Consider the following 144,179-nt stretch of genomic DNA (forward strand, 5'->3'; position numbering starts at 1 on the left):
AGGTCAAACACAAATTGGCTTGTCGTGATATGACTTTCAGAGCTTTTTTCAAGTTCAAGGTCACTTCTCGGTAGGCAATTACATGGACGTCAACACATTAAAGGTCAATTTACCTGACTTTACCATTTTTATTTTCCATTTTTTTTTAACAATTTTCAAGTTTGATATGACTTTGACCTCGGAGGTAAAATACAAGGCGATGTTCTGGTTCACCGTGGACGATTTAGTTGGGATAGCCGGAGTCTTAAAGTTGTAAGTTATCAAATTAAAGATTTTTCCCAAAAAGCAAATGTTCCAGCTAAATTATTATTTTAGTCCAAAATTTAACTTTGACTCAAATTTGTGCAGACGCCATATCTTTGGAACCCTAATGAGTAGCAATCTGAAATTCATTGTGTGTCCGAATGGGGTCCATGGCCAGAGGGCCCTAATAATTCCAAGCCAATCCTTCAAATAGGCAGCGGGAAAGACAAAAAATGAAATTTGTTTTAAAACTTAGTTCAGAACCCTAGTCGAGCTTACTCCGATAGTAACTTTGGTGTACCAATATTTGTCAACTTCCTTTACCCGGGGGGGGGGGGGATTTCACACCCCAGGAGATGTTTATGGTATAAGGCCGGACTTTAATACCGTGGGTCGGCTTCTCCGGACATAATTTTCAGAAGTAGCCCGGATAGATGCGCCGTAAACTAGTTTGGGCCTTAATTAGGGCTACCATCTTTTTTTTTCAAAATGGTTGCTCTTTGGTTGACGCATATATCATAAAGGCCATTTGTAATAGGTATCTTGGGCTTTTGTACCTCGGTGTTGCATCTGTGGCCATTATTTTTTGCCTTGACATCTGGGACATGCATCTACAAGGGCCTTTGTGTTTTGAGATATAGCTAAATAAATATGGGACGTAAAGCCAAATTCAAGATCATTTATGGAAGGTTATTTGTAGGTCAAGGCCAAGGGTGGAAAATTGACCTAGTTTTATTTCAAATCCAGTTTCACCTATTTGACCTTGGCCTAGGACCTTGAGACAGTTCAGATGGTTCGAAAGTCATTTAATGTTCTTTTGAACCACGACCTTGAACTCTGTCAAACATCCAATGTTTAAGGTTTGAAATAAATGATCTATTTTTTTTTTAAAAAAAGCAAATAATATATTAATTTATCTCTAAATTATTTTACGTTTTTTAATTCTTTTACCCAACTTTGTTAAAGAAAAGAAATGTTCAAGGTCAAGTTCACCGGGATGTAAAAAAAATGTTATAGGCCAAGTAATGTGACGGTTATTGGGGGGGGGGGCACGGTGGCTAAGTGGGTAAGGCGCTGGCTCGCTAGCCTGGAGGTCGGGTGTTCGATCCCTGCATTAGCCGAGAAAGTTCATCCAGATTTTCCGACGTGGTTTCCACTTGTCAGTGATGCAGGACGGGGGCCTGACAAGGACAGCTGTCTAGTCGTTCGAATGGGACGAAAAACCGAGGTCCCGTGTACACATTGGCGTGCACGTAAAAGATCCCTTGGCTGTTGGAATTCGATATAAGTGTAGGCCGTAGCGCCGCTGCCCGGGCAAAATTTCCCTCATAGCACACTGTAGCCCAGTTTAGGAGCAGAACAGTGGGACGTTTAACCCCATTTCATTTCATTTCATTTGGTGGCGGTTAGGCCTTATGCACGGTATTGGGAAAAAACGAAGTGTACCGAATTTTCGTTTCCCGTTCAAAAAATGGCGCTATTTTTGTCACCGTTAGTGTGTTACTGTCGAAGAGGACAAAATTTGACCAATATCTAAGGCAAAGACAGGCCGAAAAGAAGATTTATTAGACGGTGAGTACAATTTATTTATTGTTAAACCATAAGTCATTGTCAATAAAACTGCGGATGTTGTTAGTTTTTTACGTGGGCCTTTGTAGGCGCTTGACAGCCTTGTGTAACAAACACTTCGTGACTTACTACAGAAGTCAGTAGCCCTAGCCAAAAAAAAAAAAAAAATAGCCTAGACTAGATGATGATTAGGTATTAGGCCCTATAGTATGGTGGCTGTTAGCGGCCATTCAAATGTCATCTAAATCGTCGCCTTATGAAAAAGGCGACAAGTCGACGAAATACAATTATTTTGACTTGTCGTGCGGCGACTTGTCGCCTCGGAAGTAAATCTGTGCGCATGCAAGTTATGCAATCAGCAAATGCGCAAGCTCGAGTTTGACTTCCGAGGCGAAAAGTCGCCACACGACAAGTCGAAATAATTGTATTTTGTCGACTTGTCGGGTTGTGAATAAGTCGAAGGCGGTAAGTCGACAAGTCGACAGAATTGACCCGACAAGTCGACGAAATGAAGGCGATGATCGTCGGGTTATTTTGTCGTGTCGAAGGGTTGATTTTGTCGACTTGTCAACTTGTCGCCTTCTCCACAAGGCGACGATTTAGATTCATTTGAATGGCCGCTAACAGCCACCATACTATAGAGTATTACTAGTCTATATCTAATACGAATAGTAATAGTTTGAAATCTATATACATGTATTATAAACCTATAAACTGCCCTTTTTGTAGGTTGTCCAGATATATTCTAGATCATGATCATTTAGATCTCTATCATTGAAAAGTCAGTTTAATTTTAAAATTAAACAGAATTCTTCGAAGTTTTTACGAAAAAGAAAAAAATGGTTTTGATTACCGATACCAATTTCCATTTGTAGACTATGCCTATATGACGCAGGTCTCGCCTCGGTGCGGTATTCAAATCGGTTCTCAATAAATTGTTAATTAAATGCTATGATTAATTAAATGCGTTCAATATAGAAAAACTGTCTGGTAAATCCAAGGTAAATCACTGCCGGTTGTCCGTCTGGTTATTTAAGACTACAGTGAACGCGCGCTAAGATAAAATGGCGTGGTCTGCTAGCTCGAAAAGACAAACAAATGGAATAAAATTAGCCACGGTACATTCGTGGATACAAAGATATGATAAAGATCATACTTGGTTAAACTATGAACCTGAAACGGTCGGTATTGTAAATAAAGTTTCCTGCAAACTTTGTGCTAAGTAAGTATGAACACAAAATAAATTTGGCGCAAATTGGCCATATAACAACATTCATTCATTCAAGTAATATAAAATAAACTAAGACACGTTATTTAATTGTTAATGTTAATAAAACCAGACTAAAGATTATAATATTGATTATTTATCAGGATTCCAAATTTTTGTGATGTACAGTTTACTGCTCCTCAAATCTGAGCAAATGCTATTCAAATTTTGAATTGATTTAATAGCCAAAATGTGAATCTGTGACAAAAATTTGCTACTCATTGGTTTTAGACTAAATTGATTTGAACTCTGCTCTGGGGTGATGTGAAAGTTGGAGGTCTGTATTGCTATTAGAAATGCCCACATGCACATTTTAAAGCTAGCACTGTAATTTTTGTTGATAAGAAGATATGACATTTTTATACGCCAACATTTTCATGTGGACGTATATTGTTGTCGCCCCTGTCCGTCCGTCCACAATTGTTTGTGAACAGTCTAGAGTTCACAATTTTTATCCGATTTCAACGAAACTTGAAATCATGGATTATGGCCCTTGATTGTATGAAAAATCACGTTTTTAGCTTGTGAACACTGTAGAGGTCACAATTTTTATCCGATTTGGTTTAAACCTGAAATATATGTTTGTAACCCACAGATCTTGGTTCCTTTCGATATTCGTGCATATCGGACCATAACTTCCTGAATTATGGCCCCTGATTGTACGAAAAATCGCGTTTTTAGCTTGTGGACCCTATAGAGGTCATAATTTTTATCCGATTTAAAAAAACGTTTTAGTATAGGAGCTTTTACGCGTGACGTACTTCAGGTGTCTATTTTTAGCCTGGCCTTTTTCTATCCGTATCTTAAAATGGTAAATGCTAGGGAAAGCGGGGTTCTCCCTCTTTTTCTCTTTATAGAAAACGTATTCTTTAATGCCACCCTTGTTTTAAGTTGCGTGTAGCATTCGTAATAAATTACCGATTTCAAATCATGTCTAAGTTATTATTTTTTTCGTTTTAATGACGATATACTGCTACAGACGATATATGTCAAGCTCGCAAACGGCCCAGTTGACCGCAGTACGCAAAAACATTACAAAAATGCATTGCTGTATGAAGCCGATTTATATGTTTTGTTTTTATTTTACTGCAAACAATTAATAGATAACATCTGTTTGGTTGTAAAATGCCATGAAATAGAGCATAAGAGTAAATTATAGAATGGGTAGGCCTAATTAGAGATGGTGACCTGCGGTTCCACAAAAGAATTATTCAAGACGATATTAAAATTTAAAGCACGACCGTAGCACATCTAATAAAAAAGAGAACAAATAATAATCACGATGTATAGAATGCACCGAGTCCAGTTACATATTTTCATTCAAAAGTTGTTCTCTGAACCAAATACTGAATTAGAAATTGATAAAATGGACACAAATGTATCGTTCTTCTTCTTGGTTGCGGCAAGATAAACTGATTGGATAAAAATTTCAATGAGTGCCAAATGCTGAGCTAAGACGATTTATGTGACTACAATTAACAGAAAAAAACGGTTTTAAAAAATATTCACAGATTCAACTTGATTCTTTCTGTTATTCATATCCCATCAATCAAGAGGAAAATTTATAAAAATGGCTGAAGTTTTACCCCGTGCTCCAAACAACTATTTTATCATTGGTTAAGGCCGTCTAAACGCGGGGAAATTTACAATAACTCTAACAGCACGCATGCATAAACAATCTTATTTGCATATTGCATACTATTTATAGAATTATTAGCTGGAATTATTTTCAAATCGACAGCCTCAAAGAAAGACCAACATAGTACCGTGTTTTGTGTCGAGTAGGGTCGTAGCATGCAGTGCTATAGCAGACGATATATCAACATCGCAATTAAGAACTGTCCAGTCGGCAGTTGAATGTAAATAGGATAGACCATTTAAATCTTTTGTGTTAATAGTCCAGTAATTAATATATAACATCTGTTTGACCGTAAAATGCGTAATAAACTTCACTTAATTCTAGTTCGGGCCATTGAGCACGGATCAGTCATCCACTTGTTTCAATTGCAAACGGCCAATTACGGGTCTGGTAAACTTGTCGTATCTTTCCTATATCAAAGTTTTTGTAAATATCGCTTTCTGGCATCGGTCGGTAAACCTTACGCGTATAGAAATGGCATTCAGTTCCATTTTATGTAAAAGAAGCTTACTGTACGACGGTATTTTCACAAAAAACACACTGGCCTATGGGTTTCAGTCTACGAATAAGTCCAATGTCTGCGCATGACCGAAAATGACGTCAAAATGGAAACTCGTAAAAGCTAATATATCACCGTTAAACCCTAAGGATGGCTGAGTTCTAATTTTGTGAAAATCGGACCAAAACTGACTGGTCACAAATCTTTCTTAAATAGCGTAAAAATATGGTATATCAAGGTTGTGGACCCTATAGAGGTCACAATGTTTATCCGATTTTGTTGAAACCCGACATGTAAGTTTATAACCCAAAGATCTTGGTTCCTTTCGATTTTCGCGCATATCGTACCGTCACTTCCTGAATTATGGCCCCTGATTGTACGAAAAATCACATTTTTAGCTAGTGGACCCTATAGAGGTCATAATTTTTATCCGATTTAATAAAAAAGTTTTAGTATATCACCGTTACACCCTAAGGACAGCTGCGTTCGAATTTTGTGAAAATCGGCCCAAAATTGACAGACAAACCGGCCTCCGTTCATTCTCAAAAAGTGTAAAAATATGGTATATCAAGGTTTTGGACCCTATAGAGGTCACAATTTTTATCTGATTTTGTTGAAGCTTGAAATGTAAGTTTATAACCCAAAGATCTCGGTTCCTTTCGATATTTGCGCATATCGAATTGTAATTTCCTCAGTTATGGCCCTTGATTGTAGGAAAAATCACTTTCTTTTTAGCTTGTTCTCTATCCATCTCTCGGAAATGTGGGCGTATCCTGCCTGGTAGCCGCTGGTTTAAACATTTCGAGGCCTGAATTATGGCCGAGTTCGAATTTGGTGAAAATCGGCCAAAAACTGACAGATAAAATGGCCGCCTCTAGAGGTCACAATTTTCTTCTGATTTTGATGTAACTTGAAAATATAAGTCGGTAACCCAAAGATCTTGGTCCCTATGGTATATCAAGGTTGTGGAGCCTCTAGAGGTCACAATTTTCTTCTGATTTTGATGTAACTTGGAAATATAAGTCTGTAACCCAAAGATCTTGGTCCCTATGGTATATCAAGGTTGTGGAGCCTCTAGAGGTCCCTTTCGATATTTGTTCATGTCGAATCGTAACTTCCTGAATTATCGCCCCTGATTGTACGAAAAATCATGTTTTTAGCTTGTGGACCCTATAGCGGTCAAAATTCTTATCCGATTTGAAAAAAACGTTTGAATATATCACTGTTAAACCCTAACGATGGTTGTTTTAGAATTTCGTAAACATCGAACCAAAACTGACAGACAAAATGGCCGCGCCTCAGAGTCAAATAGCGTAAAATGTAGATCCTCTAGAGGTCACAACTTTCTTTTGATTTTGATGAAACTTGAAATGTAAGTTTATAACCCAAAGATCTTGGTTCCTATCGATATTCGTGCATATCGGATAGTAACTTCCTGAATTATGTCCCTTGATTGTACAAAAAAATCGCGTTTTTAGCTTGAGGTCCCTCTACAGGTCACAATTTTTATCTGATTTAAAACAAAAGTGTGAATATATCACCATTACACACTAAGATCTTGGATCCTTTTGATAATCGCGGATACACAAACTTAACTTCCTGGATTATGGCCCCTGATTATTCGAAAAATGGCATTTTTAACTTGCGGATTCTCTAAGAGGTCACAATTTTTTTTCTGATTTTAAAAACCGTTTAAATATTTCAACATTCCACCATAATGAAGGTTGAATTCGAATTTCGGGAAAATCGAAATGAAACTGCCCAACAAAATGGCCCTTTTGATATTTGCGCATTTCAGACCATAACTTTCTGGATTATTGCCCCTGATTGTACAAAAAAATCCCGTTCGTTTTTAGCTTGTTCTCTATCCATCTCTTGCAAAATGTGGGCGTATCCTGCCTGGCAGCCGCTGGTTTGTTATTTGGAGTAATCCGGTTTTCTCCCACTGCTAAAGACCCCTACGCGTAAGCGAATTATTGAAATAAAATTGAACCATATGTTAGTCCCGAAAAGACCTAGTTTGTGTCCAGTGGATATTAAACCCTTTCTCTCTCTCTTTCTCTGGGGTGATAAATTGACATTAATTCACCAAAACAATACCAATTTTATTTACCAACTGTAATTTAAATGAATATTTGCTGTTCTTTATACCAAATTGTCATTTTTAATTTAAAATAATAAAAATAGGTCCACATTTATTTAAGCCTGGGGCTGTTTGCCACATGTGGTAAGACAATCCGGAGACTATTTGCCACAAGTCTCCGTACCGCAATTATCAACCCATTTCAATAAAACTTACAGAGTAGGTAAAATTTCGACCACTTCCGGTTAGCGGTTTCGGAGATATCAGGTTACCACACATTTCATGTGGCACGGCTACAGACCACAATTATCAACCGATATCCATGAATCTTACAGAATATGATAACATAATAATATCTCAGTAGCCAAAATTTCGACCACTTCCGATAAGCGGTTTCCGAGATATCATGTTACCACACATTTCATGTGGCACGGCTACAGACCGCAATTACCAACCGATTTCAATGAAACTTACAGTAAATGATAACATTAATAATATTTCCAAGTAGGCAGAATTTCAACACTTCAGGTTAGCGGTTTCATAGATATCAGGTTACCACACATTTCATGTGGCATGGCTACAGACCGCAATTACCAACCAATTTCTCGCATTTTCATGTGACCGTACCGATATATCATGTCGTCCACCTGACTCACCCCCCTGTCTGGACGTCAGTCCAAGGGGAATACGTGGGTAAGACGCAGGCTCGCTAGCCTGGAGGTCGGGTGTTCGATCCCTGCATTGGCCGAGAAAGTTCATCCAGATTTGTCATTCGGATGAGACGGAAAACCGAGGTCCTGTGTACACATTAGTGTGCGCGTAAAAGATCCCTTGGCATTTGGAATTCGATATAAGAGTAGGCCGTAGCGCCACTGCCCGGGCAAAATTTCCCTCTTAGCACACTGTATAGCATATGCCCGTCTTCATTAGCCCAGTTTAGAAGTAGGATGTTAAACCCCATTTCATTCATTCATTGGATGTCAGTCCACAATTTGTTTGTGGGCGCTGGACAGGTCGCAATATTATCTGAAATTTTCTAAAGATCTCGGTTCCTTTCGAAATTGACATGTGTGGGACCACTTTATTGTTTATGGCCACTGATTGCACTGAAAATCATGTTTTTATACACCCACATTTTAATGTGGACGTATATTGTCGTCGCCCCTGTCCGTCCGGACGTCCACAATTTGTTTGTGAAATTGTGGACACTCTACAGGTCATAATTCTTATCCGATTTTGACGAAACTTGAAATATAGGTTGACATGTATCTCCAAAAGATCTTGGCTGCTTTCGATATTGGCATGTATCGGATTGAAACTTTATGGATTATGGCCCCTGTTTGTACGAAAAATCGCGTTTTTAGCTTGTGGACCCTATAGAGGTCACAATTTTTATCCAATTTTGTTATCCAAGTTTATAACTCACAGATCTTGGATCCTTTCGATATTTGCGCATATCGAACCGTAACTTCCTTAATTATGGTCCCTGATTGTACAAAAAATTTCGGTTTTAGCTTGTGGACCCTATAGAGTTCATAATTTTTATCCGATTTAAAAAAAACGTATTATTATATCACCGTTACAACCTAAGGTCGGCCGAGTTCCAATTTCGTGAAAAATCCTTCCAAAATTGACAGACAAAATGGCCGCCCTTCGTTCTCAAATAGCATAAAAATATGTTATATCAAGGTTGTGGACCCTATAGAGGTCACAATTTTTATCCGATTGTGTTGAAACTTGAAATGTAAGTTTATAACCCAAAGATCACGGTTCCTTTCGATATTTGCGCATATCGAATTGTAATTTCCTGAATTATGGCCCTTGATTGTAGGAAAAATCTCTTTCGTTTTAGCTTGTTCTCTATCCATCTCTCGAAAATGTGGGCGTATCCTGCCTGGCAGACGCTGGTAGAACTTGTTGTGGACGTATTCAACAAATCAACCGAACTCACAAAATCTCGTTTGAAGGTAAATAATGAACAAAGATTTTAAAAGACTTTGAGGTGATATTTTACGTTTTTGGTGTCGAAATGTCACTTATAACCTTGACTTTCGATCTACTGGGGAGATTATCATTAAATCGATTCGGCATGTACGGTACTAATAGAAATTCAAAGAAATTTTTAGAAAACTCATCGTTTTTTGGCCTTTCCATCTATACCTGACAAACCGCAGTCTATAACCCAAAATTGTCCAGTGTTTTTTTGGGGGGACTTGCAATTAGCATTGTTCATTGTTCATGCCAAATTTAATGAAAATCCATGCAGGTATAACCGAGAAAATTTAACTTTTGTTCTCATCGACCCTGTTTATTGTCCCTCGCCTTCCAAAGAAAGCATGGGACTATGAAATTGGTTCGTCCGTCTGTCTGTCCGTCACACTATTTGGAAAACAATAACTCTCCTTCTAAATGAGCTCGAATGTTCAAACTTGGTGTAGGTGTTTTATTAGGTCAATGCCTTGATGTAGTTCGAAGATGAACATTTTCTGCTTAGGGTAAGCAGAGATAAGCAATTTGATTGGTTGATGCTTTGGGACATGATAACTTTAATTCTAATTTAGTGAGAGTGATGAAATTTGGTGTATAGTTATATTATATCAATACCTTGACTAAGTTCGATAATTAAGCAATGTGATTGGGTGAGACTGTGGAACGCAATAACTCTCCTTCAAATTGAGGTAGAATGTTCAAACTTCATTAGGTGAATGCCTTGATGGAGTTCAGTAAGCAGAAATAAGCAATCTGATTGGTTGATGCTTAAGTGGTTATAATTAAGTGAGAGTGATGAAACTCTGAGTATAGATTCATCATATCATTATCTTGACTAAGTTCGATGATGAGAATTTTCTACTTAGGCTAAGGAGCGATAAGCGATTTGATTGGTCAAGACATCTGCTTTTAATTGAGGTACAATGTTTTAACTTGACGTTGATGTTCATTAGGTGAATGTCTTGACTGAGTTCAAGGATTAACATTTCAAGCTAAAGCTAAGCAATTTCATTGGTTGATGCTTTGGGACAAGATAACTTTGATTCTGTCTGATATAGAGGGATGAAACTTAGTGTATAGTTGATAATCAATTTGATTGCTTGATACTTTTGAAAAATGTGCGATTAATTAATATGTGTCCTCTATTTATTTTGGGATTTCGGCGGGGGACATCAGCCTCACCGTTGGCTTGTTATCATACTTTTGGGCCAAGTTTGGAACATAGATGGTAAAAAAACCATTGGTATTGTTTTGGTGATTAATATGTAGTTTATCATCCCATCTAACAAAAGATGTCATATCGTATCAACAAAAGTTACAGTGCTAGCTTTAAAATGTGCATTTTAGACTGCTCAACGCCCTTTATTGAAAAATGTGTCAAATATGCCCTTCAAAATTTTGGAGCAAGTTTGGAAGTTGTAACCAAGGTACGGAACTGGTAACTCGTGTTTTACATGAAATCACTTGCTTGGAAATCGCATTTTGAGGGTCTTTTTAACACAGAAACATAACGGTTTTCAGTTAAAAATGACTATCTGGTCTGAAGAATGGTATTAACTATTATTATCATATCCTGTATTATTGTGGTATTTTGTGCATGTACTATGTACGTTCATGGAGATGTTTGCACATTTGTCTCACGACATTCGCTTCCCCACTGCGGTATCACAGCTCTCCGGGTAAAATCGCTCAAAACAGACCCTGTGACTCTGCATTCATTGGCACCAATGGAGACCACAGCACGATATCTGGCGTTTCCACCACGCTTATGGCGATATTGACTCGCTCCGAGGCCATTTTTTGTCCCCATTGCATTGTGGTAAAGATGCAACCTTGGTCTAATATTGGCATTATCGGTCCGTAACTTGTGGAATCCGAATAACGGACCCTTATTGAACAAAAAATCATGTTTATAGCACCTGGACCCTCTTGTAGGAATCACAATTTCTATCCGATTTTGAGGAAACTGGAAATTTTATACCGAAAATATCTTGGTTCCTTTAGTTATTAGTGCATATCGGATTGTGATTGTACAGAAAATCGCGTTTTAGGTTATTGGCCCTCTGAAAGTTACAATTTGTATCCGATTTTGATGAAATTTAAAATGCATTTATTAATTATCAATATTAACGCATATCTGACCATAAAGTCCTCGATTATGCCTCCTGATTGTACGAAATATCATGGTTTTATTTTGTTAACCCTCTAGAGGTCACAATTTTTATTTGATTGTAAAAAACGTTCAAATATATCACTGTTACACCCTAATGACATTTGAGTCGCATGTCGAACCATATCATCCTGGATATTGGCGCCTGATTGTACGAAAAATCTCTTTTTAGCTTGTTCTCTGTTGATATCTTGCATAGCAACCGCTTGTTCCTTTTACAATTTTGTATTCCAGAGCATACATGATAAGCTTTTAAGCTTGTACAAACATAAGCCTATTTATTATAGTGGTAGTGCATTTTGCTAATTAGAAGTTTCTAGGAAACAAATTTTCTGTTAAATGATTTTTGTATTTCTACCACAACACCTAGACGAAGAAGGCCTATTGATTGTCAACAAAATCATAATCTGATTAAGTTTATATTTATCATACACACCGTTTAAGGTCATGAGATGAAGAATTCTATTGAGTTTCAATGATTTCTGATAATTACTGCCCAGGTTATTGCCCTTGATAACTTTGAAAAATTTTGTGTAGGCTAAGGTTTTAACTTGTGACATTTCTATCGAAACATAAAGCTTTAGTAGGAGTTGAGCAAAACATGTATTGTCTGTTCTGTAAATAATGAAAAAAATTAAATCTGTTGAAGTAGAAAAGCTGTTATTTGAAATATTGGTTAACCATACATTATTGCAAGAGCTAAATCTGATTATTTAGGCTTCAGATGTCATAGAAATTATAAATTAGATATTTATTTACACAACAAGCACAAAATCAACTCTGTAGACCCACAGATGGCTTGGATTTAAACAGGATTTCATTGATTGATTAAATTTTTAAATGGTGTCGTAAGCGGAGATTAATCGTTACATTGACGTCATACTCCCGGAAATTTTAGATCGAGGCTAAATGATAGAGTGTACGAAGCGAGGCCGTATGTCAGTCAATTTGATTGAAAGTTCGATATATACGGCCTTGATATTATGTTTAGTTGTGGTTAAAATAAGAGTTTGCATGTCGGTATTATACGCTCTTTTGTCACTTGCGTTTACAGAAAAATTATGGAAATTGATAAACATCGCCGCTAACATCACCCCAGTTGAATTGCAGCCCCATTGGATCACTGTTTCCTATTTGTCTGCTTCGGGAGTTACGTAGGCCTACCAGTTACACAGTACAAGAGTACACACAGGCTAACAAGAAGTAGGCTATAATTATGCCTCATTGATTTGGTCCATTCCTTTCAAACTTTCGCTTCTTATCTATATATTAAAAGTCTTATTTTTAATTTGTTGTAAAACTAAATGTGATGCGAACTGAATTGCAACCCCGTCTCAAACCAAATAGGCTAACGGTACCACAGCCATTGAAAACGTTACTTGATAATTGAGATTATGTAGGTGGAGTTAACGACTGTCAATCAAACGATCGGCCATTCTTGGAGACGGTGAAGAGAGAGAGTTGACTCCTATTTCTAGTCAAAAATTACAATTGTGATAACTTTGTTCAGAATAAAGTAATTTGACTGAAATTTTCAATATATTCTTCTTTCATCATCGATTTTTGAACTGTTATAGCAAGAATGACCAACTCTCTATTAAAGTCTCCCATAATGTATCTTTAAAATGCACTCTAACACTAACACAATATGTTTAACTAATCTTAAATTTGATTTCAGAAGCCTGTAGAAAATTACATATAAACAGTACTAAGAGATTAATGATTTCATTGGAGATACCATCAAATATGCTCAGGTAATCAACTTTATCATATTTTCAATTTGAGAGAATATTGTTGCCATAAAATTTAGTCCATCAGTCTGTAAAATTCCAGTATTTGTGAAACTTCATTGGGCCAGAGAAAATCATAAGTCCAAAACTTAAGTGTGACTTTAGTCCAAAGATTTGTCTTATCTACGATGAGGAGATCTAAACAGCCTTGCGAAAATCTTAGCTGAGAAGTATCTAAAGACTTTATCAGGAATCATAACACATATTCAAATGTTATTGCGGCCATGGTTCTCAATATTTTTTCGAACATGATTTGCAGAACTGCCAATCAAATTAGGTAAATTTAGGCAATTGATTAGCAATTTCCGGTTTTGATTAGCAATATTTTGGGAAAATTGTGATTCAATAATGTCTTTAAATTGTAAATTGTTGAATTTACAATATAATTCAAAGTTTTATTTAAGTATAAATATTTTAAAAATTATTATAAATATAGATTTCAAACTTTGCCCACTGCTGTCTATACTTGCATGTCTTACAAATACTTTCTTCAAAACAGTGCCAGTTGAGACACTGGTTGTAAACATATCGGAATAATTTTGATATGATATTTCGGGGTTGATTGGTATTTTGGAAATGACATGAAATGATATAGGGTGTAATGTCCTACTGCATTTGTGCTCCGAATTGGGCAAATGAAGACGGTTGTATTTTGGACACCAAAAAACACAACCATATTATGTGCTGTCGTCCACTCATTAGTTTACTGGATATTTGTATAGACATTTCATGCCAAAGCTAACTTGCCACATTTTGTTTTATAATTACAGAAGAGTTACCTTACAAGATAGAATTGATAGTGATGAGTCATAATTATATACTGCATGATTATATGCTGATTCTGTGATACTGTATGACAATATATAAACTGATTCTGTGATACTGTATGACAATATATATACTGATCTGTGATACTGTATAATAATATACCGATTTTGTGGTTCTGATACTGTGATTTATGATTGTATACAGATTTTGTGATTCTGATTACTTTGAAACTACATGATTATATACTGGTTCTGTGATACTATATGATTATATGTACTGAATCTGTGATACTAGTTGATTATATACTGATTCTGTGGTTCTGATTACTGTGATACTGTATGATTATATACTGATTCTGTGATTCCAATTTCTGTGATACTGTATGAGTGTAATAAAATTCTGTGATAAAATATGATAATACACTTATACTGTGGTACTGTATGATAAGATAGTGATTAGAGAGATACTATGATAATATACTGATTCTGTGATACTATCTGATAATATACTGATTCTGTGAAACTTTGTGATTATATACCGATACTGTGATACTGTATGATAAGTTGGGAGAACGACAAAAAAACTTTTCCGGTTCACGTCAGATGAACATTCAAAACTAACGTGAAATAACCATAATAACTAATGTTTTCAAAACGTTAACATTAATGTTCAGTAAACGTATCCTGTATCCTGTAACGTTTGTAAAAACGTTAACGTGACGACACAAAAACTTTCCTGGGTCACGTGCCACAAACATTCAGAACTAACGTGAAATAACAGAATAACTAATGTTTTCAAAACGTTAACATTAATGTTCAGTTAACTTATCCTGTTACGTTTGTAAAAAACGTTGGCCTTACGTCAGATGAACATTCAAAACTAACGTGAAATAACCAGAATAACTAATGTTTTCAAAACGTTAACGTTTTCAATACGTTAACATTAATGTTCAGTAAAGGTATCTTGTAACGTTTGTAAAAACGTTAACGTTACAACAAAACTTTCCTTGGTTACGTGCCACAAAAATTCACAACGAACGTTAAATAACGAAAAAATAATGTTTTGAAAACGTTCTGAAAACTAAATTTTTTTAGCTGGGATGATACTACATGGAAATATGGTATCATGCGCGACCTGCATAACTCGGTCTGCGGGGTCGCTTATCTGCCTTCATTAAAAACTTCTTAGAAGATAGTTAAGGTACGCTTGGGATCAATTTTCTCTGACCAATTTCCACAGGAAATGGGGGTTCCTCAGGGAAGAATATTGTCTCCCACCCTCTTTGCAATAAAAGTTAATACGATACCAACGTGCCTTAAACGTGGGATCGATGGCTCTCTTTATGTTGATGACTTTTAGATGTGTTACGGATCGACAAGTATGCAGACAATCGAGCGTCAGTTGCAGCTTTGCTTGAATTCTATTCAAAGATGGGCAACTGATCCGGAACTTACGCTGGATGGTAGTCCCATTCCAGTTGTAGATGAAACGAAATTCTTGGGTTTAATATTTGAAAAGAAATTATCATTTATCCCTCATATTAAAACCCTGAAAACGAAATGTCTGAAAGCCCTCAACATATTGAGAGTCTTATCAAATACTGACTGTAAGATCTTGCTCAGATTATATCGAGCTTTAATAAGGTCTAAACTCGATTATGGGTGTATTGTGTATGGGTCTGCCCGCGAGTCTTATCTCAAAGAGCTCGACACCATACACAACCAAGGACTTAGAATCAGTTTAGGAGTATTTCGTACATCTCCAGTGCACAGTTTATACGTCGAGGATCACGAGCCCTCATTGCACGACAGACGTGATAAACTTGCACTGCAGTATGCTACAAAAATTGCATCTCTGTCTCACCATATTTTATTTAACACCATATTTAGACCCTATCATGAACTTTTATATTTACTGAAAAGTAATGGTATTCCATCATTCGGTATTCGCATTCAACCCCTTTTGGCTCATGCTGGTATCAGTCAAGACAGTATTGCGAATACCCATTTCTTTGAGATACCACCGTCTAGTTCCACAGTGTTTCAGACTCTTTTACAAGAGAGTTATGGTCTAAATAACGTGATTATGCTCCAATTTATACAGATGGTTCCAAAGGTGGCGATCGGGTAGCTCCGACTACTGTCACGCCATCAGAGACCATTTCTGTTCGTCTTCCACCTGCTGCTTCCATATTTACTACTGAACGCCAGGCCATCTTTCAGGCTTTGGAGTTCATTAAATCCTCTTCATCTTTAAAACACGTTATATTTACTGTTTCTTTGTCCTCTTTATAGGCGATAAATAATAAGCAGCTTGTACACCCTTTAGCTACTATCACACGAGTTTAACGGCAAGGACACGGTATATAGATAAATATATAGATAAAAATATAAATTAATGAATCATCTTCATTGTCATCATCATCGTCAGCATCATTATCACCATCTAACATCAATCATCGTCGCCAGCTAATTACCTTATCTATTCAAAGCGTTTGGTTAGTTTTAAATACTTGTGAACATTACTAAAAATCACTTCGTTGTACGAGTTACTTTCGTTGGGATCGCCATATAGGAACGCTTTTGTATTTAAGGATTTAAATGGGAGGGTATTTAATGTTGAGATACGCCGAGACGAATAATTTGGGCAGTACAGAAAATAAGGGTTGCTGTCTTCTTGAGTATGGTCACATCTGCATGTCGGATTATGTGAAATATGCATTAAAAATATATGGAAGTTTAGAGCACTTTTACAATTACAAAGTCTGGAATGTATAATGTGAAGTTTACGTTCTCCATAGTAATAATATTTGGGTATTTTATGATCGTTCACGCTTATCTTAATTTTGAAATTTTGTATAGTGGAGGCGTTTTGCGTATCGTAAGAAAGGCTGTTCCAAAGGTCAACTGTTGAAGGCAAAAATGAGTTTTTATAATAAATAGTGTTAGAAGCTATATTTTTCAATTCATTCTTATTACGAACAGGGTAAGGATTTACTTCAGAAATTTTAGGTGGTACTAGAAGACTTAAGAAAGGGGAAACCAATTTATTGGCAATTTTATACATAAGAATAAGCTTGTGCCTTATGCGTCTTGTTTATAGTGGGTTATATCCAGATTCATAATAAAGTGCATTATGGGAAGTGCCTCGAACAAGACCTGTAATCGTTCTCAGTGCATCCAGATGGAGATTTTCTAATTTTAGGCACTCAAATTTGTTACAGTTGTCCCAAACAACATCAACGTAGTCGAATAAGGGCAAAATAAATGCATTGTAAATACTCTCTAAAGACTTACGAGAAATACGATATTTTAAGTCACGGAGACAGTCAATAGAGCGTTTAACTTTAAATATTACATATTCAATATGGTTATCCCATTGACAATTACTTTGTAAAATAAAACCAAGGTGTTTGTGGTATATCGATTCCTTAATTCTTACATTGTTAAAATTTAATTCAAAAGAGGTTTGGAATTGTTTTCTAGAGAATGTCATGGAAACTGTTTTTAGGGGGTTAAATCTTACTTTCCATTTGGTCGACAAGCTGTTAATCAAATTCAGATCTAAATTACATTATCACATTTGCCTGGGTTTTCAATAGTTAGATACAACGACGTATCGTCTGCAAATAAACGTATATTAGAATTGATATTGTCAGTAATGTCATTGATATAAATGAGGAAAAGAAGTGAGCCCAAAACTGATCCTTTGGGAACACCTGCAGTTGTATTATTTAAATTAGAGCTTTCGCCTTTAATAACTACTGATTGTTTTCTATTCGTCAAATAATCTAATATAAGAGTTAAAAGTTTACCTCGGATACCGATACAACTCAGTTTATGAATCAGACCCTTATGCCACACACGGTCGAACGCTTTACTAATATCACAAAATATGGCTTTAACTTCTTTACCGTTATCGAGAGCTGACGAAATATAATCATATATGTCAATTAATTGATAAATAGTACAGTCATTTATTCTGAATCCCGATTGGAGAGGGCTTAATAAAATTGTGTATATCTATGTAAATTAGTCTTTCAAAGACTTTTCCAAGTAGACTTAATAATGATATAGGCCTATAATTCGCGGGATCGTGAGTATCACCTTGTTTAAAGATTGGAACTACGATAGCCTGTTCCATATGTTCAGAAATACAGTTGTATTGTGTAGGAAATTAAACAATGCGGAAAGGGGCTGGCTTAAGGACGTAGCACAATTTTTCAAAATAATGTTGTTAACTCTGTCAGGTCCACTGGCTTTATTTGTCGAAAGTGAGATCAGCTGATCGCGTACCTTAGCCGTTGTGTAAACTGGCTGTTCAATTTCAGTCGGATTAACATAAAGTTCCGGTGGCTCATCGTTTATTTGGGTCAATAGCTAAGACTAAACTTTCTTCTAATAATTTCCAGTATGAAATAGTCGACGTTGGTTTTCTATAAAATGTGCCTATTAAGAAGGAATTTTGGTCTTTTGTTATTTCTACCCATGTGGCTTCAAGGTCCAAGACTTCAAGGTCTTTGCGATGTTTAAAATAAATAGATTCTTTAATATAAATAGCAACTCCGCCGCCAGTACCGATGTTACGATTGCATAATACGGGTGGGTGGTAACCTTTTAATTTCAGCAATTCAATATCGTATGAATTAGGAATCCAAGTTTCTGAAAAAGTTTTCCGGCGTGGTTCTCCCTTGTCAGTGATGCAGAACGGAGGGGCTGACAAGGAAAGCTGTCTAGTCGTTCGGATGGGACGAAAAACCGACGTCCCGTGTACACATTGGCGTGCACGTAAAAGATCCCTTGGCAGTTGGAATTCGATATAAGAGTAGGCCGTATTGCCGCTGTCCGGGCAAAATTTCCCTCATAGCACTCTGTATGGCGTATGCCCGTCTTCATTAGCCCAGGTTAGGAGCAGAACAGTAGGACGTTAAACTCCATTTCATTTCATTTCATTTCATTTCATTTCATTTCATTTTTCTGAAAAAGTTAAAATATCTGTTCCTGAACATTCAGGTGGGACAAAGTCTAGTTTATTTAGGAGACTACGCACGTTAAGATGGGTGATAGAAAATGGCGGACCCGGATTGCTTTCCACATCACAACACCTTGGGATAAGTGATCGCATTTTAGTTATCTTGTAATGTAATAAGGTATAATAAAATTTAGTTTTCAAATAGAAAAGGTTGGACCGTACGGTTTCAGTAGTAACCGTATTATACTTAGTTAAAAAGTAGGCGAAAACCATACAATTAAATCTATATGATATATGATTAGTAAACAATAAAATATATGAGTTATTAGTGATTTCATGATAAATAAGACTAACTGGGGCGACGGCGATGAATGGTAATATAATAATACTAATAATGACGATGACTATAATGAAGATACTGTTGAAAATAATAATATTAATAGAAATGAGCGTATATACATAATATACAGATGGCACGTATATACAGGTTGTAGTTTTGGTATTTAAATGGGCATGGCAAGGGTGGGACATTAATTCACCTAGATCAGATCAAGAAGGGGGGGGGGGTGCAGAGCAAACTTATACTTCAAAGCTTTCGATTGATTACAGATTTTCGAGTCACCAATCATAGTATCCGAATGAACGAATAAAACCAGATTTAACCTTCTGTACGGTAGGTTATTTGAGAATTTTTCCTAGACAATAACTAGAATGTGTAAACCTTATTTTTAGTAAAAATAATCAATCATATCAGTGGATGACTCCATATTCTAGAATGTCAAATGTCTTTCTATTTTGAAATGGTCAATCGTATCTATGGATGATCCCCTATACAAGAAAGCATTAAATTTCTATTAATTTGGGAATGATAATTCATATCTATGGATAACTCCATATACTAGAATATATAAACTTTCTTTTAATAAAAAATAATCAACCATATCAATGGATGACTCCAAATACTAGATTGTAAAATGACTTTTAATTTTGAAATTATCAATCAGTAGGTGACTCCCTATTCTAGAATACATTAAATTTCTTTTGATTTTGAAATGATCGTTCAAATCTATGAATGACTCCATATACTAGGACATATAAACTTTTATTATAATTAATGCAATAAAGATCGTATCAATAGATAACATTCCAGAATGTAAAAAATATTTCTTTTAATTGTGAAATAATCAGTTCTATTTATGGATAACTCGTATACTAGAATATAAAATTTATATAATCTTTCCTTTAGCTATAGAGTAATCAACCATATCAATGAGTGGCACTAAATACTGGAATGTATAAACTTTATTATAATTATAAACTAATCAGTCAAATCAATGATTGGCTCTAAATACTGGAATATATAAACTATCTTTTAATTATAAACTAATCAATCATATCGGTGTGTGACTTCATTTACTAGAATACATAACCGTTCTTTTAATTATAGCATGATCAACCATAACAGTGAATCAATCATATCTATGGATGACTCCATGTGATATAATCTATAAATTTGCAGTAAAAATCATATCAATGAAACAATCATATGTTAGGATGCAAAAACTTTCTTTTCAGGTTCGAAATAGTTGGTCATTCCATATGCTAGTATGTGTATGCTTTGAAATTTTGAAAGGATGACTCCATCTAATGTAATAGATAAACTTTGTTTTAATTGTGAAATAGTTAGTCATATAAATGAATCAATCGTATACTAGAATACATAAGCTTTCTTTAAATTATGAAATGATCTATCATATCAATGGATAACTCCGTATACTATAACATATGAACTTTCATTCAATTGGTGGCTCTAAATACTGAAAAACATAAACTAACTTTTAATTATGAAATATTCATTTCAATGAACCAATCATGTAACATAATACATAAACTTTCTTTTAATTAAAACAATAATCAATCATATCAGTGCATGAATCCATATACTAGGATATATAAACTTTCGTTTAATTATACAATAATCAATCATACCTTTTGATAGCTACATCTACTAGAATAAACTTTCTAAACTTTCATTTTGTTTTGAAATGATCAATTACTGGTACTGGTACAAGAAGATACAAACTTTCTTTAAGTTCTGAACTAGTTAACCATATCAAAGAGTGACTCCATTATGTATAGGCCTACTATAGTATTTAGGTTTTCTTTTAATTATGAAATAATTAATCATGTAAATGGATGAATCCATTTTCTGGAATGTATAACCCGCATTTAATTATGAAATAATCCATTATATCAGTTGGTGACTTCACATTCTATAATATATACCCTTCTTTATCTTTTAATTATGCAATAATCAATCTTCATGAATATCTCACTGTGATATATATAATCTCACTAGAATTTAAGCGATGATTAATCATGGCGTGTTTTATAATAGTAGTGCACATGCACTGTTCATAAAAGAAGAAAAGATAAGTTTCATATTACTTGTGAAGTCACCAACATAGAATTAGCAAAGATTATATCTTAGGATGAAGAGCTTTCAAAAATTTCTAATAAGGATCCAGCTTTCAATTGTGGGATTTTTATTTTTAGTAGGAAACTGTTCAATTCTGATACGAACTTACTTATAATTAGCCAAGCTTGAAAAAGTTGGCGACTTTTTAATAAATGTTCAAATCATTATCATTCAAATACTTTGTAAAATGGATTTTCTTTTTAGACTGTAATCGACCTGACTAATAACTAGGACAGGAGAGCTCAGAACCGTTATGTGCACGTGCTGCGTTTTCAGCTGCACTATGTAAACAACATACATGCTGTCGTGTATAATCTTAGTGGTATATTAAAGCGGGCCTATGAGGTTTCGTAACATTCGGTTGATACTATGCTAGCAATAATTATCTATTTTAAAGGGTGTCCAATATTTATGCTAATAATAATAAAAATAATAATAATAAACATACTGATATTAATTTGGGTTAGTACGATTTTAAAGTTCCATTGACGAGATATTTAAAAAGGAATCTTCACCTGTCGGTGGATCCGTGGTAACGTCGCCTGCTTTGGTAAACCTCATTTTTATTTTTGTTGCCCCGCAGACTGCTTCAAAATCTTCTATGTTTCTCACTAACTTAGTTGACCCATCGCGGTTTTTTTTATGAAGATGATCCCATCACTACACCATGTTTGTGAAATTTTCTTTTCTTTTAATAGTTGGCGGGCCTTAAAAGCGAGAGTAGAGCTAAGTTTTGTCAGATCATCATTGATAAAAATGTTATTTCTTTTCATTACATCAGCTATGAGTGACAAATCTTTATCAACAGCATGAGTAGTTTCATGGGACTTTAACAATGTTTCTTTACTTGCGGTACTATTTACATCTGCTTTTGTCTTTAAGTCTTTTTGCGTTCTTCATAAAGGCTTGTTTTGTATAGTAATTCCTGAACCTCACTAGAATAGATCTGGGTTTCGACACAGGATCATATGCTTCAGGGGGGGGGGGCTACCCTATGACTCCTGTTTATGTCATGTTTGGTAAATTAGTCTTTCAAAGACTTTTCCAAGTAGACTTAATAATGATATAGGCCTATAATTCGCGGGATCGTGAGTATCACCTTGTTTAAAGATTGGAACTACGATAGCCTGTTCCATATGTTCAGAAATACAGTTGTATTGTGTAGGAAATTAAACAATGCGGAAAGGGGCTGGCTTAAGCACGTAGCACAATTTTTCAAAATAATGTTGTTAACTCTGTCAGGTCCACTGGCTTTATTTGTCGAAAGTGAGATCAGCTGATCGCGTACCTTAGCCGTTGTGTAAACTGGCTGTTCAATTTCAGTCGGATTAACATAAAGTTCCGGTGGCTCATCGTTAGCATCCTCAAGATAAGACTGACTCGAAAAATATTCGTTTAAAATGTTAGTTTTTTCATAATCACCATAAAAAGTCTATCATTAACTTTTAGGGTAGGGATTTCCGTGGAGGATTTGCCGGTATGAAAAGCATGATTTTTAACAAGTGTGCACCAAGCTCTTTTATCAAATCTGTCAGAGTTAATTTTATTATGAATGTTATCGTAGTATTCCTTTTTACATTTTCTTACTTCAGATATAACAAAATTTCTGTATTCACGAAATAATTTCCATGTATCGGGACTATTATGGGTTTTAGCACTGTTATGAATTCTATTACGTTTGCGTATTAATTATACGTCTCAGGTAACCGTTCATCCAAGGGACGTCACGTGGTCTTATAACAACATCTTTATGGGGTACAAATTTATAAACTCCTTCGATAATTTTTTTTGAGACACTCTCTGCTACTGAGTTTGGAGAACTGACATTATTAAATAAAATATCCCAATCAGTATCAAGATAGAATTTGTTCAAACATGTAAAATGTGTATGCTCATAATTCCAAATAGTACGCCTAAAACTTTTACATGATTTTATGTTAAAAGCTAAGTCTAGTTTTGCTGGACAGTGGTCACTTAAGTTGCATTCAAGAACTTCGGTTTGTTTTATAAAGGCAGGACACGTAACAATTGCAAGATCTAAAAGTGTTGCCGAATAAGGAATAATACGTGTGGCATTTTTTACTGTTTGTGTAAGATTGAACCGATGTATGATATCATGAATTTTACTGGTATTATTGGTTAAAAAGTCAATGTTAAAATCACCAAGGATAATACATGGTTTATTTGGGTCAATAGCTAAGACTAAACTTTCTTCTAATAATTTCCAGTATGAAATAGTCGACGTTGGTTTTCTATAAAATGTGCCTATTAAGAAGGAATTTTGGTCTTTTGTTATTTCTACCCATGTGGCTTCAAGGTCCAAGACTTCAAGGTCTTTGCGATGTTTAAAATAAATAGATTCTTTAATATAAATAGCAACTCCGCCGCCAGTACCGATGTTACGATTGCATAATACGGGTGGGTGGTAACCTTTTAATTTCAGCAATTCAATATCGTATGAATTAGGAATCCAAGTTTCTGAAAAAGTTTTCCGGCGTGGTTCTCCCTTGTCAGTGATGCAGAACGGAGGGGCTGACAAGGAAAGCTGTCTAGTCGTTCGGATGGGACGAAAAACCGAGGTCCCGTGTACACATTGGCGTGCACGTAAAAGATCTCTTGGCAGTTGGAATTCGATATAAGAGTAGGCCGTATTGCCGCTGTCCGGGCAAAATTTCCCTCATAGCACTCTGTATGGCGTATGCCCGTCTTCATTAGCCCAGGTTAGGAGCAGAACAGTAGGACGTTAAACTCCATTTCATTTCATTTCATTTCATTTCATTTCATTTTTCTGAAAAAGTTAAAATATCTGTTCCTGAACATTCAGGTAGGACAAAGTCTAGTTTATTTAGGAGACTACGCACGTTAAGATGGGTGATAGAAAATGGCGGACCCGGATTGCTTTCCACATCACAACACCTTGGGATAAGTGATCGCATTTTAGTTATCTTGTAATGTAATAAGGTATAATAAAATTTAGTTTTCAAATAGAAAAGGTTGGACCGTACGGTTTCAGTAGTAACCGTATTATACTTAGTTAAAAAGTAGGCGAAAACCATACAATTAAATCTATATGATATATGATTAGTAAACAATAAAATATATGAGTTATTAGTGATTTCATGATAAATAAGACTAACAGGGGCGACGGCGATGAATGGTAATATAATAATACTAATAATGACGATGACTATAATGAAGATACTGTTGAAAATAATAATATTAATAGAAATGAGCGTATATACATAATATACAGATGGCACGTATATACAGGTTGTAGTTTTGGTATTTAAATGGGCATGGCAAGGGTGGGACATTAATTCACCTAGATCAGATCAAGAAGGGGGGGGGGGTGCAGAGCAAACTTATACTTCAAAGCTTTCGATTGATTACAGATTTTCGAGTCACCAATCATAGTATCCGAATGAACGAATAAAACCAGATTTAACCTTCTGTACGGTAGGTTATTTGAGAATTTTTCCTAGACAATAACTAGAATGTGTAAACCTTATTTTTAGTAAAAATAATCAATCATATCAGTGGATGACTCCATATTCTAGAATGTCAAATGTCTTTCTATTTTGAAATGGTCAATCGTATCTATGGATGATCCCCTATACAAGAAAGCATTAAATTTCTATTAATTTGGGAATGATAATTCATATCTATGGATAACTCCATATACTAGAATATATAAACTTTCTTTTAATAAAAAATAATCAATCATATCAATGGATGACTCCAAATACTAGATTGTAAAATGACTTTTAATTTTGAAATTATCAATCAGTAGGTGACTCCCTATTCTAGAATACATTAAATTTCTTTTGATTTTGAAATGATCGTTCAAATCTATGAATGACTCCATATACTAGGACATATAAACTTTTATTATAATTAATGCAATAAAGATCGTATCAATAGATAACATTCCAGAATGTAAAAAATATTTCTTTTAATTGTGAAATAATCAGTTCTATTTATGGATAACTCGTATACTAGAATATAAAATTTATATAATCTTTCCTTTAGCTATAGAGTAATCAACCATATCAATGAGTGGCTCTAAATACTGGAATGTATAAACTTTATTATAATTATAAACTAATCAGTCAAATCAATGATTGGCTCTAAATACTGGAATATATAAACTATCTTTTAATTATAAACTAATCAATCATATCGGTGTGTGACTTCATTTACTAGAATACATAACCGTTCTTTTAATTATAGCATGATCAATCATAACAGTGAATCAATCATATCTATGGATGACTCCATGTGATATAATCTATAAATTTGCAGTAAAAATCATATCAATGAAACAATCATATGTTAGGATGCAAAAACTTTCTTTTCAGGTTCGAAATAGTTGGTCATTCCATATGCTAGTATGTGTATGCTTTGAAATTTTGAAAGGATGACTCCATCTAATGTAATAGATAAACTTTGTTTTAATAGTGAAATAGTTAGTCATATAAATGAATCAATCGTATACTAGAATACATAAGCTTTCTTTAAATTATGAAATGATCTATCATATCAATGGATAACTCCGTATACTATAACATATGAACTTTCATTCAATTGGTGGCTCTAAATACTGAAAAACATAAACTAACTTTTAATTATGAAATATTCATTTCAATGAACCAATCATGTAACATAATACATAAACTTTCTTTTAATTAAAACAATAATCAATCATATCAGTGCATGAATCCATATACTAGGATATATAAACTTTCGTTTAATTATACAATAATCAATCATACCTTTTGATAGCTACATCTACTAGAATAAACTTTCTAAACTTTCATTTTGTTTTGAAATGATCAATTACTGGTACTGGTACAAGAAGATACAAACTTTCTTTAAGTTCTGAACTAGTTAACCATATCAAAGAGTGACTCCATTATGTATAGGCCTACTATAGTATTTAGGTTTTCTTTTAATTATGAAATAATTAATCATGTAAATGGATGAATCCATTTTCTGGAATGTATAACCCGCATTTAATTATGAAATAATCCATTATATCAGTTGGTGACTTCACATTCTATAATATATACCCTTCTTTATCTTTTATTTATGCAATAATCAATCTTCATGAATATCTAACTGTGATATATATAATCTCACTAGAATTTAAGCGATGATTAATCATGGCGTGTTTTATAATAGTAGTGCACATGCACTGTTCATAAAAGAAGAAAAGATAAGTTTCATATTACTTGTGAAGTCACCAACATAGAACTAGCAAAGATTATATCTTAGGATGAAGAGCTTTCAAAAATTTCTAATAAGGATCCAGCTTTCAATTGTGGGATTTTTATTTTTAGTAGGAAACTGTTCAATTCTGATACGAACTTACTTATAATTAGCCAAGCTTGAAAAAGTTGGCGACTTTTTAATAAATGTTCAAATCATTATCATTCAAATACTTTGTAAAATGGATTTTCTTTTTAGACTGTAATCGACCTGACTAATAACTAGGACAGGAGAGCTCAGAACCGTTATGTGCACGTGCTGCGTTTTCAGCTGCACTATGTAAACAACATACATGCTGTCGTGTATAATCTTAGTGGTATATTAAAGCGGGCCTATGAGGTTTCGTAACATTCGGTGATACTATGCTAGCAATAATTATCTATTTTAAAGGGTGTCCAATATTTATGCTAATAATAATAATAAAAATAATAATAATAAACATACTGATATTAATTTGGGTTAGTACGATTTTAAAGTTCCATTGACGAGATATTTAAAAAGGAATCTTCACCTGTCGGTGGATCCGTGGTAACGTCGCCTGCTTTGGTAAACCTCATTTTTATTTTTGTTGCCCCGCAGACTGCTTCAAAATCTTCTATGTTTCTCACTAACTTAGTTGACCCATCGCGGTTTTTTTTTATGAAGATGATCCCATCACTACACCATGTTTGTGAAATTTTCTTTTCTTTTAATAGTTGGCGGGCCTTAAAAGCGAGAGTAGAGCTAAGTTTTGTCAGATCATCATTGATAAAAATGTTATTTCTTTTCATTACATCAGCTATGAGTGACAAATCTTTATCAACAGCATGAGTAGTTTCATGGGACTTTAACAATGTTTCTTTACTTGCGGTACTATTTACATCTGCTTTTGTCTTTAAGTCTTTTTGCGTTCTTCATAAAGGCTTGTTTTGTATAGTAATTCCTGAACCTCACTAGAATAGATCTGGGTTTCGACAAAGGATCATATGCTTCAGGGGGAGGGGGGGGCTACCCTATGCCTCCTGTTTATGTCATGTTTGGTAATTGGGACATTAATGATTTTTCCTACTTCAATCACCAATTGGTCAGTGTCCTCATCTTGTATTTCAACGATTCCTGATATGCGCACCCCTTCTCTCCTACCATACTGTTCCAACTCGTCGCATTTATTATAGATTTCTCTAATTTGGGCGTTCTTCTCTCGAACCTCTTTCTCTAAATGATCTACTTTGGCCTGTAGCTTTACAACAGCATCAGCAACCTGGGCCTTATGATTTTTGCCAGTGTATTAGCGATCTTAAACACTGCTCTCTCATCTTGTAGAACAACAAGAAATCTATCTATCAATTTTTCCTCCATTTCAAAGTCCAGTTCGTTTTCTAAACCGAGCTCAAGGTCAAAAGTTTTCGACTTTTTGGGGTTAGCAATACTGGAGGCTGAAGTAAGTCTCTTCCTCGGTTTTTCGAGTGACATAATAACATTTATGATGCATAAACCTCTCGATTCTTAAATTACTAAACACAAAAACACAAGAAGTTTTTAAACACAATCACAGCTGGGGACCTGCACGTGAGAGGAAGTTATGATGATAGCGACATTGATGATAGCGCCCCTAGTTACAAACTCAAACACACGATCAACAAAGCATATTCAACAACAATCAGCAAATATGTCTTTTCAAAAGCTAGATCATCTTCGTATCTCCAACTTAGTACTTAATACATACAAAGTACACTTATATAATATGTTCAACCCCCATTCAAGAAATGCTGATATTAAAGGGAATGATCAAGCAGACTTAGCTGCCAAGTCTGCTTTAGATCTTCCCATATCACAATTTCTTTTACCTTCCACCGATTTTAAATCGTCCATTAACTTTTTTATATATTATCGCTGGCAACGGTCTTGGGATCTTGCAGACACAAACAAACTTCATCACATTAAGCCTCTCTTAGGGGACTGGCCAAGCTCCTATAGAACCATTTTGTATTTAATATTTATATGCATAAAAGTTGTATTTTATTTTTAATTTTACTGTGATATTGTTTTATAATGTTTTTCTGTGATGTAATTTAGCCTGTCTCGTAATATTCACCATATGTTTGGCGCAATAATAATATAGCCCGGTTGTAGCTGACGTGCCATAAAACCACATTTCATTTTATTTTACTAAGTTTACTTTCCATTTTATAAGAAAGTTATGCTCAACTTTCAATTGTGGTTATTTCTGTGATTAACCTGTTTGTAATACAATGAACAGTTATGTTATAATGTTTTGATAATGATTACATTTATAGGCGCATTATAGTGCTCCATCCATCAATTAATGATTACAGTTTGAAATTTAATTGTTCATTTTATTATAAAAGTTGTGCTCAACTTTCAATTGTGGTTAACTTGTTTGAAATAAAATTAATAGTTAAGTTATGTTTTGATAATGATTACATGTATTGTGCTCATCCATCAATTAATAATCTATACTAACTTGTTTGAAATAAAATTAATAGATAAGTTATGTTGGTGTGTCCCCACTATACCGGCAGACTGTTAATCCTTTAATTGATCTTAAAACTATACTCTGTTTAAAAGTAGTCACACAAGAAATGTTCACTAGTGTTCAGCGTTATTGAGCTCTTAATCCCTCCTAATATTTATAAGTTCATTAACTTAATAAAACAATAACAATCTTATGTCGAAATCACCATTTCACAGATATTATTTGGTGGTACCAAAAGGCCTCGAGTTAAGAAATATCGACAACATGATACAAGAATTGACCATTTGAAAACACAGTTATTAAATGGCACTCTAAGTGTAAATCAGTATGGAACAAATATTTCCTATTTAGTAGTGCTGTAAAATGATTGTTATGTTGTAAGGCATTTATTTATAAATTATATAATGCTATTTAATGAAAGTTAAAATGTGTAAATTGTAATGCATTTTTATATGTGTAAATTATTTAATGTTATTTAATAAATTTGTTAAAATCAATACATTTTTATATGTGTAAATTATTTAATGTTATATAATAAATGTTAAATTTGTTAGTTAAATTTCTTAAATTTTTATACGTGTAAATTATTTAATGTTATTTAATAAAAGTTAAATCTGTTAAAATCAATACAATTTTATTCTTAAAAAAGATATGGACTATAGTTTATAACACCATTGTTCTAGGATTAACTCTGGATTAGCAGCACAATTTGACATCAAAGCCTGCCGGCAAAGTGGAAACACCCCGAAATGTTTGTGCTCATCCATCAATTAATAAACTATACTAAAAATCCCAATGAAATCATTGGCAATAAGATTAACAGTTATGTAATAGCTATATACCTTGTTTTCAAGGTGTATGGGTTGATACACCGTCTCTTTTTGAGTGGGGCCCCGAGGCGAAGCCGAGGAGATCTCCACTCAAAAAAGAGACGGTGTATCAACCCATACACCTTGAAAACAAGGTATATAACTGACTTATACTAAATACTTTTTCGAGAAATAGAGATTTTTTCTATTTTTCCCAATTTCAAAAGCATTTTTCATTTCACAAATTTATCAAAGTTTCCCATTCAGAGCCCCCCAATTATATCTCATCGAAACGCTTATTTCTACTCAGGTAAATGATGTCAGTACACCACACGTGCATTTCACGGTTTAAATCAGGTCAGGGAAAATGTTCATAACAAGGATATTGACTGGTTGAGAAAAGCAAACGTCATCCAATCATTTTGTACAATAGCCATTTCTTGTTGTTTTGCCAACATCCTGGCTGCGTCGATTGTAGTGGATGGCAGAAATGAATGCGGGAATTCGTCGAAGAATCCTACTTTATAATGTCATAGATATATATTTCTAAGACCGAGAATATCAGTTCTGCAAGAGATGTCAATGATCGCGAAAATTTAGAAGCCCGATCCTTCACAGAACAAGAAATTAAAGCCATGCATATGAGTCGAATTCCGCCAAACACGAGGAAAAATACCAATTGCATAGGAATATGGTGACACTTCGAGATCAGTACAAAAGATTGGATTTTAACTTTTTTGATAAGCAAGGTGCATTTGCTAATTTCCGCACAGATCAATTCATTAACTTCGCGAGGTATTGACATCCACTGACAGACAAAAACAAGAACAGCCATTAAATGAAGACGAGTTGGAATTGTAGAATTCTCAAGTTTGTAGTGTAGAAAATGCCAATGGATTAATTTATACTAGTAATATATTTGGATTACGTGCTGCGGATGAGCATAAACCGCGACAAAATGTGAGAGTGTTTAGTGTTGAAAATGCCAAGAGATTAATTTATAATAGTAAAATATTTGGATTATGTGCTGCATATGAGCATAAGCCGCGACAAAATGTGAAAGTGCGACAAAATGTGAAAGTGCGACTAGATATCAAAATGTAAAGAAATGCGAGACAAAATGTAAGAATATGACTGAGAGTGACGCACATTCGAAAAGTGCTGGACAGTTGAAAATGATGACTCTTTTACCATAACATGTTCAAAACGGGTTGTAGATGTTCAAATAAATATGTAAATCATGATTTTGTTATTTTTATCCCTTTTAAACAGATACACGGCCACTTTTCAAGAGTGGCCCTGGAAAGTGGCCGTGTATCGGTGTATACCCTTTCATTTTCATCAAAGAGTCGAGAAAAAGTATGGGTATAAGTTTTTATAATGATTACATATATACATTTTTTAAAGTATAGTTTATAACTGTTGGCTCATATATCATTTAATAAATTATACTAAAAAGAACAAATAAAAACACCGGCACTAAAATCAACAGTTACAAACTATAATTTTTTTTTTTAATAAACTCAAGAAACGAACGACGAATAAAATGATCGACAGTTGTCCTGCCTGCAGTTGTTTAAACAAAAAGAAAAGTTAATTGACTTTCCGCCTTAAAAGCCAAGAGAATGGAGACGAGATCACGGGGGTCACACGGGATCTCGATCTTTAAAGGGGCTTAACCCTTCTGTCAAAGACAAGGGAGCATCGAATTTAGAACTTGCATGCAAATCTAAAACAGACTGCATTTGACATTCTGCAAAGGTGCACTGGGTCATCAAAAACCGATTGAACAGTGTACTAGATATTCGCATTAATTGTTTCTAAAATCATTCATTATATTAATGTATTCTCACTTTTACCGATAAAACAAGCCAACAGCAAGGATTGTTCACAAGCCCATTGTGTGTTGTATCCTTTATGGCAATTTGCATTATAGTGAATAAAAGACTGTTTAAGCCAAATCTTTTATAATCCAAACAAAGATTAGCAAGGTCATTAAGATGGGGCCAAGATGTATTGTTTGTGCAGTTTTGCTATTTTAAAACGTGTACACGTATATATAATTTACTCGCAGCGCAGCCTGTTCCTTAGTAACCCTTCCATTGTCTTTACCCCCCCCCCCCGTTCCCCCATAACACAGCCATAACAGTCACCCATACCTATTATTACTATGCCACTGTTTGTATCGTCCGCGTCGGACTTGCAATTACCTAGAATTCGTGAAACTAAATATGAATAGTAATGGCCTAAGGCATAACCACCTACAACTATTGTGCTCATCAACAACCTTTGTGTATCTTCGAAGGGCACGGCTTTCTATACTATAGACGTTTATGGTACAATGAATGAGCCGATACTTGCGTAGGGCTGTATAGAATAGCGCTACCTGTCCTCAACTGCAAAATCTCTCAAATGGTTGAATGTTACCTTGCTAAGCAGACAACGCTATTGTGGAAATGTATACTTAAGATAGGTCACATGAATGTTATTCGAGAATACTTGTAGAACCGGCTGTCACCCACAATAGCTAGAAATACAGGTTAAACGAGTTTTTGAAATAGGAAAAAGAAGAATGAATTTTAATGCTAATTCGAGTAGTTCAAGGTAAGCTGTACTATTCATTACAGTGTTATTATATATCTAAGATGATGATTCTCAGCGATTCTGAAATATCATTGCATGTTATTGGATATTAATTGTTATGACTCTATGGATGTGTGTGTGTTAGTTGTATTTTACGTCCGCTTCCACCGAGGTATTATCGCAGACATACTCTATGGATAAGGCGACTCGTTTTATATCCTAGATTGCTTCAACTAGATTGTATATGTTTATTTTCGTGGACTAAAATGTACTTTATATTCGCTGGTATAACCTAGATAAAACTGAGAAGTGACAATGTAATGCCATATTTAAATCGAATACATTTAATTTTGAATTAATGCAAGACCTTGCCAACTATCTATACTGTAGGCATGAATACAACGCATAAAAAGGTTTGATATACAATATATGAGTTTTGATTCACATTGTGACTGAGTACAGAGTAATACTTAAACACACTATGAATAATAATTAGAGCGTAACATACTTAAACAGTTTGCAACGCTAGTGTATATCTCTAAATTGATTAAAAGACAGTTGAGTCTGAGGTATGGCTTTTCTCTCTTTCGATTTAGAATTTGAAAATTTTACTATTAGAAACCGTATTATACCCCACACCCGTATTGATGGTGGTGTGTAGGCTTACATCGTTAACAATATTATATCTTACATAGAATAAATACCGTAACCATATTTTGAATATCAAGGATAGGGTGACTCGGTGAGTTCAAATAGAATTCGCAATTTTCTTCTCTCCCTTTTTTGATGTTGGAAAGATTTGATTTATTTCTATTTAACTATTTTTTTTTATTTTCATGTTATGAAGCTGAACACACAATTTAATGTATGTCAGTATGAAATAAAAAAATGTTTTTACCTGGACGTATTATTTATCTATCTATATATATATATATATATTTGTGACTGTCGTTTGTCTGTCTGTCTGTCTGTTCGGGGTTGGCGGCTACACTAGGTCTGCCCCGAGTCTGAAATTTGGGGTATAGGGGTAGCTCGGACCGGGGAGTAACATAGGCCAGGTGGCGTTAATCTACCACTTCCGGTTTCGGAGTTATGACCCCCGACGAAGCCGGTCTGTTCGGGGTTGGCGGCTACACTAGGTCTGCCCCGAGTCTGAAATTTGGGGTATAGAGGTAGCTTGGACTGGGGAGTAACATAGGCCAGGTGGCGTTAGTCTACCACTTCCGATTTCGGAGTTATGACCCCCCGAGCGAAGCTGGGTATCTGTCTGTCTGTCTGTCTGTTCGGGGTTGGCGGCTACACTAGGTCTGCCCAGAGTCTGAAATTTGGGGTATAGGGGTAGCTCGGACCGGGGGGTAACATAGGGCAGGTGGCGTTAGTCTACCACTTCCGGTTTCGGAGTTATGACCCCCGAGCGAAGCCGGTCTGTTCGGGGTTGGCGGCTACACTAGGTCTGCCCCGAGTCTGAAATTTGGGGTATAGAGGTAGCTCGGACCGGGGAGTAACATAGGCCAGGTGGCGTTAGTCTACCACTTCCGGTTTCGGAGTTATGACCCCCAAGCGAAGCCGGGTATCCTGCTAGTTTATTTATAAAACATTTAAACATATAAGTAAAATTCAAATATTAGAGGAAAAACACTAAAAATTAAAATTTTTGGCTAGTACTTTCATCGTTATCAAACAAATCGTCAGGCCATTTTAATATATAAGATGTTTGAAAAAAAACGAACTACATATTTATGTAGTAAAATTTATGTTGCCGAAATGAAACTACATTATTTATGCTAACGTTTTCACAACCGAAAATATACTGAGCGCCATGGAAAACGCATCACTTAGTTTTTCGTATAACAAAATTATCCTGTAAACATATCTTATTTATTTTGCTTCTTATTGTGAACAATATTCAAATGGGAACACATCAATAACAACACATTTGTACACTTATGGATGTTTAATCTGTAATCAAGGGTACAAAGTCAGAGGGGTCAAAACCAAAAGTACGACACAGATGTCAGTAGCGCGTGTGTCCTCCACGGGCCATCATCACGGTAGGCTACAGCATTAACGCGACCCCTGCAAATGTGTAGGGCGGTCCGGTGATGAAATGTGAAGCCTCCCCACACCATTACACTCTCCCCACCCCATCGATTCGTTTCGAAGACGCAGCAGTCTGCAAGACGTTCCCCAAGACGTCTCTACACACGTTGACGGCCATCAGCGTGATAAAGATGAAAGCGATTCTCATCACTGAAGAGCACACTTTGCCAGTCCTTGAGCCCATAGCAAACGCCGCTGACGGTGATGATCCCTGAGGATAGCTCCAACATAAGGTCGTCGTGAACGGAGTCCTACTTCTCTTAGGCGACGTCTTACGGTGTTGGCACTTACTGGTCCTTGTCTTCCGACGACTGCTGCATCTGTTCGAGTCGCGTGGCGGAATCTGTCACGCAGATGAGTGATCTGGATGTAGCGGTCTTGAGCCTGGGTTGTAACGCGTTGTGGACGTTGACGGTCACGTGTTGATCCAGTAACTCGAACACGTTCCACCAACCTTATAATAGTGGACTGATGACAATTGAAGTGTCTGGCAATAGCACGTGTAGACATGCCAGCCCGGGACATTCCCATGGCTTCATTCCGTTGATTTTCAGTAAGTCTCGGCATCTCTAGCTCGATTCCTTCACACGTCCAACAACAAATTACGACAGATTGACGTTTCACAGTTCATGTACTGCACATTAAGTTGAAAACATGCTTTTAAAGGGCTCACACACAATGCTGCACGTGAATATTGGGGTTTTCATGTGCATCTCGTGCAATTTTATTTTGTGCACACGGGCCGATATTTTTTGCGTTTGGGAGCATTGTGTGAAACAATAGTTCATAGTATTGCATAATATTATACATACAAAACCACCTAGTAATAAAATATTTGGGAAAAAAAGTGATGCGTTTTCCATGGCGCTCAGTATATAAAAGATTTTGAAAAAAAGAACTACATCATTTGTCGATTACTAGCACTTTCGCTTATTTTATTAAGCTCTTCAGGTAAACAACATTTAGATAATACTTTAGATAAGAATGTGTTAATTGTTATTTATCAAGGACATCCCGTCTTGTGTGAGGGGTTAAATGTTGTGACTAAATGTCCTTGATAAAAAAAACAATTTACATATTCTTAAGAATAGCGAAGTTATGTCAAAACATTTGTCTAAAACTAAGATTATTAACAGTCTTAGACAGCCACGTAATCTAGCTAAATTATTAACATCTTCAAAATTTGATTGTAGTCCAGATACACCGGTGGTAAGTAAATGTGGAGAAATAAATTGTAAGACCCGTAAAATAATAATTAAGTGCTACTCAATCCAGATTACCGATAACAAACTTTCTCATATTAATACACAAAACACATACCTATGACAACGTTGAGAGAATACTCTTCGAAACATCGCCCAAATAAATAAGTAGCTGTTTTTTCATAAGTATGTGTTTTTGTGTATTGCTCTATCCACTTACTAAATGCCTTTAAAATATTATTTCTCATATTAAGCAACCCATGAACTGTAAAACCAGTTATGTCATATAATGATCGTTTGATCTGGCTGTAATAGACGGTACATTGGAAAAACTATAAGTATGCTAAAGACAAGGATGAACCTCCATCGGCAACATTATATTCAATCCACAATATAGGATGATCCCACTTAACGGACATATAGATGTCTGTGGTGGTTGCAAATGTAGCGTTTTTTCCAATGTACAAGCTAAATAACAATAATAATGATTTGTTAGAAGCCAAAGAGGCATATTCTATTGACAAATATCAGCCAGCTTTAAATGCAAAATTGTAGTAGCTTCATTGCGTATAGGCCTAGTTATCGATTTGATATTTAATTGATGTCCCTTCTTTGTACTACTGTGTTACTATGACACCATAGTCATTGTTCTATTATCTAAATGTAGTTTACCTGAAGAGCTTAACAAAATAAGCGAAAGGCTAGTAATCAACAAACAATGTAGTTCTTTTTTCAAAAACTTTTATATTTTTGTGTATTTAATACCTAAGAGTAGTTATCGTTAACTTTTCATATATACGTATATATAGTATATGTTATTAAGACAATCCTAATGTGATTATCGTTTATTTAATCGATATATAGCACGGGCCATCCACAACAGTTCTTATTTATTATTGTTCCTACCTAGCAATTCACGGTAACTAAGCCACGGTCGCACTCGAAGAATCAATATTAATATCACAAGTTCCTTGTTTTACAAACCATATTTTTTTGTAAAGCACACTTCTATAAATAAATGGAATATCTAGCTAAAAAGAATATTAAAAGAAAATAACAGAACGGGTCTAATTGTAATGATGTGTGCGATGGAGTACAATAGTTTATTTAATAACAGCAATGTTGACAATATTAGGGGAAGAGCAGGTATATTGAACCCCTTATAGATGAATAGCTATAACTTTTTTATGAAACGGTGTAGACGTGTATATTTTACTATGAAGCAAGAGACTATTGAAATCTTCAACCGTGGTGTTTTTGTTTTGATCAGACAGGTGTTCCGACATAATTAGACTAATATCTAAAAATTGATCAAAAAGTTTCAATTTAGCTGCATGTGTTGGTAAATTGGTCCATTGCTGAAGGTAAATTGTACCTGGGAAGGGGAGAAATGTCGAGCACACTGACATACTCCTTCACCACTCCGTTGTCCACATGTCCGACTGATCCATTTTCAGCGCTAGTGTTAGATTCTGTAACACTAATTGACAATGGAAGCAAAAGATTGTAGTGTCCAACATACACGCCCATATTTTGGAACCGAAGGAAATGTTCTCCATAACAGCTTCAGGCTTTGGCAGATAATTATTGATCACTTTGAAGTCTGTGTCCAGGATGATAATATGTTTGTCAACAACCCTCGCTGTAGACATTATTTCGAACTCCCCTACACACTATGTGGGATTTGACATAAATTCAAACCTTTCAATGAGACTAGCACATTGTTTCGAAGGGGGCAAGTCACTGTTCAGCACTGCTAATGAAGGTAAATCCATTGATGCGAAATTCTCGATGATGTGTTCCATTACTGAGCTCCGTAGACTGTCTGCTTTGGAGCGTTCTAAAATTGCGTCTAAAGTATTGACTGGCTCACCACTTTCATTTCTGACTGATTCTTGGAGATTGGTTGAGGCAGCAATAGCAATACTCCTAAAAAAAACATCTACCATCCATTTTCGTAGGGACAACTTGAAAATTAATATTCTCCACCGAAATGACTGGAAATGTAATGACATCGCTGACAACTGTAGGGCTGCTGTTTACTGGACCCTCTGTCACTGTTATTGGTGGTAAGCTTACAGGCGACGCTTGGGCGACACTGTCTGTTGGTGTGGGTATAGCAGTTGGCAACACTGGCTCAGTGTCAGAGGTATCAGTTGGATTATCTGAAGTGTTGGCTGCATTAACAACAGGCACAGCATTGGGTACTGATCTCTGGACAATGTCTGTTGGAGCAAACTCTTCATCATCGAAGATGTTTCTGTTGATAGGCCAGATTCCACATTTTAGGAAGGCATTCTCAGCTGTAGCAATTGATGCTGCCTTAGAAAAGGCTGTATTTACCAAGCCTGGAACTTGACTGCTAAGAATTCCAAACCCCGGGTTGCTTCGAAGTTTTGTTTCCAGGGCTTCGTCATAGTAGGTTTGGAATGGTTTGAAAAAACCCACATCCAATGGCTGGAGTTTGTGGGTACAATGTGGCGGGAGGCTTATGATGTCGATATGATTTTCCCAAGCGAAGTCGATAGCTTCAAGATTCGATGTCTGGCTGGAGTGACCATCCAATATCAGCAAAACTGGGTTATTTTTGCTGGGTTTGACATGCTGCGCAAAATGTTTGATCCATTTAAGGAAAAGCTCACAGTTCATCCAACCCTTTTCCTGACACTCTAGCAAAAAACCAGGAGGGACATCAGGTTTAAAGGAGTTGCCAAATCTTTTCCTCTTAAATATAAGCATAGGAGGCGGCAGGTATGTGCCAGCCGCATTCATTGACACGACGACTGTCGTGTTCACGCCTCTTTCGGCTGATGACACGGTTCCAACTTGGTGCTTTCCTTTCACCGCCAGAATTTTTTGTGGTCTTTTTGCACAGTTGAGACGCCTGTCTCATCCATATTAAAGATATGGTGCTCATCGTATTTTTTCTGCTCAACTGCCTCCTGAAGGATGTTAAACAACTGTTCGACATGGGGCCGTGAGAAACCCGATGCCCTTGCTATGGATGTCGCCTCTGGAGTTCTCAGCGAAATCTGTGGGTTGCGCCTCAAAAAGTTTTCAAACCAGTAGCGACCTGTCGACTTCGTATCTGCGTTAAATGAAATGAAATGAAATGTTGTTTAATGGCACGTCAGCTCCAACCGGGCTATATTGCGCCAAACATATGGTGAATCTAACGAGACAAATTAAAACAATATCACATAAATGTATTTATATATGTAAATAGTATCTGCGTTAAAGTTTGATGACAGGCCATTTCTGTCGGCCAACTGAAAGGCAAGTCTCAGCAAGTCCTTCTTTGTTATTCCAAACAGCATCCTTTCAAGTTGTAATATGTATTTGACAAGTTCAGCTTCCAGTTCAGGAGGAAACACAGGCCTCCTCCCACTTCCTTTAATCTTCTCCTTACTGAACTTCTTAGTTCCACGCAGATGTCGAAGAAAAGTGGACTTGGAGATATTGAATCTCCGACAGACTTCATTCAATCCACCAGCTTGATTTCTGTAGAGGCGAAAGGGCGGTCTTCATGTCTTCGGACGACCATTTGTTGTAGCTTTCACGTTTTCCTGAAACATAAACAAAAAATACATTACCGGTTAAATAGACATACATTATTGGCTATAGCAAACTTCCATTCTATGAATCAGTATGGGTTACTTTTATTATAGCCCCATATAGGCCTACTTTTCACATGTAGAACTACCACCCACACTCGATCCCATCCATTATAGTCCCATATCCATGCAAACCATAAATCAACCCAAACAGCAGTTATTATTACCATTTTAAATAATAATAATCATGTATGAGTATGCTGCAATTAATATGAACCCCCATGCTGGTAAATCGAACCCCCAGTTCATTTTACCTCCAACTTTCAGTTTCAATTTGGCAACACAGTATGCCCCTCGGAAAAGCTCTAATAGCGCCTTGTCTTCTCTTTGTATCAAACAAAACTGACCACAGAACGGTAGAATATATTCTTCTGTAGAGTATTTGGGTCGTTAAACCATTATTTCCCATGGCTGAGGAGTAAAGGGACCTTAATTCGCGCAAGCACAAAATTACATCATATGGGCAAGAAATCTTTAAACATATAAAAAATATACTTACGGTTTGATTTCGGCTTCGCCATTTTCTAAGTTGTGGTTTGAAGTGGCCAGGAACACGATGACAGGATCAAATACGCGCGAAATTCCCCCATTCGCCTAAAATGCTAAAGGTTCAATTTAACAACAGGACCAAATTACCTGCACTTCCCCTATTGTCGACGTTATGACGAAGTTAATTGAAATTTGTTACAGATAGCCTTTTATTATATTTCGGATTAATATATTTTAATTACAGCTGAGGATCTATATTTCTTTTATCATAATGAAATGGGAATGACTTGCCACAAGTTCCATTATCAAGAAAGAGTATAAACGTCATAGTAAATTTATATTTTGTATCACCCATTTTTATACGCCCACATTTTCATGTGGAGGTATTAAGTCGTCGTCCGTGCCCGTCCAGGTTTGTTTGTGGACACGCTAGAGATCACAATTTATATCCTATTTTTATACAACTTAAAAGATGAGTTTATATCCCAAAGTTCATGGATGGATTTGATTTTGGATGGTACGAAATTCACCTACATAGCTTGTGGTCGGACCCTCTAGAGATCACAAACTTCCTTCGGTTTCGATTAATCTTTAAATATATGTTTATTCCTGTCTCGATTTGGAGGAAATAGTGACAAAGTATAAAAAGCATGTAAAAGCATATAAAAAGGTTGTGGAGCCTCTAATATATCGTAAATGAGTTTGATTTTGGTGCGCTTCAGACCGTAACCTTTTGAGTTATGGCCCCTGCCTTTTACAAAAATTGCGAAATATGAACGAAATTTGTGGGCTCACTGTTGTGACGAATTGAGAACATAAGAGCACGAAACCTATTTATTTTCATCACTATCTGTTGGTCCATAACGAACTAACCATTTCAATAATTAGACCTGCAGACAAAATGTATAGCGTGAAGTTCCGCTACAAGTGCATCCCTGCTAAACAAACAATACATTTTTGGAATGCGCATAACACCAGGAACACGCATACAGAGAGTTCCAAACAAACTGTTTGCGCATGTTCGATTTAGCGCCAGATGAAAAATGTGATAATAGTCAAGTAAATGCTATGTTTATTTATACTAACAATTTGTGAAGTTGACATTAAAGTATATATTGGAGAAAATACCCGATGCCTTCATCCTCGGCAAAGAATATGGTATTGGTTAAATTTTAAACCAAAATGCAGAAAACATAATGGACAAGGGAACATACGGAATTTTGGAAATCCATTTACGGTACAAGGAGTTATCACCCTTTATGGAAAATATCAATCCTTATTGATAACAGTATTTTGTTTAAAGAATTTATTCGCCAAACTAAATAGGATTTAACAACAGATAAGGGCCTATATAATTTCTCCTCAAAATTAATATCTACTATAATATCTGTAAACCTTTATTTCAGATAGGATTTGAGGCTAAAGTTTTAACAAATACTTAAACTGAAACAAAGCATTTATAGATATTTATTTTTCTCACTAAAATAGATAAACAATACTGTAATGGGAGTGACAATATTGTAATGAAAAGAAAGGAAATCAAGTGGAGTTTAATGTCTTACTGGTCTGCACAAACACGTATAATGAAAATGGGCATATGCCATACACTATAGTTCGGACCGGGGCGGGGGTGGGCATTGTACATGTACAGCTAGTATTCCTGCTGTACATGCAAGTGTAATCAGTACAAGGGAGCTGCGGTGACACTGTAAGGGGCTGGCTCACTTACAGGGGTCCAGGGTTTGATCCTGGTCCGGCGTGGTTTATCCTTGTCCGTAGTTCCCCTTGTCTGGAGTTGTCTTGTACATGTACATATCTGAGTAAGTGTAATTAAAGTGAAAGACTGTTAAACAAACCGATTTTGATGTTTATACATGTAGCGATGACAATGATGACTAACTTGGATGACAATTAGTGTGAAGATTAAGTGCGTAATTTAGATTTTCAATGAATGTTTTACTTTATTAAATACTTAGTTTTTGTCCTATATCTATATTTGTTAGCAAGTTACACAATTATGGATACATTTTCAGTTTAATTATTTTGGCAATTTGGCCTAATGTCATATTGGAACTAAAGGTGTACAGCTACCCGTAGTAAAAAATACTGTAGGGCCTAATTGAAAAGATTATGTGGGGCGTGGGTTTATATTTTAGTGTAATAAATCACGTAGTTCCAATGCGATTTGGACCCCATTAACGATATAAATATTGGGCTTGTGTGCTCACACATGTTCTTGTGCGTCATACAGCATCAGTAGTCAACACATACCCGAAATACTGCTACCAATTTTCATCTGGCCCTAAATCGAGTTTGTGTTCCTGGTGTTATAAGCTTTCTAAAAATGCATGGTTTGTTTAGCAGGAAAGACATTGTAGCGGAATTGTGTTTCTAAGCAACCTAGAAATTTTGGCTAAAGACCTAACCCTGCATTTCACAACTTTCCGTACCGGAGTTACCACTACCCCATCCCTTTATCCAAATCGCGTGATGCATTGGGATCATCAGAGGAAGAACCCTTTCGATATTCAGCGTTCCTCGACCTTCCGTTCTGGAGTTACGTAATAGAGCCTACAGTTATTAACCGATCTCTTTTTCAAATATGGGGTGAACCATTGGGTTCATGTGAGGACGAACCCAATGGATTATCAGCATTCCGCAAACTTCCGTTCTGGAGTTATGACCCCTTTTCGAATTTCGTGAAAATCGGTCCAAAACTTCCGCACAAACTCTGTCAAAAGCTCTGCTTATGTCGCAGAACACTGCTCTGGTATATTTTACTTGATCAATGGCTTGACAAACCCGTGAGTTAGGTCAGTAGATTGATAAGCAGTAGATTCGCCGTGAAGAAAGCTGCTCCGAAGTTTAATAATTATAGAATTGCCGTCGAAAAAGTTAAAGACATGTTTGTATATCCATTTTTCGAAAGTTTTGGCAAGAATATTTAAAAGAGATACGGGTCTATAGTTTCCACAATCTGTCGCCATTTTTAAGGATGGCAGTAATATTTTACGTTTTAAGGATAGATTAAATATATTACATAAAGTTTTAAATATTTCTCCAGATAATGATTTTTAATAATATTTTAAGTTTCGTCCATGAAAATATTCCTATCCATAACACAAAAGTCTTTAATGTTATATCCGGATGGCATAAAGAGGTTACTAGCATAACAATCGCGACATCAAATTTGTGTCAAAATCACGGGAAATACCAAATATAAATTTTCAATACACCCACTGAGCTTCGTTAACTCTTGGTATTCACTTGAAGCACAATAATTGTCTATGTTCTGTCTTGTCTTGGTCTGTTAATTGCTGCTCTGTCTATTATCAAAAATGTGCAATGTCGAAAAAATGGTCTAAACCCCTAATTTAGGTTGCTTTTTTTTTCAACACTGATACTGAAGTTCCATATTTTACACAATATTTTAATATTATGAATGAAATGGAACGGGTTTTTAACGTCGTGTCAACACAATAATGCGGTTTATTTCGATAATGATATACAATTTCCTTGCAATTACGGTAAAAGAAAATGATATATGAGGTGAAATTTGAGGCGCAAATTTATATTATGGTTAAAGATAATCACATCGAAAATAACGATACAGGCTTCACTCAAAATGACGACTTGAGTTAGAACGTCCACAATTTTAACAATAATAGAGGGATAAACCGGAGAGAATTTCGAAAAACTCTAAAAAATTAATAAATAAAGTATTGCGAGCAAATATGGAAATATCCACCGTACAGTTCATCGTAACCAATAAACGTGTCTCTATTTAACAAGAAAAACTTGTGTACAGATGTCATTTTATTACCAGTAATCATAAACAAACCATTAAGCTCAAGAAGAAAAACAACAACAGAAATTAAACGACACATTTATTAAAATTATAATTATCAACAGAATAATTCATCATATACAGGTGATAAATCAAGCAAAGATTTAACTATGTACATATATAATAAACACAAAAACAAAATATTGAAAACAATTACTTTTTTAATTAAAGCGACGTTTCGTTACGGTCTTTCTCAATGTTATCAAGTAAATGGTGTTGTTGTTTATTACAGATTTAACGTCCAACACAATAAATATATTATAGACAGGTTGCTTTAATTAAATTATTTACATATCCTCGGGATATCAATAGTTCCTTAAAACACACTTATAAATTCGCTGTCGTGAGAAGAGAGGGCGGGTCATCTTCTCCATTTGTCATAATAAAGTTAAAACAGGAGGTCCAGCTGACTGATGTTTGGCGTCATCGGAACCGATAGAAAAAAATCCCGAGGGGAAAGAGAATCCGCTGGCTTTATGTGGAAAAGCGAAGTGCTCGCAGTAAAACACACATAGCTGGACCCGTAGATTATTTGCATATTAAAAGTGTTCGTCCAATAAGTTTCATGTGGTTAAAAATTAATTAAAAGTTCAAGACTTCAAAGTTTAAAAGTTATAGGCATTCCATTACAGTTTTTCTTGCGTACGGCTCTCCCCAGATAAAAGTTACCTAAAAAGAAAAGCAAGACCCAGCAGCAAAATAAAATGAAATGAAATGTGGTTTTATGGCACGTCAGCTCCAACCGGGCTATATTGCGCCAAACATATGGTGAATATTACAAGACAGGCTAAATTATATCATAGAAAAACATTATATGCATAAATAAAAACAATATCACAGTTAGTATAATTAAAAATAAAATACAACTTTTATGCATATAAATATTAAATACAAAAATAAAATTATATATATATATATATATATATATATACAATTAAAATTTATGATAAAATCCTGTCTCCTTTAAAAAGTCTAGTATGTTACAATATAAACCCGGTTGGGCAAATAGATGACATAGAGACTGACAACGGTAATATTTCAATCTGATGTTCCTGAGATGATTGCACTCAATCAAAATGTGCTTCACAGTCAAAGGAACATGACAGTGAACACATTCCGGTTGAGGCTCTCGCTTCAAAATGAAAATGTGTGTTAAAAAGGTATGACCAATGCGAGAGCGACACAAAACAACTTCATCCCTTCTGTTGGTTCTATAGGAGTTGGGCCAGTCTCCTAGGAGAGGCTTAATGTGATGAAATTTGTTTGTGCCGGGAAGATCCCAAGACCGTTGCCAGCGGCCATATATAAAAGAATTAATGGGGGATTTAAAATCGGTGAATGATAAAAGGAATTTTGATATGGGAAGATCTAAAGCAGACTTGGCAGCTAAGTCTGCCTGATCATTCCCTTTAATATCAACGTGACTGGGGAGCCAGCAAAGGACTGTGTCCTTGCCGATAAACTCATGTGATAGTAGCAGACGATAAATGTCTGCTACTAATGGGTGTACAAGCTGTTTATTGCTTGTAAAGAGGACAGAGAATCAGTAAATATAACGTGTTTTAAAATAGAAGATGATTGAATGAACTCCAAAGCCTGAAAGATGGCCTGAAGTTCAGCTGTAAATATGGAAGCAGCAGGTGGAAGTCTGACAGAAATGATTCCAGATGGTGTGACGGTAGCCGAAGCTACCCGATCACCATCTTTGGAACCATCTGTGTAAATCGGAGCATAATCACCATATTTAGACCTCAGCTCTCGAAAGAGAGACTGAAACACCGTGGAACTAGTATCTTTCTTTTTGTTTTTCGTTAGATCTAAATCGATCTTTGGAGGCGATTTAGTCCAGGGTGGAGTACTAAACAAAGGGGTATTCGCAATACTGTCATGACTGATGCCGGCCTCTGACAAAAGGGGTTGGATGCGAATACCGAATGATGGAATAACATTAGTTCTCAGTAAATATAGATGTTCATGATAGGGTCTAAATATGGTGTTAAATGAAATATGATGAGGCAGAGATGCAATTTTTGTAGCATACTGCAGTGCAAGTTTATCACGTCTGTCGTGCAATGGGGGCTCGTGCGCCTCGACGTATAAACTGTGCACTGGAGATGTACGAAATGCTCCTAAACTGATTCTAAGTCCTTGGTTGTGTATGGTGTCAAGCTCTTTGAGATAAGACTCGCGGGCTGACCCATACACAATACACCCATAGTCCAGTTTGGATCTTATTAATGCTCGATATAATCTGAGCAAGACCTTACGGTCTGCTCCCCAGTCAGTGTTTGATAAGACTCTCAATATGTTGAGGGCTTTCAGACATTTCTTCTTGAGGTTTTTTTTATATGAGGGATAAATGATAATTTCTTATCAAATATCAAACCCAAGAATTTCGTTTCATCTACACCATCCAGCGTAAGCTCCGGATCAGGATGTAAACCTATTCTTTGACAGAAGTGCATGCACACAGTCTTGGATTTCGAAAATAGAAATCCATTGTCAGTTGCCCATCGTTGAATAGAATTCAAGCAAAGCTGCAACTGACGTTCGATTGTCTGCATGCTTGTCGATCCGTAACACATCTTAAAGTCATCAACATAAAGAGAGCCGTCGACCCCGCGTTTAAGGCACGTCGGGATCGTATTTATTTTGATAGAAAAAAGTGTGGGAGACAATATACTTCCCTGGGGAACTCCCATTTCCTGGGGAAATGGGTCAGAGAATATTGATCACAAACGTACCTTAAACGACCTATCTTCTAAGAAGTTTTTAATGAAGATAGGTAAGCGACCCCGCAGACCGAAGTTATGCAGGTCGCGCATGATACCATATTTCCATGTGGTATCATAAGCTTTCTCCAGATCAAAAAATATAGCAACTAAATGTTGTTTCTGGATGAAAGCATCCCTGACAAACGTTTCATATCTAACCAGATGATCAAGAGTGCTTCTTTGGGACCGAAATCCACATTGGAGGTCTGTAATGAGGTTGTTGGACTCTAGGTACCAAACAAGCCTTCGATTGATCAATCTCTCCATGGTTTTGCAAATGCATCTAGATAAAGCGATCGGGCGATAATTGGTAGGATTCGTAGAATCTTTACCCGGTTTAGGGATGGGAATTATTATGGCTTAATGCCACGAAGGAGGGACATTCCCATCAACCAAATTCGGTTAAAAAGATCTAATAGAATTTAGAAGGTAGAAAAAGGTAAATGTTTTAAAATCTGGTAGTGAGTTTCATCTGGACCAGTTGCAGTATCACGAGCTCGTTTAAGAGAATCACGGAGTTTAGCAATTGAAAACTTTTCATTATAACATTCATCATTACGGGACTTAAAATTAAGTCGCCTTTTCTCCTGCTGATGTTTAATGCCCTGAAAGGCATCAGAGGAGAAATTGGATGATGAATTGAATGAGAAAGTACTGGCCAGAGAATTAGCGTTATCAGGAAATGTTGTTAGGATGGAATTATCAACATTTAGATGTTTAACTGATAATGCACTAGTTTTACCTTTAATTCTACGAATCCTATCCCATACCGATTTGGAAGTGGTACGGGAATTTATCCTTGAGACATAACACTGCCATGAAACGCTTTGGCTCAGTCGTGGTCTTTGGAATCGCCTGCTCAGCTACATCTTGTAGAATTGAAGTGAATAAGGCCATGGGCTCATCTGCATCTTCTAACTCTTTTGTATCAAAAGAGAAGAGACACAAAGATTCAAAAAGAGCCCAATCTGCCTTATGCAACTTCCACCTCTGAGGTCTTTCAACCGGAGGGGGACCATTATTATCTATCAAGATCGGGAAGTGGTCACTACCACACAGATCTTCATTTACCCTCCATGTAAAATCCTGAAACAGGACCGGAGATCAAATGGTGAGATATTGGGCACTCTCTAGAATAAGCAAAATGAGGCCCTTTGCAGTTAATACAATGGTGGTCGAGTTGACAAGATGTACTTTCGTGACCATCTTGTCCACATCGAGCACACATCGCTTTCCCCTTACACACGTTTTTACTGTGTCCAAAGCGTTGACAATGAAAGCAACGCAATGGATTTGGGATGTAAGGGGTAACTGGAATGGCAAGAAAACCAGCTTTAATCATCCTAGGAAGATCTGGTTTATCAAAGGTCAGGATATAGGTGTTTGTTTGGATAATGTTACCATTACGTCTGATGGAAATACGTTTGACGTATGTAACACCTTGTGAGGCGAGATTTTCAAGTATCTCTTCCTCACAGCTGCCTTCTAAGTCCTGAGACCGAATAACACCTCTTAATGAATTTAGAGGATATAGGTGTTTGTTTGGATAATGTTACCATTACGTCTGATGGAAATACGTTTGACGTATGTAACACCTTGTGAGGCGAGATTTTCAAGCATCTCTTCCTCACAGCTGCCTTCTAAGTCCTGAGACCGAATAACACCTCTTGATGAATTTAGAGAGTTATGCGGTGCAACTTTGATAGGAATGTTAGCTAAAGTCTTTGATTTTAATTATGAAGTAGCATGTGATTCTTTAGCACATTCCACTAACAAAGTACCATTTCTCATTTTCTTGACGCTTTTGGGCTCACCAGCCAAGCCAGCAAGACCTTTAGCGATCAAAAAAGGAGATGTTTTACTAAGATTGATATCGTTAGTACTTTGTATGACCAGAAATCTAGGCCAGGTTCGGGAAGTTTTTATTGGTAATGGTTCAAATTCCTCGGTCGACATACGTTTGGTAGCACGAGTCTTCTTGGTTTGAGAAGTCATTTGATTGATTGAAAAGCTTCATCCCTGCCTGCTCTCCAACCACCAAAGGGTTGCAATATCCATGCAGGCTACTGCGCGGATATCCAGCGCATGCGCCCTACGAGGACAGACAGGGATAAACCTAGATAAAGTAAAGGTTTAAAATTTTACTCTACCCAGTTGACCCAAGCCGTTGCTTTAGAGTAGGCACGTATGACACAAAGGTAGAACTGCAACAAATATATTACAGCATAATGGAAAAGATGCGCCTACTCGTTAGCTAAACACGACCAAAGCCGATTGATCAGAGTGGGCCACTCTGACCCCCCGTCTAGGTGAATTGTGGGCTGAAGCAATGTGTTGTAGAGAAGAGGCTCGCAAGCCAAATCCCCACTCAATTACCAGGATTCCACTCTCCACCGACACGGGTCGCAACGCACGGCAAACACGTTGCCCCATTACAGGGATCCTTTTAGTCGCCTCTTACGACACGCAGGAAATACGAAGGGTATATTCTTATCACCCCCTACACCCCAGGGGGAGACCCAGCAGCAACACACAAAAATAAAAAAATAAAACAAATTGAACCATTTATAGGAATAAATAAATTTTTAAACACAGGTTAAATCAAATTGATTGATGTGCACTGTCATTGTTAATACTGGTTGTGTAGGTCCCTAATCCTTTATTTTTTCATTATTTCCCCTAGTATATTATTATATTAAATCAAGCAGTAGGCTGAACCGCCATACTGTCCTACAACAATAGTCCCTTTCTTTGTAATTAGATATGTAGTTCCCTATCTTAACGTTAATTTATTCTGATATTATTAAAGCATTCGGGTGACTTAGTGGCCAACCTGGTCTACACAACCAGTTATCTTTCCTTGACTAGTGCTCTTTTAACGCAACTAACTTGACAGTTAATTCCCGATTCTGCTATGAATTTTGAGATAGCTTCATAAATCTTATATAATATATTCCGAGGGAGGAAGAGTACATTTTGGAGGGTATATTGAAGTTTGGCATCTTCCATTAAACTTCGTACAGGGAGTCTTTTCTCCTTCAATTTATTGCATGCAATGATGACATGATTAACGGTCAAATAGTGGCCACATTCACACTTCACTGGGTTAAATTTATGGTCGGTAATTAAATCCTTAGTTATTTGTGGGTTAATCACAAGATTAAAATCTTGTGATTAACCCACAAGTTTTGCTCGATGGGTGATTGATCTCCGTCTTTACAGCAAGATCGTTGTTTAAATTGAATCTAGAAGTAATTGCTCTGGCCAACTCAATTTTCCATTCTGATTTAATGTTAGTTTTGACGATGCTATTAAATTCATGAAAGCTAAATTTTAAGTATTCGGCCTCGCTAGATTGTCTGCGGACCCATTACCTGCTATGCTAACATGGGATAGTATCCATGTAAATTATACGGTTTTATTTTTCTTTCAGGGGGAAAAAACACTTGCTCGAATATTCTGAACAATTTCTGGTGTCGGCGTTTTTTGTCATGTAATTATTGACTTTATCCAGCGAAGGGAGTCTGACACAATACTTGGTCTTTGAACGATGGCTATTGCCTTTAATTCTGCTGTATAGATAGAGCATCCATCTGGTAGCCTTTTTGATATATTAATATTAAATTCGAGAATGACTACACCTTATGCAGTTTTGGTAGTGTTTGGATCGTGAGACCCGTCCGTGTATATTTTCACATGCGATGACCATTTTTCGTTCAAGAATTCCCTCGATAGCATTAGAGCGTATTGTGGCGTTTCTTTTTTTCTTAACAATGTTACCTATGCTTATGTCATAGTTTGGATTTAAAAAAGTCCATGGGGCTTGATACGAAAATAACTTGTCAGTAATCTGATAATGATCTAATCGTAGGCCTTTTAATAGATCATTTGATCTGTCACCGATCTGGCATTTGTTTTGAATTTTTTCCTTGATGTTTTTGTGCACTTAAGAATGAGTTCGCGAGAGAATCATGCAAAATTTAAAAAATAACGGCACAAGCGGTGTCGGGCGATTTTGACCAAACTTTGCAGATTTGGTCATTGGGTACCCCATATACCCCACATGAAATATGCCTATTAAATTTTTCTGAACCTATCTGAGGCTATGAAGAATTTATTTTGAGACGTAGTTTTTGCTATATGCTAAAACATGTAAATGTCATGATGCTATATCTCACCCACTGCGGGGCTGAGGACAATTCTATTAATAATGGAAGTTGAGGACTACTTATACTAATATTTGGTTTTGACAATATGACTGGCATGGATTTCTTTCATATTAAATTTGATGGTCGAACTTGAAGAAAATGACTTCATTTTTGACATCATTTTGCCAATAAAATCATTCATTGCCTGGATTATTAGGCCTGATAATGCCCCAGCAACCCTGTGTAGGGCCGGTACAGATGATTCGGGAGTTCCACAAGGGTCAGTCCTTGGACCTGTCCTTTCTGTAATGTATACTACGAATTTGGGACAACTAATCGATACTCATGGTTTCTAGGACGACATTCTTATGCAGATGATACACAGCTGATCGCAAGTTATTCCCTTTCAAAAACTGTTTCATTCCCAAATTGTGTACACATGACATTAAAGATAGGATGACAAGAAATATGTTGACATTAAATTTAATTGAATTAAGTAAATCAGAATGTATTTTATGTGGTCAAAATACACATTTGAATAAATACAAGTTCAAATGATGTGGTTGTACGAGATGCAATATATGTACCACGAGACACTGTGAAGAGGTTAGGTGTCCTCATGGGGACAAATTTGAGCATGGACAGTCACATTAGTGAAATTTGTCGAAACTGTTATCTTTGGTCCAGGAACATTGTCCATATAAACACTTTATTAGCCAGGAAGCAGCTGCTACACTTATATGTTCTTTGGTATTCCTAAGGATTGACTACTGTAACAGCTTGTTAGTAGAAACATCTAGTGCCAATATTTAGAAACATCTAGTGCCAATATTAAAAAAAATCAACTTGTAGAAAATACCGCAGCTCGAATTCTTACCGGATCATCAAAACACTCTCATATTACTCCTGTTCTGAAATCAATCTATTGGCTGCCAATCATCTTCAAACGTCTGTCTTTGACGTAACAGTGTGTGAATGGCTTCGCTCGAATATACTTATCTAACTTTATGCACATACAAGTTCCCTCGAGTAACCTCCGGCCGAACACACATTCATCAGTTTTGTTGCTCAAGGTGGAAATTAATATCATTTGGATACGGATCGTATCATTGAATGCTTATAAACTGCGTAACAATCTTCCAGAGATCATTAAATCATCTCAGACCTTTTCTTCTTTTACATCAAGACTTATCAAGATTAATTAAATTAATTTAATTGTATGCGCAGTGGACATGCTTCTGTACATGGAGTACGTGCGCTATATAAATGTACTTTTTAATATTATTATTAGTATTATTTTTATTCGTCAGGCCGAAGTCAGATCTGCACCCCAGCATCCAAGATGGCGGATGAAATCACCTCTCTTGCACAATTAAAATGAGGTTTAATAGCCAGTTATCCGAAAGAACCTATAATAGCATATTCCTCAAGCAATAGCCAGAGAAATGCCGCTCTGGCCATTGCTGGATTGACTTCTGATACTTACGTTTTTGAGGGAATGTGTCTATTCTTCCCGTTCAATCAAATCGCTCCTAAGTAAAGTCTTTCGTTTAATCTGGGGTCTTCCCTCTTTGGACAGTGAGTTAAGGTATTAAAAACAGTGAAAGTATTGTTCGTCTCCAAACAGTATTGTTTACATTGTACCCATGTTGATAGCCTCGTGTGTCACGCAATTAGTTTTTCTGCGATATTCTGCTATGCACTGGTTAATTGGGCGTAATAAATTTCGTGAATCATGACGTAACGTTATGTTAACATATTTGAAACTCTGTTTAAACCAAAATGATATTGTTACGCAGTTAGGTATTGGTTGTTAATCGGACTATTGACAAATCGTAATTTGGAACGGAAATTTGCTTTTATTACGGCAGTGTTGAGTGGGATTAGGTCTATGCTATTAGGGGAGTATGCTAAAATAGTGACCTTACGCTCATATACAATTTGTTTTTTGTCTTTTTGAAATATGGCTTGATTCGTTTGTCAAGTATAGACAGATGTATATAACTAGTACACTATTTAGTTTTTATGATTTGCTGTTCAAAAATCCATCATACTTCTACTAGCTCATGAGGTTATATTGCCGAATTAATAAAATGTTGACAAATAGTCTTGTAGCTCAGTTTTCGTGATTAGATACTTATTGGATAGATAGATAGATAGCGCTAGATAGATAGACAGATAGATAGAAAGATAGTAATAAGTATTTGTATTTTTTGATGAAAGTATATAATCTGCGTTTATATTTATTTGTTTATTTCTATTTTTATTATGGCTTGCTCTTTTAAGAGATCCATTTTACATTTTTCTGTGTGTAAATAAAGCGGTTTATTTTTCATCATTTTTGTTGAAAATCGTTATTTTTGTACAAAAATGGAAATTATTTACTACTAAACGGATCGAGTGCCACCCATTTTTTTTTTTCTTGATCTGAATACTATAGATCATTGCCTTTTCAGTCAACATTCCAAAAAAATACTTAAACCCGAAGTGGGTGAGATATAGATAGAATAAAACGACATACCTAAATTGAGCTATTTTGGTACCTTGCAGCAATAAGTCCTTATACCAAAAACCGCTCCATAAAAATCCATCAAACTTTCAGAATGTATACTCACTAACCATATCTGCTACGCTATAAAGTTTCATTAATCTACTCGCCGTAGTTAAGTTGTACGAAATAATTGAAAAGTGGCCTGAAAATGATGATTTTTTGGCTTTTTTCGATCTTAAAATTTCAAATTTTTTGCAACGCTCTAAAAATGTTTCGATTGATCTAAAATTGTGGCAGCGAGGTTTGGATGGGTTACCCATCATACATAAAAAAAATGGTGAAAATCGGTCACCCACCATGTGCCGGTCCCTGCATGGTTCTCTCGCAAACGCATTCTTAAATGTTTGACAGCTGTCCCCAAGATACTGTAACTTGGTCCAGTATCTCAATACCAGTTCGTTTCGCCTCAATTCGAATGACATTTCACCTACTTCCTGCAATATACTTTCCCTTTTTGTGCCAAATGAAGCTTTCGTTGCTATCTTTATTACCTGATATTGTAAACTGTCTAGTTTAGCAAAATCTGTTTTATTTGCACTCGCAAAAACGACACAATCATAGTCACATATTGATCTTATCATGGACCTATATATCATTAGCAGGGTCGTTTTATTTGCTCCTTGTGATATGCCCGTCCGGCATCTCATTACGTTCAGAACATTCTGCCCACGTTTAATAATATTTTCAATATGTGGTATAAAAGTCATTTTGCGATCAAAGGTCAACCCTAGAAGCTTTGCCTGATCTTTAAATTCAATTCAGATAATTCAATTCAAGTTTCATAGACGACACTTCTCTGTGATCGCTACAGAAGAGCATGCCTACTGTTTTACTTTCAGATATTCGAAATCCCCAGTCATTAGACCATTTCGACAATTTGTCTAAGGCTTCTTGCATTCTCGTTCTAACTGTACCGTAGTTATTCGCTGCATGTCAGATTGAACTGTCGTCTGCATAAACCACTACGTCAATAAGCTTCTTAATGTAGTTATTAGACTGAAGGTCATTAATCATGATATTTAAAACTGTGGGGCTTATAACAGAACCCTGGGTTGTGTATACTTCGAGTTCGTATTTGTTGCTTACTGAGAGACCTACATTAACTTGTATTTGGCTATCGCTTAGAAAATCCTCAATCCACCCAAACTAAGTCAAATGCCTTGGTCAGGTCGACGAATAATGCACATAGATAATTGTTCCTTTTAGATAGTGAAGTCATGATGTCATGCTGTAACCTTACAATATGATCACCAGTGGAGCGCTGCTGCCTATATCCACTTTGATTTGGACTAATTAATTCATTACTTTCACAGTAATATTTTAGCCTATTATTTACCATAGTCTCAAGTGTTTTACACAGCGTAGAGGTCAAACTTATCGGTCTGTAAGAACCGGTTTCAATTTTATCTTTTAATGATTTAACTGGTTATCGTCGCTGTTTTCCAGCTTGTAGGAACTATTCCTTCTGACCATGATTTATTGAATAATTCTAAAGTAAATTACGTAATGACCCTGATAGTTTTATTAACATGCTATATTTTATTTGATCTTCGCCAGCCGCCGAGTCAATTTTGCCACCTAAACCTTTATGCATTTCCTCTATGATAAAGGGTAAGTTAATTGCTTTATGTTACGCAATGGTTTATTCCAATGAAATTCTGACTTTCGTTTTAAAAATTTGTCACTGTGATTTTTAGCGCTACTGCCACCAGAAAACTTTTTTGCTAAAAGCTCCGCCTTTTCGCTATTTGTCATGGCTGATTGGGATTGATAATTAAGCGTAGGAATATTTCTAGAAAACAAAAATTGCCGCTTATTGCATTTAAAATTTTAGATTTATCATTAGTACTATCACAGAATGCCATCCAGTGCTTTTCTTTTGCCTCTGAAATGACCTGTCTGGCGTTTGCATCGCACTGAGTATATAAAGATTTATTCTCTGCGGACCATTGGCAGAATAGTTATTAAAAGTGAATTTTCCTTGCATTTACGGCTGTTAGATATTCTGGGGACCACTAAGGTTTGGGGGCGCCTTTAGTTTTCCCACCTGTTGTTATGGGGATTGAGGCTTCTGTTACACTAAAGATCGCACGCGAAATATTCTCAGTAAATATATTTATATCATCGTGTCTAACTGCGCTTAGGTCGATTTCTTCACAGTAGTGTTGAAAAAGAGTCCAGTCTGCGTGTTTAAGTTTCCATCTTTGTTTGCACGTGACTGGTTCTTTATTAACGTTTGGGTTTATTTCAGTTAAGACTATTAGATGATCACTACCTAGCGTATTATTTATGACTTTCTACTTACAGTTGAAAGCTATACTGGAAGATGTTAGGGTAAGATCAAGGTGGGTTGCATCCAGTTTGTTGCCAGTATCGATATATGTTGGTTCAGTAGGACGTTAAACCCCATTTCATTTCATTATATGTTGGAATTTTCAATAAAATTATTCAGTTTATCTCCAGCATGATTATTAAGAGGGGAGCCCCAGGTGGGGTGGTTACCGTTAAAATCTCCACATATAATAATATCTTTAGTTAAAATCTTTAGTTAAAACCTCCACATATAATAATATCTTTAGTTAAAACCTCCACATATAATAATATCTTTAGGGTTTTTTTTTGATCATATATTTTTTGATACGCTTCTTCCTCAATGATTTTACACTGATTATAAATGTTAACTACGGTGTACCCAGTAAGTTTTGGGTGCTTCTGCTTTGGACCTAATTTTGTGTCGTGTGTTTGGGGATTGGCCTCCCTTTTTTCATAAATTGACTGATCTATTAAAAAACCTGGCAATTACCCTCAATTTCGGGACTTTCCGGTACTCTAATTTTGGTAAGGTTATAGGATGTCATTCCATATATCCAACACTACCAGAAACCATAAAAAAAAATTATTGTATTTTTAGGGGTTGGCACCCTTTTTTCAGCAATTGACTGATCTAAATAGATGTGATGCAATCATTCTAAATAAAGCTACGGCGATAGTTTGCTAATTGACGCCAAAAACACTTACAATAAATTTTGCGATATTCCAAATAGAATTTCGGAAAACGCTAGAAAGGTTAAATGATTTCATAATAAATAAATACATACACATCTAAATATATTATATGAAGTGGGGTTTTATAATTGCATTCCAGCTTTATAGTGGTACGTGATTTATATATACAATTTAAATCCTATTAACGATACGTATTTTTGTAATGATAATACTGATGATAAATATGTCAACACAAATCTTTTTTTTATTCTTTACAACAATAACGAAACACGCACCAACTCCAGACTGCCGGTATAGCCTTAATGAATGTATGGTAGAAAGACATCTTGACCCACAATTCCATACATGTTTAGATTGAGCAAGGCCCCTTACAGACCTTGTGAAAAAACACTCTGGGATATATAGGTATAGGAACACAACTCTATTGACCCATTTCGTAATCATTTTTGTCGATTAGATTAGAATTTACGACAAGGAGGTTGAATTTGAATTTTCTGCTAGGTTTGGTGAATATCATTTTGGGAGCGGAAGAATCAGACGTCCACTGGGAAAATTTCTTTGGTATAGTATGTCCACTACAACATCACTAGGTGTTGTGCACGAAGGCCCAGGACAGTCCCGGTAAATTTCCTCTTGGGTGGACTAGCGAACATACAAATGTACAAGTGTGAATAATTACAGCTATCGTGCTTAGACCCCTAATTTTTTTTTTACAGGCAAATTATATTAAAGATTTTTACAGCAAATAGAACACACTTTGAATTATTAGAATTGATTGATTTATTTTCTTACTTTAGCTGATTTATTTTCTTACTTTAGCTGTAAGAAAGTGAGAGTATTAAAAGAGGCTGAAAAAGATGACTCTAACAAGGAATCTATTGAGCCGACCCAAACTGCAGATGGCCCACCTGATGATGTACAGGCGTATTTCGGACACCCCTTAACCTTGGCTACAGACGTGGTACACGGGGATGGAAACTCAAAAGCGTCCGGTGCTGCTCTGTTACACGAATATATTAATCTTCCAGCAATAGACCATCATGAAAAAACACCAGAATCTTTGCAGTGCTCCAGGTAATAGAAATCTTTGATTAACTTGTTATATTTGTTTTAGACAAAGGTTTGCTCTTCAGAATTGTGTTTATATTTCAGTTTTCTTTGTTTATCAAGTTTGGAATATCAGATGAGTTCTTATAATGGTACAAAACATTTCGGTCTCCCCCTCCCCATTGCTAAAAACCATTACACGCATTTCCGCTTTTATTTTTAGTTTATATTGTTTTAAAAATTGTTTCATATTTTTAGAAATGAAACTACATGTTTTGGACAAATACATCCCCCTTTGAATTGGCGGGCTTTTTGGTAAATAAAAAGACCACTGTTTGTCCAATTGACACGGAATCAGTCCTAAATATGCGCCTGTACCGGAAGTAGCGTTATTACAACATGACATTTATTGATAGATATTAATTTACATGAGCTGAACTTATATTTCTGGATACAACTCGTCCATGTAATTAGAATTTGTAATTTTGTCGGTGTTTTCCCGAAATTTTGATTTCATGGTTAAACAATATCATTCAAAATTCAAAAAAAAATCTCAAGATGGCGACCGTGAGTAGTCGAGTGACAGAGCAGTCTAGATAGATATCTGTATGTTGTAGTGCAAACTGTAAAGTAACGAAACTCAATAGTTTAAAATGTATCGTATTGGAAGTATAATGTGATCTTAGCAAAATAACCCATCTTTATTCACAAATGATGCTTAAAGTCGTTAAAATAGTATGACCACAAGGCGGGCTTCTCAACAAGTATATGAAAGTGACGTATATATGCTAAAAATAACTTATATTTTAAACCTCGCCCAGATCTTTTAATTCATAATCTTGAAGCCGTTTGGATTGAGTTGCATCTAAAGAATTGCAAATTTCTTATTGGTTCCTTTCATCGGAAACCTACTGCAAACGTCGATTATTGGAACTTAACAGAAGAGAGTTTCGCGACTGCAATAGACCCCATATCTTTTTATTCTCGGTGATTTTAATTAGGATTTTTTGTCAAATAAAAACAGTAAATTAAAAGATCTTATTTACGTATTTGACCTTCAACAAATTATAAAATAACCGACACGTGTATCGGAGACCTCTTGCAGCCTCATTGTTCTAATAGTCTTGAATTGTTCTCACCTCGTAAACAGTGTAGACGTTTTAGAATCTTGTATAAGTGATCATAGTCCCATTGTTGTAAATTTTAACCTAACGAAAAACAACGTTTATTCCTTTACTCGTACAATATGGAAATACTCAGATACTAATATAATACGCTTCGAACATTACCTACGCGAATATGATTGGGAAGAATTATTTCAAAATGAATAACACTTTACTTGTGTAAAGCTATACCTAGAATGGAGTATTATTAACACCATAGATAATGCAATCTAGACACTTGCGTTGGTGTTGTGTGAGCATACACACTCACAGTGTCTTTCGTACGGTATTCCTTATATGGTGTTTTGTCCATGAAACTACACCCCAACCCCTGCTAGGTTTACACTGTAACTAGGGAAAGCATCCTTCAAATGATGTAACATTACACTAGTTTGAAGGTAAACAGCTCATTACACTTATCTTAACTCCTCTTAATTTACACTGGATGAGGTGTAGGTTTACACTTTTTATATGTTAAAATAACACACAACATGGAGTAGAACATTACACTTTTTATGGGGTAATAAAGAAGACACATTTGGTAGGTCTATACTATCACCTCACTTCAATAGGTGCTTTTCAAACCCCAAAAACCCTATATATGGCGGAATGCTTAAACCCTTCTTTCCTGACATCCAATGAGGTTTAATATGCACTTTACACAAAATAAGTTTGTTGTACAGTAACACCTAAATAAGGTTTAACAAAAAAAGTAATCAGATCTATGAAAACCTATAATGATCCACACTGATAAAATCATATAGAAATGAAATGAAATGAAATGGGGTTTAACGTCCTACAAAAAAAAAAATAATCATATAGAAGTCCTGATCTAAGTATCTATATAAAGAAACAAAAAGGATTATATAAGATACGGAAAATAGTTTATTATAAATTTGCTTTTGATAATACAAGTTATTAGAAATAATACTGACATATCTACTGATATCAATTTAATGAAAATTTTGAAGCAATACATTTAAGTTTCGTTGAAGAAATCCAGTAGTCATAGTAAATGGGAGGAGGATATACAGAATAATAAAAAAGTTGAAAACATAGTAATATAGTACTATTCATAAGGGTCATATATTCTGCAAGAGACTACAAAATCTTTAAATGTTATTATAAAGATTACAAATCAATGTATAAGCAAATGATTTCTACATATTATCTAAAGTATACAGGTAAAACATTTTGACATCAATGGGGACTAATAAAATTAGGACTTTTACTGCCTTACCTAAATACCCCAATAAAGCAGCTATGTCTCAACAGCAGCCTATTTTAAAGGAACACTTAGATGTAGGATCTATGATTCTTCAAAAAAAAATCTGATCTCTATCCAGACAGATAATATATCTCTGGAACAAAAAGACAGATTGCTTCACACAAATTTGAAAATTAATAGAGTTAATCTTCAAACAGTCCTAATTATTCGCATAAACCAAATCTGTCAATTCTGGAATGAAGTTACAGTTCGATATGTGCCAATATCGAAAAGATCCAAGATCTTTTGGACATCATTGTATAGCTATATTTCAAGTTTTGTCAAAATTGGATAAAAATTGTGACCCTATGTGAACTGACATGGTATCAAAATCGGCTGTAAAACTGCAGCCTTTATCGCGTTAACAATGTTTTGGGAAGGGGTGATAACATAGGAATGACAAGTTGCATAACTCTGAAAATTGATATGGTTCATCCTCTCATTACCCAAAAGCTTCACATAAAAAAATATGTTAAAACCGTAGCCCAAATTGTGTCAAAGGGTCAATTGTTCACCTACAGACATGGGGGACAACATGATACACCCACACATAAATATGAGCATACAAAACATATTAAACCATTTTACAAATCCATCTTTGTTGCATTACTTCGATTCAAAATACCAATACCTGATAAAAAGTAAGAATGTATAAAAAATGTAACGAATTATGAAATATAAGACTTTAAAAAATTCCTTAAAATCTTCTCATATATAAATCAATTATATGCAAAACATTTCTTCATCATTGGCCAAATAGTTTCAAACAAAATTTAGGATGCTATCCTTGCCTTACATCAGCATACAACAAAAACACAGAAACTGTTGAATACTCTACATCAATCATATATTAACAAAATAATTTAAGGGAGCCTCATATCTTCAAATGTACTTGGAGTACATTTTAGTTTAGACACATTCTAAAGGTTACCAGAAAAACTTTATAAACCGTTTAAATAATTGAAGTGATTATCCTTTCCATAAGTATAAAATGATCCCGAATGTCAATGTTGTCTCCAACAGTTAAATTTCCAAGTTAGTGATTTCTGACGTTATTCAACATGCAATGGGGCAAAAAGAAATACGTCCGTGGATTAAAACCTCAGTCTAAGACAAATATTAAAATTATATAGTGAACATCAATACAGTTACTGTACATGACAAAATTTAAAGAGGGTACAACATAACATGTTGTAAATGCTGTTAAATAGAGGGACTATAAAGTCTTTTAGTATACAGTTGATTGGCAGACAGCACTTATCAGAACAGTTATTAGTACGTCTGGTTTCTCGCTCTCAACAAGGAAAGTAGAACTATCGTGCAGCCATTTTATCTGCCCACATAAACCACGCCTTTAACATTCTGGGCAACTTGCTCATGGGGATGCCAACCACTTGCTGATATATTTCCCCTCCAAATTCAACAAAGATGTTATCAATTAAAAAATCCAACATCTGAATTATCTTGATGGCCGTGAATTTGTTTTCACATCACAGCACATGTAATTGCACACAGAATTACGATGCTGAACTAATAATATGTATATTCTTTAAGTGGCATTTAGCGATCGGGGAACACATTAACAGAACACAGTTTATATGGGATACTTGTGCTTGATAACGATAAGAGGATACTTGTCGAAACGTCGTGCTTTTAGAATAAACCAGTGATTGTATCCCATAAAAACTGTGTTCTGTTAATAATATGTAAATAACTGTACACCTTTGCTTGCTGATCTGTTTCTCTATTCGTACGAAGCCGATTACATACAGACGCTCGTAAAAACTAATAAACGATCAGTCAGACTTTTTAATTTCACTTATCGATATATCGATGACGTTTTATCACTTAATAATCCTAATTTTAGTGATTATGTAGAATTCATATATCCTGATGAGCTCGAAATTAAAAACACCACTGAGAGTGACAATTACGCTTCCTACTTGGATCTGCGTCTCCATTTTGACAATTGCCATAAACTGAGTGTTAAATTGTACGCTACACGTGATGACTTTGACTTTCCGATTGTTAACTTTCCATTTATTAGTAGTAACATTCCAATATACCAGCTTATGGAGTGTTTGTGTCTCAGCTAATTCGTTACGCGAGAGCTTGTTCCTTATATTCTGATTTTTTAAGTAGATCGAGGCATTTGTCATCTAAGCTTCAACTACAAGGATACTTGCGCACTAAACTTATTAAAACCTTTAAAAAGTTTTATGGCCGTCATATTGATTTGATTGGTAAATATAACGTATCTCTCGCGGCTATTATTCTAGATATATTTAATTGACACGTATACTATTACTATCTCCCTGATAATGTCTACTACATCGTTAACACAGTTCATCGCGTGCATTTTGCATACCGATAGTTCATTGGCCAATCACGCTATTTTACAGACATTTCGCCTAATAGTTTGGATGCAGCTATGGCGGGTGTGGCGCCAGGCAGGGTAAGCTTACTCTTCCTGACACCTGTTACCACTGTTTGTCGTGTATTTTGTACACGAGGAGCAGTCCATTTGCTGATTACACTATTTTGCTTTAATACACTATTTTGCCTATAACGTTTTTTAGGACTTCGAATTCTGTCTTATGGTTTGGATTGTTCGTACTTGGTTTTATTTTATTTATATCATAATACTAATGAAACACTAGATGTCAATCATAGAAATAATTGTAATATCACCAACAACAATATCACCATTATTGATCACACATAATTTCTTTCAAAAAGGTCTCACTTAAAATTTGACACAATTTTTAACCTCCTTTGAAATGTTTATCACATGAGCTTGAAATAGTATTTATCAAAGGCATTTTTTCTGAATTTTGTCCCACACATTTATAATTTTTGATGGTGGTGTTTTCTTGGATGTTATGTTCATTAAACAGTACTGAAGATAAAGAAAAAAATTCACACATTTTTTCGGGTGTTCAATGTTAAATACTTTATACGACACAAAGAGGCTGTAAACTCTTCTGTATTCAGAAGAATATTTCCCTCGACTATGAGATAAAACAAACTGGATTCTTGTATAGTACCCACACTAGCAATATGTGGATTGGGTGGACCTTCGATTATATCAGCTGTGGATGCTGTGTTCTGAAAAATAAAAACATACAAAGGAGTCCCACTTTATGCAAAAATAGAACAATTAAAGGACTTTTAAGATCTTAAGTGTACAAAAAATAGTCTCTGTAGCTAATTATATGTGCAACTGTCACTTCAAATTACGTGCTGGCTCGCTAACATGAAGGTAGGGGGTGTTCGATCCCTGAATTGGCAAATAAAGTTCATCAGGATTCCCCTTGTCAGTGGTGCAGGACAGAGAGCCTAGCAAGGGACAACGTATAGTTTCTACGAAAACAGAGGTTCCGTGCACACATTGGGGGGCGCATGTAAAAGATCCTTTGACAGTTGGAATTTGATATAACAGTAGTTCGTAGTGCTGCTGTCCGGGCAAAATTCCCTCATCGCACACTGTATGCTCATCTTCATTAACCCAGTCAGAGAAGGACAGCAAGATGTTAAACCTCATTTCAGTTCATTTCATCTTCAAACTACATGCAATAAACTAAACTGACTTTTGACGTGCAATTTTTGACGTGCAATCATCATGGTGATTAAACGTACATTTTAATTTCTTTGTGTGAATGATGTGAGGAGGGTTTTTTTTGTTTCTTTTTTTTTGGGGGGGGGGGGGGCAGACACTTAACCTAAGTGCAGCTCTAACCACTACCATCACAAAGGGTATAAAGTTGGGTCCTGATTCTTAACATTTACATGAACAAAACTAATATTCATTGCATGTTAAGCAGCACCCCTCTACAAGTATGTTCCCTTACAACAACCATTCCACATGTACAACTAGATATTATCACATCCTGCAACTACATCTAATGCTAAAATAGTTATACACAATACTGATACTTACTGGATACTCTACAAATGCTAAACTTCTATCTTAATCTAAAAATTCTTGGAATATTCTTTATCATTATTCAGTTTAATATATAGTCAGCAAGTTTTTTAAAAAAAAAGTTATCAAATATTCTGACTTTTTCTTACTTTGTTCTGCAAAGTACAATGTAGCCAAGGCATGTACGTGGATATTTTCCAGCAGTTCCTTTACTGGTCTTGTTTCACTAGGCATAAGTCTCTTAAATTCATTGTGAAGTTCAGATTGGATTTTCAATCCAGGAAAATTAGTTAATAGAGTATGAATGGGAGTACCTGAAATTACTTCTGTCCAGCGAGTACCAAATGTTTTGTGCAGTAAATTAGAAATAAGGTTTACGTCTTTATGGTATATTTTATCGTCTGCAAATCCGTGATCATTCATTTTCTTCCAAATCTGGTGTAGCCCAATTGGCCACACCTTTTATTTACAGTTTTGTTAATGTTGCAACACTTATTGACACACTATGGTTTGACTTTTTTTTTCAAATCTGCACTTCTGGACTTTTTATGTTTCGATGAGCATTTTTTTAATTTATTGATTTTGCACTGTTTCAAGCCATCATATCTACTTCCTATTGGTTCCTTGAGACTTGGTAATTGTCTTACCAAGTTTTTGCTGAACGGCTAAATATGTTCGGCTTTTGGATATAATGTATTTGCAAATATGTGATCTTGTATGTTTTGTATTAGTTGATTTTTGCATCACCAATTTAAAGATTCTTTGTTTTTTATCGCTTGCTGAAGAGCCATAAAAAATGTAGGCCTACTTGTTTCCAATGTTTTGTCAGGCAATGATGCATCCACAGGGGCATTAACACTGGCTCCTTCTGGAAAAGGATTGCTTTCACAACTTTTTAACAAAGCTAATTCACAATTATCTTGTGAAACTGACAATATTACCCGTAATCTTGAATTGCTTTCAAGATAATTCACATCATCTATGTCAATGAATGAATCCCATTCTTTATTGAAATACTGTGTAAGTATTTTCTTTTCTGGAGCAATACTAAATGCTTCCATAATATTTACATCTAATGTTTCTGCTTCTGTTAACTGTATTATCTTGGTAGAAATGTCATTTTGTACCCAAAAAGTTTTCTTAGGACTGATTATACCTGTCAACATAAAAAGTAGAACCTATAACTGTCTATTCCTCTCTAAAGTGTGCCTTAAAATATGCCTGTGATTTCTTTATTGCTGAATGAATGTTCCTTACATATAAAGTACTTAAAAGTACACAAAAAACTAGAATGCTTTTCAGTAACTTTCTACTATTTAACATGACTCTAAAGAAATAAACCAGATTTCACTCTTATCTCTATTTTCAACCTAGCCTAGAGCATTGATAAGAGTAAGTTTCCATTTTAGAGTAAATCACCAATGTTTAGACAGTTTGCAGTTTGCACAGTCATTAGAACACAGCGGCTAGTACAATGGGACTTCCAGTGTCAAGAAGAAAGTTAATGGGATGAATTTCAAGGTCTGTATACTAACAAGCCAACAGTGAGGCTGATGACCCTCTCCCCCGGGCATAAATCCCAAAATAAATGATGACACGTAGTCGTTTCACTTGATTGGACATTCATCTTTTTCTTAAGAATCAATCAAACTTCTCATCAAAACTTAGTAACAGACTAAGCAGAAAATGTGCATGATTTGACATGGAACTATAAACCGGGAAGAAAATGTACCACAGATTGTGCAAACATTTTCTAAAGATATGTTTATATTTTATCAAAACAAACAAACATGCGAAATGTGCGCAACCATCTTGGAAAGGGAAATAACTCTAAGCCAATCGTTGCTATGGGATACTATCAAAACACAAGTTACGCTAACTTTGGTGTTAAGTTAAGACCTACTTTAAAATTTGCAATGGATTATCAAACATAAACTACTTTCTGATGTTCTTTGACAATAAATTACACATCATCAGCGAATTCACCGGCCCCATTTTATTACCTTTATTACTCTTGAGGATATCACTGTTCTGCAACCGGTGACTTCGTCTTTCTCCATCACTTCCATTTCTACGTTGGCAGAAAATGTCAGGTCTTCAGTGGCGGGAATACGCGATGCATGTTGTTTGCCGTAGCGTATTATTAGTTTTACGATTATTATTATAACTTACAAAACACGCAATTTTATACACATTATGTAGGCCTATATAGTGATTTAATTATGAAAATATTTTGGTATTTCGATTCTCGATCTGTAGGCTGAACAACTGCAGACTGAGATAGGCGTGGCTTAGGCCTACTCACAGGACCAACACCAAATGGAGAAATACTTGAAGTGGTTGATATGGAGTTGATTGATAACGATAGCCTGCCGCTGAAACCATCTATATATAAAGCATGTCAAAATAAGTGGCTGCAGATAGGCTTAGCATGTTCGACTTTTTGAAGAATTATTGCCCAAGAGAATACCCTTAGGCCTATTGAGTTATTGGCCCGCAAGCGAATTGTTAAAATAAAATTGACCATATATATACTATTCAAAAAAAGTAGGGGATATTTGATTTTGGGGGCATAATACTAAAATATGCAAATGACTACGAAAAAAGTCACTATAGAACCTAACAGAAGAAACATTTCCAGTTACATGTGACGCCCAAACGCACCAATAGCTACCGCATGGAATGCAGCTGATGCTTGGGATCATCATGGGGGTCCAACCCAAGATTTGCACGACTCTGACTTTGAATGTTACAGTCATTGTGGCATTGAATTCCAGGGTGGAAACATCAGTTTAATTGTTTTAGTGACCAGAAAACAAATTTTGATATGCGTCGGCTTACCCAAAATGAAAGGTTACGTGCCCTTGGCATGCTACAGATCGGCACAACACAGGCGGTTGTGGCGCGGACGATGAATGTTTCTCAGTCTGTCATAAGCAGGCTATGGTCCAGATACCGTGATACACAATCTGTACAGGACAGACCACGCTCAGGTCGACCAAGGGCGACAACTCAAGCCCAGGATCGATTTATCCGTACCTTGGCCTTGAGAAATCGTGTCATCACAGCAAATCAGATCAGCGCTCGTCTTCAAACAGACACTGGTGTGAGAGTGAGTGGCCAGACGATTCGGAATCGACTGCATAGGGGTCACCTTCGCGCCCGACGTCCTCGCGTGATCCCTTGTTTGAGAGATCATCACATTCAGGCAAGACGTCGTTGGTGTAGGGATCGTCAACACTGGGATAATCGACGCTGGAGCAATGTGATGTTTTCAGATGAGTCAAGGTTCACTGTTGATTTTTTGGACAGACGTAGGAGGGTGTGGCGTCGTCGAAACGAGCGCTTCCAAGACGTTAACGTCATCAGACATGATCGATTTGGGGGTGGTTCTGTTATGGTGTGGGGAGGCATCACTGTTGCTGGAAGAACGGCTTTACATGTTGTTGCAGGGCGTGTTACAGGCCAGTACTACCGGGACAACATCTTGGCAGTCCATGTTGTGCCGTTCGCACGACGTCATGGCCGCCGTTTCATCTTCCAGGATGACAACGCAAGATGTCACAGGGCCAGGATCGTTACAGGTTACCTCCAACAACAGAACATCACCACATTACCTTGGCCAGCACTGAGTCCCGACCCCTCCCCCATCGAGCATGTCTGGGACATGCTTGGACAGAGGTTACGTCAACGTCAACAAAGTCCATGCCAACGTCCAAGAACTTGCTGCTGCGTTGCAACAGGAATGGGACAATCTGGACCAAAATGACCTTAGACGTCTCATTAGGAGTATGCCACGTCGGATCAATGCTTGTTTGGCAAACAGAGGAGGATTTACCCATTACTGACTTGGTTGTGATGCTGTGGTAACTTTGCTGTTTGACCCCGGGTATCATTTTACCCTTATAATGGTCAGTCTGTGCCTTACTTAGTCTAACGATCATTTGGAATAAATCGATGAATGTGAACTTCATTTCATTTTGTCATTTGTTTCTTCGTCAGTTTCATTAGGTGACTTTAATAACACTTAAAAATCAAATATCCCCTACTTTTTTTGAATAGTATATGTTAGTCCCGGAGTGACCCGCTTTGTGTCTTATTTTTCAGCTACACCGAGCTAACGAAAGGGGCGTTAGATCCAATTTAATCCTAGGCCATATGTAGTGTGTTAGAAAGTAAATTTCTGACATTAGCCTCGCCTAGGCCTACGGGGGTGGGTGGAGGATTTTCGTGCCATCCGAACTACTAGACATAGGTCCTTGTCAAGCCTTCCGTCCTACCCACATAACAATATGATGTTAAATTTACGTTACATTTACGTAAAAATAGTCAGTCAGTTTACCATCATTTTGCTCATCTTTTTAACGATAATTTTACGTCAGGAAATGACGTTAATCTAACGTAAAGTTTACGTCATTTTCTGACGTAAATCTAACGTAATCTAACGTTTTTCTCACACTGCTTAAGACCCCTACGTGCAAATGAATTATTGAAATAAAACTAAACCACATGTTAGTCCCAAAATGACCTAGTGTGATTCGAGTGGAATTTAATCCCCATTCTCTCTATATTTATCAATAACCATTCAGAATTCTAAATGTAATTGCATCCAAATGCAAAAAAAAACCCCAGCACAACTTACATAATTATTAAACAAAATATACTACAAGTATCTATACTTTATTCAAAAAATAAATATATAATGTAATAAAATACAAAAGCAGACATTTAAATTGTAACAGTTTATCCACAGCATTAAGTTGGTGACAATTTAGGAAACATCTCTTTTAGAAAAACTTTTAAAATGTGGAAATACGCCCACACAGTCAGAAGTATATCAGAAAGGAAAACTGTGACGTTGACCAGTTTTGATAAAAAAAAAAACCAAAACAACAAAACTACAGCCTCTATCACGTTTGCTAAAGGTTTTCAAACTAGGTGGGATAATACGGGTAAGTATATTTGTGGAATACTGAATATCTGTGCTTCACACAAACTTTAAAATAAATGCGAAAAACTTATAGGGCAGTGTTCACAGGTTTTGCAGCAAAGCGTGGGGGGGGGGGGCAAAATTTGAAAAAGATACATTCTGTAAGATTTAGATAAAGAGCTGACCATTCTTGCTATAAAAGCTCAAAATAAATAAAATAAAATGAAAATTTCATTCAAATTACTTCATTCTCAGCCAAGTTATCACAGTTTGTAGTTTCGACACGATGTGTGCATTGTGGTAACAAGAACACGGGTATATTCGAGGCTTGGCCTCACTTTCCCATTTTTCAATTAAATTTTTAAATGGAGAGCCGTTTTAATCTAGTTAAAATCTTGAGTATCCAATGCCTTCATATTGCATACTTTTACACAATTTGCGTACAAAGAGCGACCATTTTCTCAGGCAGTTTCATTTCGATTTTTTCCGAAATTCGAATTTAACCCTCATTATGCGATTTTTCGAACAATCAGGAGCCATAATCCAGGAAGTTACGTTCGGATATGCGCGATTATCAAAAGGAAATGAAATGAAATGGAGTTTAACGTCCTACTGTTCTGCTCCTAACCTGGGCTAATTAAGACGGGCATACGCCATACAGTATGCTATGAGGGAAGTTTTGACAGGGCAGCGGCGCTACAGCCTACTCCAAACGACTAGACAGCTGTCCTTACTGACAAGGGGAAACCACGCTTGAAAATCTGGTAGAACTTTCTCGGCCAATGCAGGGATCGAACACCCGACCTCCAGGCTAGCGAGCCAGCGCCTTACCCACTTAGCCACGTGGAACAAAGATCTTAGTGTGTAATGGTGATATATTCACATTTATTTTTAAACCGGATAAAAATTATCACCTCTACAGGGACCACAAGCTAAAAACGTGATTTTTCGTACAATCTGGGGCCATAATTTAGGAAGTTACGATCCGATATGCGCGAATATCAAAAGGAAACAAGATCTCTGGGTTATAAACATGTATTTCAGGGTTCATCAAAATCAAACCATAATTGTGGCCTCTACAATCAGGGGCCATAACTCAGGAATTTACCTTCCGATATGCCCGAATATCGACAGGATCAAATATGTTTGGGTTATAAACCAGCATTTCAAGTTTCATCAAATTCAGATCAAAATTGTGACCTCGAGAGGGTCCACAACTTTGATATACCAGATGTTTAGTCTTACTGTGTACGAGGGGTGGCCATTTTGTCCGACAATTGTCGTCCAATTTTCACCAAATTCGAACTCAACCAAAATTACGTTGTAACCGTGATATATTTAAAAAAATTTTTAAAAACCGGATAAAAATTGTGACCTCTCGAGGGACTTGAAGCTAAAAAACCAATTTCGTACAATCAGGGGCCATAATTTAGGAAGTTACGGTCCAATATGCGCGAATATCGAAAGGAACTGAGATCTTTGGGTTATAAACTTACAAGTTTCAACAAAATCGGATAAAAATTGTGACCTCTATAGGGTCCACAAGCTAAAAACGTGATTTTTCGTACAATCAGGGATCATAATCTATGAAGTTACAGTCCAGTACATGCCAATATCGAAATGAACCAAGATCGTAGGGAGATAAACCTATATTTCAAGTTTCGTTGAAATCGGATAAAACTTGTGACCTGTAGAGTGTCCAAAAACAAATTGTGGACGGATGGATGGACAAACGGGGGTGACGGCATAATACGTCCAAATGAAAATGTGGGCGTATAATAAAACAACGCAGTATAGGATGATTGATTAATTGAACTGAAAGCTAAGAGTAGACATCTCACGAGAGGCGTGAACTTACGAGAAATGGAAACGTGCCAATTTTGACTTATGTTGAAGAAAAGATTCTATTTTGATGACATATTCTCGGGTTGATGATCAAATTTTGAAGGAGGAGGGGTGTGTATGTTTTTAAATAAAGAAATAAACAAGCTAAGAAACGTTGACAAATATTTCGATTGGAATAGTATAACTTGAAGTAGTTTTGAGACATAATTTTATTAGAGACGTCATTTTTTTTTACCTTTATCCGTATGTATAATTTGAAGCGCAGTACAAGGCGAAGGTCGGACTTCAGCGGAAAAAGGTACCGACTTATAGCCCGAAAAATATGGAAACTCTGGACTGGAAAGATGTGAAAAGCTAAATATCGATAAGGTTCGTCCTCTCGTGATCGCAATGTTTCACATCCAGTTTGAAAAGAATCTGTTAGCAACTACAGCCGTTATCGCATTCACAAGACAATTGTGAAAGTCTCAGAATGTCGATTATTGATCAAGTTCAGCCTTTCATGATCATGACTCTTCACAACCAGTTTGAAAAGATTCTGTAAAAAAAACTGTCATCTTCACAATCATAAACTAATTTAGACAAACAGTCAGAGCAACGATATACATGTAATACCCCAACATTGAAAATAGGGTATATACTTAATTACACCAATATTACATGTGTAATAGAATTCGTTAAACACATTACAAATATAATTTGTAAGGGATTCAAAAGGTTACCGTTTACTGGCTGCAGTAGATGTTCAACTCATTGATACATGTACAACTCATTTTAAGCCAAATAGCTGTTATATGATACTGTGACACGGTGACAGGATATCTGCTCGAGGCAAACTATTCATAATTAACTGACTCTCACAAGATCAGACGGAAAATATTTTAGGCCTACTGCTTGTAAAGTAAAGCTTTGGCCTACATTCTGGTGAATTTTGTGCTACCATAGATGCATATATCAGTTCGGTACATAATTAAACAGTCTTTATTTCTTTGCCATCTGGGCCTTTTCGTATAAATGTGCGTTCAATCATGAGGAGTGTTATTGAGTTCAGTGGCATGGTTTCAAATCCCCAAGTCGGTATATGACAAGTAGTTGTGTATGATAAGAAGTAGTGTCATCTAGCTTCCATATACAAAGCCTGTATCAACCTTTTTATAACTTCCTCGACATGACTGCCACCAATGGTGCTCAGATATAGGATCTGTAAAAAACCAAGAAAAAAATAAAATAAAAGCAACTTATAGAAACATTATAAGGTAGAAATACCAAGTAACACTTGGGTGGTAGTCGACTCTGATGACATGACCTATTTCTAATATTTGGTCTGTCCTTCTTTGGCTTTTATCAAGGCATCCACGCATCGTGTCATTCCCTGAATCAGACTCTCGCAGGCAGAATGAAACCAGACCTTGATTATGCGGGCTATCAAGTCCACTTTATTCGTTGTGGGGCAGTAATGTATTTCGTCCTTAAATGTGAGCCATAACGTTTCGATTGGGGACATGTCGGGTGAATTGCCCGGCCAATCAAGAGCCTTAATCTTCTTTTTCTGGAACCAGGCCTTCGAGCATTTCGCGATGTGACAAGGACATCATACAGCCGTTATGACATCACACACGTTCAATGTCGTCATCGTCATTCGATTGTCTCGTGGTCATGTCATCAGAGTCGACTACCAACAAATATAACTAGCACTTTAATATATTTGTTGGGTTCGGATGAGTTGTCTTGTATCTCGACCCATGTTTTAAAGTTTGGATAAGTTGTCTTTTATCTTGGGATGAGTTGTCTTATAGTGTGACGAGTTATCTTACAATGAGTTGTCTTTGGGATGAGTTGTCTCTATCAATGAATTTGCAAACAGTACAACAAAAAAAAAAAAAACACCAAAAAACTGAAACACCCCTATAAATGTTTCGAAAATGCTTGTTATATTATAATTAGCATAACCTGTTACCTGTATTTTAGAAGCATAAAAAGGCACTTACCTTCAACTTTACTTAGCTGAACTTCAAATCACGTGTGAAATAACTTTATTTAACGCTAAATCATAGCATCGTTTCTTCTACGGGTAATTACGAACACACAAAAATATATTTAATAAATAATTCAAGCGATGTAGATAAATAACAACAATAAACGTAACCTATTTAAAAATAAATGTTATGTCAATAGAAATAATATAATATATACCGATCTATAATAAACCTTTAATTGTGTAAAAATCGTGACCTTGACCTTGTCAGGCTCTGTGAATGTATCTTGCTTCTAGATAAGAGAAATGACAGCTCTACAACAGGCCTGCATATTTCTGATAATGATTATATTCATATAATTCTGTTTCTATACGCTCTATCATATTTTATATGGGGGTTACATGACTACGTAATATTGTTCAAATAATAATCAGATCGGGGAATTTAAATTTTCAGAGAGAGGTGTTTTATCGAGACAATAAAAATGTAGATTTATATCAGCTAACAGGATAATTATTATCTACCGGTGGTAGGTTAATAAAAATGGAACTTGTCTTAGCCATACCACACTTTTCGATTCACCCGACTACATGTTTGCCCTACCTTCAATAATTCTATAAGCTTTATTTTCATATGGTTTTACAACTTATATATTTAAGTGTTGAGCTTTTAAATTCGAAATAATAAAACAGCAACACTCAATTTAAATCATGACCTATTTTATATACATGTATTGTAGACAGCGTCATTTTGATTTACAGTAACAACACATTGATTTAAGCAAGATTTTTATTTAGATGGTTTCATGTTAAGAGCTGAATTGTCAAAAATGTAAGGATTTATGAACAATTAGCCAAAAGGTTATTTTAATTTATCTCCTTATTACAAGAATGTACACTTGTACAAAGATACATGTTGATCTTAAATAATAATCATTCATTTTATATTTACTAATGATGAACGTTACTACATTTAATACATTTAATCATAAAAACATATTGATAAAATAAAGTGTCAGAAATCCGATAAGCTTTGGTCTTGAGCAAGTCTGCTTTGTGAGAAAGTTTTCGACAATCAAACATTATTTGTTTGATCAAACTTTTGGGTATTGAAATTGATAGAGAGAAAAATGGGGTTTAACATCCACTCGACTAAAAACCAGGTAATTTCGGGACTTGAAGTATAATTAATGGTTTAGAATTTAAGAATTTAAAACTAGTATAACAGTAATAAACAGTGGCTATACATGTATAGAGTGCTAAACTCGTTCTTAATTAGTCACTCTGCTTTATGCATTAGGTCTGATTTCCATATACGTGGTTCCTCTCACGGAAGAAAAAAGTCGTTCATTGAGCACATGCATGCTAAACCGTGTGTGCATAATCAGATGTTTACGTACCACAGGTTTATTTTTGTGGTCCATCAACCGCTCTTGTTGCTGCTAATTCAGCTTGCAAATGGCAATCTTTTTGTAAACAATGTTGGGTATTGTGCTGTAAAAGGGGAACCTCACTTATGACATCATTTACGTGGGTTTCCCCAAACTTTACAAATACATAGTCGCACTTGGAAACGTGTTTTTTTTTTTTTGCTCTGACGGAAACACGTACATGGAAAGGAGGCCTTACAGTTTTTCATGTATTATCTTTATATGTTTTGGCACTCAAATGACCAACACCGAAGACTGTAATTGGTGGACGCTTAATATGCGAAATGTTTCATTATTTACTTTATGTTGCCCTCTTCTAAAATCTGGACTTAAGGTTGCAAAACCACATAAATAAGGCTACATATATTGGACCACTTTCAAGATGCTGTCCTCGCAGCCTGGAAATGCAGGAATTACTGTTTGTGGACTACACACATTTATTTTGTGGCATTTCATTTCTTCCGCCACCTCACCCCCATTCATCAGACTCATACACAATAAAATAATTTCATTTTTTTATTTTACCTAATTGCATTAGGCTAGTTGAGTTATTCAGGTAATTATGGAAATGTGTGTTTAAATTAAAGTTACTTGGCCCATGGCCAAATAGAAAACCTCTTGTGCACGTAAAAGAACTCTAGGTAAATGACTAGTAATCTATTATTATACGTCCAATGGTCAGCTACAGCTGACAGATCTTTTTTTCAAATTTGGTGTGAAGCATTGTGGTCATGGTCATTAAGACAAAAATATGTTCCACAACTTCTGTTTTGAATTTAAATTTAACCTCTTGTGCACGTAAAAGAACTCTAGGTAAATGACTAGTAATCTATTATTATACGTCCAATGGAAGCTACAGCTGACAGATCTTTTTTTCAAATTTGGTGTGAAGCATTGTGGTCATGGTCATTAAGACAAAAATATGTTCCACAACTTCTGTTTTGAATTTAACTTCCTTTTCTGAAGCAGCCGTGGTGGCTTGGTGAGTAACACACTGGCTAATTAACGAGGGGTTCAATCCCGGTGTTGGTCGAGAAAGTTGCCCCTGGCAAGGACAGTGTCTAGTCCTTCGAACAGGACAAAAAACCAAGATCTTGTGCTCACATTGGGTGTGCATTTAAAAGAACCCTTGACAGTTGGAATTCGAAATAAGAGCAGGTTATTCTTTCATTCCTTTTTCTCTTTGTGTGTCACCTATAGACCACAATTCTTAAAGGGCTAAATCTCTATTATTGGGCACCTAGAAATGGACACAAATGGGTAGCAAGGCATATAAAAATGTAATATGAATGCATATATTCAGAATTACGTTCTATGCGAAGTCCAAATTGAATGACAGTCTTTGGCGTCTGGTATTTTCAGTTTACACCAGTAGTATTCTGTGCGATATTTTAGCCTTATTCATCAAGTCGCTTCATTAAAAATGGCGCTCAAAAGCATTCTAGCACGTGATTTATGGCTCAATTTTAAAATTTATCTTCAATATTGGATATCAGAAGCCCAAGATAACAATATCAATACAATCTGATTAAAATACAGATCTATGAAGATCTGACCGGTTGTACTGGAAGGTAGCGTCAGGTGTCGTACAAGCAGCTTTTGACCCTATGCCGTCAGGCATTGATTAATCAATCAGCGTTGACGTTTCTAGTGGTTTACCTACAGTTCCATGCATGGCACGCCAAGAAGTCACCGTAACAGATGGATTCATTGGCTAATCCCTCACGCCATCCAAAAAGTCTGTTATATAACAACTCTTCCAGATCCTAGTGTAGTACAGACAAATAAAACGAAATTTTAAACTATAAAAAACTAAATAGGATCTGTGTTTTAATCAGATTGAATATCAATGTTGATTTATATTGACCAAAAATGAAATGAACTGAAATGTGGTTTAACGTCCTACTGTTCTGCTCCAAAATGGGCTAATGAAGGCGGGCATACGCCATACAGTTTGCTATGGGAGAAATTTTGCTCGGACAGCGGCACTACGACCTACTCTTATGTTGAATTCCAACTGTCAAGGGATCTTTTCCTGCATCACTGACAAAGGGGAACCACGCCGGAAAATCTGGATGAACTTTCTTTGCCAATGCAGGGATCAAATACCCCACCTCCAGGCTAGCGAGGGGGGTTGGATGGCTCAATGGTTAGCGTGCGCGCGCTGTATCATAAAGTCTGTCATTGAGTCGACTGGTGTGGTTTCGAATCCCCGGTTGTACGTGGCAAGGAGTATGGTCGCCTGTCCAACCTCGTGGGTTTTCTCCGGGTCCTCCGGTTTCCCCCCACTGCTAAAGACCTCTACGCGCAATCGAATTATGTAAATAAAATTAAACCATATGTTAGTCCCGAAATGACCTAGTTTGTGTCGAGTGGGCGTTAAACCCCATTTCTCTCTCTCTCTCTCTCTCTCTCTCTCTCTCCAGACTAGTGAGCCAGCGTCTTACCCACTTAGCCACCGTGACACCCGTAAAATGACCAATAAGTTGTGTTTGCAATGTCAAAGAGTGTCGATGATATTAAGTTAGAGACGTGCCTACTTTAATGGATCACCTTATAAACTTTTCATTTTTATTCCTTATACCCAAAGGATGACCTGTATTATTTTTGTTCCCCCAGGGACAGCCATGCTCAATTTGTTTGTGTGTCAGTGTCAACTACAGGTCACAATTTTTAACAGATCCTCTTGAAACTTTGTTTACCTAGTCCTTATACCCTAAGGATTATCTCTATTGTTTTGGCCACACCCATTTCTTTTTTGTGTGTCTGTACCTACAGGTCACAATTCTTAGTGGATTGTCTTGGAACATGGAATATGTATTCCTTATAGCCCAAGGCTGACAACTTTTGATTTCGGTGCATGTCTCAATCCCGAGGGGATCCATGCTCAATTTTGTGTAGATTGTATGCAGGTCGCAATGGTGATTAGATCTGATTTGATCATCTTGGAATGCAACATATGTATTCTGTATAGCCTGATCATCTTGGAATGCAACAAATTATGAATTCTGCATGGCCTAAGGGTGGCAACTATTGATTTTACTGCACGTCCCGACCCCAGGGCCAGAGCCACGCCCAATTTTTGTATTTAGTGCCTCGATGCTAAAATTCTGAATTGATTTTGTTGCATGATTCGACCCCATTGGACGGTGCCACACCCACTTTTTTGTTAATATTTTGCCTGTAAATAGTCCACAGTTATTAACAGTTTTAGTTCCACCAAAGGGTTGTGCCTATTTATATGGGTCTATGCCCAATCCCCAGTGGAAAAGCCAAGTGTAATTTTTGTACTTCTAATTTATAGGATGTAATTCTGAATGGATCATCTTGGAATTTGTCATATTTGGCATATCCTTTGGCATATGTAAGGATAGCAACTATTTATTTTGGTTCATGGCCTGACCCCCAGGGGATGTGCCAAAAGAAATAGCTAGTGACCGGTTGAGCACATTAGACAATTTTTTGTATTTTTCATCGTCGGCTACCAAAAATGTCCTATGTCGTAGTGTGCACCAGGCTTCAGACATTTAAAATCAGTGTTCCTGTACTAAACAGTTGTTATATGGACCTACTCTTGGTTAGTCACTTTGCTTTATGTATGACACACTTTTTTTATGCATTATCATATTGGCATACACGTTAAAGATCCCCTGGCAGTTGCAACTCAATATAAGAGTGGGCCTTAGCACAGCTGTCCAGATAAAACTCCCTTGTAGCACACTGGCGGGGGTTGGATGGCTAATGGTTAACATTCAAGTTAACACACTGGCTAAGTAACGAGAGGTTCGATACCGGTGTTGGTCAAGAATTTTCCACTTGTTAGTGGTGTAGTACAGAGGACCTGGCGAGAACAGTGTCTTACTGTCTAGTCCTTTAAATAAGACAAAAAACCAAGATCTTGTGCTCATGTTGGATGTGCATGTTAAAGAAACCTTGACAGCTAGAATTCGAAATGAGAGTAGGTCATTCATTCATTCCTTTTTCTCTTTGTGTGTCGCTTACAGGCCACAATTCTTAAAGGAGTTAAATCGTTTGATCCCAGCATTGGCCGAGAAAGTGATACAGGACTGAGGTCCTTTGGACACATTCGTGTATACATGGGAATGCACGTAAAAGATCCCTTGACATTTGGAATTCGATATAAGAGTAGGCGCAGTGCTGCTGTCCGGGGAAAATGTCCCTCATAGCACACTGTATGGTGTATGCCCGTCTTAATTAGCCCAGTTTGGAGCAGAACAGTAGGACGTTAAACCTCATTTAATTTCTATTCTTGGGCCCCTGGAAATGGACACAATTGTAGCAAGGCATATAATAATGTAATATGAATGTATATAAACTGAATACAGTTCAGTCTTATCTGGTTTTACTGTATATTTTAATCAATTATGTTCGACGAAATATGCAAAAAACCCAAATTGAATGACAGTCTTTGGCGTCTGCTTATTCTAGTCCACACTAGTATTCTCCTGTGGGATATGGTTAGACTTGTTCATCGAGTCGCTTCATTACAAATGGTGCTCATGATATTAAACTGACATTTGTTTACGTAAGAAGTCTAAGGATAAAAAAAACAGTAATTAGATTGTTAGTATCATGACATTAAACGGACATTTGTTTTACGTTATACAACTAATATCAGGTTTATGTTAGTTGTCTAATGTTAGATTTATGTTAGAAAACTAAAGTTAGATTTATGCTAGAAAATTAACGTTAGTTTTGTTAGAAAACTAATATCAAATTAACGGTTAAAATAATGACATAAAACTAACATTACATTAACGTTAGAAAACTAACATTATATTAACGTTAGAAAACTAACGTTAGATTTACGTCAGAAAACTAACCATAAACTAACGGTTAGAAACCTGATGTAAAATTTACGTTAGATTAACGTTATAATTATAACCAATAATACATATATAATTATTATGTCTGAATTTCGACTATTTATCAATTGTTAGAATGTGCACACACTTGTAATGTTATTTAATCAAGAAGTATTCAAAGTGAAAAAAATGGGTAAGTAATCCGTCATAAAGTTTACGTTACATTTACGTCATTTTCTAACGTAAACGTAACCATAACCATTATGACGTAAAAGTAACGTAAATTTAACCAAAGAATTTTACCATTATTGGACGCTAACCAAAATCTAACCATCATAACGTAAACTTTACGTAAATATAACCACCAATGTTAACTGGGTCTACTTCTGGCAAGGGAAAACCACGCCGGAAAATCTAAAGGAAATTTCTTGGTCATTACCAGGATCAAACCTAGGACCTGCAGTTTGGAAAGCCTGTAGCGCTTCATGCACTGAGTCACCGCCACCACCACCACCACTCATTAGCCTATGCGATGAACTTGCAGCAAACAAATTTCGCAGGTCACTATAGTCCGATATGGGTGTAGGGTGTTTCAGTGGAAAATTGATCTTGCACAAAGGACAGCGTAAAGAAACAATTATTATGATTAGTTAAGATTGTATATGTATAAAACCTGTACATATCTTAATATGGTTTACATTGCTAAAATAAAACACAGAGAGAATCATCCTTGAAACATGTGTGAAGTGAAAAGTAACTGTGTTCCATAAAATTGTGTCTAGTTAATTTTTTTTTGGTCACTTATCAGAGTGAATCGCATATAGGTAGCCAAAAACATTATCGCCTAAACCAAATATTTATCGCCCGCTCAGCCAGCCACGTAACCATAATACTTTGCACACGGTGTCTTGGTAGACAGCAAACGAGTTGTGTAGACAGCATGGCCATATGGTGTTTTTTTATATATTTTTTAGGGGTTTTAATATAAGGTTAGGGTTAGGGGTTAGGGTTGCGGACCCCCCCCCCCCCAATATATATTTCACCGCTATGCCTCTGTTTGGAGTAACTATTATTTTAACCCAAACAAGGTGTAATAAATAAAATAAAACCAAGTACGAACAATCCAACCCATAAGACAGAATTTGAAGTCCTTAAAATCGTTATAGGCAAAATAGTGTATTAAAGCAAAATAGTGTAATCAGCAAATGGACTGCTCGTGTACAAAATACACGACAAACAGTGGTAACAGGTGTCCGGAAGAGTAAGCTTATGATTTACACCCCTTGCTGTGTTTACTTCTAATATTTTTAACAGTGTAGTAAAGCATTTTCGGACGTAATTATCAGTGGCAACCGTAAGTAGTCGTGTGACAGAGCAGTCTAGATAGATATCTGTATGTTGTAGTGCAAACTGTAGAGTAATGAAACTCAATAGTTAAAAATTATCGTATTGGAAGTATAATGTGATCTTAGCAAAATAACCCATCTTTATTCACAAATGATGCACAAAATCGTTAAAATAGTATGACCATAAGGCGGGCGTCTCAACAAGTATATGAAAGTGACCTGTAGCCCAGTAAAAACATCTCAAATCTAAACTACAGGTGAAGTGGATAGCCTTTCGTCAGGTGCAGTTGAAAATCCTTTTTTGATGTTGAATCCCTTAACAAACGTGTTAACAACGCAGTTAAACTAGCCGTAAATGAATTAGCAAAAGGACTTATAAAACTAATAAATGACAGATTGAAATCCGTCGAAGACCGGCTTAAGGAAGTTGAACTTAGTATTGGGAGTGATGTGGACACCTCCGATGAACGATTGTCTAAACTAGAATTTACTATAAACAGTAAAAATTGAGAGATCATGTCTTTAAGAAATAAACTAAATAACCTCGAACAATATACACGTAAATCACACATTCGCATTTTCGATGTCCAAGAACAATCCGATGAAAATTGTATAAATATTGCCAAACAGATCTTTAAAGAAAAAATTGGAAATAAATCAAGATGTAACAATCGACGCAGCCCACCGGGTGGACCCAGGGCACAGAGAAGATAAAACTGAAATAGCTACAAACGAAGGGACTACCAGAACTAAGAGACCTCGGGGGGGGGGGGGGTATAGTCAGATTTGTGAGGGGAGATGAGCGCTAAATAATACTCACGAATAGACGGAAACTAGCAAAATCAGCTATTTCAATATCAGAAGACATGACTTTTGAGAACGTAAGATTATTGGGAAAAATCCAAATAAACCCAAAAGTATAATCAGCTTGGTTTTCGAATGGCAAACTTCGCGCCGAGGGACATAACGGAAAGTAATGCCGTGTGGAACTGTGGCCGAGTATTGGAGATCAACTCTGTCAACTTAATACAGCATAAGGAATTGCTAAACTTAAACTGACAATTGGCAAAGAAAGATAACGCCTCTATAAAAATAACCTTCAATGTATTCTTTTGATGATCCCTAGAAGATTTTCCATAAAATATAGTTCCAAATATAGTATATTTATTTATATATCATAAGTGAATTTTGTCAAACATTTAAACGTATGTAAAATAATGAATTCTATCAACACCAATACATGAACTCTGACTATTTTCTTGTAAAGTAGTACTTGTATGTTTAACACTAAAAGTACATGTTTTGGTTATATCACAACAACTGGTAATAATCTCTTAAAGTGCTATCAAACGTTTCGTTTATTTCGGCCATAGATTATAGCTCGAAAATACATCTATTCAAAATCAAAACTATAAACAAAGGCTACGGCACCCGATAGAACTTTCATATAAGAGATAAATTACCATATTCAAACATCAGAGCGAATTATAGCAGTATAAAATATGTAATTTTATTCTTTATAGTATGAATTAAAATCTGTACTGTCAATAATTTAGATTATTAACATGCCGATATAGCTATACTAGGGCACATATAGCAGGAAAATGCTTAATTGGTCAATATCATTCATTATCAAGCTTGTTTCATCGATTAATTTAGTCCAGATATCCTGGCTTGTGTCGAGTGGACGTTAAACTATCTCTCTCACGCCGATTAATACTGTTCATCCTTTTACCCCAAGCGACAAATGTGTTAACCTAGTTAAAACAACACGCTCGACACCGATCATTCACAAATTGACGCAGACGTAAAAAGTATTAGTGATCATTCTAAGTCAGTAGTAAATCAAGTGAGCATGATAAACTTCTCCAAACTGTCATTGACCTGCAGTGTCGCTCTTTGAAAAATAATCTTATATTTCACGGTCTAAAAGAAAATACGGGTGAAAATACAGAAGAGTTACTAAGACTGTTTATTGTGCGTGAACTAGGCGTGGATTATCATTTTGAATTTGGGAATGTGCATCGGTTTGGTCGACATGACACGGGGCGTATTCGCCCAATTGTAGCCAGATTCATCTACCACAGGGACCTGGAGTATATACTCAGTATTTCAAACAGACTCAAGGATAAGCCGTATGGCATCAACCAACAATTCCCAGCCATTATCGAAGAGAAACGAAAAATACTTTACCGTGTCATGAAGAACTATAAGCAGAAAGGTCATAAAACTCGGATGGTAAGGGATAAACTCTTTATAGATGGGAAGTTGTATGAACAGTCTGTTCATGATGAAGATAAAGAAAACACTTTGCTCAAAACTGCGCCTGTGTACAGACCATGGAAAGATCCCCCAGCAGACAGAAGAAGTAAGAGGCGATGTCTGAGCAGTGGATCTCCTCAGTTCTATAACAATGACATGGAGTATGCTCCTACAGAAAACAATCCCACCGCGTAGGAAATTCTGGAGAGTAGATCCGAGTTATCTTTTTTATCATGGAACATCGGTAAAGGACTCTGTGAAAAGTTAAAAGAGGACGGTTTTGTCGATCTTCTTGTTGAATATGATGTAATAATGTCGTATGAGTGTTGGATTTCTGTACACGACGAGATTAGGCTCACAAATTATACGGCTTTCGCTTTTGCAAGGGAGTGGGATAAGGGTGGGGGATTAGTCATCCTAATTAAAAATGTGATAATACATAAATGTACCATAGTTGAAAATATGTATGATACTATTGTGGTTATTAAAATATGTGGATATGCTGAAACTCTGTATATTATTGCATGCTACTTCCCACCACATGGTAGCATTTTCTATAAGAAATATTTTGTTAATCTATTTGTCGTATTACAGGATGTTGTAGCTAAGTTTGATAATCAGGGTGTGGTTACTGTAACCGGTGATTTTAATGCTAGTTACATTAGATGAGTTTATCGAAAATGATGTATCTTCAGACTCTATTTCCAGCAAAATATCCCATATATGTAGTTATACCCCGGATGTTGAATTACCAACTCGGAGTAATATGGATATCTCTATTAACCAGTTTGGTAGACAACTGATATCTCTTTGTAAATCTACAGGGTTAAGAATTGTGAATGGTAGGCTTAAGAATGATACCCATGATAGTTTTACATTTTGCTCAAATAAAGGCAGTAGTCTTATTGATTATCTATTACTCCATGCCAAACATTTATCACTTATTAAATACTTTCAATCTGGCTATTTCAACGAATTCTCTGATCATTCACCCATAATATTTAACATGTTTAATCCAACAAATAAAACGAAAACAGTACATGGTAACAATAAGGAAAATAAATGTGAGCAAAGAGCGGAAACATGCAGTCAAATTAACTGGGGTAAAGTTAACATTGATGATATTCGCAATACACTGAGAGATAACCAAGACGTGTTAACGAGCTCTTGCTTTGTGGACAACACTACTCAGGACAGCGTTGACAACTGTGTCGAAGGCTTTTCCAAATGTCTATCTGATTTGATATCAGTATACACTGTAAACACTGTACATAGAAAAAGGTCCCGTAAAAAAACTAAAATTGATAAGCCATGGTTTACAGACGACTGCAAAAATAAATACCATGAATACAAATTTGCTTTATTTGTATATAATCGCAATAAGACTACTGTAAATAGGTTGAATTTAATACAATCTAAAACTAATTGCAAAAAAAAAATGAAATAAAACTCAAATACGATTATAAAAATAAGCATGAGTTTTTACGTAAGTCCAATCCAAAAATATTTTATAAACTATTCAATAAACGCAAAACAAAAATTGACCCCAATTTAACTATAGATGAATTCTATACTCATTTTAATAATTTTTCCTCAAACCTGCCGACTGTTAATGAAGGAATTATTGAATTTCTTACGTCATATGATAACGAACCTGTTAATAATACCATCGATGATATTTTTGATAAAGCGATAACTGAACATGAGATTAGAGAGTGTATTAAACGTCTACAACTAAATAAGGCTTCTGCAAATGACAATATTCAGAATGAAATTTTAAAATATGGCCAGAATGAACTCATGCCCTTTCTCCTTAGTATTTTCAATAATGTCCTCAACTCTGGCTACTTTCCATCATCTTGGGACAGTGGTAATATCGTACCAGTTTTTAATAAAAGTGATACTTCAGACCTAGATAATTATAGAGGAATTACGATTGTTTCTTGTCTCGGTAAATTATTCACTTCTATTATCAATAATCGTCTCTTAAAGTTTGATGCTAAAGAGATGAAAATTACTACCTGTCAATTTGGGTTCCGTAAAAACTAGTCCACTGTAGACGCTATTTTTATTTTACAATCAACTATTTATTATTTTCTGAAGAAAAAACGTCGTCTTTACGATTGCTTTGTAGATTACTGTAAAGCTTTTGATTATTTAAACAGGTGTAAATTATGGTATAAATTAATACAGAAGGGAATTGGGGGTAAAACTTTGAAAATAATAAGGTCTCTGTATGACAAGGTTAAATGTTGTGTTAAATTAGATGGAGAACTATCTGAATATTTTAATAGTAAGAATGGTCTATTTCAAGGGGAAGTTTTATCGCCGTTGTTATTTTCTTTTTATATTAATGATTGCGAATCTCATCTTTTAGCCGATAATTGTGAGTATATTGATATCCAGACATTCAATTTATTTTTACTTATGTACGTGGACGATAAAGTAGTTCTTTCAGAATCTCAACATAACCTTCAAGATATTTTGAATTCACTATGTCGATACACACGTAAATGGGATTTGCAAATCAATACTAAAAAGACTAAGATTATGATTTTTCGAAATGGGGGTAAACTTAAAAATTATGAGAATTGGACTCTTGGTGGTTGTAATATTGAAGTTGTAAATAGTTTTAATTATCTTGGCCTACTACTAAATTTTAATTGTAACTATCTAATTACACAAAAAAATATTGCTGAAAAGGTCGAAAAGCTCTTTTCTCAGTCTCAAAAGTTTGTAATGAAAATTGTAACTAAACTTTGTATTTTCGATACTTTTATTTCTTGTATTCTAAATTATGGAGCTGAAGTTTGGGGTTTTCATTCGGGACATGATATAGAACAAATACATTTAAGGTACCTTAAGAAAATCTTAGATACAAGAACAACCACAAATTCCCACATGATCTATTATGAACTTGGACGTTTCCCTTTAATCATTACGAGAAAATTACGGATCTTTAAATACTGGATTAAAATACGTTCTTCTACTAATGTTTTACTTAATTCTTGCTACTCTAATATGTTAATAAATGATGACCCATGGGTCCTGAATGTTAAGAAGGAACTTTTTAAAATTGGCTTGGGAGACTTATGGGAAAAACCTGCTCATCTCATAAACACAAATTGTATCCATATCATCAGACAAAGATTATTAGACATATTTAGACAGGAGTGTATTGAGAAATTTGAATTATCAAGTAAATGTATCATTTATAAGCATATTGTGAATACATTTGGCTTACAATATTATTTGACTAAACCAATAGACAGAAAATACAGACTTGAAATTACAAGAATCCGTTTGTCCAGTCATAATTTAAATATTGAAAGGTTACGATATAGTACTAAATATATTGAGAGAAGTAAACGATTATGTACATTGTGTAATTTTGAAGACATTGAAGATGAGTACCATTTTGTTTTAATTTGTCCAATTTATAAAAATCTGAGATATAAATATATAAAGAAATATTATTATTCGAACCCCAGTGTTTTTAAATTATTTAATCTTTTATGTACTAAAAATGTATCTGAACTTCTAAACCTTGGTAGATTTTTATATTTTTCTAATAAAATAAGAGACGAAGAGATTAAACGGAATAGTAACAATTAATATACGGCCACTCTACTCTCCATATCCCGATTGTTGTTTGTAATACCGTGTTTATATATTAGTATATATGGATATTTGTATTGTTCATTTTTGTTTTGTAAATATTTTGTAAATATTTCTGTTTTTCCTGATGAGTCTGTGGCTCAAGGACAATAAAAACTTGAAATTCATTATCCCGGTTGGTACAGAAAAGTAGGACTTTAAACCCAAATTCAAATTCATTTCATTCCAACCACCATATCTTTCTTTTATGAATTGCCAACGATGGTGTGTACAGCTAACTAATTACACATCGGTTAAACGACAAACTCACGGAGTAGAAATTATCTTAAATCTTCAACAGATATTCTATTACAACACAACAATTTAGCTGGGATTATGTTAATTAAAGTAGTGTGAATGTATATTGAACAGTTTCGCCTACAACTAACAGACCACTGACATGTCTGTAGCATAAATATGTTGTATATATGTTTTATTTTCTATTATGTCTTTGTTTATATTTTTTCTTTTTCATTGATGAATGTAATTATCCACCAACCCAACAGTTACCAATGTCCAAATACTCTCAATTTGTGTACTATTCGAAAGCAAGGTAATCGTCGATTCACCACATCTCCTCCACCAAACTGTTTTCAATACATTTATAATTAGTAATACTTTTGGAAGACTGGTGGCGACCTTGCCTTGCTCTTCTCGTAAAATACACCAAAGCCAAATACATGCATTATTTTTCGATCTTATATCGTGCTACATGATAAGCAGCCTAAATGCCCACAAAAGGTATTTTAAATCTACATTATTGTTGAGTGGGGATTTTTGTCCAAATCCAGGTCCAAATCAGTTTTCGGTTCTTCATTTAAACTCAAGAAGTATAAGAAACAAACTTGATGAAATATCAATAGAATTAACGAAATATGACATCTTAAGGGCAAGGTAAAGTGACACCATCTAGTTGCATAGTCTCCACACCAACAAGGCTGAAGATATTATTTCCCAACACAGAATAGTGGCCCTTGGATACAAACGTTCAGAATAAACTCTATTACTCACAATACACTATTTCACTGTCAATACCCCTTTAATTCGTACATTCCCGTGTTATCAGTAAACCATAATTTCAGTTTTATCACTTTCTTGTCCAATCAAGGTTACACCTACAGACAAAACGATAAAACTTGGGGACAGCTTTTATCTCTCTATTTATACTCTGATCTATGTAGTACAGTAGTCGAGTCTTAGATTTTCGAGTTGCTTTCTTATTTCCTTGTAGTGTGAGATTTCCACGTCTTGCTACCACGGGGTTTGGATCCGCTATGTTCTTTTTCAATCTTGAAAATGACCCTTCATATCTTTAGACGAGTGATGCGAATAATCGTTTAACTGACAACGCTTAGCGGAACATTGTATAGATATGCAAAGGTTTCATTTACATCGCCATACATACAATTATGTCGTATTCCCTTTAGTAATAAAACATTTCGCCGTTGTATAAATGTAAACAATGTTTCGTAGGTAGCCTTCGTGTCCGAATATCTGGTATGTCCTTGACCTTATGATAATATCAATGAGCAAAGTGTTAATTTTAAAAACAATTTTTTTCATTTTTTAATTTAAACAACTGCGGAATATGATTAATTCCTATCAAAATACAAATGAGTTGTCATTTACGGGATTTGATAATATTAAACAAAATAAGTCATGCATGAACTCATTGATGTGAGCAACACTTCCTTTGAGCGGTAATTCGACACAGAAAGGTAAATAAAAATGCAGTAAATACTTTGTGACTAATACTATCACAATTATCCTTACATCAGGTGGTAAATCGTAATATTATAGACTATTACGCTTCATTTGCAAGAACTGTCACATCTTTTAATATCAAAATTATCCATATGGACCGTTCTGTAAATCGATGACAACAGAACTGTCAAAATCTAAGCTATCATGACTGTCGTTGTCATGTGTTGGTAAATGTTAGCAAAACGGCTTGTTTCTAAAGTTTGGATAGATTATTATTCATTTATGTTAGAATAATAATCATTTTGAGGGTAGGGTCTGATATAGAATTTGTTACCTAGATATAATTTTTGTGGGGCAAATTCATTTCTATGGAGTATTTTCTAATCAATCATTCAGCCGGACCTTTCCACATTCAATAGTGGACTATTAGTGTACAATCTAAAATTAAACAATGTGTTGAGTGTGAATAAACATTGAATAAAATGTATAACAAATTATTTTACTGTTAAACTTAGTAAAATTGTTCAATCTTTAATTGTCAGTACATCTTTATGCTTCCCGGCACAAAGTTTCAAGGGTAAATTAAGAAGTTATACAAATGATAACAATGTGTATTCATTATAAAAAATTTCTGAAAATCAAAAGCAGTTTCAAGGAAATTGTGATGTAGTATTTACAATATTCCATACAGACCGGAAACATTTAATCCAAATATGTTTATGATGGTACTCAATAAAAAAGGTCTGAAAGTAGTCCCTTGAAAAAATGGAGGGTATTTGAAAAATAAAAGTTTAATTATATGGACATGGTGTGCTAAAACAAAGATAGTTTTCAAAATTTGAAGTCTTGATGGGTGTAGTTTTTATATTCAGGTATCTCTGTGAGACTTTGTGATTTCCCATGTTGAGTTGTTTACCCTGTAGCTGCGCAGTGCTGAATGGTATATTTGCTTCATATTTTCCAAGGTTACAAATTCCAAAGTCATTATTTTCTATTTTCATCCATTTTTTATTGTTCAGTATCATCTCAAGCACGTCTAGACACCACAATAAAGGCACTACAGGCGTTGTGAATAATTTTTTGAGGACCCCCTATTTCAGGTGTTGTGACAATTTTCTGAAACTTGGTTAGACAAAACCGTTCCGTTAAGCAATGTATTGATTGGTGGTTTCTACCCACCGGTCTTACTGAAAAGGGAGAATGGAAAGGGCGGTGGGTCGCTATATATGCTGAAAATAACCTATATTTTAAACCTCGCCCAGATCTTTTAATTCATAATCTTGAAGCCGTTTGGATTGAGTTGCATCTAAAGAATTGCAAATTTCTTATTGGTTCCTATTATCGGAAACCTACTGCAAACGTCAATTATTGGAGCTTAATAGAAGAGAGCTCCGCGAATGCAATATACTCCATATCTTTTAATATTGTAATTCTCGGTGATTTTAATGAGGATTTTTTGTAAAATAAAAATACTAAATTAAAAGATCTTATTAACGTATTTGACATGCAACAAATTATAGAAGAACCGACACGTGTATCGGAGACCCCTTGCAGCCTCATTGTTCTAGCAATCCTGAATTTTTCTCACCTCGTAAACAGTGTAGACATTTTAGAATCTTATATAAGTGATCATAGTCCCATTGTTGTAAATTTTAACCTAAAGAAAAACAACGTTTATTCCTTTACTCGTACAGTATGGAAATACTCAGATACTAATATAACACGCTTCGAACATTACCTACGCAAATATGATTGGAAGAATTATTTCTTAATGAATGTTGTCCACATAAAGCTAGTAAAGCATTTTCGGACGTAATTATCAGTGGCATTAAAACATTTGTTCCGAATAAATGTGTTACTATAAGACTAAAAGAAGCACAAAAAGCGAAAAAACCCAACAAATTTACCAAACCACTGGGCAGTATTTAGACAAAAAAGAAATGTAGTGGTAAACGAAATAAGAAAATCGAAGAAAGAATTTTTCCAAAAAATAGATACAAAAATCAATAGTAATGAATTTACTGACTCAAACAGGACATCCCTCTTAAATTGAACGAAACCATATATTTCGAAAACAATGAGTATTTTATATCACAAGGACCAGACTCCGTGAAGCTAAATGCGACACGATTACCAGACCTAAAACAGAGAGAAAATGAAATGCCAAAGATAACAATAAACCCAAAAAAAATCGAAATGATACTTATCTCCTTTAAAGAAGAAAGACCGGTGGTCCAGATAACATAAACAATCATATTCTAAAAAGTCTAGCGAAAAGTATTAGTTCTCCACTCCACAAGCTTCTTGAAATATTACTCGAAAAATCTGTCTTTCCAAATTGCTGGAAACAAGCAAACGTAGTCCCGATATACAAAAATGGCGATCCCAATAAGTGTTCAAACTACCGTCCAATATCACTTCTTAACACACTGCCCCCCCCCCCGGGGTGTAGGGGGTGATAAGAATATACCCTTCGTATGTCCTGCGTGTCGTAAAAGGCGACTAAAAGGATCCCTGTGATGGGACAACGTGTTTGCCGAGCGTTGCGACCCGTGTCGGCGGAGAGTGGAATCCTGGTAATTGAGTGGGGATTTGGCTTGCGAGCCCTTTCTCTGCAACACATTACTTTGGCCCATGGTTCACCTAGACGGGAGGTCAGTGTGGCCCACACTGATCAATCGGCTTTGGTCGTTTTTTGCTCTGTAGGATGTACGTTTTTCTAATTCCATTGCTTTGTTGGGTTTTTTTCACTCAGCAGGTTTACCTTTGTGTCCTGAGTACAGTCTACAGAGCGGCGGCTTGGGTCAATCAGGTTAGATAAGTATTTTTACTTTGTGGCTTGAGTATACCCCTCGTCGAGCCCTGAGGCCATGCGCCGGATATCCGCGCTAGTCCTCCCCTTAGTAGGCAGGGCAGTAACCTGGAGGACGACGAGGGGTGAATAATTTAAAAAATTATATGCATGGATCCCCATATCCCCCCACATCAATAAAAGAACGTAAACAGAAACGTCTGAGTACAGGAGACGTTTCTGATTTATTTACTAATAATAATAAAATGTCAAAGTCTTGGCCGAGGTTTCTCTTAATTGTCACCATTTCTAATAACCAAGGGTTTAGCTGGCTTGGCCGGCGAGCCCAAGGCTATTAAAAAACTAAAGAACGGAACACTCTTAATAGAATGTGCCAAAGAACAGCATGCTACCATGCTTCTTAAATCATCATCTTTGGCAGACATTCCTATTAAGATGTCTCCCCATAGGTCTCTAAATTCTAGTAGAGGTGTAAAACGTTGCCGGGACCTTGAAGGCAGCAGTGAGGAGGAAATGGTAGAATACCTTTCTCCCCAAGGTGTACAACACGTTAAAAGAATTAGTGTTCGTAGAGGAGATAGGGTGATTCTAACAAACACCTACATCCTCACATTCAATCGTCCCGACCTACCTAAGACTCTCAAGGCAGGTTATTTAAACATACCTGTGGATTCTTACATATCCAATCCTCTTCGTTGCTACAAGTGCCAAAAGTTTGGGCACAGCAAGACTGTCTGCAGGGGTAAAGACACCTGCGCTCGCTGTGGTTTTGATGGCCACGAGAGCGCTACCTACCAGGCTGAGTCTTGTTGTGTGAATTGTAAGGGAAAGCATTTTGCTTATTCCCGTGAATGTCCAATATGGCAGAAAGAGAAGAGAATCCAACATGTCATGTCTGAACAAAAAATATCATATTTCGATGCTCAAAAGCAGGTAGATTTAATTGCACTTTTTCCCACTACTCCACAAGGGAAATCATTTTCAAGTGCAGTTAAAGTTTCAACCAGATCCATCTCTGTTCAGACAGACATAACCTGGCCTAATAAGCAGAAAATGAAGACAACATCAGATCAAAATAAAGGGGTCTCGAGCTCTTCTCATTCGTGTGAGAGCTCGATTCAAACAACCTTGTCCTTGCCTGGTGAGGGTTCATCTTCCTTGCCCCAAACTGAAGTTATTGAGAGCAATCTCAATTCTTCTACCCAGAATGGCAAGGAAACGCCTTCATTAGATAAATCGAAACCTGCTACTCCTGATCCCAGGTGTACTGGGTCAGGATCGCAGCCATCGGCTATCCCCCCTCACAGGAAAAAGTATATATTTCCGCAAGACAAAGGAAATTAGCAAAGTTGCGTGAGAAGGGTAAAAAGGGTTCACAAGACCCTATTATCCATTTCACTAAATATGGGGTTGATCTGATGGACGGTATTACCGTTGAGGGGGTCAATAATGACCCCGTCTACGGTAAGCCGCCAAAAATAAATTATCCCTGACAATGGTAAATTCCATTATTCAATGGAATTGTCGTGGTTTAAAACCAAATTTTAATGAAGTTCAACTTTTAATTCAAAAGTATAATCCTCTAGCTATTTGTTTACAGGAAACATTTTTGAGGAATTCGGACACTTTGTCTTTTAGACAATTTGTTGGTTACCATCATCACATAGTTGGTGATGGTAGAACACATGGGGTGTTTCTATTATTCTTAATGGAGATATCCCTCAGAGTCAAGTCACCCTCAGCTCGTCTTTACAGGCAGTTGCAGTTAACGTGACTTTGCATATACCTATAACACTTTGTTCTGTTTATCTTCCACCAAGTTTACACCTTAATCCCAGAGATCTTGATGACCTTGTTTCACAACTTCCTCTCCCGTTTATAATTACGAGAGATTTCGATGGTCATCATTCCCTCTGGGGTAGTCCAGATGATAACAACAGAGGTAAACAAATAGCGGACTTCATTAACATTAATAATTTGTGTTTATTAAATGATGACTCGCCTACTTATCTACATCCTGCCACAGCTTCTTTTTCTTCCCTGGATCTCACCATTTGCTCACCGGTCCTTTTTCAGGATTTTACATGGAGGGTAAATTAAGATCTATGTGATAGTGACCACTTTCCTATCTTGATTGATAATAATGGTCCCTCTCCGGTCGAAAGACCTCAGAGGTGGACGTTGCATAAGGCTGATTGGGCTCTGTTTGAATCTTTGTGTCTCGTCTCTCTTGATACAAAAGAGTTAGAAGATACAGATGAACCCATGGCCTTATTCACTTCAATTCTTCAAAATGTAGCTGAGCAGGCGATTCCAAAAACCACGACCGAAGCAAAATGTTTCAATAAACCATGGTATAATGACGATTGCAAATCCGCTCTTAAAGAGCGTGATCGTACCCTGAGACGATTAAAGAACCACCCTTCCATGGAGAATATTGCGGCATACCAAATGATCCGGGCGAAGGCCCGCAAAACCATACGTCAAGCAAAGAAATCTTCATGGCAAGGTTACGTCTCTAGGATCAATTCCCGTACCACATCCAAATCGGTATGGGATAGGATTAAAGGTAAAAGTAGTGCTTTATCAGTTAACCATCTTAACGTTGATAATACCACCTTAACAACATTTCCTGATATTGCTAATTCTCTGGCCAGTACATTTTCATTCAATTCATCATCCAATTTCTCCTCTGATGCCTTTCGGGGCGTTAAAAATCAACAGAAGAAAAGGCGACTTAATTGCAAGTCCTGCAATGATGAATGTTACAATGATCATTTTTCCGTTGTTGAGCTCCGTGACGCACTTAAACGAGCTCGCGATACTGCAACTGGTCCAGATGAAATACACTACCAGATTTTAAAACATTTACCTTTTCCAACACTCTTAATCTTACTGGATCTTTTTAACCAGATTTGGGTTGATGGGAATTTCCCTCCTTCATGGCATGAAGCCACAATAATTCCCATCCCTAAACCGCGTAAAGATCATACGAATCCTACCAACTATCGTCCGATCGCTTTAACTAGCTGTATGTGCAAAACCATGGAGAGATTGGTGAATCGAAGGCTTGTTTGGTACCCAGAGTCCAACAACCTCATTACTGTCCTCCAATGTGGATTTCGGTCCCAAAGGAGCACTCTTGATCATCTCGTTCGATTTGAAACGTTCGTCAGGGACGCTTTCATCAGGAAGCAACATTTAGTTGCAATATTTTTTGATCTGGAGAAAGCTCAATATACTACATGGTATCATGCGCGACCTCCATAACCTCGGCCTACGAGGTCGCTTACCTATCTTTATTAAAAATTTCTTGGAAAATAGGTAATTTAAGGTACGACTGGGATCAATATTCTCTGGGGTTCCTCAGGGAAGTATATTATCTCCTACTCTTTTTGCTATTAAAATTGATACAATCCCAGCGTAAGGTCTTGCTTCGATTATATCGAGCTTTAATAAGACCAAAACTCGATTATGGGTGTATTGTGTATGGGTCTGCCCGCGAGTCTTATCTCAAAGAGCTTGACACCATACACAACCAAGGACTTAGAATCAGTTTAGGAGCATTTCGTACATCTCCAGTGGACAGTTTATACAGTTGTGGATGAAACCAAATTTCTGGAGCTGATATTTGATAAGAAATTATCATTTATCGCCCATATAAAAAGCCTCAAAAGGAAATTTCTGAAAGCCCTCAACATATTGAGAGTCTTATCAAATACTGACTGGGGAGCAGACCATAAGGTCTTGCTTCGATTATATCGAGCTTTAATAAGATCAAAACTCGATTATGGGTGTATTGTGTATGGGTCTGCCCGCGAGTCTTATCTCAAAGAGCTTGACACCATACACAACCAAGGACTTAGAATCAGTTTAGGAGCATTTCGTACATCTCCAGTGGACAGTTTATACAGTTGTGGATGAAACCAAATTTCTGGAGCTGATATTTGATAAGAAATTATCATTTATCGCCCATATAAAAAGCCTCAAAAGGAAATTTCTGAAAGCCCTCAACATATTGAGAGTCTTATCAAATACTGACTGGGGAGCAGACCATAAGGTCTTGCTTCGATTATATCGAGCTTTAATAAGATCAAAACTCGATTATGGGTGTATTGTGTATGGGTCTGCCCGCGAGTCTTATCTCAAAGAGCTTGACACCATACACAACCAAGGACTTAGAATCAGTTTAGGAGCATTTCGTACATCTCCAGTGGACAGTTTATACGTCGAGGCGCACGAGCCCTCATTGTGGAACAGACGTGATGAACTGGCCCTGCAGTATGCTACGAAAATAGCATCTTTGCCAGGTCATATTTCATTTAACACCATATTTAGACCCTATCATGAGCATTTATATCTGCTCAAGACTAAAGTTATTCCACCATTCGGTATTCGCATACAACCCCTTTTATTTGAGGCTGGTATCGGCCTTGACAGTATTGCGAATACCCCTTTCTTTAGGACTCCACCGTGGGCTGTATCTCCCCCAAAGATTGATTTCGATCTTATACAACATAAAAAGAGAGATACTAGCTCCACGGTTTTTCAGTCTCTCTTTCGAGAGCTAAGGTCTAAATATGGTGATTATGCTCCAATTTACACAGATGGTTCGAAAGATGATGATCGGGTAGCTTCGGCTACCGTGACACCATCTGAGACCATATCTGTCCGCCTTCCACCTGCTGCTTCCATCTTTACAGCTGAACTCAAGGCCATTCTTCAGGCTTTGGAGTTCATTCAATCATCATCTAACTTAAAGTATATAATTTTTACTGATTCTTTGTCCTCGCTACAAGCACTAAACAATAAACAGCTTTATCACCCATTCATAGCAGACATTTATAGTCTGCTATTATCTAACGAGTTAATCAGCAAGGACATTGTCCTTTGCTGGCTCCCCAGTCATATGAATATCAAAGGGAATGATCAAGCAGACTCGGCTGCCAAGTCGGCTTTAGATCTTCCCATATCTGAATTTTTAACGCCATATAAAGATTTTAAATTTATTATAAATAATTTCATTTATGGCCGCTGGCAACGGTCTTGGGATCTTGCAGGCACAAATAAACTTCATCACATCAAGCCTCTCTTAGGAGATTGGCCAAGCTCCTATAGAACCAGCAGGAGGGATGAAGTTGTTTTGTGTCGCTCTCGCATTGGTCATACATTTTTAACTTATATTTTCATTTTGAAGCGAGGGCCTCAAACAGAATGTGTTCACTGGCATGTTCCTTTGACAGTAAAACACATCTTGATTGAGTGCAATCATCTCAAGAACATAAGATCGAAATAATACCTTTGCCAGTCTCTACGTCATCTATTTGGCCAACTGGGTTTATATTGTAACATACTAGACTTTTTAAAAGAGACATGTTTTTATCATAAATTTTAATTTTATATTTATCACATCATTTTTGTATTTTAAATATCAATATGCATAACAGGTTTATTTCATTTTTAATTTTAGTTACTGTGATATTGTTTTTATTTATGCATATAATACTTTTTCTGTGATATTTGTTTAACTTGTCGCTCATAAATCACCATATGTTTGGCGCAATATAGCCCGGTTGGAGCTGACGTGCCATAAAACCACATTTCATTTCATTTAACACACTGGGCAAAATTTTAGAAAAAATCATATTTAAAAATATCTATAATTTCACAATAAGTGGAAAGCAAAATAACTCCGCTTCTTACCACTTGTTAGAAATATACGATCATGTAAGGCCTTAGACAATGGTAGCGAAGTAAAATCAATATTTTTTGACATTAGTAAAGCTTTCGATCGCGTCTGGCACACTGGACTATTTCATAAATTAAAATCAATTGGAATCAGAAATAAAGAATTAAAACCTTTGGAAAATTATCTATCAAAACGAGAACAAAGAGTAGTAATAAACAGTGTTAGTTCTTTCCTGAAAGTAAACAATGTAGGAGTTCCTCAAGGCTCTATTCTAGGTCCTTTGTTGTTTTTAATCTTTATCAACGACATAGTTGATAATATTGATTCTAACATACGCCTATTCGCAGACGATACATCTATATTTCCAATTATTGATAATCCTAAACTGGCACAATATTATTATACTTTGAATAAAGAGATACAGAAAATCTACGAATGGTCGAAAGCCTGGAATATTAAATTTTACCCAGCCAAAACTATTAGTCTTACATTCTCCCGGAAAATGTCTCCGTCAAACTTTAAGCTCACATTTAACACATCGGAAATATCGGACCATCTGTCACATAAACATTTGGGCATATTCCTTAATAATAAGTGTACGTGGGAAACTGATATTGATTACCTCGTAACAAGAACCAGTAACTTGATTAATTGTATGCGCTCTTTTAAATATCGATTAAACAGGAAAACACTGAGGAGTATTTACAAGTCCTTCGTTTTACCAATTTTTGATTATTGTGATTGCGTTTGGATAAACTGTACGAAATATGACCCTGACTTATTAGCAAAACTGCATTTCGATGCCCTCCGAACTATAACAGGATTACCACGAGGTACATCAAATGATATCATATATAACAAAACGGGCTTTTGCGCGCCGAATCAACGCCGTTCGATACATAAAATGATACTTTTTTTTTTACAAAATACTACATAAACTAGTGCCCAGCTATCTATCTGACATTATACCGCCTCTTGTTGCCTCATATACTTCTTATAATCTTCGAAATTCAGAAAACATAAAACAAATTCCATGCAGAACAAGTCATTATCAAAACGCTTTCTTTCCATCAGCCATACAAGACTGGAATTATTCAACCCCGGGCATTAAAGAATCTACAACACTCTCAGAATTAAAAAAATATCTCCAATCTATCAATTAAAACCTAAAGAATACTTCTACTTTGGCAAAAGAAACTGGCAAATCATTCATTGTAAAATGACCCTTAATGCTTTTGTGGGAAAATATTTGAAAATTGCGACCACTATTTTTTCAAGAGTCCTCTGTACTTAACCCAAAGACAAATCACAATCGACGTTTTAAATAACCGTGATATACTTGTATCCAATTCAATTTACACGTACTGAGGAATATGATATTACTAATATAACAAATCACTAAAAAATGTGTGTTTATTAATAAGGCTTCAAACACGCCATATATTAAACATAGACCTTCCGGACATTGGTATCTGATGATCGATTCAAAGTTGGAATTACGAAATGTAATGAGTATGTTACACCTCTAAAATAATCATTTTCGTCTTCCGTACTTCAAACTTTAAACTTACATATTTTATCCACACCTTTGGTTTAAATCACACAACACCTTACAGAGCTATATCCTTAAAGTCGTCATATATGTAATGATCATAATTATGGAAACAGTTTTATATAAGCAGTTTAGCTTGTTAATGCATCCTATTCACTTATATTCTCTTAAATTTTCTCCTCAATAAAATACTGTTTAAACCAAAATATATATTCGTAATATCAATAAACAAGAATACGATTACAATTAAGTCAAAAATTAGTTTCTAATTTCAGCCATTTCCGAGAAATATGCAATTTTACATGAGTTCCTTACCGTGTTTCTGATGCCCGTAAAATTGGTAATTATTGTTAGATTTGCATTAATTTTTAACCGTAATCATGATGACTACTGATAATATCCTTCGAAGCAAAACAGTAGGACATTAAACCCCATTTCATTTCATTTCTGATAATATTCATAGTCCGGGAGCTAGGCGAGTTTTGTTCAAAATGGTTTGGGATGGATACTAGTGGCGTATGACTGGGTTAGGAGACCCCAGAAACCCAATTCATAAGTTGCGCCAGAGATGGGTGTGGTAAGCGAGCGCCATCCACAGTACGCCCCCCCCCCCCCCCAAAAAAAAAAAATAAGAAAATAAAAAATAATTAATCAAATTGTTTTATCCAACAGGGAAAGTGCAAGTTCCACTTCAATGCCATTTGATACAGGAATGTGGCCTGAATTAGAAAATATAACAGGAAAGGTCATTTAAGAACAAGTTCATTTAGAACTTATTAGTGATTTATTCAGCATAAAAGGTGCATCAGTGAAACTAACATTACAATATTACAATTGATTGATAGATAACACTTAAGTCAGAATCACTAACATAAAAACAAAATTTGTGGTGGAAAGGCCACTCAACAGGCATCGCTACATCGTGTTTGAGAAGACATATTGTGGCCAAAGGAAATATGTAAAAATCTTGGGAAACTGAAGGACAAATCAATTACAGATCTTCATTGTCATCGGAAGTGACGTAATATTGGCAAAAGCTGTATTTTTAACTTGAGTCACTGCCGATAAATGATCAATTATTCAGGGGAGTAACTTTATACGTTTTGTCAATAACAAAATTATTGATGTTTCGATTTCAATAAATTTTTCACCATTTGATGCCTAATGCAATTAATCTAATAGTGCCATCATTAAACGGTTGATGGAAAACGGTTTCATTGGTACGGGAAGTGGCGCCAGTTATTGGGTAAAGGACACAGGTGAAATCCGCCATCACTGTATCGCAGTTACAGTTATTTTTTGTATTGCTCTGAACTCGACGGGGTTAAAATAAAAGTGAGTGATGACTTGTCATTAAAGCTAATTCCAAAAGTGCACTCATAGCAAAACTTTGCGAACTCTTCTCTATAAGTTGAAGTTTCATCGTTCGATTTGCAAAATGTCATCGTTTGCAGGATCAAAATCTTTGCGTTTTCAGGTTTTGTCTTTTTGAAATGTTGTCGTTTTACTTTTTAACTTAACATTTTAATTTTGACATATTTTGTAAAACGTTTTTATTTGTTGGAAATTAAGCTTCAAATTTTCGATAATATAGATCATCTGCAGATGCCCTTGTTACACACTTGAAATATACAGTTTAAATGTGTATGTTTTAGTCTGGATTCATAGCACTCATTGGAAGAAGCACTTTTCATGCATATTGAAGCTAAAAACTCTTATACCAAATGTTTTCATTTTCCACCTTGGGATGAAGGCTCATAACTTTGAATTAGTTAGTTTAGATAAGGGAGTGTTAGGTTAAGACACCTTGGTAAGACAGTGATAATATATTCAAAGCAATCATTTTCTATATACGCAGCCAATATAAAAAGTTTAATATTGGTGATACATGATATGTATGTGGAGCATACCGTGTGGTAGTGTTTTGTATCTTTTGTAAAGATGGAATATTTGGACACACAAAGAAGGCTTTTACCTATAGTCTAATCGGGACAGGATTAATGAATGAACAAATGTACAATTTGCTTCACGATTTAGATAATCTCTTTCCCAACTGATATTTTTCAGATGAACGTAACATTTCCTGGTAAGATCGTTTAATGCGATTGTTCATACTTAATAGTAAGTGCAGAGGGACTACACCACACATATTTTACACAAAAAAACAAATATATGGACAAGACACAATACGCAGAAAATCACAAACAAACGAACAATTCAAAAAAAGTGAATGCGTCCGGGGGCTAGCCGTAAGCGTCCACTGCGATGTACAGTCCCGGGCCTATAGTGACACAGACTTCACACATATTTGAAAGCAATCAGGAATATAACCCAGAGAAACCATATGAATGTAAGCATATTGAAGTAAAATCTAACTGTACAAGTAACCACATCGGTGAAATGTATAAAAAAAACCAGGTAGTCTAAAACTAAATGTTCTAAGTTAAATTAATGATATAAATAGCTGGCAGTTATCACTATAATAGTTAAAAACTAGATAATGTAAAGGGAATTTGCTGAAAATTTCAGTCAAATTGATCCACTCTGAACTGAGATTTTAGCGATTAAATTTTCGGCCTAGTCTCGATCATCATTACTAAAGTCGGTACGATAAAAAAACCTAGTCTCGATTATCCATTTCATGATTAAATTATGAAAGGAAGTCGAACAGCATATCGGAACCTAATCCAATAAACATCGCAGGCTAAAGATGACATCGAGAGTTGATTATGGTCTGGATAAGTTAATTAATGCTAAATTAATAATTTAGATAACATTTCAGGCCTAAAGAAAGACCTGCAATAGGCAGATTTCGCTCTTGCATAATGTATTTTTAAGAAACGTTTTAGTATTCAATAGAATCGAGGCATATTGAATACAGTTAGGGCACATGTTCCACCCATCACAAAAACAGAGCAAAAAACAAACAATACCTTCAATAGGCAGATTTCGCTCTTGCATAATGTATTTTTAAGAAACGTTTTAGTATTCAATAGAATCGAGGCATATTGAATACAGTTAGGGCACATGTTCCACCCATCACAAAAAACAGAGCAAAAAACAAACAATACTGAATAGAATGAAGCAAATGAGAAATTGTAGACCGTCTCGAAAGACAGGCGTCTGCTGACTGAATGACGTGATGTAAAAAAGGCTCTTGAAGGGGGGATTTTTGACTGACGGTGAAAGATTTTTCGACTACTATAATGTGGTCAAAATCAAGTTCATTCAGACGTATCTGTGGTCAAGTGACTATAGCTTTGATCTTTTCACCAATTAGTTCCCGAATATTCCTAGTATCTAGTGTGTTTTCCGATATTTAGTGTGTTTCCGGTGTTTTCAGATATTCAGTATAAAATGGTGTTTTCCGGTTGTTTTCCAGTGTTGTCCGGTTGTTTTCCGGTGTTTTCCGGTATATAGTATTGCCGCTCAAAAACGCAACCTGACTTCTGAGATGGTAATTTGTTCTCCGTGATTTTCATGTAATTTATGCTGCACGTGCTGTTCACCGGGACCAGCCCTATAAAATACATACCTGGTTGAATCATTCACACTACAATGTCAGCAGCATGCCACGACTCACGAAAGCTGAGAGGAACCAGGCGCCTGGAAGACTCGACGCTGGCCACACTGCCCAAGCCGTTGCCAATCACTTCCAGGTCAATGTTCGGACTATCTACAGGCTTCAGCAACGCTTTCGGGTCACCAACACCACGGATGATCGCCCCCGAACTATATAGTAGACCAAGGATTACCGCAAGGCAACAAAACCACCATGTTGTGCGACAGCACGTGCAGAATCCCTTCACACGGGCATATGAGACAGTACGTCAGACAGTGTGAACACACGGAAGACCCATCAGTACCGATACAGTGCGCCGACGTCTCACCAGAGAGAACATCCATTGCCGTAGACCTTACCATGGAACGATCCTCACCCCTCGCCATCGACGTGAACGTCTACAATTTGCTTAACAACACCAGAACTGGCGACACAGGCAATGGAGAAATGTTCTGATTACAGATGAGAGTCAGTATTGCGTATCAACTGCAGATGGCAGGACCAGAATATAGTGTTAACGTGACCAGCGTTATTCTTACTAATGTGTCATGGAGCGAGACTCATAGGGAGGTCCAAGCATAGTGGTTTGGGGTGGAATCGGCCTGAACCAGAGAGTGGGTCCTGTGGTGTTCCAAAATCTTGGTCCAGGGAGAGGCGGCGGCATCACAGTAGTGCGCTACATCATTCAAGCTCTCAGACCCCACGTCAAACCACATTTCCCACGTCATCGAAACAACGTTTTCCAGCATTACAATGCCCGTGCCCACACCGCCAGAGTTACTCGGGACTTTCTACAGCAGAACGGTGTCATCGTTATGCACTGGCCAGCCCTTAGTCCGGATTTAAACCCAATTGAACATCTATGGGATGAAATTCAGAGGAGAATTTATAAAGTCGTACCGAGACCAAACACAGCCGATGGATTGCGCCAGGCTTTTCTGAGAGTGTGGTTCCAGGTGCCAATGGCGTTCATCAATCGTTTGGCCCACTCCATGTACAGACGCCGCGCTGCTGTTATTGACACTCGCGGTGGACACACCAGATACTGATGTACCGTATAGATATAGACCGTGTACAGACCCTAAACCCTCTCGTAATTGGAATTGTGATGAATTAATCACTAGTGTGTCAACATACAGTTCACAAAAAATTGCTTTGGTCCATTTAGTAAGTCATTTTCTAGAATAGGCAATTAGGCCCCCCAATTACAATATCAATCCTTCTGAGCAGTCAGTTTTGGGGATTAAACTAGTTCTAAGCATGCCAAGGGTAACATTGGTCGGCCACGCCCAATCTACCTCAAATACACATCTCACTACAAGCACAAAATGGGCATCGAACCGTTGCTTAAGACACCCAAGGCCAATATGAACCCTTCTGAATAGTCAATTTGGGGAATTAACTCGTTTCTGAGCAGGTCAACGGTCATCATTGGTCAGCCACGCCAAATCCACCATATCTCAGTACATATGAGCACAATGTAGGTACCACACTGTTTCTTGGGAACTCCCTGGGGCAACATCATTCCCTCTTAGTAGTAAATGTTGGTGATTAATACACTTCTGAGTAGGTCAGAGTTGCATAGTTCATGCACATGGTACATTGAACACACAGATGTCAAACTGTACCTTGGGATCCCCTGAAGAAATATGAATCCTTGTCAACTTCTGGTTGGTGTTCCATTCTCCTGACTGGACTTGGTTGGAGCTGTTTTGGTTGTCGACTTGGTAGGTACTGGTATGGTTGTCGACTTGGTTGGTGCTGGTAGCGGAATGCAGGTGGTGGTTGGTGGAATCCTGGTGATGGTCGGTGGAAGCCAGTAGTGGTGGGGAGGGGGAAAACTGCTTGTGTGGATGTTGTGCAAATGGGACAAGATAAGAAAGCCGTAAAGACGAGATACAGTAGAGGTTGAAGAGAAGAGAGGGAGGGGGGAATAATATATATATATATATATATATATATACTGTGGTATTTGTTGTATGAAATAGAAAATGGGAGACAAAAATTAAATTAGCAGAGAGACAAGGTTAGATATTCGACGTATGTGAGCAGACTGATAGAAGAGCTCGTGCTCAAGCGTGTACTGATTTCAGAATGTGACTGGTAACGTGACGGAATGCAACTAGAAATATAACAAGTATGAAACAAAGGGAAATCGTTTGAACTTTGAGGTTTATTAATTACACAGTATAGTAAATTGTGTAATGTCAATTGTTAAATTTAAAACTATTAACAAATATAAAAATAAAATTACATGAAAATATAAAAATCAGTAGTAGACGCGAGGTGTGAAGACGTGTTATAGAGGTGCTCTCCTCGCTTGACTGATCACTATTTAATAACAAGGATAATTTTGTGTACTTTTTTTCATTGTGTTATATTATAAAACATTAATTCGTAAAATGATTTGCGATTTGGATGCTTGTTGGGCACACATTGGATGTTATACTCATAGGATAGCAGCCAGGAAATTTCGAACTCAAGGTTTATATCTAAATATGACGATATCACTCTTGTTCGTTGCAAATGTACTTCTAATAATGGCCGGAGATGTCGAGAGTAATCCGGGCCTTGCTACAGGGTAAACCCAGCTTCCAATAACCGGTGAGTTAGAATCTATTTCAAGTCGAAATGCTATTAAAGACTTAACTCTAGTCGTATCTGCTCTAAAAGATGAAGTTGCTAGTTTAAGAGGAGAGGTCCGGGAGATGAACATCAAGGATGAAGTACTTCAGTTACAAAGTGAACTGAAATAAGTTAAATCGGCGAATGAGGGGTTCAAACAGAGAATTGATTCAACGGATAATATATTGAGACATAAAAATTTGATATTTTATGATCTAGAAGAAAGGAACGATGGCCAAAGGAAGACTTGGGAAGATAGGCCGCATTCCATGGGCACAAATTGTCGTTGCAAAAATATTTTCGTTCCTACAAATCCGGTCTAGAAAAAATTTTGTCAGTGTATAGTTCATATAGAGATATTCGTTTGTTGTAATGTTCCCCAAAAAATTCCATAGTTCTTCGGTGATATTCTTCGTTGAAATCCGGACTATTTATTGATAGTAAAATTCATAGTGCGCGAGGTCACTGGACAGAATTCAGCGTTGTTCGCCGCGTCACGTGATCGTTTTTTCCACAATCGACCAATCACGTTATTGTCTACATTCGCGTGTGTTGTTGGTAAACACAAAATGGCGTGCTTCACGAGGAACAGATTGCAGTTATACATGTTGAAGCTACACTAAATGGCGACAAAGGCTCAATTAACTTGTATTGTTCACTTAGACAGTGTTAATAAGGGAAGTGCAGAACCCTCTTCAAACACAAGGTGAGATAAATGTCGTGAGGTAGCTATAGACTGGTTTCAATTGGATGGAAATGACCAATCCATTGCAGCCTTTTTCGATACAAATGGATATTTTATTACGAAGAATATTATATTGAAGATACAGTCGGCAGTGGTTTTGGATTTCATCCAACATTTTATAGATGTTTTAAGAACAAAACAGTTAAATGATGCGAGAAAGAAAGAGAGTGACCCAGTGATAAGGCAGTATCTACATTCAGTCCAACCGAAACTAAACTGTCACGACATACATACAGACTATTAGTATTAGTATTACTGTGATGTGGTCATAATATATTTTACCAAACATTATTTAACAACTTACTATTAGTATATTAATCATTCGATAAAAATAGCAATTCACTCATAACATAATATTTTAAACACGGTTTCACCAAACCTTCAACAAGATATGACCACTTCTATTCTAACTAGTAGAAGTAATAAATAAATGTAATAAATAAAGGTGCATCATATAGGCTACAGACCATAAGTCCAAAAAAATTTGTGAATGAAAGAATTGAATATAACCATCCAAGTCAACCCAGAACATTGCATGCTGTGATTCAAAGGAAAGAGGGGAATTATACTAATTAATCAAAGTTTTTGATAATCCCTAATTAAGTCTTTCACACCCCACTGATAAAGTAACATGAGCTGAACATTAATGTCCAGTCGACACGGTTCCTTTTTATTTAAATAATTTGCTTGAATGTAAGGGTCTGTAGCAGAGGAAGGAAACTGGGGGACTCGGAGAAAACTCACAAGGTTGAACAAGTGACCCTAGTCCTTGTCACGTACAAGCAGAGAATTGAAATTAAGTCATTGACGCAATGACAGACCTTATGATTTCATGTGTACATGTTAAACCATTCGCCACCCACCCTCCATATTAAATAGATGTCTTTGTAAATTATGTATGTTATAGTTATACAGTGTATTAAGTATTAAATGTCTACAGTGTTTTTAAATTTATGTATTAAAGAAATGTATATGAAAATATTATCTATTAAGAAATATTGGTATTTATATTAATAAATATCATTTGATACATAATATATCAAAATTCAAATGTTCTTTTTGGCCATTATGACCCTAATGTTTTGACCGTTATGTAGTTTTGACCAAAATGTTTGACCGTTATGACCAAATACTTGAGCCATTTTGGTTTAGGGCCTTCATGTCCATAACCCCTACTACTAGGCCTAGTACTTCAACAAATTTAAAAACTAAAAGTGTGTCTTATTCACCCCTACTCCTTCATTAATATCACCAAAGGAATCACATCATGGTGCAGTACTTGTTACTACTTCATCAGAGTTAAAGAAGTCAGTTTTATCAGAGAGCTGTATAATTTGCAAGAAAAAATCCAAGTATGTTCGAGCGGGGGCCATACAAAAGAGGGACAATTTAGTCCAGTGCGAAATAAAAACAGCATTTTTATTATTTTATTTAAAGCACCAATAACACTTTTGCTGTTTTGATAAGTCCAGTGAAACAAATACCGGTAGCCTTATTCTAACTACTAAATGAGTTAGTGTCTTACTCTTAGTGTAAATCCTCCATTAAATTGTATTTTATTTATCTTAGGTGATCAAAAATATTTTTCAAATCAAAGGTAATTAGTTTTGGATTTGATCGACTACATGTACAGTATCTTTTATAATTGTTTAAAAATATCAGAATATTTATTAATCAGAAGCAAGATTCCAACATTGAAAGTGTGTTTGGCACTTTTATCGATGATTACATGTAAACTATGTCGTAGGTGAGCCCCATATTGATGGGGGGGGGGGGGATCTGGTTCATTCGCAATTGCAGACAAAACCCATTTTGAATTCATATATCTATTGTAAGCTTATACATTGTAGATGCAAAATTTTATTTTGTCCATATGGACTTTTCCCTGACAATTCTGAGCTAGTTCAAATTATTTAAGCATTTCTTCTTAATATTTCTGCAACTTTTTAAGTTTTCAACCTTTATTTCAAAATATGTTTTTTCATTCTTAATCTTAGCTATACACTAGCCTATCCATGATCATTATCAAGACAGCAGGCTAGACAGGTTTTAAGTATTTTGTTATGTAAAATGAATGATTTTATTAGAATTACACTTATAGAAGCAGTGACCTTGTTGCATTCTCTGTAATCCTCCTTGATATTAAGGCATTTTTCTAGTGAAATAGACCGGTCCCATATCCTTAATCAGTGTCGAAAAAACCTGACTGACTGCCACATTTTATGTCAGTGTGATCAAAATACCTTTTGTGGCTCTCATACACCACTTCTCTACACGGATGGGACGTTTTTGGGGTTCATTTGATCTCTGTTCGTCCCAACCGCGAGCGATTTGCAAGGTAAATCGTTCGCATGGCTTTGTTTACAAATGCGATGACCTGGCACTTGACCCCAGAATTTTTGACCGCAACCCCGCAAGCGAGACCGCTGATTGGCCAAATTTTAAATAGATGCGCAGGATCCAACTCACATCTACGCAAATATGGCTCCGCACTATAAAGAAATAAGTCATCGATTTATAGCCTATTTCGAGCTTGAACTATTAAAGTGGCAGATTTTATTGGAGAACTTTGTTGACATATTGATTGCACGATTATTGATAGTCCGATTTGTAGACCGGTTTAGCGGGAGCGAAGGTGACAAGATTTTCACCCCGAGAATACGGCCTAAGATGGCGAGAAATTGGTTAGAAATGTTTTGATTAATGAATTAAAGTTAGATGGAGCCGATGATGACAGTTTAGTAGCCATTGATCGAGTTCATCGAATCGGAAAGAAAACATTGAACAGTAATCGCCCTCGCCCAGTCAAAGTTTGTTTTCATCGACTCAGAACAAGAGACTTAATACTGACTAAATCTCGAACACTTCTCAAAGAATCCACTGTCCGTGTTTCAGAGGATTATTCATATCAAGTTCGCTCAATCCGAAAAGCACTTATACCCCACTTACACGAGGCCAAAAAGATAAGTGAGAACTTTGTCATTCTGAAATACGACAAGTTAATTATAAACAAAGATGTATTTACATTTGACCTTACTAATAAACAACTTGTTCAAATCAATAAATAGCAACCCAACTTGAAAAATAACAAGAACAATTTTGATAAATTAACTTTTCTGGCTTGGAATATTGAAGGCCTGTCCTACAAACTCAATTCGTATGGTGACGAAATTCATGATCTTATCCAAGATTATAATATAAGAGGTTTCGTTGAAACATTCCAAAAAACAAAAAATGAATTTGCGCAAATTTTTCCTGGTTATTGTGTCTTTGAGTGCATGCGGAAATGTGAATCACTCAAGTCATCGGGTGGGATACTCATGCTTGTGAAAAATTCTCTCCAAAAGTATACTAAACAAATACTAAATGACGGAACATACGAAGAAATGGTATGGTTACACATTAATACAACAACGTTCAGTCTTTAAAAAAGACATTGTAGTTGGTTGTATCTATATACCTCCTAAAAACTCGATTTTCTACCAGAATAAAGATTTTGTATGTAACTTATCAGCAGTCGAATCGGCACTTATTTCTATACAACATCTTTATGAAAACGTCGAATCGGCACTTATTTCTATACAACATCTTTATGAAAACGTCGATATTGTTTTAATGGGCGACATGAATGCGAGAACGAGATTGGACTTGGACTACGTGAAGTTTGATAAACCAGATCACATTCCGGGTCTAGAATATTTTTACGGGATATTCGTAGAAATAGACGTACCACGTAAAAATTCCGACAAAATTATTAATCCATTCAGAAAACATTTGCTAGAATTGTGCTGGGAAAATAATTTATTGATATTGAATGGTAGAAAACCATCTGATAGCACAGGTGATTTTACTTATGTAACTTCAAGCGGTGCTAGTACTATAGACTATATTCTTGTTAGTAACAGCCTCTTTAAAAGTATTACTGACTTTTGTGTTCTGACACATGATATTTCCAAACATTTACCAATATCATGTACTCTACAAATATGTCTGGAAACGTATACAAAGTACATAACGCAATAACGAGATACAAATGGAAAGGTAATTTTGCAGACAAATTTGACGCCTTCATAAATACAGATGATTTCATAGATAAACTCGAATATATTATATAAGTGACAATCTTAATTTGTCAACTATTGATAATACCGTCCTTGACCTTAACAAATTATTACAATCCATTGGTGATAAATCCAATATGAAAACTGTGTCTACTTCGAGTACAGTATCCCGCCCACAACCGCTGTGGTTTGACAGTAACTTACGGTCACTGAAACATGAAAGGTGCAATTTATTAAATACTTTTCGTATCACGAATAGCCAACGAGATTTAGAACGATACTTGGATGGCAAACATTTCTTTAAAGACGAGTATAAGCTTAAAGAAGAACTCTTTAAAAAATCTTTAATCGAGAAATTGTGCGATGAAAAAGACTCCAGTGTTTTTTGGTCAAATATCAAAACACATTTTAACACAAATAAAGCTACGGCCGTCAATATAAGTATTGATGATCGGTATAATCATTTTAAAACGTTATTAAACCCGACTGTAGATACATCGGATGTTGACTTTGACAATTTTGTTCAACAATATGTGATTGAACACGAAAGCAAACATAAACAAATCGTAGGGGATCCAGGTTATGCCGAGCTAAACCGCGAAATTCCAGAATCAGAAATTATACATGCGATAGGAAATTTTAAGGCGGGAAAAGCTCCGGGTGAGGATCTGATACTACCCGAATTTTATAAACGCGCGGTATCTCAACTGTTACCATTGTTACATAAATTATATAACTGTATATTAAGTTGTGGTACCATTCCTAAGAATTGGTCCAAAAGCATTATACATCCTTTACATAAACAGGGTGATATTGATATTCCTAAAAATTACCGAGGAATTTCGCTTATTGATATCTCTTGTAAAATCCTATGTATAATTATCAACAAGCGACTAGTTAAATGGTCAGACGAGAATAGCTTACTAGTAGAGGAACAGGCCGGTTTTCGTCGAGGGTATTGAACCATTGACAATATATTTACACTTAATGCTATTGTCCAAAAATATTCATCAAGACCCAAAGGTGGTGTGCTTTATTGCGCCTTTATTGATTTTTCTACCGCGTATGACTGTATCTCCAGAAGTAAGCTATTCTACGTGCTTCTTAAAAGAGGACTCAATGGACGAATTTATAATTTATTATGTAATATTTATAAATCAGTCCAATCTTGCGTAAGAGCAAATGGTACTCTGTCGGATTCCTTTGACTGTCTCTAGGGGATAAAGCAGGGATGTGTACTAAGTCCTTGGTTGTTTGGAATATTTATTAATGAGCTGGCACTAGTAACCAAAACTGAAAGTGGCTCTGGGATCTTTATTAACTCCAGCATTGATGATGTATTCTTGCTTCTCTTTGCGGATGACTTGTCTCTTTTGGCAGATACACCAGGTGGGCTTCAAAATAAACTAGATATTCTACAGAAATACTGCAGTAAGTGGCATATGAAAGTCAATATTGAAAAGTCTAAAATTGTAGTGTTCAAAAATGGAGGTGTTCTGTCCAAAATAGAAAAGTGGCACTATCAAAGTAATCCGATTGAAGTTGTAAATAGTCATAATTATTCGGGTATTGTCTTTTCAAGCCGTTTAAAATGGAATGTGTGCTGCAAAACTCTATCAATGCAGGCATCTAAGGCACTAAACGTCATCAAGTTATGTATTTCAAAACTGGGTAGTAGAAACGCTAATATAGCCTTTAAATTGTTTGATTCAATGGTTTCTCCTATTTTATTTTATGGTGCTGAAGTTTGGGGCACAGAAATGATATCAAGCATAGAACAAGTTCAAACTAAGTTTTGTAAATGGATACTTTGTACAGGGTTAAAAACAACAAATGCTCTTGCAAGAGCTGAATGTGGAAGATACGAACTGCATGCAAATTATGTTTGTAAACCTATTAAATACTTCTTTAAATTAATGTCAATGGACAGATCTAGATTACCTAAACTGTGTTACGAAATGCTCTATAATCAGGATTTAAATGGTCGGATAAATTGGTGTTCAAGAATGTTTGGATAAGCCAGGGTGTCGCAAATGTGAATGAATTTTTATTCCTTTTTAAACAGCGTGTCAGAGATGTTAGCTTACAGGAGTGGCACGAGTTTACTTCGAACTCGCCCCGCTGTATGTTTTACTCTGAAATAAAATCGGGAATATACCGGGAATCTTACTTAATAAATGATCTATCACACAAACTACGTTTTGTATTAGCAAACTTTAGATGTTCAACACCTTTACCTGAAATTGAAGAAGGACGTCGGACTAAAATCACAAGGGAAAACCGTGTTTGTAAAATATGTAATTTAAATCAAATCGGTGATGAGATTCACTTTATGTTAAAAAAATGTCCAATTTTAAATGATATAAGAAATAATTTTTTACCTCGATGGCTAATATTTTCTTGATTATTATATTGTAGCCAAGACGTTATGATTGTATTTATATTGTATCATTATCAAATATATGTGATTGTACTATAGGCAAATGCCTTAAAATTGTAAATAAATTATTATTATTATTATTATATTATAAAAATAGAAATGAAATTCTTACATATAATATAGACGGGTCGTTCCTGGATTATATCGCGATGCACATTTCGGAGTGGTATCCTTTGTCAAGCGATGATAATCAGTTTTCTAAAAGAAACTAAAGATATCATAAATGAGGATGCCGGAGGAGTGGATTCGCATAAAACTGGCATCCTCATTTATGATATCTTTAGTTCCTTTTAGAAGAAAGACTTAATCAAATGTGTTTGGGAGACTGTTACAAGGCGGACGAACGGTCACCCCTATAGCCACATATTTTCCTATGACAAGACAAAAACAAACAGTTAACAGAGTTTAATTACCGATAACAAAACGAAACAAAAACATATATACAAATACAAAATACACATATAATTTATCTTCCAACCCCCATGTCGACAAAGTTTATCATCAGGAACCACTGTATGCAGATAAGTTTCACTGTTGGTTCTGTTATAAACGCGATTAACCACCATAGAAAAAAGTACAAATCACTACTGGATTTCTGGTGAAGCGAATAATACAAACTCTATTTAATTTCTGGTGAAGCGAATAGCACAAACACTACACGATACAGGCTGGAAATGAAAATGAAATGAAATGGTGTTTAACGTCCTACTGTTCTGCTCCTATACTAGGCTAATGAAGACGGGCATTCGCCATACATTGTGCTATGAGGGAAATTTTGCCCGGGCAGCGGCAAGGGATCTTTTACGTGCATTCCAATGTATACATGGGACCTCGGTTTTTCGTCTCATCCGAAGGACTAGATAGCTGTCCTTGTCAGGTCCTCGATACAAGCTGGACACAGCTTCTGTTTTACTTTGTCGTGAACACAGTGGAATTATATTAATTAAAACATTCTACAATCTACTGCCATCTACAAGACAAAGGTATTTTCAGTTAGCAAATTATATACAACATGCAAGCATACCTTTTAACCCCATGATATATAACGTAAAATTATACATCGAAAAATAATACAGCATACTATATACGGCACAATTACCAAATTCTTAAATACAATAGTTTAAAATCATAGTATACTCACAGATTGTCACCATTTTACCCCTAATGTCTGTCATCTAGACTTCATGTCAGTTTGACGTTATATACAATGTCGCCAAGACCATCGTTTGTCACCAAGACAAGAAAATACACATGTCACCAAGACCATCATTTGTCATTAAAGACAAGAAAATTATTATGCCACCAAGACCATCATTTGTCGAAATATTCACCTAGGATTAAAATTACACGGAACAAACATTAGACATTAGACATGTCGGTTACTCCCTACTACACTTCGGGAACAGCAACTAACAAATTCAGAATACCTTCTTAAATACCCTACCTCAAACTAAAACTCACACACAGCATGATTTCCGGACAGTCACATGCACATCACTCATGGCTTTATAATTGGCAACCATAACACCTTGTTAAATTCAATGCATTTATTTCAGTCTGGATAATCGGTTAACAATCTATGGCAGTAAACAAGGCTAGTGAGTACACTAAAGAGACAGTACCCAACTCTATAAAGGGACAATACCTCACTCAAAGCATGACATTTACTCCCCCATCTTCTGACTAAATTCTAAAAGAATTTTGGCATACAAACACAAAATCAATGAATATTTTTATCATAAAATCAGCTCCCACATTATCCCTACCTTTTATAGCCATAATTCGAAATCTGTAAGGCTGAAAAGATAAAGCCCAACGCATAATTCTATTATTATTATTTATACCTGTCTTATTAATATAAATAAGAGGTTGGTGGTCAGTTTCAGGGACAAATTCCTTACCATATAAATACTCTTGAAACTTTTGAATAGACCAAACTAAAGCTAAGCACTCACGCTCGATGACCGAGTATCGGGTTTCTCATAGCAATAACTTACGACTGATGTAAGCTACCGGAAATTTACCATCTTCGAACGCCTGTAGCAACACAGCACCTAAACCAACATCCGAAGCATCTGTTTGTAAATAAAATGTGTTTTCAATATTAGGCAATCTTAAGATTAATGACGATGATAATATCCGTTTCAATTCATCAACTTTAACAATGTTCAGGACCAAAAACAACTTTATTTGGTCTACCCTTTTTTGCTAAATCGGTTAAAGGAGCAGCTATGGTTGCACAATTAGGAACAAATTTCCTGTAGTACCCTGCCAAGCCTAGAAAACTGCGTAGGTTTTTCTTGGTGTTTGGGATCATGGCAGATTCAATGGCTTCTATTTTCTTAACCTGGGGTTGTATAACCTTATTAGCTATAAAATGACCCAAGTAATCTGTCTAAATCCAAATAAACATTTCGACGGCCGAGCTGTTAAATTTGCTTTCCGTAACCTTGCAAAAAGTTCAATTAAAGTATTAAGAGTCACTCCACGAGAAAACCATGCAATATCATGCAGATGTTCAAAGGTGGGGGTCGGCGGTTTTAGTTCATATTCACAGGTTTTGGTCGACCCATCGAGCCTACCCCCCCCCCCCCCCCCAGCCAAAATCGCCGATTTCAGAAATCAACCGTTTCCGACATACAGGCCGATTACGTTTTTCGGGTGAATTTTGACATTTTTAGGCCAAATTTCTGCAATTTTTGTCGCACTACCAACGCTGTTACATGACTCTGGCGAACTAGGTTTTGGTTGTTCGTGATAGTCGGCGTCTTACCCTATCACATTATCATGGTAACCCGGTTTAAGTTCATTTTCCATAGGTGTCAGGGGACTACACAAGATACGTGCCTGGAGATACCTGAAATGTACCCTATCTTCAGATCGCGATAACTCCACTGGAGCAGGGTTTGCGATAAAAAGAATAAAATCAATTTATTTGCAGCTTGATCAGTTCTAACACAGAGAGAGAGAAATGGGGTTTAACGTCCACTCGACACAAACTGGGTGATTTCGGGACTAACATATGGTTTTAATTTTATTTCAATAATTCGCTTGCGCATAGGGGTCTTTAGCAATAGCAGTGGGAGGAAACCGGATGACCCGGAGAAAACCCACGAGGTTGGACAGGGGATTCGAAACCACGCCAGTCGACTCAATGACAGACTTTATGATACAGCGCGCGCACGCTAACCATTCAGCCATCCACCCCCCCCCCCCCCAGTTCTAACAACATAAGAAATAAAATCGTTGTCATCTAACTTGCAACAGTATGAAAATTCGTTTCGAAAGTTACCAAAATCTTCAGTTTTGATTGGGATACATCGGCTGATTATTCCAGGTACCCAATCGCCCATATTGTTATTCAAAGGGTCAATATATCAACTACAGCTCACGTTCAACCCGCTTTGGGAAAATATCCAGTCCCTGTGTGGTTTGTTATCCAGTCTACAAATCCAAGATGGCGTCTCCCAGTGATGGGATTTCTCAAATTCTCGATCTGAAATGTCGATCCTGATTATTTAAACTTTTTTTTTTGTATGAAAAATGAGAAATTTCAATTCAATTGATGAAAATCGACAATTATGTAAACAGACCCAATTTCTATGAAAATCGCCTATTTGACCTTGACCTTCACTCGCGAGGTCATCAGGGATACAATTTGAAGTTCACACATTGCTCTATCGACAAACCATATCTCATTCGAAAAATATTGAAAAATAAAGTAGTTAAGAGCTGGGATTTTTACCGAAAATAAAGAGGCATGACTCTTATCGTTATTTAAGCAGAAAAGAATCACACCACAATTAAAAATAACGTGTCAACAAAATATTCAAATCCCGTACGTAATAAATTAATAGGCGCACCTCGATATTTTTGATATTTAATTTCCCCGTCTTCATTAGCCTAGTCGGAGCAGAAAAGTAGGAAGTTAAACCCCATTTCATTCCATTTATTCTATTTAATTCCCGTATGGTATTCAAATTTATGTTATTAATATTCGTACAAAATTAAATGTTTTCGTAATACATTGATTGAATGAAAGCTTGCCGATCCTGCTTCGGCTTCAAATTTATACGACAGCAAATGAATGCCGAACTTCGGAAATAGGAATAGTTTGTGATGTGAAAACATCGTTTTCTTCTTTATAAAATGTCAACAAAATATTCAAATCCGCACATAATAAAAATAGTAACACCTCGCTAATTTTGTACGCCCACATTCTCGTGTGGACGTATATTGTCGTCGCCCCTGTCCGTCCATCCGTCCGCATTTTAGTGTGGACGTATATTGTCGTCGCCTCTGTCCGTCCGTCCGTCCACAATTTGTTTATGGACACTCTACAGATCACAATTTTGATCCACTTTCAACAAAACTTGAAATATGGGTTTATGTCCCTATGATCTCACTTCCTTTCGATATTGGCATGTATCGGACCGTAACTTCATGGACTATGGCACCTGATTTTACGAAAAATAATGTTTTTAGCTTGTGGACATTGGAGGTCTCAATTTTTATCCGATTTTGATGAAACTTAAAAGGTATGTTTATAACCCAAAGATCTCAGTTCCTTTCGATATTCTCGCATATCGGATCTTAACTTCCTGGATTATGGCCCATGATTGTATAAAAAGTCGCGTTTTTAGCTTGTAGCCCTTGTAGAGGTCACAATGAGTTCGAATTTCGTGAAAATTGGACGAAGCTGCCGGACAAAATGACCGCTCCTCGTACGCAAATAGTGTAAAAGTATGTAATTCCAGGGTTATGGACACCCTCGATGTCACTATTTCTATCTGATTTTGATAAGACTTAAAATATATGTTTAGATCACAAAGATCTCGGTCCCTGTCGATATTCGCGCATATCACACCGTAACTTCGTGGAATATGACCTCCAATTTTAAGAAAAATCGCGTTTTTATCCGATTTTAAAAACCGTTTCAATATATCACCGTTACGCAATAATGACGACTAAGTTCGAATGTCATGAAAATCGGACGAACCTGCCGGACAAGATGGCCGCTTTTTATCCGATTTTGATAAAACTTACAATGTATGTTTATGTTGCAAAGATCTCGGTTCCTTTCGATATTCGCGCATATTACCCCGTAACTTCCTGAATTATAACCCCTGAATATACGAAAAATCAAGTTTTTAGCTTGTAGTTACTTTTGTTGATGTCACAATTTTTATTCGACTTGATGAATCTTTTATATTTACTTTTATATTCCCAAGATCTAGGTTCCTTTTGATATTGTCGCATGTCAGACTGTAACATACTGGATGATGGCCCCTGATTGTACGAAAAATCGCTTTTAAAAGGCATACATAACTTCAGCGTATGGCGTACGTAACCGTTAACATATAACACATACAGTAGTTTCGTCGTAAGCACTGCCTTATATGGTAAGCGATTTTCCTGCGATAATCGAGATCGCGGGAAAGTGCCACTGTAGATGGGAATTTATATATGGTTTCTTAAAAGAAGTAGTTTCATTACGAAAAATAAGTTAAAGGTTTAATAGTTAACAATAGACGGAGGTTTTGAAATTTATTATGACTGTCCATTGATTTGGGATGTTATGTACTATTAGAATATTATGTGACATCAAGGGCCAGTTTCTATGTGCTGTCGGTTGATATCAATGAGATTAAATTGTCCGGCAATGGAGAAACCACCGAGGAAATCACATAGATAAGGTTGATACTCACTCGTATTAGATTGATAAATAGTCCGACAAAAGAGAAGCAATGACTTCTATTCAAGATTAGATTTATGAATTTCCCGACAAAGTATTAAGTCAGTCAAGCAAGGCAGATTAAGCAGGTAAACAAGGTAGGTGTACAGACGGTATAATACGATACATACGCTGATCACTTAATTACCTAATCAATCCAGCCTATTATCAAGGACAATAGGGATAAGTGGTAGTTATACACTCAGTACACCATATTAATCTTGAAATTCTGAATATTATTCAACATATCTTGATGTCCGATTGCGCATTTTTCTGGCCGGACATTTGGAAAATAGCGTAGGACATGTCCGGTATGTGAGGACGAAATTCCAACACTTAAGAAACCGAAATTCGACGCGAAAAGTGATGAATTTCGTAATGTTTGACACAAATTTTCATACTGTTAAAGGTAAATAGACAGCGATTTTATTTTTTATGTTGTTAGAACAGGTAACGCTGCAAATAAAACGATTTTCATATTTATCACAAACCCTGCTCCAGTTGAGTTATCGCAATTTGAAGAAACGATATAATTTAGGTGTCTGCAGACACGTATTTTGTATAGTGTAATGACACCTACGGAATAAAAGGTTCCACAGGGTGACCGTTATAATATGGTAGGGTGAGACCCGGACTATAATCACCAACCAAAACTTAGTTCGCCATTGGTCGTTTAACGACTATAGCAATGTTAACAAAAATGGTCGAAATTTGACCGGAAAATGACGAAAATCAGCCGAAAAACGTAATCGGGCTGTGTCTCAGAAACGCATGATTTCTAAAATCGGCGATTTTGGCTGGGGAGTAGGCTCGATGGGTCGATCATTCCCTGTAAATATGAAATCAATCGGCCGACCCCCACCTTCGAACCTTCTGCATGGTTCTCTCGTGGAATGGCTCTTAAGGTGCTCAACCCACGTCAAGCTGAAAACTAATATATCATCCATATAATTGGCTATTCCCTCCATGCCCCTTAGCAATTTCCGCATAAGTCTGGAGAAGGAATCGGGTGCGCAGACTAGCCCAAAAGGAAGCATGTGAGTGGAATTCTCATCCATAGTTTATGGTATACATCATCTGATTTAGGAATTGGTTCGGCATCGAAAACTGTTATCCGATTTAACCTTCAAAAATCAATACAGAACCAATTGAACCATCAGGTTTTTTCACTATGACAATAGGCGACGAGTATGGTGAATTTGAAACCTCATTTATACCCATGTTTAACATCGATGTCACTTCTTGTTCGATAACATCTTTCATTGCATGAGGAATGGGATAAGGGCGTAGTCGAATAGGCTCACCATTTGTTACCTTGATTGAATGTTCACCTAAGTTAGTCTTACCTGGTAAGTCAGTTAAGACATCTGCATATTGGTTCAAGAAGTTCTCCATCTCCAACAATTGATTCTTAGTCAACTTTTGATCAATAACGACACCTCGGATCGTCTCTTTAGCCATCAATGGCGGTAAAATCACTTCGCTTTCATTTACAGATGTGTTCACAAGACAAACTGTTATTGCCGCTGTCTGTACTAAATTTTGTTGACCAACACTACACGATAATCTACTAATGTAAGGTTTCAAGAAAGTGGCATGAAATGTTTTAATCTTGCCGTTTACTTCCAATTTGTAATCAAATTTACCTTGAAGTTCTACAACTGGATACGGGCCTTTCCATTGCATTAACAGTTTATTATTGTCAGTTGGTAATAATATTAAAGCCTTATCCCCTACCTTAAGACTCTTTTTTATTGTAATAATATTTTGATTTCTTACCAGATCTAACCAAATTATCCATGGCAAGTTTACGTGTTTCTTCAAGGCGATCTTTCAAATCTAAAACATATTGACCAGTTGTTTTTACCTCAGTCGATGATGTTTCACCAGTCCACAGTTCATGCAAGATCTGCATTCCTACCATATAAAAACTCAAAAGTATTAAAACTTAAACTTTCCTGGGTAGCCCTCTCGATACGCAAATAATGTCGCAGCTATATGCGGCGCCTAAATAAAAGTTTAGACTCGCTGCTTTAAGTGTTTGGGATAGGGTGAGGAGAAATGATAACGCAAGATGGTTTTAAAAGTTTATATAAATATCACCAATATCACAGTTACATGTACAATAATATAATCTCAATCATATCACAGTAAACCGAATGATTGACTTACATCTTTGGATAAAGTCTATAAATTATTTCATAAAATCATAATATAGAATCATTCATTCTACACACTTTATTTCACAAAATAAGTCACATATCAAGCATTAATTTGTTTTAAATTATATGCAATGTAAATGTGTCTTACCAGTTTGTGGAAATGAGCTGTATGAATCTCAGGAACCAGCCATCCAAGCAGAAAAAGAAGAGTCAGAGAAAATACTGATTCATATCTTTTAATAAAATGCGCCACCTAAATAACCAATCAGAATACGGCAAGTGAAATGTACAACAAAACCTTGTACAACAAAACCTTCTAGAACAAAAGTAACTCCTCAATATTTTAAACTAAGGACACAAAGAATAAATTCCACCAAACATAAGAATCAAATCCTAGTTCCCATAAACCCAAGACGAAAACTTCAAAAGTATAACTACAATAGAAACGTATATACACCACAACCCATAACATCTTTTTTTACTTTTTTAACTATATTTTAAACTAAGGACACAAAGAATAAATTCCACCAAACATAAGAATCAAATCCTAGTTCCCATAAAACCAAGACGAAAACTTCAAAAGTATAATTACAATAGAAACGTATATACACCACAACCCATAACATCTTTTTTTTACTTTTGTAACCATGAAAAATAAAACTCGAAATCCCATTAATTAAATAACAAGACCAAACAACCAAACGGACAACCTGAAAAGTAACAAATTATACCCCGCTACATACTTCCACCCACCGTTAAATGACGTCCCCGTCATTACTACCAGTAATTACGCCGAGTAAAGCATTACTCACTTCCTGAGACATGGATGTAAATGTACCTGCCAAATGTAAAGACTGAATATACTTAGATCTTTCCATCCATTCCGTTGATATATTTATTTGAGACATGACAAATTCTCCATCTCTCATCCACTGTGGTCTTTGTCTATTACGTGCCGATCTTCTTGGTGGCGCCTTAACATATGCAGATTCTCCCGATGAATCATCTGAATTAATTACCTCTGGTATAACGTCAGTTGGTACTGGTAAATCAGAAATGTCGGAAATATCTTCTTCAGTTCGAATACTCTTCTCTCCCTCACCTTCAATATCCTCCTGGATATTGTCTACAGCAGATATTTCATCTACAACTTCTTCGGCTTCAATGGGAGTGTGACATGTAAGTACTTCAAAATCTTCACAAGATTCAAAAGGCTGTGAATCGGCTATTTCCTCAGAGACATCTACGATTACCTTTTTTAATTTCCTGGGTTTAGGTTGAGGTTTGTCTGAAATTAAACTGGGCGCATCTGTATCCTGAATAATACTATTGACTGATAATAAATGATTCCTATGAAGTGTACGAGTTCTTCCCAACCCAGATTCTGATCTAACTCGATATACGGGAATCTCTAAGTTAGGTTGGTCTACAACAATATAGGCATCGGTTTCCCATCGATCGGCTATCTTATGTTTACCATCAAACACAAGAGCCTTAACTAAAACACGATCACCTTTTTCAATTCTTATACCTCGAACTTTCTTATCATAATCTTGTTTTTGTCGCTGTTTACTCCTTGTCGAGGATATCGCGGCTAATTCATATGCTCGTTGAAGACGTTCCTTTAATTTCTTGGTGTAAAGGTGTAATGACATTATAGAAGAATCTGTATTTATTCCAAATGCTAGATCAATCGGTAATCTAGGAAGACGTCCGAACATTAAGGAAAACGGTGAATATTTTGTTGTTTCATGACGAGTACAATTATACGCATGGACTAATGGTGAAACGTGCGATTTCCAATCCGATTCTGATCTTGTTCCAATGTTCCTAATATATTTAAGAGAGTTCTATTAAATCGTTCGCATTGGCCGTTTCCCATTGGGTGATAAGGAGTAGTTCGCGATTTAGCAATACCTGTAAGTTTACAAAGCTTTTTTATAATACTACTTTCAAAATTTGCCCCTTGATCCGAGTGAATTCTTATAGGTAATCCGTAATGAACAACGAAATTGTTAAAGAAAGCTTCTGCCGTAGTCTTAGCTGTCATATTCCTTGTTGGAATCGCTTGTGCGTATTTCGTGAATAAATCGGTTATTACTAAGATGTACTGAAAGTTACCTTTTGATGGTTCTAGAGTAAGAAAATCCATTGCGACTATTTCAAGTGGGAATGTAGTTTCAATATTAACCAACGATGTTCTCACATTATTAGGTGATTTACGTCTTAAGCATCTTTCACAATTCTTAATCCACTTTTCGACATCAGAATTAATACCTGGCCAATAAAAGCGTTCTTTGAGTAGTAACAAAGTTCGGTCTCTTCCCATGTCCCATATCATCATGTAGAGCCACAAACGCCGGTTTTCTGTAATGTAACGGAAGAATTAATTGATTGACTGTATGACCATCAACATTTATTTCTCGATATAAAACACCTTGTTTCAATTTCAATTTCTCCAAATTTCTATTGAAAATAACGAAATCCTTACTGATTTGTTCTGGATTCGGTTTGATCCCCGATCTAATATATCTAATTAAAGACAACAAAGTAGGATCGTTCGACTGTTCCTTTCTCCAATCTCTTGGAGTCATGCCATTCAAACCTTCTCCGATATCTGGAACTATGTCAGATGAAATAGGTATAGACATTCAGCCTAATTATCTATTATAGTACTACAAATTACCATAATATTTTCGGTGCTAATAATATGATCATTTGTCTTATTTGGAGAATCTTGTAATCTTGATAAAATATCAGCACCTGTGTTATATTTTCCTGGTCTATATTTAATTTCAAAATTATAAGCCGAAAGTGCTGCTAACCACCCATGGCCAGTTGCATCTAGTTTAGCTGAAGTTAAAATATAAGTTAGAGGGTTATTATCGGTGAATACTGTAAAATCGTTTCCGTACAAATAATCATGGAATTTCTCTGTAATAGACCATTTTAAAGCTAGAAATTCAAGTTTGTGGGCTGAATAGTTCTGTTCTGATTTATTTAAACTTCTACTAGCATAAGAAATTACTTTTAGCATACCATTTTGCTTATGATACAATACCGCACCTAATCCTTTCTGGCAAGCATCTATATGCAATTCAAAAGGCAACGTGTAATCACTACTTCCTAATATTGGTGACGAACATAACCTTTCCTTTAATTCATTGAACACCGATTCCTGATCAGAATCCCATTTCCAAGTAGGAAAATTAGATTTACCTTTCTTGTTCGGAGATTGCATCAACTGTGATAGTGGTTTAGCTATTTTAGAAAAGCTTTGGACAAAACGGCGGTAATATCTTGCAAAGCCAAGAAACTTACGGACTTCTACAGATTTTGTTGGACGGGGCCAATTCTTATAACGTCAATTTTGTCAGTATCCGGTTCTATCCCTTTAGCTGAAATAATATGACCAACATAACTCACACGTCTCATAAAAAAGTCTATCCAAAACCATAGAAAGTCGCTTTAAATGTTCTTCATACGTATCTGCAAAAATGATCAAATCATCGATATATACAACACAAATTAATAAATGAAGATCTCCTAAAACCTCTTCCATTAAACGCTGGAGTGTCGCAGGAGATTTACAAAGCCCAAATGGGAGACGATTATACTCGTAAAAACCTAGAGGGCCGACGGTGAATGCAGTTCGTTCTTTATGCTCTTCCAAGACTTCGACTTGGTAATAACCCGATTTCATATCTAGTTTACTATAAAATTTATTCCCAGCTAAGTGATCCAAAATTTCCTCGATCCGTGGTAACGCATATGAATCTTTAATTGTTCTCAAATTTAATTGTCTAAAATCGGTACATATTCTCAATCTACCATTTTTCCGACGACACAGAACAACGTTAGACGCCCATGGACTGTGGGAAGGTCTGATAACCCCACAAGCTAGTAACTGATTAAGGTGATCCTTAACTTCATTAAACATAGAAGGTGGAATGCGACGATGTCTTTGCTTAAAGGGTACATTATCCATAAGATCGATACGATGTTGAACTCTTGAAGTACATCCAAGATCTAAATCATTTTTAGCAAAAACATCTTTAAAATTAGATAACAAGTCTTTACCTTGAGTTAGTTCAATTTCTGTAAGGTCACTGGAATCTATTTCAACTTTACCCAAAATTGTACTTTCATCAGGCTGTTCATTACCAACTGTGGACTCAATAGTAACAGGTTGTAGTTCACAAATTATTGCATTAGGCGATATGACAAAAGTTTGGGCAGACACGTTTGACAAATGAATAGGAATATGTTTAGTTTGATGATAATTATAAATAGGTAAAGTCGGAGATACATCAAGATCAGCTAAAGTAGATGTTTTACATGGATGAACCATCAGCCATTACTTGCGGATAACACACTTTTCTATCAACATGACCATTTATTGTAACTTGAGTATTAGGAGGAACTACTATGTTTTGAGTTTCTGCACTTTTAATTATTCTCGAACTATAATCCCGTTTAATCAATTCTTTCTCTGAAAGAATCATGCTCCTGAATGATAAATACCACGGACTATGTAATTTAGCAACTTGTAAGAATGATTGACCATGATGATTTTTGCACTGACTCATTAATTCGGACAGAATATTTGTTCTTAATAATACTGGTACAGTGGAATTATATTTACTCACCGGAATTACTAAAAACATACATGTTAATTTATCACTTCCATCGACACCAACAGTTTCTAAATCAGCCTCAATATATCCAGAATACGGTAACGTGTTACCATCGGCACACTCAATGTCTAAAATTGTTTGAAGTTGATGCAATGTTAAATTAGATAATTTTGATTCATAAAAGTCTTTATGGTTGAAATTGTTGACCCCGTATCTAATAATGCTTTACATGGTAAACCTTCAATTCTAATGTTTGTCTCATTAGCAACTCTAACTAATTTACTCCTGGGTTCTGAAAGTCTCTGCGCTGCACACCCCAGGGTGCTTCCCGTTGCCTGGAGTCCCGTACGTTTAAAGAACGGTTACGGTTTACAGCAATTCTACAACCTAAGATTGTTGATTATGCCTTTAATTTCCTGAAATTCAGAGTTAGAAACATAATTAGTTGAACTAGCCATTTTAGATGGAGCAGGTTTAGATTCTACAGATCTGCGTTGGCTTAGGTCGTATTCAATACGTCGAACAGCAATTCGTAGTTGATCAAAAAATCTATTGGTTGATCATATTTATGAGCAGCAAGATTTTTCAAATTAGGCAGTAAACCTTGCCAAAAGACACTTCTAAGAGCAGCATTACTATCGTCCAAATTAGGTGTCATACCGCGAGTAGCTCGAGAATATAATTCTTCCAACCTACATGCCCAATTAACAACTAACTGAACAGGTTGTTGTTTAGCACTGTAAAAACTGCCAATTAATGACTCCGATTCTTCACAAGTACCATATACACTCAACAGCTTATTTAAGATCTCTGGAATTGTAGCGGATGGACCAAGGCGCATAACAACGTAACCTGCTTCTCCCTTTAAGGACCGTCTCATAGCGAGAAGTAACACATGATCTTGGTAGATACCTTCATTCAGTAGACAATCCACTTCATATCGCCATAAATCATAACTAACCTCACCTTTAACAGGTTCTCCAAAGAACATTGAAAGTTTTGGAATTTGACTTACTGATTTATTTACTAATTCTACGGGCTCAAGCTTAATACTAGGCCACTTACCTTGTTTCTTTAAAGTGCTAATCTGTTCGATCCCTGCATTGGCCGAGAAAGTTCATCCCGATTTTCCGACGTGGTTTCCCCTTGTCAGTGATGCAGGACGGAGGGCCTGACAAGGACAGCTGTCTAGTCCTTCGGATGAGACGAAAAACCGAGGTCCCGTGTAAACATTGGAATGCACGTAAAAGATCCCTTGGCAGTTGGAATTCGATATAAGAGTAGGCGATAGTGCCGCTGCCCGGGCAAAATTTTCCTCATAGCACACTGTATGGCGTACGCCCGTCTTCATTAGCCCAGTATAGGAGCAGAACAGTAGGACGTTAAACCTCATTTCATTTCATTTAAAGTGCTAATCATCCAATCGGAAATACCTTCCTGCGAATTAACACCAGCTGGAAAAATACCTATGTTTCTTAAAACATTTACATCACCTTCACCTACAGGTGCAACATCACCCTGAGGACCATTAACATCAAACATCAACTTCCTGTGGGTTTATAACACCACCCTCTTGCACATCATTAACATCAACCGCCTGATCATTAGCAGACATAATGACAACTTGACCAAATACTACCAAACAAAATGAAGCCTGAAATACGGAAGAAAAACTTTTAAAGACAATTAGAGGAACGACAGCACGAAGTGATAATGATAGCCTACCATGTTATGTGGATATGTAATGTGTGGCGTAATACGCAATATAATCCATGTTACGTAAATGTATACGTACGCTCAATCACAAACCATTCAGAAGTTATAAAAATTATAACGTATGGACAAACATTTATAAAAATACAAATTAAAAATTAAATTGAAAATTAAAGTCAATTAAAATGAAAATCCTCTTCCTCTTCTGTTGGATAGACGCGCACACATAAAGTCCTGCAAGATCCTTAAGTTCAATAACGCGAGAAATCTATAATCACAAAATGTCATCTGTCTCGAGCAAAATGTTACGGATATACCACTTTAAATTTTTAGACACAACTAGTATCAAAAGTGTCAATAATTGAAAGCTACTTTTAAAAGTTGAAAATCGGTAGCAAGCAAGACATTCCCCTGAAACGCCTATCCTCCCTGGGCGCTCAATTTGTCGCAGCTATATGCGGCGCCTAAATAAAAGTTTAGACTCGCTGCTTTAAGTGTTCGGGATAGGGTGAGGAGAATTGATAACGCAAGATGGTTTTAAAAGTTTATATAAATATCACCAATATCACATAGTTACATGTACAATAATATAATGATCATTCCGCGAACGCGGTTACAGTTTAAAGATGAAGCACCAGAGCATCACATGAAGAACGTCAAAAACCTCATGAATAATAATAACAACATGCCCTGAAAGAACAAAAATACATTCCATACTAAACTAATGCTACAAGTCAATGTTATACAATCTCAATCATATCACAGTAAACCGAATGATTGACTTACATCTTTGGATAAAATCTATAAATTATTTCATAAAATCATAATATAGAATCATTCATTCTACACAATTTATTTCACAAAATAAGTCACATATCAAGCATTCATGTGTTTTAAATTACATGTAATGTAAATGTGTCTTACCAGTTTGTGGAAATGAGCTGTATGAATCTCAGGAACCAGTCATCCAAGCAGAAAAAAGAAGAGTGGGAGAAAATACTGATTCTTTTAATAAAATGCGCCACCCAAATAACCAATCAGAATACGGCAAATCATATCACCTGATAAACAACCTCCAAGTGAAATGTACAACAAAACCTTGAACAACAAAACCTTCTAGAACAAAAGTAACTCCTCAATATTTTAAACTAAGGACACAAAGAATAAATTCCACCAAACATAAGAATCAAATCCTAGTTCCTATAAAACCAAGACGAAAACTTCAAAAGTATAACTACAATAGAAACGTATATACACTACAACACATAACATCTTTTTTTTTACTTTTTTAACTATGAAAAATAAAACTCGAAATCCCATTAATTAAATAACAAGACCAAACAACCAAACGGACAACCTGAAAAGTTACAAATATACCCCGCTACAATAAGATCGGTGATAAATAGCGACCCAAGTCTTTAGGTTTTTCTGCACACATTTTCTTTAACATTGATTTGAGAGTGCCATTAAATCGTTCTACCAGTCCGTTACATGCTAGATGATACGGGGTTGTAACTATCTGTTTGATAGATAACAAACAACTTACCTCTCTCATTAACTCAGACGTAAATTGTGAACCTCTATGATACAATATTTCTTCTGGTACTCCAACTCTTGAAAAAATATCAACTAAAGCCTCCGCCACTCTTTCAGCCTTGATTCTCGGTAAAGCTACCGCCTCTGGATAACGGGTTGCATAATCCATTACTGTTAAAATATACCTATTACCTACCTTTCTCCGGCACTGGTTTAATAGGACCAACTAAATCAATGGCTATACGTTTAAACGGGATATCAATTATAGGTAATTCGCCCAATGGTACCTTAATAACTTTACCTTTAGGAAAGGTCCGTTGGCACACATCGCAAGAGCGACAAAAACACCTAACATCACTTTGCAAAGCTGGCCAATAGAACTTTGTTAGAATTCGATCTGCCGTTTTTCGAATGCCTAAATGACCACCAAACATGGATTCATGAGCTAATTGTAACACCCAATTACGATACTCTCCAGGCCCTACAAGCTGACTACCTTTAAAAGATGGTGACTGAAATATACGATATATTAGGTTATTACTGGTTTCAAAGAAATTTACATTATTACCCATAGTCTTTTTCTCGCCCGTATTGACCTTCTCTCTTACTTTATTTAATGCAACAATAATTTCTTGACTATGTATGCAGATAAGTTTCACTGTTGGTTCTGTTATAAACGTGATTAACCACCATACAAAAAATAACAAATCACTACTGGATTTCTGATGAAGCGAATAACACAAACACTATTTAACTTCTGGTGAAGCACAAATCACTACTGGATTTCTGGTGAAGCGAATAATACAAACACTATTTAATTACTGGTGAATCAAATAGCACAAACACTACACGATACAAGCTGGACACAGCTTCTGTTTTACTTTGTCGTGAACATAGTGGAATTATATTAATTAAAACATTCTACAATTTACTGCCATCTACAAGACAAAAGTATTTTCAGTTAGCAAATTATATACAACATGCAAGTTTACTGTTTAACCCCATGATATATATCGAAAAATAATACAGCATACTATATACGGCACAATTACCAAATTCTTAAGTACAATAGTTTAAAATCATAGTATACTTACAGATTGTCATCATTTTACCCCCAATGTCCGTCACCTAGACTCCATGTCTGTTTGCCGTTATGGTCTTCCCCAACTAAGCATTGAAACCGGGCGATATAATAAAATCGAAAGATATAAAAGATTATGCAAATGTTGTAATATGAAAGCTGTTAAGGTGAATTTCACTTTCTGCTGTGCTGTCCCACGTATATATCCATCGTAGAAAGAAAATTGTCGCGATATTTTTGGTCTTTTCCATCTCTTCACAAACTAAAAAACCTCATGAATCACGGCGATAATAATGTAAAACTGCTTAATCTTGGAAAATATCTGTATCACTCAACGAAAGTTAGAGAAAAACTGTTAGATAACCATACCTGTAATAAAAAGTTAAAGTTAATGTCATCAAGACCATCATTTGTCACCAAGACAAGAAAATACACACGTCACCAAGACCATCATTCGCCATTAAAGTAAAGACAAGAAAATTATTATGTCACCAAGACGATCATTTTTCACCACGACAAGATATATTCACCTAGCATTTACAACCACATTTAAAATTAGAGGGAACAGACATTAGACATGTCGCTTACTCCCTACTACACTTCGGGAACAGCAACTAACAAATTCAGAATACCTTCTTAAATACCTTACCCCAAACTAAAACTCACACAGCATGATTTCCAGACAGTCATATGCACACATGCACATCACTCATGGCTTTATAATTGACAACCGGAACACCTTGTTAAATTCAATGCATTTATTTCAGTCTGGATACTCGGTTAACAATATATGGCAGTACGCAAGGTCAATGAGTACATTAAAGAGACAGTACCCAACTCTTAAAACGGGCAATACCTCACTCAAAAAAGCATGATTTTTGCGTCAGAGACATTCTGTAGATATACATCCATTATATGTGCTTTTTCGAGATTCAAGTCTGAATATCGAAAAGCGAGTAGCTCGTTTTTCGACATTCGCCAATATCAAAAAACAAGAAGAAAGAGAATCTTTTTATGCGAATCCACTGCTCAGACATTTCGTGAACTGAGTACTGGTGAGCTAAATCATGATCACTTATACCAAACACCAACTTTTAGCCTTGAACTCTGCTAACAACTGTAAAAACAATAGAGTGTATACTGAGTTGTGTTTCTTTCCTGAGTTAATTTCTAACTTTACACCTGTCTATTTTGACACCATTAAACCTAGAATAAGGGTTTCAAACAAGCCAAAAAAGACTGTAGAGGATTGAATGCGACCAATTTGATCCAAATAACGAAATCCTCTAATTCATATTCTACTGTTCTTTCTGAGCAACGAAGTGGTAAAAGTGTTTTCAACATTCCTGTTGTAACTGATATTTTTCCTCGTGTCAAAACATCTTCTGTCGACCGACCGGCATGTGTTACAAATGTAAAATTTGTCTCTTGCCAACATTTGAAAACTAACATGAACTTTGGGTTGTGGAATGCCCGTTCACTGACAAACAAACTTGGTGCTCTTACTGCCTCGGTCATCGAGAATAAGCTCGATTTTTTCTTGGTCACTGAGACATGGACTAAAGATGGGATTGACCCAACTGTCGGTGAGCTATTACATGGACTAAAAGGGTATGAATTCCTTCACAAACCCCGGAAATTTCGCAAAGGAGGTGGTGTTGGACTTTTAGCCAGAACCAACCTAGCTGCGAAAAAAAGGAGGTCTGCGAACTACCAATCCTTCCAGTACCTTGAAGTGACATTCTCTGTCAAAAGTGAACTATTTAATGTTTTTGTCATCTACAGACCACCCTATTCAGCTAAGAATAAATGGACTGTTGATGATTTCGTATCAGATTTCAGATCACTATTGGAAGTAGCAATCTCTCGACCTGGTCATTTACTGATTGGGGGCGATTTCAATTTTCAATATGAGTCCAGTGACCGTGCTGATGTGCAGAAATTAATGGACTTGTAACGTCATTCGGACTTATCCAACATATTCGCGGGGCCACTCACGAAAAAGGCCACACCCTGGACTTGCTATTTACCAGGGAGTCTGATTATTTTATTAATTCTATCAGCCTCTGTAGCTGACTCCCATCCGACCATAGTGAGGTTATTGTCAATCTGTACATTGTCCGACCTCCATGCTTACGTAAAACTGTGCAGTGCAGAAAATTGATTGACATAGACCACGATGTTCTAAAAGACACTCTTGTGAAGTCTCTTGGTAGTAATAAGCCATCCTCCCCCAGTACAATGGCTGAGTACTATGACTCTTGCCTTACCTCAGCTTTGGATGGAGTGGCTCCTTTAACAACGAAGACAGTCACCGACAAGCCCAGAGCACCATGGTTTACACCTGTAATTTCTGCTGCGAGACAAGTTTTGAGAAAAACTGAAAGACAGTTTCCGCCAATCCTGGAAGTCAATAAGGACATTGTAAGCATGGCCAAAAGAAAATATAATGACCTAGTAGAGACAACTAAACGGAACTATCATCAGAGCCAAATACAAAATGCCGACTCCAAGGAACTCTTCCAAATCACTAATAAGATCATTGGTAACAAGAATTCTCTAAGTAACATTATCCCTGAAGGGGTCTCTACTGAGCAAGATGCTGCGGATCTTCTATCGTCATTCTTCATGGAAAAGGTGGATAAACTGTGTGACAAGTTTAATACATCTGTATCACAACATGACGATGAGGCCCCATGCCCCTCCTCCATGTGGATGAAATAAAAAAAACTGATCATGGAAGCCCCATCTAAAACATGTGGACTTGATCCTATGCCCACAGCTTTGGTGAAGAAGCATGTTGATAGCCTAGCACCATCTATCACTGAACTCGTGAACGAGTCTCTTTTAACAGGGATAGTGCCAGACTCTTTTAAAACTGCCCATGTCCGTCCACTTTTGAAAAAGGTTGGACTTGATCATATTCCTAAGAATTTCCGCCCCGTTTCTAACCTTCCATTCGTTTTTAAGATCTTAGAAAAAGTTGTCATGTCTCGTTTACATGAATATCAGTGCCAAAATTCTCTATATACTAAATGTCAATCTGCTTATCGCCCTAACCATAGCTGTGAGACAGCTCTACTCCGTGTGCACAATGATGTAGTCACTGCCCTAGATTCACGGTCTCATGTGATACTCTCACTCCTCGACCTTAGTGCCGCTTTCGACACTCTGGATCACGTGGAGCTATTACATAGACTAGAGATCCACTTTGGGTTGTTAGGAACAGTTATAGACTGGTTCGGGTCGTATCTCTCGGATAGAAGTCAGTCAGTTATTGTTGGTAATAGTATTTCTCGTCAAATGCAATTAAAACGCGGTGTACCCCAGGGCACAGTTTTAGGTCCAGCATTATTCACTATGTACACCGCCCCAATCGAAGAAATTATTACTAAACATGGTTTGGATGCTACGATCTATGCCGATGATAGTCAATTGTATTTTACGTGCAAGGATCCATCTGTATCATTAGATGCCATTGAAGCCTGTATCGATGAGATACGATCATGGATGTTTGATAACAAACTGATGCTAAATGATTCCAAGACTGAAATTATTCATTTCAAATCTCGTTTTGTAACACTACATCCATTGAGTCCATTTTATTGTACCTTCGAATTCAGTTCGAAACCTTGGTGTAATGTTTAATTCAGATTGTTCCCTAGAAAGTTTTGTTCAGCAGACTTGTCGTAGTGTTTCGTATGCACTGTTCAAGATTGGGCGTATCCGTAGACTTCTTAGTCCGACAACTACTGAGAAACTAGTGCATGCCATGATCACTTCGAGACTGAACTACTGTAATATTCTGTATCATAACATTAGCATTGCACAAACAAAGAAACTCCAGGGTTTACATAATGCAGCAGCCAGGTTGGCAACTCGAACGAAAAAGACTGATCATATCACACCAGTGCTTTTCCATCTCCATTGGCTCCCCATAGTTGAGCGTGTTGAATTTAAAGTGCTACTAACTATTTTCAAGGTAGTGAACAATATGGCCCCAGCCTATCTGAGCGAGCTCTTGTCCGTAAAACAACCACCGAAATCTACCAGATTCAACCAGGCTCCATCTTTGGACTATCTCATCGGAGAATACAAGAGAACGAACAATAAATTTTATGGAAATAGGATTTTTCGGCACTATGCACCTTCATTATGGAATAATCTCCCTACTGAGAATGACATTGATACCTTTAAACGCTCAATTAAAACCATGCTCTTCAAGCGTCATTTGACTTGCTGATCAATTCTCTGAATCATGTGACGAAATATCTTACTAATTAAAATCAGCTTTACTGTCTTTTAAGTATTTTTTATTCACTAGACGTTATTATATGAACACCATATCATCGTTGAATTTTTAAATCATAATATATATTTTTATAACCCATGTCTCTGTAAAGCGCGTTGAGACTTTGCCATGCATTTTTAGTGATATTTATGTTATGTTTGTAGAATGCGCTATATTAAGAATGTATTATTATTATTATTTATTAGACATCCTCATTGATGATATCTTTACTTCGTTTTAGAAAACGTATTTAATCAAATGTGGTTTGGAGACATTCTATAGATATACATCCATCAAATCTGCTTTTTCGAGATTCAAGATCGCCAATATCAAAAAACAAGTACAAAGAGCAGTTTTTTTTAATGTGAATCCACTGCTCAGGCATCCATCCTAATTTATGATATCCTTAGTTTGTTTTACAAAAACTAATTTAATCAGATATGTTTTGTATTTATTTTGTAGATATACATCCATCAAATCTGCTTTTTTTGAGATTCAAGTTTGAATATCGAAAAACAACTCGACAATATCATGCCATACTACCACATAATAACAGGGCCCAATTGAATCTCAAAACTTTTTAAAATAAGGCATTTCTGATGCACACTACTGTTAACATAAATGATAGGATTAGAATCGTTTTCTGTAGATGTTTGCACACAAAGCCGTTTTGCTAAATTTTAGGTCTCGCAATTCTTTCTGGTGTCTTTCTCGTCTTTTACGATTTTGCCCTCATCACGAGATCGTTCTCATCATTTAATATTTCACTTATTTCATGTTTCATAGTACTGCATGTTCTTTTATATGTTATCACCCCTGAAAGTAAACTATATGTACATGTATATCGTATTTTGGGATATTCATTGACTTTGGGATATTCATTGATTTTTTGTGAAGTTGTCTTCATTTGAATGAAAAAATTTACATTTTCCAAACACAGAAGCCGTTTTATTCAATAACACCAATTAATATCAATCTTCTACGCTACTATGGCCTGTGGGTTCCATAATAAGTTGCTCTTAGATACCATGGTTAAAGTGTTTAGTTGCTGTGGTGACCCGAAGGGAATGATTAGTTTATGCACAACAATTCCTTCTTGTTTGCAAACTTCTGACACAACTTTCTGTATAGTATTATGACCCATGGGTTGATTGTTGTACCATCTATCTTCACTAATTTTTTTAAGGGGTCAGGTAGAAGGCATCGCCCCGCCCGTCCGTCGGTCATACTCTCAAGTATATTTTGAAAATTTCCACAAGGCAGCGTTCTTTGTGCTCACTAGCATGATCTTCCTATGCAGTATTCCACCTTGAACAGTTTTAGATATATCCTCCGTATATCACGGGACAGAGATGCCGTCTGAAGAGGTAATCGGTGAAATCGGGCTATTTTTGTACTTCAGATTTCGATGCTCCTTTTCACTGCGTAGTGAAAAATGCAACCCGTTTAAGTAAATCATTGTTTTTTATTAAAACGTGCGGGTTGTATGTTCCTGAAACGCACTTTGCCCACAAGGGTTCAGTATCATCATCTGTGAGCTGTTCAGCCTTGCTTCTTCCTCTGTACTAAGTCTTCGTTTTTTGTTGATTTATTTGGCCATCTAAAACCTGGCGAAATTCTTCAAATTTATTGTTTTTCAAAATATCCAAGTTTTTCTTACATTTAAGACGTAAATTAGACATCAATCCCATTACCATCCCTTTTTCTAACTTTTCTAACAACGAAGTGTTTTAACCAAAAAAATAGATCACTATTGTCTATGTGTTCAAGATCCTTAGTTATTTTCCTTTCTTCATCATTATGGTGATTGTTCCGACATATTGGCCATGCTTTAAATGTCTTAAACGCCCACTTATTTCGCCTTAAATTCTTTTTTGGTACAGGGTTATTTGCAACGTTTAAAATCGTTTCCTCGTTAGCAATATGAAAACGTTGTCATTATCAGATCGATTTTTCTCAACATCGGCTGGATTTCCAACATCCATATATAAAATATACAGTAATTGCTCTTACACGCTGACTTGATGCAATAATTTCCTCGTCTGAATTTTCAGATAAAATTGAAATTAATTTCGGCAATCTGACTGGCAACACAGAGTTCTTCGTCTGACTCAGTCATTGACAGCATTTTACTTGTGAACTGGCCGATGAATAGCTAAAATAACGCATGTGTATTTTGGGCAGTGGGGACAAACAGTTCACAAATAGTAGACCTATACTCATTTCAGCAGTGATGTAGCCCTACAACATGCTAAAACATAAGATTATGTTGCTATATGGGGGTATGCTGACCACTTTGTCATTGAAGTGATGTGATATGTATCTCAAATAATACCCAACTAACCCTCGGTTCGATATTAGAAGTGTTGCATGGCCGAATGGCTAGTGCGTTGCATCATAAGGTCTGACATTGGATTACCCGATTGTACGCGACAATGAGCAGCGTCGCCTGTCCAACCTCGTGGGTTTTCTACGGGTCCTCCCACTATTAAAGACCCCTACGCTCAAGCAATTTATTGGATTGAAACAGGACCATGTATTTTAGTCCCTAGTTTGTGTCAAGTGGACGTTAAATCAAAGGTGTTAAGATTTAATTGTATTTGATTATTATCTTTGTTGCATATTCTGTATATCTTTGCCTACTATTCACATACCTGTATCATTTGCTTGATAAAGACGAGAGTATCTTCGTAGAAACGTCGTTTAGTATTAAACTCAGTAATTCTGTATCCATAAAAATGTACCTTGTGTTAATCAAACTTGTAGTAGGGTATTATTTACCACGTATACACTGACGATTTTAAGCTCACTGATAATTCGTCTGACAGCGAAAAGTTGTTATATGAGACTGTGATTTATCCATAACAAGAACTGGCGGTCAGTCAGTTTTGATTAATTCTCTTTGCACATTTCAAACGATAAATATAGTTTATTCGGTGGTATCATTTCCAGCATATTCAAATCTTTGTCACAGATCAACCATGACAAAGATTTCTATGTTAAAACAGTATATGAAGCTCATTTATGTAAAATGGATGAATGACAACGTTGTATTTTGCATGGTGGCTCATTGAGTAAGACGTTGGCTTGCTAACCTAGAGGTCCCGTGTTCGATCCCTGCGTTGGCCGAGAAAGTTCATCGTGGATTTTCGGGCGTGGTTCATCCTTGATGAGTGGTGTAGGACGGAGGGCCTGACATAAAACAACGTATATCGTTCGAACGAAAAACCGAGTTCGCATTGACGTACATGTAAAAGATTCATTGATAGATGGAATTCGATATAACAGTAGGCCATATTGCTTCTGTCCGGACAAAATTTCCCTCATAGCACATCGTATGGCATATGTCCGTCTTCATTATCCCAGTCGGAGCAGAATAGTAGGATATTAAACCCCATTTCTGTTGTATGGTTAATAACACTCGAATGCCGAAGAAATGGAGCAGACAGACCATAAACAGTGTTTCAATCTAATGACAAAAATTAATATTAATTTGCATAGAACTGCCATACAATATATGTTTCAGATTAAATCTAAAACAAAAGGATGATTATGTTTCACTTTCAGTGAGATGTTGAAAGGGAAAATAAGAAAGGTTGTTCCAGTGAAAGATGTATGTTCAGATAAAAAAGATTCGACGTGTTTACTACAAGATCTGGGAAGAGTAACTAATATAAAAGAAAAAGTTGAAAAGAACAGACAGAATCATTTCATTGGAAATAAGGTAGTATACATTATTAACATAACTATAACTATTACAAATCGATGTTTCAATTCTGAAAGGGGTAATTAGATTACAATTAAGGCATAAGAAAAATAATCATAAAATAAACAAAATCTTGTCCTTTATTTTGTTAAAATATACCGTACACAGACTACTTTATTTTCTGGGGGTCATTGCAGGAAAAAATGGATTTTGGTATGCATAGCCATGTAAAGATTTGACCTGGACCGCAGCATCAACGTGGTGTGGCTTTTATATGCACATATTAATAATAATTGCCAACTTCGTCCGTCCGCTAATTCTCTAACACTATCGGTCAGAGTGATTGTTCATTTAACGAAATTAAAAAATCTTTAATCAAAAAGCGTCGAATCATCTCCAAATTTATGTTCGAAATTATGAAATCTTGTGTACACCGATACACAACAAATTTGATCGAATATTTAAAATTTGGTAAAATTATTTCAATAGGGTAAAGCAGCCCACACACGCTCAATGTCATTGTCAATACTTGATACTGACAATTGTATTGAGCGTGTGTATGCGATATTGAAGATCAAAATAACTGATCTCAATATGATTGAAGAAATCAAAAGTCCGTAGATTTTTTATTGACGATTCGTCAATTTTTGGGCAACAATTGACCGTGTGTGGGCGTCATCAATAATTTTTCATTTCACGCAAAGACGTCGATGTGAAAACATCATGTCGCAATCGAAGCAAGAGTAACTAGCTTTTGTGAAGGAGGTGATCGACGTTTATCGGGAGCTTCCTTGGTTAAGGAAGATGAAGTCAGACGATTATAACAATCAAGTACAAAGAACGATACCCAAAGGTCACGAAAGATGATGTGAAGGCAAAGCTTAATGCCCTACGAACGAATTTCCGAAATTAAATGAAGAAGGTTACTGACTCAATGAAATCTGGATCGGGAAGTAACGAAGTATACGAACGTACACTTTGGTATTTCGAAGCACTGACATTCCAGGCTGATCAGGAGATGCCGTCCCAGTCAAAGAGCACAACTGAAGTAGAAACGAAACCAAACGTGAGTTCGAGTATTTTTTATTCATAATCTTTTCGGTCATGAGTACAGTAATTTCACCCTTTGAGAGACTTTCGCTTACTCTTCGATATCTCGCCACTGGGAACACGTACGAATATCTGAAGTTCTTGACCGCGATCTCTCCGCCTCCCCGCTTCCCATCAAAGCCATCTGCGAGAGAGTTATCGAATCCCGTGATGCTATCATCAGCTCACTCAAGTTGTACATAAAGGTAAGAAACAATTATGAGTAAAACATCAAATGGTATTGATTGTCGATACAAATTAAAATTACATGTGCATTGATTTCCAGATTTCACTCTCTAGATTGGTGTAAAAATGATTCTCTGATTCAAGATTCCCTGAAAAAAAGATGATCTGAGAGAATTACAGAGGGTAATGAACAGAGGATTAATCAAGAGTAAAATAACAGTGCGCTAAGTTCAAATTCACTGGAGACTGTCTAGTTTAACTCAAAATGAACTGGAATAGGTGATTGCTAACAAACATTATTTATTGTACATTCAATAATCTAGATTGGAGTAGGTTAATGATAATGTTCGATGATTAACGCGAATAAGTCCAGATTCACTTTTACATGAAAGTCTGTCAGTCCTGCTGATTGAATATACATATACTCGTACTGTAGTCATTTGTCAAAAAATACGTCTCGATTGAGCTAACTTATAGCTGGATCAAATGAAGCCAAGTAGGTAGCCAGATCATGAGTACCTTCCTCAGGAAATGGCGAGTTCAATCCTTTGACATTCTCGGTGGATACGTAGATGTCGATGGAGTACTGTAATTGCTATGTATGTTAGTATTCAAAATCATTGGTGAAGGCGTAAATCTGCGCTGAGACGAATATGAACTGTGACTTAAGTTACTGTATGGAGTAGTAGATCCGCTGGGAGGAGGGGTTTCATTGATCCGCACTGAGTGTCGATGGAGAGCCCCATATTGGCCTTCGAAGATGATGTCATCGATAGCTTTTTTTGGCAAAGATTTGCTGGTTGGGATCCTTTTTAGATATTTCGGTTGCCCAGGTTTTCCGTAAATATTCGAACTCATCATTTGGCTGTTGCGGGCGCTTCCATGCTAGCGATATTAGTTCGTCACTTGTATTACTCTTAACAACGTATCTGCGTTTTGTAAGCTTTTCTGCAGTCGTGACTGCTGGAAGCGTTTGTAGTTCAGATGCCTGTTCTTATGATTGGCTTGTTTCTGACTCGTCGGTCCCTTCCTTTTCCTTGGAAGTTCGTGTTCATTCTGAAATGGTGATGATTTATTTTCACATTTCAAGACGCGATAGAATTTTCCGCATTGCCTAGGTGCGATTTATGGAAAACATGTGGCTATAAAGAAACCAGCAGGTTCAGGGTCCTACTATTTCAATTACAATCAGTTCTGTAGCGTTGTGCTCATGGCAGTGGTTAACGCAAACTACGAATTCATCATGGTCGACGCTGGTATAAATGGTCGTGTTTCTGATGGAGGAGTGAACAGCCATACGAAATTCGAAATGATGTACGAGGGACGAGAACTGGGAACCTTTGCACCAGGGTGATACTATAGATCTACCGTATGTTTTTGTGGCTGATGAAGTCTTTACGATGACTGAAAATATGATTAAACCATATGGTGATGTTGCAATGGATATTCAAAACAGAATATTCAACTATCGCCTAAGTTGATATCCTCGTTTCACGGTTTGGTGTTTTCCAAAGACAGATACAAGTCTCGCCAGAGAAAGCAAGTAATATAACTATCGCATGCTGCTTTCTCCATAATTATTTGCGGAAGAAAAGTAGGAGGTATTTGGCTCATGGAAGTGTTGATTGGGAGGATGTAAACCACGAGGTTCATGCACACATAGCAGGCATACAGCGTTGAGAGTTCGCAAAGGGTGTGTTCACTGTCGAGGGCTGTACTGAACACTTTGTACAGATAGGCTAGATGCATCTACGTGAACATAAATTAACTTTACTGAAAGTCCTTCTCCATCAATTCATAGCTTGGTGCCCCGCGGAAGCGAATACACTCTCGACCAGTCAATGACGCTGGTATATTTTCTGGAAAGACCATGCATTCGACACGCGCGTCCCTGCAGGGTACCGGGTCTACTGATCGCGAGTTCCCGAGTATAGCCCAGCAATCTACAGCTGGCTCGCTCGAATCGAGGGCAGTTTTCAAAATGGTACTGCGGTAAGGCCGTTTGAAGTAGATGCTGGGGAATTGGCATGGTCATACATGTACAGCAAGATCGCCACACATACCGGCAGATTCTATATATTGAACCAAGGGACTCTGCGTTGGAGATTGGTAGGTATGCTGCTGTATAGTCTTTTAAGATCCTTCAAGATCTTTTACTGAATTCTCCCTTGTGGTGAACTAATTGCTGGAATACAAGGTTGTATTCTTGAAATCGAAACGATTATGAATAAAAAAAATACTCAAGCTCACGTTTGCTTCCGTTTCTACTTCAATTGAGCTCTTTGACTGGGACGGCATCTCCTAAGCAGCCAGGAATGTCGGTGCTTCGAAATACCACAGTGTAGGTTCGTATACTTAGTCACTTCCCGATCCAGATTTCATTGAGTCAGTAATCTTGTTCACATCATCTTTCGACGCATTGGGGTATCGTTCTTTGAACTTGGCCAGTAACTTGGCATAACCATCATCTTTCTTGCTTCGATTGCTCTAATCGTCTGACTTCCGTAAGGCAATAGATTATGGGACGCTGAAAATCTAGAATTTTCCTTTTTAGAGCCTATTCAGACGCTTTTATCACGAAAACTACTCTAAATTTGTTTCTTAAAAATCGGTTAATTAGGGTCCAAACGGTGGTTAAGGGTGTGAATGCAACTCTAAAGGGGTCAATATAGCATAAAGGGTCCAAAAAGGGTCCCAATCTTTGAAAAAAAAAGTCGACAATTCGCTATATGATTGATAACGCTTGTAACGGTATAAGGGAGGTAACTACTCCTAACAAGATGGGTCAGACTAGCAATTATTTGCTAAATATCGTTAAATGACCGATATTTTGAGGAAACAAACAAGAAAAGATTGGTACTCTGGCGAAAATCGAGATTTCTCCGTCGGGTGTCATTGAATCAAAACAACTAAATTATCGTTTGGTAGCTGATGTGGCTAGATGGATGTAGAACACTATTAATTTTGCATATCTCGGTAGTGCCGGTTATTTTTAGATATATTTTTCACCCTCCTTTTACGGCATATTATTTGCCTATCTGTATTGACAATTTCGTGTAGAATTGATGAAGAGGTAATGAATATCTCTGTCCTGCCTGATTTGGTGTCCGTCTCGTTTCTTTTTTGCCCTTTTGATTGCCTATCTGTATTGACACTTGGGTGTAGAATTGATGAAGAGGTATTGAATATCTACTTTCTGCCTGGGTTGAGACTTTTATGGGGTAAGAATACAACAAGTCAAGAAGTGTTGTTTTGTTTTTGCACTAACACGGTCATGATATTCTATCCTCACTCCGATATAAATATCAGTGAACTGAAATTTTGGTGGTCAACCCTTATACAAATTCAGTACTAAAACCCCTCCTGTACGTTGAAGATTAGGGGGTTGTGGGTGTCTGAGACTACGCGACTTGATGCAATTACAGACCCTTGTTATTTCACGTGTATAATAGCTAATCGTGAAAATCGATTTCTTATACCGACTTGGCTGATGAAGAAATGTGGTTTAACATCCATCGACACAAAATAGGTCATTTTGGGCATAACTTATGGTTAAACTTCATTTCAATAATATGCTTGTGCGTTGGGGTCTTTAGCAGTGGGAGGAAACCAGATGACCCTATGACCTGGTCACGTACAGCAGTGTTCTGGAATCCACAGCACTTTGACTTCGTGACAGAAACTTTCGCAGTCGGAGGAAACCCCGGAGGTTGGACAGCCCTAGTCCTTGTCATGTAATAATCTATGACACATCCACACCAATCGATTCAATGATAGACCTCATGATGGAATGCGGACGCGTTAACCATTTGGTCACCCATCCCCCACCTTTCCTTAAAATATGTGACTGGCACTCCCACAGCTGCTTAGGTAGAAAATGGCATCAAAGTGGTGCACATTACCAGAAATACATGTAGATAAACAATTTAGAAAATTGTGGTATGAACGATTTTTGCCCGTACAGCAGCGTTATAGGGAACTTATTTAGTATTCCAATTGTTTTGGGTTGTGTTACGTGCAAACAAATGCGTAAATAGGACCTAGGTTTCTCATCCCCTCTGACTATATGTTGTCCTTTGTCAGGTCATCCATCATCCTTACACTTTTCACAAGAGAATGGGGATTGACTATTAGACCTAGAGGTTAGCGAGTTGTGGTCTAGGGTGTGCATCCAAATGTAAAAGACTTGAAATGATATAAATGGTCCAAAAAGAGCCCCAAACTTTGAAAAAAATTGAAAAATCGTTAAATTACTGAAAATGTTCTTTTATTTTTATTTTTGTTCAAAAATGTTCTATGCATGTTTCTGAATCTTCTGGTACAGGAAGTTTAATGCCAACGCCACATTTTAAAAATATCCCGAAATTGGTACGTAAACCGCACGTAGTCGATAAGATATCGGATATTTTGAAAAAATGCATAAAAATGAAGATTTATGCCAAAAACGCGATTTCTCCGATGGATATTACCAGATCAAAAGGGCTAAAGTATTGTTCGATAGCCCAGTGAATGGACTTTCGTATGCTTTCTTTGGGTCTGTTGCCTGAAAGCCGATTCAGTGCTGCCATGCAGGTCCAATTAGGCTTTCTTTCGTCTGAAAGCCTATTGAGATTACTAAAATTATTATTAGGCTTTCAGACCTATTGAAATTACTAAAATTATTAGGCTTTCACCTTCGGTGAAAGGCTATTGTTATTACTAAGATTAATTAAGCTTTCATATTACATATGAAAGCTTATTGTTTCTGTTAAGACTATTATTGTTATTTTTTTTTTGTGTTTTGTCCACAAATCGGATTTCTCAGAATCTAACCATAGGATCGTTCTGAAACTTTTACCTATCCCCCCAAAAATGGGTGGTGGCTGTTGATTAAATATATTTTCAAAACGTTTTACGAATCCGAAATCACCGAATTTTACGAAGGAATGCATTTGACCTACAATGCTGTAACTTTGTGACTATTTGACCTATTTTACTAATTCTTTTTTCTTTGAGTATCTTGAAACATTTACTTCAAATCTGCAATTTCGGATTTTGGCATTTCGAAAATTCGTCGCTGTCATTTCGAACCGGAAGTTATTACCAATTTGACAACTTCTTTAATAGTTGTCCGATTTTCGTGAAATTTAGAATGTTAGTAGATCTTGCCAATGCGACTTCAATGATGTCCTTGGAAATTTTCTAAATTATCTCCCCTTGGTGAAATTAAGGATCAAAGTTTTCAAAAAAATCGTCAAAATATAGGTCAGAATGACCTAAAAAAAAAATTTGTCACTAGACAAGTAATTACTGATTCGTACACAAAATATGGAGGTTGTCGATCGAACCGGAAGTGCCACCATCTTTAAACGTGAAAAATCAAAAAGGCTTTTTTGCTATTTTACTTACAGACTCGGGCGTCATATTTTCGGAATTCTGGAAGGAATGCCTAAAAATCTATCGGATCAGAATTTTGATTTCGGTCACGTGATGGTCACCATTTTGAATTGAAAATGAAAAATAGAAGCAATTTGAAGGGCCGGGACTTTGGAACACAAGAACTCTCCTTCTAATTAAGCTAGAATGTTCAAACTTGGTGTAGGCGTTCACTAGGTCAATGTCATGATTGAGTTCAAAGATGAGCATTTTTTGCTTAGGGTAAGCAGAGATAAGCAAGCTGATTTGTTGATTCTTTAGGGCACGATGACATTGGTTATAATGAATGGAGGGCGATGAAACTCTTGTCAATCGAGAGGCTAATAGCTGGCCTGTTGTGTGAAATCATTGTATCATTTTTTGAAAATGTCCGGGGTAGCCGAAAAAAGGAGATCGAAATCCAAAGAGTCGTATTTTTACGATTTGGGGCATTTTTAGAGGTCGTGTAAAGTAAAATAAAGCATGCATATACATATATTATTAATATTAAATATATCATATAAAAAACTAAACAATGAATCAGCTGTCATTGACAGATTTTATATTATAAGCATGGTCAGTGGAAGGTCAGCGTATTGTCTAACTTGAACTCACTGACTCCGTAACATTATTGTGGGTATGGTATAAGCTGAATTTGATGAGATGCACATATCTCGTATGACTATTTGGTACTTACAGTGTTAGACTTTGTCGTAACGTTACGGTCTCCATTCATGAAATCGTCGTTGGGGCTATAATACGATTTTGAATCAAGTTATTTATCACTGAGGGACTCAAAATTAGGTTTGATGTAGCTCTGCTCATTTACAGTGGCGAATTTAACGGGCTCATGGGTTCCAGCTCCCTCCTCTAGAAATTTCACAGCACCCACATGGATTGTGGCTAATTTTGTGGCAGAATTTTATTTTTCTGGGGGAGGTATTTCTAAATGGCTCCGACACAAGTGCCTGAAATGCCATGAAATCACGTTTTCGGCCTCCAATTAAAATTTCTTAGCGGGAGAACCCCCTGACCCGACCCCCTTGCGGGGCTTCACGGTCGGTATCAGCCCCCCTCCCCACCACCATGGTTAATCCGGCGTTGATGTTCCCTCTTGTGCAGCTGCAAAAGAATGTACAAGTTCATTGCCTCATTGTCAAAGATCCCACTTTTCTACCCCAGTTCGGGTAATGAGGTCGAGCGTATATTGTATAGGGGATATTAAACAAGCAAACAGTATGGCTGATGTCTCCCGCCAAAACCCCAAAGTAAAAGATGACACATTAATTAATCGCACTTTCATATTTTTTTCAAAAGTATCGAGCAATCAAACTATACTGTAAATTTCATCACTCTCTGTCAGATAGAAATCAAGGTTATCTTGTCCCAAAGCATCGACCAATGAAATTGCCAAGCTGTAGCTCAAAATGTTCAGTCAAGACCTGATGAACAT

General features: G+C 36.3%; 1 long non-coding RNA gene and 1 pseudogene across 1 annotated transcript; one reads left to right on the forward strand and one right to left on the reverse strand.

Annotated features, from left to right (window-relative positions):
- Window positions 1-32,336: 32,336 nt before the first annotated feature.
- On the forward strand, window positions 32,337-99,071 carry LOC126818853 (uncharacterized). The gene is made up of 3 exons (XR_007679369.2): window positions 32,337-32,624; window positions 57,154-57,408; window positions 98,437-99,071. It is a non-coding gene; the product is annotated as an uncharacterized LOC126818853 (long non-coding RNA).
- Window positions 99,072-127,634: 28,563 nt separating this feature from the next.
- LOC126817882 (uncharacterized) lies at window positions 127,635-139,714 on the reverse strand (annotated as a pseudogene).
- Window positions 139,715-144,179: the final 4,465 nt, after the last annotated feature.

This window comes from Patella vulgata, chromosome 4 (assembly GCF_932274485.2).
Source record: "Patella vulgata chromosome 4, xgPatVulg1.2, whole genome shotgun sequence".
In the NCBI taxonomy this organism is placed as follows: Eukaryota; Metazoa; Mollusca; class Gastropoda; family Patellidae; genus Patella; species Patella vulgata.